This window comes from Mustelus asterias, chromosome 1 (assembly GCF_964213995.1).
Source record: "Mustelus asterias chromosome 1, sMusAst1.hap1.1, whole genome shotgun sequence".
NCBI lineage: Eukaryota > Metazoa > Chordata > Chondrichthyes > Carcharhiniformes > Triakidae > Mustelus > Mustelus asterias.
Genome location: NC_135801.1, coordinates 195,529,567 through 195,673,745, shown reverse-complemented (window position 1 = coordinate 195,673,745; position 144,179 = coordinate 195,529,567). Strand labels below are relative to the sequence as shown.

At 46.7% G+C, this 144,179-nt stretch overlaps 2 protein-coding genes across 3 annotated transcripts in view; one reads left to right on the top strand and one right to left on the bottom strand.

Annotated features, from left to right (window-relative positions):
- The first annotated feature begins 31,945 nt into the window (after positions 1 to 31,945).
- emx1 (empty spiracles homeobox 1) lies at positions 31,946 to 94,712 on the top strand. Its single transcript, XM_078224641.1, has 3 exons — positions 31,946 to 32,291; positions 40,749 to 40,933; positions 94,545 to 94,712. Exons 1-3 carry the CDS (start codon positions 31,946 to 31,948, stop codon positions 94,710 to 94,712), a joined length of 699 nt encoding a protein of 232 aa, XP_078080767.1.
- A 35,620-nt stretch (positions 94,713 to 130,332) lies between these two features.
- LOC144501188 (sideroflexin-5-like) overlaps positions 130,333 to 144,179 on the bottom strand; it is a 220,688-nt gene continuing 206,841 nt past the window's right edge. For both annotated transcript variants that reach the window (XM_078224621.1, XM_078224630.1), the window contains one exon: positions 130,333 to 131,657. In XM_078224621.1, coding sequence (XP_078080747.1) covers positions 131,580 to 131,657 — 78 coding nt within the window. In that variant the 3' untranslated portion in view covers positions 130,333 to 131,579. The remainder of the gene's footprint in view (positions 131,658 to 144,179) is intronic.

Sequence of the window (144,179 nt, the reverse complement as noted above, 5' to 3'; positions counted from 1 at the left end):
AACAATCTTCACACACACAATATATAACAATCAAAGAACAAAGAACAGTACAGCACAGGAAACAGGCCCTTCGGCCCTCCAAGCCTGTGCCGCTCCTTGGTCCAACTAGACCAATCGTTTGTATCCCTCCATTCCCAGGCTGCTCATGTGACTATCCAGGTAAGTCTTAAACGATGTCAGCGTGCCTGCCTCCACCACCCTACTTGGCAGCGCATTCCAGGCCCCCACCATCCTCTGTGTAAAAAACATCCCTCTGATATCTGAGTTATACTTCGCCCCTCTCACCTTGAGCCCGTGACCCCTCGTGATCGTCACCTCCGACCTGGGAAAATGCTTCCCACCGTTTTCACACACACCGTATGTAATTTTGATTTGATTTATTATTGTCACATGCTTTAGCAGATAGTGAAAAGTATTGTTTCCTGCGAGATATACAAACAAAGCATACCGTTCATAGAGAAGGAAACAAGGGAGTGCAGAATGTCGTGTTACAGTCATAGCTAAGGTGTGGAGAAACATCAACTTAATGCAAGATAGGTCCATTCAAAAGTCTGACAGCAGCAGGGAAGAAGCTGTTCTTCAGTCAGTTGGTTCATGACCTCAGACTTTTGTATCTTTTTCCTGACGGAAGAAGGTGCAAGAGAGAATCTCCAGATTGCATAGGGTCCTTAATTATGCTGGCTGCTTTGCCGAGGCACCGGCAAGTGTAGACAGAGTCATTGGGTGGGAGGCTGGTTTGCGTGATGGATTGGGTGGCATTCAGGACCTTTTGTAGTTTCTTGCGGTCTTGGGCAGCACAGGAGCCCATACCAAGCTGTGATAACCAGAAAGAATGCTTTCTATGGTGCATCTGTAAAAGTTGATGAGAGTCGCAGCTGACATGCCAAATTTCCTTTGTCTTCTGAGAAAATAGAGGCGTTAGTGGCCTTTGGTAACTATAGTGTCGGCATGGGGGGACCAGGACAGGTTGTTGGTGATCTGGACACTTTAAAACTTGAAGCTGTCGACCCTTTCTACTTCATCCCCATTGATGTTGACAGGGACGCTTCCTGAAGTCGATGACAATCTCCTTCATTTTGTTGACATTGAGGAAGAGATCATTGTTGCCGCACCAGTTCACCAGATTCTCTATCTCATTCCTGTACTCTGTCTCGTCATTGTTTGAGATCTGTCCCACTACGGTGGTGTCATCAGCAAACTTGAAAATCGAATTGGAGGGGAATTTGGCCACACAGTCGTAGGTGTATAAGGAGTATAGGAGGGGGCTGAGAACACAGCCTTGTTGGGCACCGGTGTTGAGGATGATCGTGGAGCAGGTGTTGTTGCCTATCCTTACTGATTGTGGTCTATGAGTTCGGAACTTCATAATCCAGTCACAGAGGGAGGAGCCAAGGCACAGGCCATGGAGTAACAATCTTCACACACAATATATAACAATCTTCACACACAATATATAACAATCTTCACACACTATGTAAAATGTTCACACACAGAATATATAACAATCTTGACACAGAATGCTTCACAACCTTCACACACACAATATATAAAATTCTGCATACGCGATATATAACAATCTTCACACACAGCATGTAACAATCTTCACACACAATATATAACAACCTTCACACACTCAATAAATAGCAAACTTCGCACACAATAATAACTATCTTCACACAGATAATATTTAACCAACTTCACACACAATACAGAAAATTCTGCGTACACAAAATATATCAATCTTCACACACAGTATTTAACAATCTTCCCACAATAACAACAATTCACACACACAACACATAACAACCTTGACACAAAATATGTAACAATCTTCTCACACAATCTGTAACAATCTTCCAATACACAATCCACAACAATCTTCACGCACACAATATATAACAACCTTCACTCACAAAATATATAACAATTTTCACACACACAATATATAACAACCTTCACACACACAATATATAACAATCTTCACACACACAATATTTAACAACCTTCACACAAAATAAGTAACAATCTTCACACACAATATATAACAATCATAAAAACATAGAAAAATTACAGCACAAAACAGGCCCTTCGGCCCCACAAGTTGTGCTGAACATACTCCTACCTTTAGGCCTACCTATAACCCTCCATCCTATAAAGTCCCATGTACTCATCCAGGAGACTCTTAAAAGACCCTATTGAGTTTGCCTCCACCACCACTGACGGCAGCCGATTCCACTCGCCCACCACCCTCTGTCTGAAAAACCTCCCCCGAACATCTCCCCTGTACCTACCCCCCAGCACCTTAAACCTGTGTCCTCTCATAGCAGCCATTTCCACCCTGGGAAAAAGCCTCTGAGAGTCCACCCGATCTATGCCTCTCAACATCTTATACACCTCTATTAGGTCTCCTCTCATCCTACGTCTCTCGAAGGAGAAAAGACCGAGCTCCCTCAGCCGAGCCTCATAAGTCATGCCACTCAATCCAGGCAACATCCTTGTAAATCTCTTCTGCACCCTTTCAATCTTTTCCACATCCTTCCTGTAATGAGGCGACCAGAACTGAGCACAGTACTCCAAGTGGGGTCTGACGAGGGTCTTATATAGCTGCATCATTATCCCCAGACTCCTAAACTCAATCATAGATCATAGAAGATCATAGATCATAGAACCCTACAGTGCAGAAAGAGGCCATTCGGCCCATCGAGTCTGCACCGACCACAATCCCACCCAGGCCCTACCCCCATATATTTTACCCGCTAATCCCTCTAACCTACTCATCTCAGGACACTAAGGGGCAATTTTAGCACAGCCAATCAACCTAACCCGCACATCTTTGGACTGTGGGAGGAAACCGGAGCACCCGGAGGAAACCCACGCAGACACGAGGAGAATGTGCAAATTCCACACAGACAGTGACCCGAGCAGGAATCGAACCCAGGTCCCTGGAGCTGTGAAGCCGCAGTGCTAACCACTGTGCTACCGTGCCGCCCAATCCCTTGATTGATAAAGGCCAGCACACCATACGCCTTCTTAACCACCTCCTCCACCTGCGGGGCTGATTTTAGAGTCTTATGGACCCGGACCCCAAGGTCCTTCTGATCCTCTACAGTACGAAGAGTCTTTCCCTTTATATTGTACTCCTTCATCCCATTTGACCTGCCAAAATGGGCCACTACGCATTTATCTGGGTTGAAGTCCATCTGCCACTTCTCCGCCCAGTCTTGCATCCTATCTATGTCCCTCTGTAACTTCTGACATCCCTCCAGACTATCCACAACCCCACCAACCTTCGTGTCGTCGGCAAACTTACCAACCAATCCCTCCACTTCGTCATCCAGGTCATTTATGAAAATGACAAACAGCAAGGGTCCCAGAACAGATCCCTGGGGCACACCACTGGTGACCGACCTCCATTTAGAAAAAGACCCATCTATACACACTCTCTGCCACCTTTGGGCAAGCCAGTTCTGGATCCACAGGGCAGCAGCCCCTTGGATCCCATGCCCTCTCACTTTTTCTAGAAGCCTTGCATGGGGGACCTTATCGAACACCTTGCTAAAATCCATATAAACCACATCTACCGCTTTCCCTTCGTCAATGTGTTTAGTCACATTTTCGAAGAACTCCACCAGGCTCGTAAGGCATGATCTGCCTTTGACAAAGCCATGCTGAGTATGCTTGAGCATACTAAACCTCTCTAAATGCTCATAAATCTGGAATTCATTGCCACAGAGGGCTGTGGAGGCCGAGACATTGAGCGTCTTCAAGACAGAAATTGATAAATTCTTGATTTCTCGAGGAATTAAGGGCTATGGGGAGAGAGCGGGTAAATGGAGTTGAAATCAACCATGATTGAATGGTGGAGTGGACTCGATGGGCCGAATGGCCTTACTTCCGCTCCTATGTCTTTTGGTCTTATGGTCTTAAATCTTGTCCCTCAGGATCTTCTCCATCAGCTTACCAACCACTGAGGTTAGACTCACCGGTCGGTAATTTTCCGGGCTATCTCTATTCCCCTTCTTGAAAATAGGAACCACATCCGCAATTCTCCAATCCTCCGGCACCTCCCCCGTCTCCATCGACGATGCAAAGATCATCGCCAGAGGCTCTGCAATCTCTTCCCTCGCCTCCCACAGTAACCTGGGGTACATCCCATCCGGACCCGGTGACTTATCTATCTTGATGCCATTTAAAGATTCCAGCACAACCTCTTTATTAAATTCCACATACTCAATCTTTTCAGTCCACCGCAAGCCCACAGTACATCCACGCAGGTCCTTCTCCTCTGTGAAAACCGAGGCAAAATACTCATTAAGCACCTCTGTCATTTCTACTGGTTCCGTACAGATTTTCCCGCCTTCACCTTTTATGGGCCCTATTCCTTCACATCTCATCCTTTTACTCTTCACATATTTATAGAACGCCTTAGGGTTTTCCTTAATCCTACCTGCCAAGGCCTTCTCGTGACCCCTTCTGGCTCTCCTAATTTCCTTCTTTAGTCTCTTCCGACAAGCCGTATACTCATCTAGATCCCTATCTTTGCCAAGCTCTCTGAATCTTTTGTACGCTTTCCTTTTCTTCTCGACGAGGTCCCGCACAGCTTTCGTGCACCATGGTTCCTTTAACCGACCAACTCCTCCCTGTCTCCTCGGAACGTTGTCCTGTGGAACTCCAGACAGACATTCCTTGAAAAACTGCCACCTCTCTTCAGTACATTTCCCCCAGAATACCTCCTTCCAATTTACTCCTCTAATTTGCTGCCTCATGTCTTCATATTTCCTCTTACTCCATATAAACGCTTTCCTAGCTTGCCTGGTCCTCTCTTTTTCCAATGCAAGCATAAAGGGGATAGAGTTCTGATCACTATCCCCAAGATGCTCTCCCACTGAAAGATCTGACACCTGTCCAGGTTCATTGGTCAGTATCAGATCAAGTACAGCCTCTCCTCTTGTCGGCTTGTCCACATGCTGTGTCAGGAAACCCTCCTAAACACACCTAACGAACTCCTCCCCATCCAATCCCCTTCCCCGAGGGATATTCCAATCTATGTTTGGGAAATTAAAGTCTCCCATCACAACAACTCTGCTATTACTGCATCTCTCCAGGATCTGTTTCCCTATCTGCTCCTCCACCTCCCTGTCACTATTGGGCGGCCTATAGAAAACTCCCAGCAAAGTGACCGGCCCCTTCCCACTCCGAACTTCCACCCACAGAGACTCAGTGGGCAATCCCTCCACAGCATACACTTTCTCTACAGCTGTGACACTATCCCTGATCAGCAGTGCCACTCCACCCCCTCTCTTGCCTCCCTCCCTGTCCTTCCTGAAACATCTGAATCCCGGCACCTGGAGTGTCCAGTCCTGTCCCTGAGACATCCAAGTCTCCATAATGGCCACCACATCACACTTCCAGGCATCGATCCTCACTCTGAGCTCATCCCCTTTATTCACTATACTCCTGGCATTAAAGTAAACACATCTCAATCCTTTGGTCTGAGCTCTCCTCTTCTCTATCCCCCGTCCATCCTCCCTCTTGCACCACCTATAACCCTTCTCTGTTTGCGAGCTAACTTCCTCGCTCCCAGTCACCTCGTCTCGATCCCCTCCCCCCAACCTATCTAGTTTAAACTCTCCCCAGTAGCCTTAGCCAACCTTCCTGCCAGGATATTGTTCCCCCTGGGATTCAGGTGCCACCCGTTTTGTGTGTACAGGTCACACCTGCTCCTAAAGAGGTCCCAATGGTCCAGGAACCTGAATCTCTGCCCCCTGCACCAGTCCCTCAGCCACACATTCATCCTCCACCTCACTCCATTCCTGCTCTCACCTTCCTGTGGCACTGGCAGCAATCCTGAGATTACTACCTTTGCTTTCCTCCTTCTCAGCTGTCTCCCTAATTCCCTATACTCTCTTTTCATGATCCCTTCCCCCTTCCTTCCCACATCAGCGGTACCAATATGTACCGCTACCTCTGGCTCCTCTCCCTCCACCCTCAGGATTTCTGGGACTCGACCAGCGACATCCTGGATCCCGGCCCCAGGGAGGCAGACCACCATCCGAGACTCCCCGCCTGCCTCCGCAAAAACGCCTGTCCGACCCCCTTACTGTCGAGTCCCCGATTAACACTGCCTTCCTCCTCTTTTCCTTAGCCCTCTGAGTTACAGGGCCGGACTCCACTCCGGAGACACGGCCACTGCTGCTTCCCCCAGGCGGGCTGTTATATATTGTGTGTGATGATAACAATTTTCACATACAAAATATAACAATCTTCACACACAATATATAACTAAGTTTCACACACACAATATATAACAATCTTCACACACACAATATATTTGATTTGGTTTGATTTGGTCTAATGGCAGCAGGGAAGAAGCTGTTCTTGAGTCGGTTGGTACGTGACCTCAGACTTTTGTACCTTTTTCCCGAAGGAAGAAGATGGAAGAGAGAATGTCCGAGGTGCGTGTGGTCCTTAATTATGCTGGCTGCTTTGCTGAGGCAGCGGGAAGTGTAGACAGAGTCAATGGGTGGGAGGCTGGTTTGCGTGATGGATTGGGCTACATTCACGACTTTTTGTAGTTCCTTGCAGTATTGGACAGAGCAGGAGCCACACCAAGCTGTGATACAACCAGAAAGAATGCTTTCTATAGTGCATCAGTAAAAGTTGGTGAGAGTCGTAGCTGACATGTCTGATGCGCGATTGATTCACACGGGAGGCTAGGACGTACCCGGGAATAAAGGCTTTTATTCACAACAAGATTGGAGCACACTACTTAACAATATTATCCCAGACTAAGGGCTACTAGGAAGTAGCAGTGACCTTTATACTCCTGTAAGAAGGCGGAGCCGAACGGAGTGTACCACAGAACAATAATAACAGGTGGAACACCCCAACCCTAACCCCAACAGTAACAAGAGTAACATATGTACAAGTACCCATAGTGGTAACCATCTATGGTTCACCACATTCACCCCTCCTTTAAAAACAAAGGCCGGTGGGGTAAGGAGACAATACGAACTGTCCATATGTTCACAAGTTCAGCCGTATCGGCGGTCCGCACCGTCTCTGCGACCTCCGCAGCACTGGCTGCAGTGCCGGTTCTGGTGACCGTGGTGACGACCCTCTCTCCGAGGTGGTGTCCACTGACTCCTCCAGTTCCTCACACGCCTGTCGACCTCGAGGTGGTGACACTCTCCTGGACTCAGGCAAGCTGTACACAGGAGTAAGAGGATTAAGTTGAGGTCCCGATGCTGCCCGCGCCGTGTCAGGAGGGGAGAGAATGGGCAAAGGAATCCTAACCAGGGGTGCGGGAGTGACGGGGGTTTCCAGGTCCCCTGCAGGCGCTAGATCTCTGATAGAGACCGTGTCCTCTCGCCCGTCAGGATATGCCACATAGGCATATTGAGGGTTGGCGTGGAGGAGATGGACCTGTTCAACCAAAGGGTTGGACTTGCAGGCCCTAACATGCCGCCGCAGGAGGACAGGTCCTGAGTACGTCAACCAAGACGGCAGTGAGGTCCCAGAGGAAGACTTCCTAGGGAAGGTAAACATCCGCTCATGTGGGGTAGCGTTGGTTGCCGTACACAGGAGGGACCAGATTGAATGGAGCGCATCAGAAAGTACCTCTTGCCAACGGGAGACTGGAAGACCTCTAGACCTTAGCGCCAGTAAAACAGCCTTCCAGACTGTAGCGTTTTCTCTCTCGACCTGTCCGTTACCCCTGGGGTTGTAACTCGTAGTCCTACTTGAGGCAAATTCCTTAGAGAGCAGGTATTGCCTCAAGTCCTCGCTCATAAACGATGAACCCCTATCACTGTGGATGTAACTGGGGTAGCCGAACAGGGTAAAAAGACTCCGCAGGGCTTTGATGACCGTGGCAGAGGACATGTCAGAGCAGGGGATGGCAAAGGGGAATCGGGAGTATTCGTCAACAACGTTGAGGAAATACACATTCCGATCTGTCGAAGGAAGAGGCCCCTTGAAGTCGACACTCAGTCGTTCAAAACGGCGAGTGGCCTTAATGAGGTGTGCCCTGTCAGGCCGGTAGAAGTGCGGCTTGCACTCTGCACAAACCTGGCAGCTTCGAGTTATCGACCTGGCATCCTCTATGGAGTAGGGCAGATTCCGGGCCTTTACAAAATGGAAGAGCCGAGTGATCCCCGGATGGCAGAGATCATTGTGGAGGGCCTGTAACCGGTCCTCCTGCACACTGGCACATGTTCCATGCGACAGGGCATCTGAGGGCTCATTGAGCTTCCCCGGATGGTACATGATATCATAGTTGTAGGTGGAGAGTTCGATTCTCCACCTCAAGATTTTATCATTCTTAATTTTTCCCTTTAACGTGTTGTTGAACATGAAGGCCACGGACCGCTGGTCCGTGAGCAGGGTAAACCGTTTGCCAGCCAAATAATGGCGCCAATGCCATACGGCCTCCACAATGGCCTGAGCCACTTTCTCCACAGAGGAGTGCCGAATTTCAGGGCCTTGGAGGGTGCGAAAGAAAAAGGCGACGGGCCTGCCCGCCTGGTTAAGTGTGGCGGCCAGGGCGAAATCAGATGCATCACTCTCCACTTGAAAAGGGATGGACTAATCAACAGCGTGCATCGTGGCTTTCGCGATGTCGGCTTTTATCCCTTCAAAGGCTAGGCGAGCCTCTGCTGTCAGGGGAAAAGAGGTAGATTTTATGAGCGGACGGGCTTTGTCCGCGTAATTGGGGACCCACTGTGCATAGTACGAGAAGAAGCCTAAACATCTTCTCAGTGCTTTGATGCTGGTGGGTAGGGGAAGTTCAAGGAGGAGACGCATACGGTCTGGATCGGGGCCGATGACCCCGTTTTCCACCACGTATCCGACGATTGCTAGGCGGTGCTTGCTAAATATGCACTTCTCCTTGTTATAGGTCAGGTTCAGGAGAGACACAGTGCGTAAAAACTTCTGGAGGTTTGCGTCGTGGTCCTGCTGGTCATGGCCGCAGATAGTGATGTTGTCCAGGTACGGGAAGGTAGCCCGTAGCCCGTTTTGGTCCACCATTCGGTCCATCTCACGCTGGAAGACCGAGACCCCATTAGTGACGCCGAAAGGGACTCTTAAAAAGTGGTAGAGACGGCCATCTGCCTCAAAGGCCGTGTATTTGTGGTCCTCTGGGCGAATGGGGAGCTGGTGGTAGGCTGACTTCAAGTCGATGGTGGAGAACACCTGGTACTGCACAATCTGGTTGACCATGTCAGATATGCGCGGGAGAGGGTACGCGTCCAGCTGCATGTACCAATTAATGGTCTGACTATAGTCTATGACCATCCGGGGCTTGTCTCCAGTCTTAACCACCACGACTTGTGCTCTCCATGGTCTAGTGCTAGGTTGAATGACCCCTTCCCTGAGGAGCCGCTGAACCTCAGATCTAATAAAGATCCGATCCTCAGCGCTGTAATGCCTGCTCTTAGTCGCGATGGGCTTGCAGCCTGGCACGAGATTTTCGAATAGGGAAGGAGGGGTAATTTTGAGTGTTGAGAGGCCGCATGTGGAGCGCGCTGGACAATTTGGAGGCTGCTGTTCTCCCACTGAAAGTGGAGGGAGTGGCCCATCGTACTGCAGGGTCACACTCTTCACGTGGACCATAAAGTCTAGTCCCAGGAGTACTGGAGCGCAAAGGTGCGGTAACACGAGGAGCCTGAAGTTCTCGTAGACTGTGCCCCGCACCGTTAAGGTTACCACACAGCTCCCAAGAACGAGGACAGATCGGGACCTCGATGCCATGGAGATTGTCTGCCTGACAGTTTGCACACGGAGAGCGCACTGTTTTACTGTATCCGGATGGATAAAGCTCTCCATGCTCCCGCTGTCAAACAGGCAATACGCCAGGCGCCCGTTTACCTCTATGTCCATCATGGACTTGTCGAGCCTGTGAGCCTTGGCCTGGTCCAGGGTGATTGACGCCACTGTTGGATCCCAAGCCTAACTGCAGGCAGCTGAGATAGCCGACGACGAGGACCCCTGCTGGTCTTCTGCGGCCGGTGTCGACCAAAGTGGCTGCGCCCATGAATCGCGCGTGGTCGATGATGTTGAAAACGGCGGCACCTGCAGATCACACGTGGCTTGCGTCGTCATCATAGGAAATGGCGGCGCCCGTGGATCGCACGTGGCTGAAGACATCGACAAGGCCGGAGACGTGGAGATGGATCCTGGGGAGTCGCACGCAGCACTGCTGGGCTTGGAAGGGGTCTTTGCTCGGCACACTTTTGCATAGTGCCCTTTCTTTCCACAGGCGGAGCAAAACACCGTCCTGGCCGGACATCTCTGGCGAGGATGCTTCGCCAATCCGCAGAAATAGCACCGTGGGCCTCCAGGAGCTGCTGCAGCCGTCAGGTCTGAAGTTGCGAGCATTATCGCGCAGTTCCAAGGAGCTGCCGAGTACAGTTGAGGCGGTGGCTGTGCTTGCCACGATGTCCCCACGTGGTCGGTGGGGTAGGTTTCAAGACTTCTGGAGGCCGTTTCCATTGCATCGGCCAATTCTACCGTCTTAGCCAGGTCCAGGTTACCCTGCTCTAGCAGCCGCAGGCGAATATAGGATGAGCCGATTCCCACCACGAACGCGTCCCGAATAAGATCGTTGGTGTATTGAGTAGCCGACACCTCCTTGCAGTTGCAAGCTCTGGCTAGCTGTTGAAGTTCGCGCAGGTACTGTCCCGTAGTTTCGCCGGGCTGCCGCCGTCGAGTGGCTAATAGGTGACGAGCATGAATTTCATTCGGCTGTTAATTATTCAGCTTCTTGAGTAATTCAATAGCCTCTTTGTAATTTTGGGAATCGCGAATTGTTGCATACACAGTGTCGCTCACCCTGGCGTGGAGGACCCGCAATCTGTAGACGTCGGACTGGACTGCTGTCGAGGCCTCAACGTAATCCTCGAAGCACTTCAACCAATGGTCGAACGTATTCGACGCCCCAGCGGCACGCGGATCCAAGGTTAGCCGATCGGGCTTTAGCATCTGCTCCATTTTTTTTTCGAACAAAATTTTCAGTATTTTGTTGTGAATAAAATTGATGCGTGATTGATTCACACGGGAGTCTAGGACGTACCCGGGAACAAAGGCTTTTATTCACAACAAGATTGGAGCACACTACTTAACAATATTATCCCAGACTAAGGGCTACTAGGAAGTAGCAGTGACCTTTATACTCCTGTAAGAAGGCGGAGCCAAACGGAGTGTACCACATAAACAATAATAACAGGTGGAACACCCCAACCCTAACCCCAACAGTAACAAGAGTAACATATGTACAAGTACCCATAGTGGTAACCATCTATGGTTCACCACAATGCCAAATTTCCTTCGTCTTCTGAGAAAGTAGAGGCGTTGATGGGCTCTCTTAACTACAGTGTTGGCATGGGGGGATCAGGACAGGTTGTTCGTGATCCGGACATCTAAAAACCTGAAGCTCTCGACCCTTTCTACTTCATCCCCATTGATGTAGACAGGGGCATGTTCTCCTTTACGCTTCCTGAAGTCGATGACAATCTCCTTTGTTTTGTTGACATTGAGGGAGAGATTATTGTTGCCGCACCAATTCACCAGATTCTCTGTCTCATTCCTGTCCTCTGTCTTGTCATTGTTTGAAATCCGACCCACTACGGTGGTGTCGTCAGCAAACTTGAAAATCAAAATATGGAGGGGAATTTGGACACACAGTCATAGGTGTATAAAGAGTATCATAGGGGGGCTGAGAACACAGCCTTGTGGGGACCGGTGTTCAGGATGATCGTGGAGGAGGTGTTGAAGCTTCACACACAAAAGATAAAAATCTTCACGTACACAATATATAACAAGCTTGACACACACAATATTTAAATATCTTCAGACACATAATATTTAACAACCTTCACACACACAATACATACAATTCTGCATACATAATATATAACATATAACAATCTTCACACACACAAGATATAACAATCTTCACAAACAATATATGACAATCTTCACACACTCAATAATTAGCAAACTTCGCACATAATATATAACTATCTTCACACAGATAATATTTAACAAACTTCACACACAATACTGAAAATTCTGCATGCACAAAATATATCAATCATCACACACAGTATGTAACAATCTTCACACAATAAATAACAATCTTCACACACACACAACGCGTAACAACCTTGACACAAAATATATAACAATCTTCTCACACAATCTATCACAATTTTCTAAAACAGAATCCATAACAATCTTCACACACACAAAATATAACTTTCTTCACACACAATATATAAAACTCTTCACACACATAATATATATCAATCTTCACACACAATATATAACAATCCTCACACACAAAATATAACTAAGTTCACACGTACAATATATAACAATCTTCACAAACGAATACTATTTAAACAATGTACACAAGCACACAATATATGACAATATTCACACACAATATAAAACAAGCTTCACCCACACAATATATAACAATATTCACCCACACAATATATAAGAATCTTCACGCACACAATATAAAACATTCTTCACACACACAATATAAAACAATATTCACATAAAATATATAACAATCTTCACACAATATATAACAATCTTCACACACAGTATATAACAATCTTCACACAAAATATAACAATCTTCGCACAAAGTATGTAACAATCATCACACACAATATACAGCAATCTACAAAAATACACAATATATATTACAAATGTCACACACTCAAGATATATCAATCTTCACACACACACACACACACACACACACACACACACACAGTATATCATGTTCACAAGCACACAATATATAACATTTACACATACAATATACATAACAATTTTCACACATAAAATGTACAACAATCTTCACACACGAAATATAACATTCTTCACACACACGATATATAACAATGTTCACAAACACAAAATAAATAACAACGTTTACACCAACAATATATATAACAATCTTCATACACACAATATATATTAACTTTCACACACAATATATAACAATCTTCACACACACAATATATAACAATCTTCACACATGCGATATATAACAATCTTCACACACAATATATAACAATCTTCACACATACGATATATAACAATCTTCACACAAAATATATAACAATCTTCACACACAAAATATAACAATCTTCACTCAAAGTATGTAACAATCATTACACACAATATATAGTAATTCCCAAGTAAACAATACATAACAATCTTCACACACAATATATAACAACGTTCACAAACACACAATATATAACAATCTTCACACCCACAATATATAACAATCTCACACACGCAATATATAACAATCTTCACACACAATATATAACTTTCTTCACACACACAATATATAACAATCTTCACACTCACAATATATAACAATCTTCACACACACAATATATAACAATCTTCACACACACAATATAACAATCTGCACACACACAATATATAACAATCATCACACACACAATATATAACAATCTTCACACACAATATATAACAATCTTCACACACAATATATAACAATCTTCACACACACAATATAACAATCTCCACACACACAATATATAACAATCTTCACACACACAATATAACAATCTGCACACACACAATATATAACAATCATCACACACACAATATATAACAATCTTCACACACAATATATAACAATCTTCACACACAATATATAACAATCTTCACACACACAATATAACAATCTTCACACACACAATATATAACAATCTTCACACACACAATATAACAATCTTCACACACACAATATATAACAATCTTCACACACAATATATAACAATCTTCACACACAATATATAACAATCTTCACACACACAATATATAACAATCTTCACACACAATATATAACAATCTTCACACACACAATATATAACAATCTTCACACACAATATATAACAATCTTCACACACAATATATAACAATCTTCACACACAATATATAACCATCTTCACACAAAATATTAAACAATCGTCACACACAAGATATAATAATCTTCACACAATAAATAACAATCTTCACACACACAACGCATAACAACCTTGACACAAAATATATAACAATCTTCTCACACAATCTATACCAATTTTCCAAAACAGAATCCACAACAACCTTCACACACACAATATATAACAATCATCCCACACACAAAATATAACTTTCTTCACACACAATATATAAATCTCTTCACACACATAATATATAACAATCTTCACACACAATGTAGAACCATCTTCACACACACAACATATAACAATCTTCACACACAATGCATATCAATCTTCTCACACAATATATAACAATCCTCACACACAAAATATAACTAAGTTCATACGTACAATATATAACAATCTTCACAAACAAATACTATATAAAACTATGTTCACAAGCACACAATATATTACAATATTCACACACAATATATAACAAGCTTCACCCACACAATATATAACAATATTCACCCACACAATATATAAGAATTTTCGCACACACAATATAAAACAATATTCACATAAAATATATAACAATCTTCACACAATATATAACAATCTTCACACACAATATATAACAATCTTCACACAATATATAACAATCTTCACACAATATATAACAATCTTCGCACAAAGTATGTAACAATCATCACACACAATATACAGCAATCTACAAAAACACACAATATATATTACAAATGTCACACTCAAGATATATCAATCTCTACAAACACAGACACACACAGTATATAATGTTCACAAGCACACAATATATAACATTTACACATACAATATACATAACAATTTTCACACATACAATGTACAACAATCTTCACACATGATATATAACAGTCTTCACACACACGATATATAACAATGTTCACAAACACAAAATAAATAACAAAGTTTACACCAACAATATATATCACAATCTTCACACAAATATATATTAACTTTCACACACAAGATATAACAATCTTCACACACAATATATAACAATCTTCACACACTAAATATAACAATCTTCACACAAAATATGTAACAATCATTACACACAATATATAGCAATCTCCAAATAAACAATACATAACAATCTTCACACACAATATATAACAACGTTCACAAACACACAATATATAACAATCTTCACACCCACAATATATAACAATCTCACACACGCAATATATAACAATCTTCACACACAATATATAACAATCTTCACACCCACAATATATAACAATCTCACACACACACAATATATAACATTCTTCACACACAATATATAACAATCTTCACACACACAAGAAATAACAATCTGCACACACACAATATGTAACAATCTTCACACACAATATATAACTTTCTTCACACACAATATATAACAATCTTCACACACAATATATAACAATCTTCACACACACAAGAAATAACAATCTGCACACACACAATATATACCAATCTTCACACACAATATACAACAATCTTCACACACAATATATAACTTTCTTCACATACAATATATAACATTCTTCACACACAATATATAACAATCTTCACACACACAAGAAATAACAATCTGCACACACACAATATGTAACAATCTTCACACACAATATATAACAATCTGCACACACACAATATATAACAATCTTCACACACAATATATAACAATCTTCACACACAATATATAACTTTCTTCACATACAATATATAACAATCTTCACACACAATATATAACAATCTTCACACACAATATATAACAATCTTCACACACACAATATATAACAATCTTCACACAAAATATATAACAATCTTCACACACACAATATATAACAATCTTCACACACACAAGAAATAACAATCTGCACACACACAATATATAACAATCTCACACACAATATATAACAGTCTTCACACACACGATATATAACAATGTTCACAAACACAAAATAAATAACAACGTTTACACCAACAATATATATCACAATCTTCACACACACAATATATATTAACTTTCACACACAATATATAACAATCTTCACACACACAATATATAACAATCTTCACACACACAATATATAACAATCTTCACACACAATATATAACAATCTTCACACACACAATATATAACAATCTTCACACACAATATATAACAATCTTCACACACACTATAGATAACAATCTTCACACACACAATATATAACAATCTTCACACACAATAAATAACAATCTTCACACACACAAAGCATAACAACCTTGACACAAAATATATAACAATCTTCTCACACAATCTATAACAATTTTCCAAAACAGAATCCACAACAATCTTCACACACACAATATATAACAATCTTCACACTCACAAAATATAACTTTCTTCACACACACAATATATAAATCTCTTCACACACATAATATATAACAATTTTCACACACAATATATAAAACTCTTCACACACACAATATATAACAATCTTCACACACAATATATAACAATCTTCACACACAATGCATATCAATCTTCTCACACAATATATAACAATCCTCACACACAAAATATAACTAAGTTCAAAAGTAAAATATATAACAATCTTCACAAACAAATACTATATAAAACTATGTTCACAAGCACACAATATATTACAATATTCACACACAATATATAACAAGCTTCACCCACACAATATATAACAATATTCACCCACACAATATATAAGTATCTTCGCACACACAATATAAAACATTCTTCACACACGCAATATAAAACAATATTCACATAAAATATATAACAATCTTCACACACAATATATAACAATCTTCACACAAAATATAACAATCTTTGCACAAAATATTAAACAATCATCACACACAAGATATAACAATCTTCACACAATAAATAACAATCTTCACACACACAAAGCATAACAACCTTGACACAAAATATATAACAATCTTCTCACACAATCTATAACAATTTTCCAAAACAGAATACACAACAATCTTCACACACACGATATATAACAATGTTCACAAACACAAAATAAATAACAACGTTTACACCAACAATATATATCACAATCTTCACACACACAATATATATTAACTTTCACACACAATATATAACAATCTTCACACACAATATATAACAACGTTCACAAACACACAACATATAACAATCTTCACACCCACAATATATAACAATCTCACACACGCAATATATAACAATCTTCACACACAATATATAACAATCTTCACACACAATATATAACAATCTTCATTCACACAATATATAACAATCTTCATTCACACAATATATAACAATCTTCACAAACAATATATAACAATCTTCACACACACAATATATAACAATCTTCATTCACACAATATGTAACAATCTTCACACACACAATATATAACAATCGTAACACACGCAATATATAACAATCTCCACACACGCAATATATAACAATTTTCACACACACAATATATAACAATCTTAACACACAATATATAACAATCTTCACACACAATATATAACAATCTTCACACACAATATATAACAATCTTCACACACAATATATAACAATCTTCACACACAATATATAACAATCTTCACACACACAATATATAACAATCTTCATTCACACAATATATATCAATCTTCACACACAATATATAACAATCTTCACACACACAATATATTACAATCTTCACGCACACAATATATAACAATCTTCACACACAATATATAACAGTCTTCACACACACGATATATAACAATCTTCACACACACAATATATAACAATCTTCACACACACAATATACATTAACTTTCACACACAATATATAACAATCTTCACACACACAATATATAACAATCTTCACACACGATATATAACTTTCTTCACACACACAATATATAACAATCTTCACACACAATATACATTAACTTTCACACACAATATATAACAATCTTCACACACACAATATATAACAATCTTCACACACACAATATATAACAATCTTCATTCACACAATATATAACTTTCTTCACACACACAATATATAACAATCTTCACACACACAATATATAACAATCTTCACACACAATATATAATAATCTGCACACACAATATATAACAATCTTCACACACACAATATATAACAATCTTCACACACACAATATATAATAATCTGCACACACAATATATAACAATCTTCACACACACAATATATAACAATCTTCACACACACAATATATAACAATCTTCACACACAATATATAACAATCTTCACACACACAATATATAACATTCTTCACACACACAATATATAACAATCTTCACACACAATATATAACAATCTTCACACACAATATATAACCATCTTCACACAAAATATTAAACAATCATCACACACGAGATATAACAATCTTCACACAATAAATAACAATCTTCACACACACAAAGCATAACAACCTTGACACAAAATATATAACAATCTTCTCACACAATCTATAACAATTTTCCAAAACAGAATCCACAACAATCTTCCCACACACAACATATAACAATCTTCACACACACAAAATATAACTTTCTTCACACACACAATATATAAATCTCTTCACACACATAATATATAACAATTTTCACATAGAATATATAAAACTCTTCACACACTCAATATATAACAGTCTTCACACACACAATATATAACAATCTTCACACACAATATATAACAATCTTCACACACAATGCATATCAATCTTCTCACACAATATATAACAGTCCTCACACACAAAATATAACTAAGTTCATACGTAAAATATATAACAATCTTCACAAACAAATACTATATAAAACTATGTTCACAAGCACACAATATATTACAATATTCACACACAATATATAACAAGCTTCACCCACACAATATATAACAATATTCACCCACACAATATATAAGTATCTTCGCACACACAATATAAAACATTCTTCACACACGCAATATAAAACAATATTCACATAAAATATATAACAATCTTCACACACAATATATAACAATCTTCACACAAAATATAACAATCTTTGCACAAAGTATGTAACAATCATCACACACAGTATACAGCAATCTACAAAAACACACAATATATATTACAAATGTCACACACTCAAGATATATCAATCTTCACACACACACACACACAGTATATAATGTTCACAAGCACACAATATATAACATTTACACATACAATATACATAACAATTTGCACACATACAATGTACAACAATCTTCACACACGATATATAACAGTCTTCACACACACGATATATAACAATCTTCACACACGATATATAACAGTCTTCACACACACAATATATAACAATCTTCACACACGATATATAACAGTGTTCACACACACGATATATAACAATGTTCACAAACACAAAATAAATAACAACGTTTACACCAACAATATATATCACAATCTTCACACAAATATATATTAACTTTCACACACAATATATAACAATCTTCACACACAATATATAACAATCTTCACACACTAAATATAACAATCTTCACACAAAATATGTAACAATCATTACACACAATATATAGCAATCTCCAAATAAACAATACATAACAATCTTCACACACAATATACAACGTTCAAAAACACACAATATATAACAATCTTCACACCCACAATATATAACAATCTCACACACGCAATATATAACAATCTTCACACACAATATATAACAATCTTCACACACACAAAACATAACAATCTTCACACACACAATATATATAACAATCTTCATTCACACAATATATAACAATCTTCATTCACACAATATATAACAATCTTCACACACGCAATATGTAACAATCTTCACACACACAATATATAACAATCTTAACACACGCAATATATAACAATCTTCACACACACAATATATAACAATCTTCATTCACACAATATATAACAATCTTCATTCACACAATATATAACAATCTTCACACACGCAATATATAACAATCTTCACACAGACAATATATAACAATCTTAACACACGCAATATATAACAATCTTCACACACACAATATATAACAATCTTCACACACGCAATATATAACAATCTTAACACACACAATATATAACAATCTTAACACACACAATATATAACAATCTTCACACACAATATATAACAATCTTCACACACAATATATAACAATCTTCACACACACAATATAACAATCTTCACACACACAATATATAACAATCTTCACACACACAATATAACAATCTTCACACACACAATATATAACAATCTTCACACACAATATATAACAATCTTCACACACACAATATATAACAATCTTCACACACAATATGTAACCATCTTCACACAAAATATTAAACAATCGTCACACACAAGATATAATAATCTTCACACAATAAATAACAATCTTCACACACACAACGCATAACAACCTTGACACAAAATATATAACAATCTTCTCACACAATCTATAACAATTTTCCAAAACAGAATCCACAACAATCTTCACACACACAATATATAACAATCATCCCACACACAAAATATAACTTTCTTCACACACAATATATAAATCTCTTCACACACATAATATATAACAATCTTCACACACAATATAGAACCATCTTCACACACACAACATATAACAATCTTCACACACAATGCATATCAATCTTCTCACACAATATATAACAATCCTCACACACAAAATATAACTAAGTTCATACGTACAATATATAACAATCTTCACAAACAAATACTATATAAAACTATGTTCACAAGCACACAATATATTACAATATTCACACACAATATATAACAAGCTTCACCCACACAATATATAACAATATTCACCCACACAATATATAAGAATTTTCGCACACACAATATAAAACAATATTCACATAAAATATATAACAATCTTCACACAATATATAACAATCTTCACACACAATATATAACAATCTTCACACAATATATAACAATCTTCGCACAAAGTATGTAACAATCATCACACACAATATACAGCAATCTACAAAAACACACAATATATATTACAAATGTCACACTCAAGATATATCAATCTCTACAAACACACACACACACAGTATATAATGTTCACAAGCACACAATATATAACATTTACACATACAATATACATAACAATTTTCACACATACAATGTACAACAATCTTCACACACGATATATAACAGTCTTCACACACACGATATATAACAATGTTCACAAACACAAAATAAATAACAAAGTTTACACCAACAATATATATCACAATCTTCACACAAATATATATTAACTTTCACACACAAGATATAACAATCTTCACACACAATATATAACAATCTTCACACACTAAATATAACAATCTGCACACAAAATATGTAACAATCATTACACACAATATATAGCAATCTCCAAATAAACAATACATAACAATCTTCACACACAATATATAACAACGTTCACAAACACACAATATATAACAATCTTCACACCCACAATATATAACAATCTCACACACGCAATATATAACAATTTTCACACACAATATATAACAATCTTCACACGCACAATATATAACACTCTTCACACACAATATATAACAGTCTTCACACCCACAATATATAACAATCTCACACACATAATAGAAACAATCTTCACACCCACAATATATAACAATCTCACACACACAATATATAACAATCTCACACACACAATATATAACAATCTTCACACACACAATATATAACAATCTCACACACACAATATATAACAATCTCACACACACAATATATAACAATCTCACACACATAATAGAAACAATCTTCACACCCACAATATATAACAATCTCACACACACAATATATAACAATCTCACACACACAATATATAACATTCTTCACACACAATATATAACAATCTTCACACACACAAGAAATAACAATCTGCACACACACAATATGTAACAATCTTCACACACAATATATAACTTTCTTCACACACAATATATAACAATCTTCACACACAATATATAACAATCTTCACACACAATATATAACAATCTTCACACACAATATATAACTTTCTTCACATACAATATATAACAATCTTCACACACAATATATAACAATCTTCACACAAAATATATAACAATCTTCACACACAATATATAACTTTCTTCACATACAATATATAACAATCTTCACACACAATATATAACAATCTTCACACACACAAGAAATAACAATCTGCACACACACAATATATAATAATCTTCACACACAATATATAACAATCTTCACACACAATATATAACAATCTTCACACACAATATATAACAGTCTTCACACACACGATATATAACAATGTTCACAAACACAAAATAAATAACAACGTTGACACCAACAATATATATCACAATCTTCACACACACAATATATATTAACTTTCACACACAATATATAACAATCTTCACACACACAATATATAACAATCTTCACACACACAGTATATAACAATCTTCACACACAATATATAACAATCTTCACACACACAATATATAACAATCTTCACACACAATATATAATAATCTGCACACACACAATATATAACAATCTTCACACACACAATATATAACAATCTTCACAAACAAATACTATATAAAACTATGTTCACAAGCACACAATATATTACAATATTCACACACAATATATAACAAGCTTCACCCACACAATATATAACAATATTCACCCACACAATATATAAGTATCTTCGCACACACAATATAAAACATTCTTCACACACGCAATATAAAACAATATTCACATAAAATATATAACAATCTTCACACACAATATATAACAATCTTCACACAAAATATAACAATCTTTGCACAAAGTATGTAACAATCATCACACACAGTACACAGCAATCTACAAAAACACAATATATATTACAAATGTCACACACTCAAGATATATCAATCTTCACACACACACACAGTATATAATGTTCACAAGCACACAATATATAACATTTACACATACAATATACATAACAATTTGCACACATACAATGTACAACAATCTTCACACACGATATATAACAGTCTTCACACACACGATATATAACAATGTTCACAAACACAAAATAAATAACAACGTTTACACCAACAATATATATAACAACCTTCATACACACAATATATATTAACTTTCACACACAATATATAACAATCTTCACACACAATATATAACAATCTTCACACACTAAATCTAACAATCTTCACACACTAAATATAACAATCTTCACACAAAATATGTAACAATCATTACACACAATATATAGCAATCTCCAAATAAACAATACATAACAATCTTCACACACAATATATAACGTTCACAAACACACAATATATAACAATCTTCACACCCACAATATATAACAATCTCACACACGCAATATATAACAATCTTCACACACAATATATAACAATCTTCACACACACAATACATAACAATCTTCACACACACAATACATAACAATCTTCACACACACAATATATAACAATCTTCATTCACACAATATATAACAATCTTCACACACACAATATATAACAATCTTCACACACACAATATGTAACAATCTTCACACACGCAATATATAACAATCTTAACACACGCAATATATAACAATCTTCACACACACAATATATAACAATCTTCATTCACACAATATATAACAATCTTCATTCACACAATATATAACAATCTTCACACACGCAATATATAACAATCTTCACACAGACAATATATAACAATCTTAACACACGCAATATATAACAATCTTCACACACGCAATATATAACAATCTTCACACACACAATATATAACAATCTTCACACACACAATATATAACAATCTTCACACACGCAATATATAACAATCTTCACACACGCAATATATAACAATCTCACACACAATATATAACAATCTTCACACACACAATATATAACAATCTTCACACACACAATATATAACAATCTTCATTCACACAATATATAACAATCTTCATTCACACAATATATAACAATCTTCACACACGCAATATATAACAATCTTCACACACACAATATATAACAATCTTAACACACGCAATATATAACAATCTTCACACACACAATATATAACAATCTTCACACACGCAATATATAACAATCTTCACACACACAATATATAACAATCTTAACACACAATATATAACAATCTTCACACACAATGTATAACAATCTTCACACACAATATATAACAATCTTCACACACACAATATATAACAATCTTCATTCACACAATATATAACAATCTTCACACACAATATATAACAATCTTCACACACACAATATATTATAATCTTCACGCACACAATATATAACAATCTTCACACACAATATATAACAATCTTCACACACAATATATAACAATCTTCACACACACAATATATAACAATCTTCACACACAATATATAACAATCTTCACACAATATATTTAACAATCTTCACACACAATATATGACAATCTTCACAAACACAATATATTACAATCTTCACACACACAATATATAACAATCTTCACACACAATATATAACAATCTTCACACACAATATATAACCATCTTCACACAAAATATTTAACAATCGTCACACACAAGATATAACAATCTTCACACACGCAATATATAACAATCTTCACACATACGATATATAACAATCTTCACACACAATATATAACAATCTTCACACACAATATATAACAATCTTCACACACACAATATATAATTTTGATTTGATTTATTATTGTCATGTATTAGAAGACAGTGAAAAGTATTGTTTCTTGTGCGGTATATAAGCAAAGCATACCATTCATAGAGAAGGAAACGAGAGAGAGCAGAATGTAGTGGCACAGTCATAGTTAGGATATAGAGAAAGATCAACTTAATGCAAGGTAGGTTCATTCAAAAGTCTGATGACAGCAGTGAAGAAGCTGTTCTTCATTTGGTACGTGGCCTCAGACTTTTGTATCTTTTTCCCGAAGAAGGTGGAAGAGAGAATGTCCGGCGTGCGTGGGGTCCTTAATTATGCTGGCTGTTTTGTCGAGGCAGCGGGAAGTGTAGACAGAGTCAATAGATGGGAGGCTGGTTTTTATGATGGATTTTGTTATATTCATGACCTTTTGTAGTTTCTTGCAGTCTTGGGCAGAACAGGAGCCATACCAAGCTGTGATACAACCAGAAAGAATGCTTTCTATGGTGCATCTGTAAATGTTGGTGAGAGTCGTAGCTGACATACCAAATTTTCTTAGTCTTCTGTGAAAGTAGAGGCGCTGGTGGGCTTTCATAATTATAGTGTCAGCATGGGGGGACCAGGACAGGTTGTTGGTGATCTGGACACCTAAAAACTTGAAGCTCTCGACCCTTTCCACTACATCCACGTTGATGTAGACAGGTGCATGTTCTCCTCTAGGCTTCCTGAAGTCGATGATAATCTCGTTCGTTTTGTTGACATTGAGGGAGAGATTATTGTTCCTGCATCAGTTCACCAGATTCTCTATCTCATTCCTGTACTCTGTCTTGTCATTGTTTGAGATCCGACCCACTACGGTGGTGTCGTCAGCAAGCTTGAAAATCGAATTGGAAGGGAATTTGGCCACACAGTCATAGGCGTATAAAGAGTATAGTAGGGGGTGAGAACAGAGCTTTGTGGGGCACTAGTGTTGAGGCTGATCGTGGAGGAGATGTTGTTGCCGATCCTTACACAACATATAAAATTCTGCACAAACAATATATATCAATCTTCACGCAGTATATAATAATATATAATAATCTTCATTTGAACAATATATATAACAACCTTCACACACAATATACAACAATCTTCACACACAATATAAAAATCTTCACACACAATGTATATCAATCTTCACACACACACAATATATAACAATTTTCACGCACACAATATATAACAATCTTCACACAAAATATTACTGAATTCACACACACAATATATAATAATCTTCACACACACAATATATAACAACCTTCACACAAAATATGTAACAATCTTCACTCACAATATCTAACAATCTTCAAATACATAATATATCTCAATCTTCGCACACAATATATAACAATCTTCACACACTCAATAAATAGAAAACTTCGCACATAATATATAACTATCTTCACACAGATAACATTTAACAAGCTTCACACACACAATACTGAAAATTCTGCATACACAAAATATATCAATCTTCACACACAATATGGAACAATCTTCCCACAATAAATAACAATCTTCACACACGCAACACATAACAACCTTGGCACAAAACATGTAACAATCTTCTCACACAATCTATAACAATTTCTCAATACAGAATCCATAACAATCTTCATATACACAATATATAACAATCTTCACACACATTTCTCAATCCTCACCCACACAAAATATAAGGTTCTTCAAACACAACATATAAAACTCTTCATATATGACAATCTTCACAAACAATATATAACCATCGTCACACATACAATATATAACAATCTTCACACACACAATATATAACAGTCTTCACGCACACAATACATATCAATCTTCACACACAATATATAACATTCTTCACACACACAGCATATAACAAAATATATAACAATCTTCACACACACAATATATAACAATCTTCACACACACAATATATAGAACAATCTTCACATACAATATATAACAATCTTCACACACAATATATAACAATCTTCACATACATTATCTAACAATCTTCACACACACAATATATAACAATCTTCACACACACAATATTTAACAATCTTCACACACAATATATAATAACCTTCACACACAATATATAACAATCTTCACACACACAATATATAACAACCTTCACACACAAAATATAACAATCTTCACATACAAAATATTTGACAATCTTCACACACAATATATAACAATCTTCACACACACAATATATAACAATCTTCACACTCAATATATATCAATCATCACACAAAATATATAGCAATCGTCGCACACAATATATATATGAATCTTTACACACTACGTAACAATCTTCACACACAATATGTAACAATCTTCATTCACACAATATATAACAACCTTCACACAATATATGTAACAATTTTCACACACAATTTGTAACAATCTTCAAATACACAAGAAGTAACAAATTTCTCACACACAATATATAACAATCAGTGATTGTTATGTATTGCCTCAGGGATTTGGTGCTGGGTCCATTGTTATTTGTCATTTGTATTAATGATTTGCATGAGAATTTAGGAGGAATGGTTAGTAAGTTTGCAGATGACACCAAGATTGGTGGCATAGTGGACAGTGAAGAAGGTTATCTAGGATTCCAACGGGATCTTGGGGCCAATTGGGCCAGTGGGTTGATGAATGGCAGATGGAGTTTAATTTAGATAAATGCGAGGTGATGCATTTTGGTCGATCAAACCAGGATAGGACTTACTCAGTTAATGGTAAGGCGTTGGGGAGAGTTATAGAACAAAGGGAGCTAGGGTTACAGGTTCATAGCTCCTTGAAAGTGGAGTCACAGATGGACAGAGTGGTGAAAAAGGCATTCAGCATGCTTGGTTTCATCGGTCAGAACATTGTATACAGGAGTTGGGACGTCTTGTTGAAGTTGTGCAAGACATTGGTAAGACCACACTTGGAATACTATGTACAGTTCTGGTCACCCTATTATAGAAAGGATGTTATTAAACTAGAAACAGTGCAGAAACGATTTACTAGGATGCTACCTGGAATGGATATTTTGCGTTATAAGGAGAGGCTGGATAGAATGGGACATTTTATTCTGGAGCGTAGGAGGCTTATAGAGGTCTATAAAATAATGAGGGGCATGGATCAGCCAGATAGTCAATACCTTTTCCCAAAGGTAGGGGAGTCTAAAACTGGAGGGTATAGATTTAAGGTGAGAGGGGAGAGATACAAAAGGATCCAGACGAGCAATTATTTCACACAGAGGATGGTGAGTGTCTCGAATGAGCTGCTAGAGGTAGTAGTAGAGGTGTGTACAATTTTGTCTTTTAAAAAGCGTTACGCCGTTACATGGGTAAGATGGGTATTGAGGGATATGGGCCAAACGCGGGTAATTGGGACCAGCTTTGGGGTTAAAAAAGGGGCGGCATGGACAGGTTGGGCCGAAGGGCCCGTTTCCTGGGCTGTAAACTTTTATGACTATGGCTTTACTCTTCACACACACAATATATAACAATCTTCACACACAATATATAACAATCTTCACACACACAATATATAACAATCTTCACACACAATATATAACAATCTTCACAGACAATATATAACAACCTTCACACACACAATATATAACAATCTTCACACACAATATATAACAATCTTCACACACAATATATAACAATCTTCACACACAATATATAACAACCTTCACACACAATATATAACAACCTTCACACACACAATATATAACAATCTTCACACACAATATATAACAATCTTCACACACACAATATATAACAATCTTCACACACACAATATATAACAATCTTCACAGACAATATATAACAATCTTCACAGACAATATATAACAATCTTCACACACAATATATAACAATCTTCACACACAATATATAACAATCTTCACACACAATATATAACAACCTTCACACACACAATATATAACAATCTTCACACACAATATATAACAACCTTCACACACACAATATATAACAATCTTCACACACAATATATAACAATCTTCACACACACAATATATAACAATCTTCACACACAATATATAACAATCTTCACACACAATATATAACAATCTTCACACACAATATATAGCAATCTTCACACACAATATATAACAATCTTCACACACAATATCTAACAATCTTCACACACAATATCTAACAATCTTCACAGACACAATATATAACAATCTTCACACACAATATATAACAATCTGCACACACACAATATATAACAATCTTCACACACAATATATAACAATCTTCACACACACAGTATATAACAATCTTCACACACAATATATAATAATCTTCACACACAATATATAACAATCTTCACACACACAATATATAACAATCTTCACACACAATATATAACAATCTTCACACACAATATATAACAATCTTCACACACAATATATAACAATCTTCACACACAATATATAACAATCTTCACACACACAATATATAACAATCTTCACACACAATATATAACAATCTTCACACACACAATATATAACAGTCTTCACACACAATATATAACAATCTTCACACACAATATATAACAATCTTCACACACACAATATATAACAATCTTCACACACAATATATAACAATCTTCACAGACAATATATAACAACCTTCACACACACAATATATAACAATCTTCACACACAATATATAACAATCTTCACACACAATATATAACAATCTTCACACACAATATATAACAACCTTCACACACACAATATATAACAATCTTCACACACAATATATAACAATCTTCACACACACAATATATAACAATCTTCACACACAATATATAACAATCTTCACACACAATATATAACAATCTTCACACACAATATATAGCAATCTTCACACACAATATATAACAATCTTCACACACAATATCTAACAATCTTCACAGACACAATATATAACAATCTTCACACACAATATATAACAATCTGCACACACACAATATATAACAATCTTCACACACAATATATAACAATCTTCACACACAATATATAACAATCTTCACACACAATATATAGCAATCTTCACACGCAATATATAACAATCTTCACACACAATATCTAACAATCTTCACACACAATATCTAACAATCTTCACAGACACAATATATAACAATCTTCACACACAATATATAACAATCTGCACACACACAATATATAACAATCTTCACACACAATATATAACAATCTTCACACACACAGTATATAACAATCTTCACACACAATATATAACAATCTTCACACACAATATCTAACAATCTTCACACACAATATCTAACAATCTTCACAGACACAATATATAACAATCTTCACACACAATATATAACAATCTGCACACACACAATATATAACAATCTTCACACACAATATATAACAATCTTCACACACACAAAATATAACAATCTTCACACACACAATATATAACAATCTTCACACACAATATATAACAATCTGCACACACAGTATATAACAATCTTCACACACACAATATATAACAATCTTCACACACAATATTTAACAATCCTCAAACACACAATATATAACAACCTTCACACACACAATATATAACAACCTTCACACACACAATATATAACAGCCTTCACACACACAATATATAACAACCTTCACACACAATTAATAGCAATCTTTACACTGACGTATTTTTAAAATCTACACACGTGATTGTCCTCCCACACGCGAGCACCCACGCACACATATTTATATATACTTTCCCCTTTCATCCATACTGTACTCCAAACAATTCCCATCACGTACCCATTCTCTCCTTCAATAAACCATTCATTACCTGGAACTCAGTCCCAAACTTCACTGTCTGCCACACCCTCTTGTTCTAACCTTTACACTCAATCTTCGAACAAAATTGTCGGACACGATGGCCGCTGACATTTCTCCCCCTTCGTGAAATTAGTAATCATTAGTTTGGGGGTTAGATTCTATACAATTTAACAGGTTGTTGTCGAGTTCGCATATTCTAAGAAACAGTGAATATATCGCACAGTCCCACATTCACACAAAGCACAGATTAAATGATGAAAGTTTTAACATGAGCTGCACTTTTATAAATATCACACAGCAGAAAATAACATCTAGCGTTGTTGTAAGGGAATGTTGTGATCAGATATATCGAACTCTGTGATATGTTACAAAAGCAAAATGCTGCAATGTTGTAAATCGGAAATAAAAACAGAAAATGTTGTAAATACTTAGCAAGTCTGGCAGTCTGGAGGAGAACATTTCAGGTCCTTGACCTTTGATTAGAGAGACTCGAACCCTTGGGGTCCTTGACCTTAACTCTTGTTTGACTCTTCACAGACACTGCCTGACCCGCTGAGTATTTGCTGAATTCGTAGTGTTTTCTTTTTATTTCGTTTTGTTTTTACAATGAGTTGTAAATTTATCTGCACTCGGCCCAGGTAAGGATCCTTAGTGGGAGGGTGTGAGGAGACAGGATCTGCCTTCACCCTCCCCTGGTCCCTGCTGCAGGCAAACTGGTTCCAGCCGCCACCGAGACTGGCTGGAGGTTTTTGGGTGGGCTGCAGGTGTTCCTGCAAATGGGCAGGTGAGGAACTGCCTGCCAATCCCACAGCCAGGTAGCAACATATTTCACCAGCCTCTTCTCCCCCACCCACCCTGCCCTTACACTGCTCCCTGCTCCACCTCCTCCCCAGTCTCTCTCTGAAGAGACACAACAGAAAGACAGCCTCTAATGAGTTCCTGGGTGTCTGGACATTTCCATTGGGGAACTCATCGCACTATATGAATGGATGTGCCCTGGCTCCATTCCTGACACGTCTGTTCCACACTCTGTACCCCTCCTATCAAACCTTGCCTGGCAAAACCAGCTGAAGACTTTGAATCCCCCCTCTCCTTGCGCACAAACAGAAACACAAAAGTCATGTTTCATTCAGCCAGTAAGCGCTGTTTCACCATCGAGTCCCTGGTAGCGAAGGATCACAGCCCCCTGTCCCCGGAGGAGCCTCTCCGTCCCACCGCCGTCACCTACCCGCCCTCCGCCGATGCTTTCGCCAGTAGCTTCCAGGCGGCGGGCCGCTCGCTGTACTCCGGGCCGGACCTGATGTTCCAGGAAGCGGTCAGCCACCCCTCGCTGCCCGTCCACCCTCACCAGCTTGGGACGCACCACCTGCAAACCCACCACCCCTTCTTCGCGCCCCAGCACAGGGACCCGCTCAACTTTTATCCCTGGGTCCTGAGGAATCGCTTCTTTGGCCACAGATTTCAAGGTAAGAGCAGTGTTCAGGTAAAAGATTCATCCATCCCCAAATAGAACGGATAATACAGAGAAAACTAGCGTCTGCAGCAACTCTGTGTACGGGAACGCTAATATTCACTCTAATAAATTGAGATTAATGGCAGAAAAACATTCGCTATATGTATCGAAATTACAAGATCGAAAAATGCAATTAATGTAGCACGATAATGTATATAAAATCCACATGTCCTTTTAAAATAAGGCTTGTATATCATATATATCGTAGCTTTACTCATCTATAAATGCTACAAATTGTAACTTCTATCTATAATTGATAGTGTAATTTTGATGTAACAATTTTGTAAATATATAATATCAATTATTGTAACAGAGATATTTTTGTTAAGATGAATAATTGTAATGTAGACATCAATCTCGTTTATATATAAAATACGCGCGTCTGTGTGTGCAAAGAGAGTGTGTATATCAGCTATATTTATGTACAATGTCAGGTATATCAATGTATATTTGGCTATCGGGACATTGATATATTCGAAGCGCCTTGGCTGGCGAGGGGAGAGGTGGTTTGAAATTGCAGAATAAATTCGCAGCAAATATCAAACTAGCTTTCGGGAAGGAAAAAATGGTTTAAAGTCTCTTGTTTCAAAATCCAAGAAGCAATTTAATTTTTTTTATAAACGAACCTTCTATGTGTGGACAAAATTGGAACAAGGAAGGGAATCTGGAGTGTGGTCTGGTTTATTTCTGGGGAATGAGTAGGTTTTTAATTAATTTGAACGGGCGAATATTGAGTGAAATAAAGTGAGTGTACAGGGTTTCCCTTCCTGGGGCTGGGCGTGCGAGGTTTTTACACGACCATTCTGTTCAAGATTAGGATCACCTTGAGAGAAAAATGCTGGAAAAAATCTCAGCAGGTCCGGCAGCATCTGTAAGGAGAGGAAAAAGAGCTGACGTTTCCAGTCCAGATGACCCTTTGTCAAAGCTAAAAGGCAGAGAAAGCGGGAGATATTGGGAGATTTTTCATTCCTATAAACTTCCCTGAAAGGCAAGGAAAATGTCCAAGTTTGAGGAGAGTGGAGGCAAAATTCACCTCCAACCCCACTCTGAGCACAACTCTAAAATTAAACTGTGAAAAAATGGGGTCAGAGTGAGAGGCAGGGACTCAAATAAACGAAATGATAAATGCGGTCGATTCTAACCTTCCCCGTTTGATTTTTATTTACATGGCTTGACTGTGCTGCGGTTTAATCTGTAATGGGGAAACATTTCTCCAAGTGCTCTCGGGAATTCATAGCTTACGGAGGCTTTTTACAATCTCTCTCCGCCGAGAGGATGTGAATTTCGGGTAAACTCAGGACTGGGATTATCCAGAGCTTTCTGTTGGGGATCGGAAAATCGGGGGATGGAATGGAATTGTGGGGAAGGAGCTTGGAGGGGCTGAATGGCCTGTCGTTTGGTATATTTGACAGAATGTGACCTGGCCGTGTATTGGGCCGAAGCGAGGGGGTTGCTTTTAGACAAACAGAGCGTGACATTTTTAAAAAATATATAAATTCAGAACGAAATGGAATTGAAAATTGAGAAAGGCTGGCATTCCAGATATTTACTAATTTATCTTCTGCGTTGAAGTTGAGACTGGTATTAGCCTCTGGGCTGTTAATAAGAGGGGAGATTTTTTTTAACAGATTTATTGATACAGGAGTTAACACAAGGCTGGTTTATTACACGAAAAATGGTCAGAGTAACAGCAACAATCCTGCTGCAGTTATTATTCAAAGCGTATTTTATACTTTCCTTTCAATAAAAACATGACAATATCTTCATTTTTAAAAAACAGTCGCTTTTAGTCCCGTTTACTTTCGATTCTCTCCTGTTCCCCCCGCGATCCCATTTCGGTTTCTCTCTGTCGGGGTTTTGAGAAGCGGGGTTTGGATTTGTTTGAAGGTTTTCTAAAGCAGGTGTGATCCGGTAATGGATCCGCTAACGATTCGAATTCACTGCTTCCTCCAATCTCAACAAGAGTTCAAACACTCCTCACTGAACACACACACACATTCCTTCGTTGGGTTAAAATTAGGTTTTGTTCCTAACTTTAAATCTTCACTCGCTTCCAAAGCCCACTCCACAAAATTAATACAATCTCAGATAGCCCGAGAGACACAGAGGAGGGATTCCTGCAGCGAGGGTTATTGAATAGGAGGGGAATTCTCAGCGATAGGAAGGTGTGTATTTTGCAGGGACAATGGGGCAGGCGGGCGGGTTGGATTGTGATCATCGGGTCTATCAGTTACTGACACACAAAATGTGAGATTCCCGTCTCACATTCCCCAGTCCTGCAAGCGAGGAAGCGGGAAAGCCAGAGGGTGATAGAGAGAGAGAGGAGTGATAGGGAGAGAGGGACTGATAGGGAGAGAGAAAGAGAGAATGATGGAGAGAGGGAGAAAGTGTACGAGGAAGAGAAAATGAGAGTGATGGAGGGAGGGAGATAAATGACAAGAGTGGTGGAGAGAGGGAGTGATGGAGAGAGAGAAAGTGAGAGTGATAGAGAGAAGGAGAGAGGGGGATAAATGAGAGAGTGATAGAGAAGAGGGAGAAAGAGAAAGTGAGGGTGATAGAATAATGCAGAGAAGGAGAAAGGAAGGGAAGAGAAAATGAGAGTGATAAAGGGAGAAAGAGAGAGAGTGATGGAGAAAGAAATGAGAGAATGATAGAGAGCGATGGAGGAAGAAAGGGAAAGGAGGATGACAGAATGAAGGAGAGAGAGAGGGAGAAAGTGTGCGCGTAAAAGAAGAGAATGATGGAGAGTGTGGAGCGAGAAAAAAAGTGTGCGAAAGTGAGGGCGCGATAGGATGAATGGTACAGAGGGAGTGGGAAGGAATAAAATCCCCGAGCGACAGGGAATGAGTGATGGTGAAAGGGCGCGAGGAAGGGAAAGCAAGGGAGGGAGAGAATGTGAGAGGGAGCGAATGAAGGAGAGCGCGCGAAAGGAACTGGAGGGAGAAGGGGAGTGAGAAAGAGGGAGAGAGAGCTGGGCTGAATAATGGAGAGAGTGACAAAGTGAGGAGAATGAAAGTGGGGAATGGGGCTGAAAACAGAAGGAAGGAAGGATGGGAAACAGATAGGGAGAGATGAAGCGAGAGAGGAGGGGAAGAATGTTTCTGTGCGGGGCTGGCAGAGAAACTGGTTTCAAAGAAACATTGGGGGAAGTGATTAGCGCGAATCCCCCCGTCATTAAAAGATTTTTGTTGTGGAAGGAATTGTAAATCTGAAAGACAGGCGCAGAGAAAGTATCCAACAGCAGCAAGGATTCCCAAACCGGGCCGTCTCTGGGCTGCGGTGTGAGGGACAGGGACGGTACTGGGTCAGGGCAGCTTCACACTCACAGAACCTGGTTAACTTACCCAAAGGGACAGGGATAGTGCTGGGACAGGGATAGTGCTGGGACAGGGATAGTGCTGGGACAGGGATAGTGCTGGGACAGGGATAGTGCTGGGTCAGGGATAGTGCTGGGTCAGGGACAGGGATAGTGCTGGGACAGGGATAGTGCTGGGACAGGGATAGTGCTGGGACAGGGATAGTGCTGGGACAGGGACAGGGATAGTGCTGGGACAGGGATAGTGCTGGGTCAGGGACAGGGATAGTGCTGGGTCAGGGACAGGGATAGTGCTGGGTCAGGGACAGGGATAGTGCTGGGTCAGGGATAGTGCTGGGACAGGGATAGTGCTGGGACAGGGACAGGGATAGTGCTGGGTCAGGGATAGTGCTGGGACAGGGACAGGGATAGTGCTGGGTCAGGGATAGTGCTGGGACAGGGATAGTGCTGGGACAGGGATAGTGCTGGGACAGGGATAGTGCTGGGTCAGGGACAGGGATAGTGCTGGGTCAGGGACAGGGATAGTGCTGGGACAGGGATAGTGCTGGGACAGGGATAGTGCTGGGACAGGGATAGTGCTGGGTCAGGGACAGGGATAGTGCTGGGTCAGGGACAGGGATAGTGCTGGGTCAGGGACAGGGATAGTGCTGGGACAGGGATAGTGCTGGGACAGGGATAGTGCTGGGACAGGGACAGGGATAGTGCTGGGTCAGGGATAGTGCTGGGACAGGGATAGTGCTGGGTCAGGGACAGGGATAGTGCTGGGTCAGGGACAGGGATAGTGCTGGGACAGGGATAGTGCTGGGACAGGGATAGTGCTGGGACAGGGATAGTGCTGGGTCAGGGACAGGGATAGTGCTGGGTCAGGGACAGGGATAGTGCTGGGACAGGGATAGTGCTGGGACAGGGATAGTGCTGGGACAGGGATAGTGCTGGGTCAGGGACAGGGATAGTGCTGGGACAGGGATAGTGCTGGGACAGGGATAGTGCTGGGACAGGGATAGTGCTGGGACAGGGATAGTGCTGGGACAGGGATAGTGCTGGGACAGGGATAGTGCTGGGTCAGGGACAGGGATAGTGCTGGGTCAGGGACAGGGATAGTGCTGGGTCAGGGACAGGGATAGTGCTGGGTCAGGGACAGGGATAGTGCTGGGTCAGGGACAGGGATAGTGCTGGGTCAGGGACAGGGATAGTGCTGGGACAGGGATAGTGCTGGGTCAGGGACAGGGATAGTGCTGGGACAGGGACAGGGATAGTGCTGGGTCAGGGACAGGGATAGTGCTGGGACAGGGACAGGGATAGTGCTGGGACAGGGATAGTGCTGGGTCAGGGACAGGGATAGTGCTGGGACAGGGACAGGGATAGTGCTGGGTCAGGGACAGGGATAGTGCTGGGTCAGGGATAGTGCTGGGTCAGGGATAGTGCTGGGACAGGGACAGGGATAGTGCTAGGACAGGGATAGTGCTGGGACAGGGATAGTGCTGGGACAGGGATAGTGCTGGGACAGGGACAGGGATAGTGCTGGGACAGGGATAGTGCTGGGACAGGGACAGGGATAGTGCTAGGACAGGGATAGTGCTGGGACAGGGATAGTGCTGGGACAGGGACAGGGATAGTGCTGGGACAGGGATAGTGCTGGGTCAGGGACAGGGATAGTGCTGGGACAGGGATAGTGCTGGGACAGGGATAGTGCTGGGACAGGGATAGTGCTGGGACAGGGATAGTGCTGGGACAGGGATAGTGCTGGGACAGGGATAGTGCTGGGACAGGGATAGTGCTGGGACAGGGATAGTGCTGGGACAGGGATAGTGCTGGGACAGGGATAGTGCTGGGTCAGGGACAGGGATAGTGCTGGGTCAGGGATAGTGCTGGGACAGGGACAGGGATAGTGCTGGGTCAGGGACAGGGATAGTGCTGGGACAGGGACAGGGATAGTGCTGGGACAGGGATAGTGCTGGGACAGGGATAGTGCTGGGTCAGGGACAGGGATAGTGCTGGGACAGGGATAGTGCTGGGTCAGGGACAGGGATAGTGCTGGGACAGGGATAGTACTGGGACAGGGACAGGGATAGTGCTGGGACAGGGATAGTGCTGAGTCAGGGCAGCTTCACACTCACAGAACCTGGTAAACTTTCCCAAAGGGACAGGGATAGTGAGGGGGTGAGCTCTCTCCCCCTCTCCCTCCTCAAACTAAAGCCCAGTCTGATCACCGGGGGCAGCTTTCGGAAGTTCTCTCTCTCTGGTTTATGTTTCAGTGGCTCAGGTTTTGAGAGTTTTCCCGGCGCCCCGGCGCTTTTTAAACCCTGTCTCAAATCTTCACTGTTAATATTTCCCCAATCTTTTCCCTGTCCCTCACCTTACTCTATTTAACCTACCTACACAGTTATAGCAGGGACCCAAGGATAGAGAGCAATAGAGAGTTGGAGCAGGCCACTCGGCCCCTCCAACCTGCCTCTCCCAGTCAATAAAACCATGGCTGCTTTTCTTTCTGTCCACTATCTCTCTCTCTCTTCCTCTTTCGCTTTTCCCCTCTCTCTTCCCCATCTCTCTCTCTCTCTCTCTTCCCACTCTCTCTTCCTCTTCTCTCTTTCCCCATCTCCTCCTCGTTCCTCTTCTCCTCTCTGTCTTCCCTTCTCTCTCTTTCCACTCTCTCTCTCTTTCTCTCTCCCCCTTCCTCCCTCTCTCTTCCTCTCTCCCCCTCTCTCTCTCCCCCCTCTCTTCCCCTCTCTCTCTTCCCTTTCCCCCCTCTCCCTTCCTCTCTCCCCCTCTTCCCCCCTCTCTCTCCTCTCTCTTCCCCTCTCTCCCCTCTCTGTTCCCCCTCTCCCCCCTCCCTTCCCCCTCTATCTTTCCCCCTCTCTCTTCCCCTCTCTCTGCATATCTCTGAATGCTCTCCCCATTCACCGCTCTGAATATATTTGGCGATGGAACATCCACATGTTCCATCTCCTTTCCTTCTCCCTATGTACTCTACGAACACACATCTGTATAGCGTGCAAAAAACTTTTCACTGCATACTAATACATGTACAATAATAAATCAAATCGATGGCGCTGTAGTGAGGTGACTCCTTGCAAGTTGTGCCCAGCATACCTTCTAATTCTATCTTTTACTCTCGTTCTATGCTTCTAAAACTTCATTCTAACTATTTGAAACTCTCTAACAATGCTCTACACCCTAGCTATGACTGTAACACTACATTCTGCACTCTCTCCTTTCCTTCTCTATGAACGGTATGCTTTGTCTGTATAGCATGCAAGAAACAATACTTTTCACTGTATGCTAATATATGTGACAATAATAAATCAAATTAAATCAAATCAACAAACAGTTCTCTGGGAGAAATTTTATTAAATTGACACGCTTGCTTCATATCTGAAGTAGAAGCTACACTGATCACAGACAGTTACTGCTATAATCACCCCTTTCTTCAGAACTTTCCAAAGATTCACAACCCCCTAAAGTAAAGTTTATTTATTATTGTCACAAGCAGGCTTACATTACAATGAACACTGCAATGAAGTTACTGTGAAAATCCCCCCGTCGCCACACTCCGGCGTCTGTTCGGGAACACGGAGGGAGAATTTAGCATGGCCAGTCCACCTAACCTGCACATCTTTCGGACTGTGGGAGGAAACCCACGCAGACTATGTGAAGACTCCGCACAGACAGTGACCCAAGCGGGGAATCGAGCCCGGGTCCCTGGCTCTGTGAGGCAGCAGTGCTAACCACTGTGCCACCACGCCACCCCTGTATCAAGTGGCGTCTCCTCCTCTCAGTCACTTATCCTGAAGCCAGTTTACCAGATTCCCCAGGCCGGGAAAACCCTCCCGCTGCCCAGGGTCTTTGTTTTAACGGGATCACCTTTAATTCTCCCAAACACCAGGGGTATATTCCACTCAATCCCTCGACAAAAGCACCTCTGTCTCATGCTAGTGCTTGTCTGGGAAAGGAGTCCAGTGTCCACATTTCTCCAGCTCTGCTTCCCCCAATGTCCCATATCATTGTGATAAAGTCTATAGAATTCAGTCCCTTTGCGATAACAAGGTAAAGTTAGGCAGGTAAACGGAATGGCTATGGAAGGATAATAAGATCCACATTTCTACACATCTCAGCGTCTTTTATATTGCGCGTGTTTGAAAGAATACTTTGAAATGGAATTGCTATTTCTAAATTAAAGGGAGTTTTTTCCTGTTTGCCGGCAGTTGCAGGCTGTTGCTCTGTACAATTCCCGAAATAAACAGCAGTGTAAACCTGTCGGAGAGGCTTTTCCCCATCGCCACAAGCTCCCTGTGAACTGAGGGGTGTTTGCGGGAAATACCGACAAGTTAACACTCAAACAGCGCTCAGAAAGAATCATTTTCCCGATTCCCGGCTGGGCCTGAGGTTTCTAACAGCCATTGGCTTGAGATTGAAAAATAAACTCTGGGGTATCAAAGGAAAGGCAGGAGAGGGAGAGAGAGAAAGAGAGAGAAAGAGGGCGAGATAGAGCGAAATTGAGTGGGAGAGAGAGAATGAGAGACGAAGAGGGAGAAAGAGGGCGAGAGAGAAACAGTGAGAGTGAGAGAGAGGGTGAGTGAGAGAGAGAAAGAAGCGAGAGAGAGTGAGAGAGAAAAAGTGTGAGAGTGAGAGAATGTGTGTGAGAGAAAGAGGTTGAGGGAGAAAGTGGGTAAGAAAGAGAGAAGGTGGGAGAGAGAAATAAACAGGAGAAAACAAGGAAGACACCATTGGAATAAAACCAGAGGATGCGAGTGAAAAGGAAGAAAATGTGAAGGAGAGAAAAACTCGAGATTAGAAATGAAGAAATTGAAGAATAGACAATGGAAAATAAGGGAGAGTTCGGAGGGAGAGGCAGCTGCAGTGAGGGAGGGGATTTGGGGATGGGTTTCTCCGGCTGGCCCACAATGACAGACATTCCCACATTGATCCACTCTCTCTGCTCCACAGGGATTTGGGGATGGGTTTGTCTGGCTAGCCGCACAGGCAGCATTCCCACATTGATCCACTCTCTCTGCTCCACAGGGATTTGGGGATGGGTTTGTCAGGCTAGCCGCACAGGCAGCATTCCCACATTGATCCACTCTCTCTGCTCCACAGGGACTGATGCAGCTCACGAGTCTATGTTATTGCACGGACCCTTTGCCAGGAAGCCCAAGAGAATCCGCACCGCCTTCTCCCCATCCCAACTGCTCCGCCTGGAGAGAGCCTTTGAGAAGAATCACTACGTGGTGGGAGCGGAGAGGAAGCAGCTAGCAAGCAGCCTGAGCCTATCAGAAACACAGGTAAGACTGAGCAACCCAGTGTCCCCATCCACACTGCCGGGGCCAAGGCAGGGACAGTGCTGGGAACTAGATTAGAATACACAGGTGCTTTGAATTGGAACAGCACAGGCACGATGGGCCAAAGAGGATTTTACTGTATAACTTTGAGTCTGCCCCACATCTGGGTACAGACTCCACACACCCGGTTATAGACTCTCCACACACCCGGGTACAGACTCCACACACCCGGGTACAGTCTCCACACACCCGGGTACAGACTCCACACACCCGGGTACAGCCTCCACACACCCGGGTACAGACTCCACACACGCGGGTGCAGACTCTCCACACACCCGGTTATAGACTCTCCACACACCCGGGTACAGACACCACACACCCGGTTATAGACTCTCCACACACCCGGGTACAGACACCACACACCCGGTTATAGACACTCCACACACCCGGGTACAGACACCACACACCCGGTTATAGACTCTCCACACACCCGGGTACAGACTCCACACACCCGGGTACAGACTCCACACACCCGGGTACAGTCTCCACAGTACAGACTCCACACACCCGGGTACAGACTCTCCACACACCCAGGTACAGACTCCACACACCCAGGTACAGACTCCACACACCCGGGTACAGACTCCACACACCCGGGTACAGTCTCCACACGCACAGGTACAGACTCTCCACACACCCGGGTACAGACTCTCCACAAACCCGGGTACAGACTCCACACACCCGGGTACAGACTCCACACAGCTGGGTACAGATTCTCCACATACCCGGGTACAGACGCCACACACCCGGGAACAGACTCCACGCACCCGGGTATAGACTCTACACACACCCGGGTAAAGACACCACACACCCGGGTACAAACTCTCCACACACCCGGATACAGACTCTCCAAACGTCCGGGTACAGACTCCACACACCCGGGTACAGACTCTCCACACACCCGGGTACAGACTCCACACACCCGGGTACAGACTCCACACACCCGGGTACAGACTCTCCACACACCCGGGTTCAGACAATCCACACACCCAGGTTCAGACAATCCACACAGCCGGGTACAGACTCCACACACCCGGGTACAGACTCTCCACACACCCGGGTACAGACTCCACACACCCGGGTACAGACTCTCCACACACCTGGGTTCAGACAATCCACACAGCCGGGTACAGACTCCACACACCCGGGTACAGACTCTCCACACACCCGGGTACAGACTCCACACACCCGGGTACAGACTCCACACACCCGGGTACAGACTCTCCACACACCCGGGTACAGACTCCACACACCCGGGTACGGACTCCACACTCCCGGGTACGGACTCCACACACCCGGGTACAGACTCCACACACCCGGGTACAGACTCTCCACACACCCGGGTTCAGACAATCCACACACCCAGGTTCAGACAATCCACACAGCCGGGTACAGACTCCACACACCCGGGTACAGACTCTCCACACACCCGGGTACAGACTCCACACACCCGGGTACAGACTCCACACACCCGGGTACAGACTCTCCACACACCCGGGTACAGACTCCACACACCCGGGTACAGACTCCACACTCCCGGGTACGGACTCCACACACCCGGGTACAGACTCCACACACCCAGGTACATACTCTCCACACACCCGGGTGCAGACTCTCCACACACCCGGGTACAGACGCTCCACACACCCGGGTACAGAATCCACACACCCGGGTACAGATTCTCCACACACCCGGGTACAGACTCTCCACACACCCGGGTACAGACTCTCCACACACCCGGGTACATACTCTCCACACACCCGGGTACAGACTCTCCACACACCCGGGTACATACTCTCCACACACCCGGGTACAGACTCTCCACACACCCGGGTACAGACTCTCCACACTCCCGGGTACAGACTCTCCACACACCCGGGTTCAGACTCCACACACCCGGGTACAAACTCCACACACCCGGGTACAGACTCTACACACCCGGGTACAGACTCTCCACACATCCGGGTACAGACCCCACGCAGCCGGGTACAGACTTCACACACCCGGGTACAGACTCCACACACCTGGGTACAGACTCTCCACACACCTGGGTACAGACCCTCCACACACCCGGGAACAGACTCTCCACATACCCGGGTACAGACTCCACACACCCGGGTACAGACTCCACACACCCGGGGACAGACTCTCCACACACCCGGGGACAGACTCTCCACACAACCGGGTACAGACTCCACACACCCGGGTACAGACTCTCCACAAACCCGGGTACAGACTCTCCACACACCCGGGTAGAGACTCTCTAATCACCCGGGTATAGACTCTCCACACACCCGGGTACAGACTCTCCACACACCCGGGTATAGACTCTCCACACACCCGGGTAGAGACTCTCCAATCACCCGGGTATAGACTCTCCACAAACCCGGGTACAGACTCCACACGCACAGGTACAGACTCTCCACACACCCGGGTACAGACTCTCCACAAACCCGGGTACAGACTCCACACACCCGGGTACAGACTCCACACAGCTGGGTACAGATTCTCCACATACCCGGGTACAGACGCCACACACCCGGGAACAGACTCCACGCACCCGGGTATAGACTCTACACACACCCGGGTAAAGACACCACACACCCGGGTACAAACTCTCCACACACCCGGATACAGACTCTCCAAAAGTCCGGGTACAGACTCCACACACCCGGGTACAGACTCTCCACACACCCGGGTACAGACTCCACACACCCGGGTACAGACTCCACACACCCGGGTACAGACTCTCCACACACCCGGGTTCAGACAATCCACACACCCAGGTTCAGACAATCCACACAGCCGGGTACAGACTCCACACACCCGGGTACAGACTCTCCACACACCCGGGTACAGACTCCACACACCCGGGTGCAGACTCTCCACACACCTGGGTTCAGACAATCCACACAGCCGGGTACAGACTCCACACACCCGGGTACAGACTCTCCACACACCCGGGTACAGACTCCACACACCCGGGTACAGACTCCACACACCCGGGTACAGACTCTCCACACACCCGGGTACAGACTCCACACACCCGGGTACGGACTCCACACTCCCGGGTACGGACTCCACACACCCGGGTACAGACTCCACACACCCGGGTACAGACTCTCCACACACCCGGGTTCAGACAATCCACACACCCAGGTCCAGACAATCCACACAGCCGGGTACAGACTCCACACACCCGGGTACAGACTCTCCACACACCCGGGTACAGACTCCACACACCCGGGTACAGACTCCACACACCCAGGTACAGACTCTCCACACACCCGGGTACAGACTCCACACACCCGGGTACAGACTCCACACTCCCGGGTACGGACTCCACACACCCGGGTACAGACTCCACACACCCGGGTACATACTCTCCACACAACCGGGTACAGACTCTCCACACACCCGGGTACAGACGCTCCACACACCCGGGTACAGAATCCACACACCCGGGTACAGATTCTCCACACACCCGGGTACAGACTCTCCACACACCCGGGTACATACTCTCCACACACCCGGGTACAGACTCTCCACACACCCGGGTACATACTCTCCACACAGCCGGGTACAGACTCTCCACACACCCGGGTACAGACTCTCCACACTCCCGGGTACAGACTCCACACACCCGGGTACAGACTCTCCACACACCCGGGTACAGACTCTCCACACACACCGGGTACAGACTCCACACACCCGGGTACAGACTCTCCACACACCCGGGTACAGACTCCACACACCCGGGTACAGACTCTCCACACACCCGGGTACAGACTCTCCACACTCCCGGGTACAGACTCCACACACCCGGGTACAGACTCTCCACAAACCTGGGTACAGACTCTCCACACACCCGGGTACAGACTCCACACACCCGGGTACAGACTCCACACACCCGGGTACAGACTCCACACACCCGGGTACAGACTCTCCACACACCTGGGTACAGACTCTCCACACACCCGGGTACAGACTCCACACACCCGGGTACAGACTCTCCAAACGTCCGGGTACAGACTCCACACACCCGGGTGCTGACTATCCACACATCCGGGTACAGACTCCATACACCCGGGTACAGACTCCACACACCCGGGTACAGACTCCACACACCCGGGTACAGACTCTCCACACACCCGGGTACAGACTCCACACACCCGGGTACAGACTCCACACACCCGGGTACAGACTCCACACACCCGGGTACAGACTCCACACACCCGGGTACAGACTCCACACACCCGGGTACAGACTCCACACACCCGGGTACAGACTCCACACACCCGGGTACAGACTCCACACACCCGGGTACAGACTCCACACACCCGGGTACAGACTCTCCACACACCCGGGTACAGACTCCACACACCCGGGTACAGACTCTCCACACACCCTGGTTCAGACAATCCATACACCTTGGTACATACTCCACACACCCGGGTACAGACAATCCACACACCCGGGTTCAGACAATCCACACAGCCGGGTACAGACTCCACACACCCGGGTACAGACTCCACACACCCGGGTACAGACTCCACACACCCGGGTACAGACTCCACACACCCGGGTACAGACTCCACACACCCGGGTACAGACTCTCCACACACCCGGGTATAGACTCCACACACCCGGGTACAGACTCCACACACCCGGGTACAGACTCCACACACCCGGGTACAGACTCCACACTCCCGGGTACAGACTCCACACACCCGGGTACAGACTCCACACACCCGGGTACAGACTCTCCACACACCCGGGTACAGACTCTCCACACACCCGGGTACAGACTGCACACACCCGGGTATAGACTCTCCACACACCCGGGTACAGACTCTCCACACACCCGGGTACAGACTCCACATACCCGGGTACAGACTCCACACACCCGGGTACAGACTCCACACACCCGGGTACAGACTCCACACACCCGGGTACAGACTCCACACTCCCGGGTACAGACTCCACACACCCGGGTACAGACTGCACACACCCGGGTATAGACTCTCCACACACCCGGGTACAGAGGCTCCACACACCCGGGTACAGAATCCACACACCCGGGTACAGACTCTCCACACACCCGGGTACAGACTCTCCACACACCCGGGTACAGAATCCACACACCCGGGTACAGATTCTCCACACACCCGGGTACAGAATCCACACACCCGGGTACAGAATCTCCACACACCCGGGTACAGACTCTCCACACACCCGGGTACAGACTCTCCACACACCCGGGTTCAGACACTCCACACACCCGGGTACAGACTCTCCACACACCCGGGTACAGACTCCACACACCCGGGTACAGACTCTCCACACACCCGGGTACAGACTCCACACACCCGGGTACAGACTCCACACACCCGGGTACAGACTCCACACACCCGGGTACTGGCTCCACACACACGGGTACAGACTCCACACACCCGGGTACAGACTCCACACACCCGAGGACAGACTCCACACACCCGGGTACAGACTCCACACATCCGGGTACAGACTCCACACACCCGGGTACAGACTCCACACACGGGTACAGACTCCACACACCTGGGTACAGACCCTCCACACACCCGGGTACAGACTCTCCACACACCCGGGTTCAGACTCTCCACACACCCGGGTACAGACTCCACACACCCGGGTACAGACTCCACACACCCGGGTACAGACTCTCCACACACCCGGGTACAGACTCCACACACCCGGGTACAGACTCCACACACCCGGGTACAGACTCCACACACCCGGGTACAGACTCTCCACGCACCCGGGTACAGACTCTCCACACACCCGGGGACAGACTCTCCACACACCCGGGTACAGACTCCACACACCCAGGTACAGACTCCACACACCCGGGTACAGACTCTCCACACACCCGGGTACAGACTCTCCACACACCCGGGTACAGACTCTCCACACACCCGGGTACAGACTCCACACACCCGGGTACTGGCTCCACACACCCAGGTACAGACTCCACACACCCGAGTACAGACTCCACACACCCAGGTACAGACTCCACACACCCGGGTGCAGACTCTCCACACACCCGGGTACAGACTCTCCACACACCCGGGTACAGACTCCACACACCCGGGTACAGACTCCACACACCCGGGTACAGACTCTCCACACACCCGGGTACAGACTCCACACACCCGGGTACAGACTCCACACTCCCGGGTACGGACTCCACACACCCGGGTACAGACTCCACACACCCGGGTACATACTCTCCACACACCCGGGTACAGACTCTCCACACACCCGGGTACAGACTCTCCACACACCCGGGTACATACTCTCCACAAACCCGGGTACAGACTCTCCACACTCCCGGGTACAGACTCCACACACCAGGGTACAGACTCCACACACCCGGGTACAGACTCTCCACACACCCAGGTACAGACTCTCCACACACCCGGGTACAGACTCTCCACACACCCAGGTACAGACTCTCCACACACGCTGGTACAGACTCTCCACACACCCGGGTACAGACTCCACACGCCCGGGTACAGACTCCAAACACCCGGGTACAGACTCTCCACACACCCGGGTACAGACTCTCCACACACCCGGGTACAGACTCTCCACACACCCGGGTACAGACTCCACACACCCGGGTACAGACTCCACACACCCGGGTACAGACTCTCCACACACCCAGGTACAGACTCCACACACCCGGGTACAGACTCCACACTCCCGGGTACGGACTCCACACACCCGGGTACAGACTCCACACACCCGGGTACATACTCTCCACACACCCGGGTACAGACTCTCCACACACCCGGGTACAGACTCTCCACACACCCGGGTACATACTCTCCACACACCCGGGTACAGACTCTCCACACACCCGGGTACAGACAATCCACACACCCGGGTAGAGATTCTCCACACACCCGGGTACAGACTCTCCACACACCCGGGTACATACTCTCCACACACCCGGGTACTGACTCTCCACACACCCGGGTACATACTCTCCACAAACCCGGGTACAGACTCTCCACACTCCCGGGTACAGACTCCACACACCAGGGTACAGACTCCACACACCCGGGTACAGACTCTGCACACACCCAGGTTCAGACTCTCCACACACGCTGGTACAGACTCTCCACACACCCGGGTACAGACTCCACACGCCCGGGTACAGACTCCACACACCCGGGTACAGACTCTCCACACACCCGGGTACAGACTCTCCACACACCCGGGTACAGACTCTCCACACACCCGGGTACAGACTCCACACACCCGGGTACAGACTCTCCACACACCCGGGTAAAGACTCTCCACACACCCGGATACAGACGCCACACATCCGGGTACAGACTCCATACACCCGGGTACAGACTCCACACACCCGGGTACAGACTCCACACACCCGGGTACAGACTCTCCACACACCCGGGTACAGACTCCACACACCCGGGTACAGACTCCACACACCCAGGTACAGACTCCACACACCCGGGTACAGACTCCACACACCCGGGTACAGACTCCACACACCCGGGTACAGACTCCACACACCCGGGTACAGACTCTTCACACACCCGGGTACAGACTCCACACACCCGGGTACAGACTCTCCACACACCCTCGTTCAGACAATCCATAAACCTTGGTACAGACTCCACACACCCGGGTACAGACAATCCACACACCCGGGTACAGACTCTCCACACACCCGGGTACAGATTCTCCACACACCCGGGTACAGAATCCACACACCCGGGTACAGAATCTCCACACACCCGGGTACAGACTCTCCACACACCCGGGTACAGACTCTCCACACACCCGGGTTCAGACACTCCACACACCCGGGTACAGACTCTCCACACACCCGGGTACAGACTCCACACACCCGGGTACAGACTCTCCACACACCCGGGTACAGACTCCACACACCCGGGTACAGACTCCACACACCCGGGTACAGACTCCACACACCCGGGTACTGGCTCCACACACGGGTACAGACTCCACACACCCGGGTACAGACTCCACACACCCGAGGACAGACTCCACACACCCGGGTACAGACTCCACACATCCGGGTACAGACTCCACACACCCGGGTACAGACTCCACACACGGGTACAGACTCCACACACCTGGGTACAGACCCTCCACACACCCGGGTACAGACTCTCCACACACCCGGGTTCAGACTCTCCACACACCCGGGTACAGACTCCACACACCCGGGTACAGACTCCACACACCCGGGTACAGACTCTCCACACACCCGGGTACAGACTCCACACACCCGGGTACAGACTCCACACACCCGGGTACAGACTCCACACACCCGGGTACAGACTCTCCACGCACCCGGGTACAGACTCTCCACACACCCGGGTATAGACTCTCCACACACCGGGGTACAGACTCCACACACCCAGGTACAGACTCCACACACCCGGGTACAGACTCTCCACACACCCGGGTACAGACTCTCCACACACCCGGGTACAGACTCTCCACACACCCGGGTACAGACTCCACACACCCGGGTACTGGCTCCACACACCCAGGTACAGACTCCACACACCCGAGTACAGACTCCACACACCCAGGTACAGACTCCACACACCCGGGTGCAGACTCTCCACACACCCGGGTACAGACTCTCCACACACCCGGGTACAGACTCCACACACCCGGGTACAGACTCCACACACCCGGGTACAGACTCTCCACACACCCGGGTACAGACTCCACACACCCGGGTACAGACTCCACACTCCCGGGTACGGACTCCACACACCCGGGTACAGACTCCACACACCCGGGTACATACTCTCCACACACCCGGGTACAGACTCTCCACACACCCGGGTACAGACTCTCCACACACCCGGGTACAGACTCTCCACACACCCGGGTACAGACTCTCCACACACCCGGGTACAGACTCTCCACACACCCGGGTACAGAATCCACACACCCGGGTAGAGACTCTCCACACACCCGGGTACAGACTCCACACACCCGGGTACAGACTCCACACTCCCGGGTACGGACTCCACACACCCGGGTACAGACTCCACACACCCGGGTACATACTCTCCACACACCCGGGTACAGACTCTCCACACACCCGGGTACAGACTCTCCACACACCCGGGTACATACTCTCCACAAACCCGGGTACAGACTCTCCACACTCCCGGGTACAGACTCCACACACCAGGGTACAGACTCCACACACCCGGGTACAGACTCCACACACCCGGGTACAGACTCCACACACCCGGGTACAGACTCTCCACACACCCGGGTACAGACTCCACACACCCGGGTACAGACTCCACACTCCCGGGTACGGACTCCACACACCCGGGTACAGACTCCACACACCCGGGTACATACTCTCCACACACCCGGGTACAGACTCTCCACACACCCGGGTACAGACTCTCCACACACCCGGGTACATACTCTCCACACACCCGGGTACAGACTCTCCACACACCCGGGTACAGACTCTCCACACACCCGGGTACAGAATCCACACACCCGGGTAGAGACTCTCCACACACCCGGGTACAGACTCCACACACCCGGGTACAGACTCCACACTCCCGGGTACGGACTCCACACACCCGGGTACAGACTCCACACACCCGGGTACATACTCTCCACACACCCGGGTACAGACTCTCCACACACCCGGGTACAGACTCTCCACACACCCGGGTACATACTCTCCACAAACCCGGGTACAGACTCTCCACACTCCCGGGTACAGACTCCACACACCAGGGTACAGACTCCACACACCCGGGTACAGACTCTCCACACACCCAGGTACAGACTCTCCACACACGCTGGTACAGACTCTCCACACACCCGGGTACAGACTCCACACGCCCGGGTACAGACTCCAAACACCCGGGTACAGACTCTCCACACACCCGGGTACAGACTCTCCACACACCCGGGTACAGACTCTCCACACACCCGGGTACAGACTCCACACACCCGGGTACAGACTCCACACACCCGGGTACAGACTCTCCACACACCCGGGTACAGACTCCACACACCCGGGTACAGACTCCACACTCCCGGGTACGGACTCCACACACCCGGGTACAGACTCCACACACCCGGGTACATACTCTCCACACACCCGGGTACAGACTCTCCACACACCCGGGTACAGACTCTCCACACACCCGGGTACATACTCTCCACACACCCGGGTACAGACTCTCCACACACCCGGGTACAGACAATCCACACACCCGGGTAGAGATTCTCCACACACCCGGGTACAGACTCTCCACACACCCGGGTACATACTCTCCACACACCCGGGTACTGACTCTCCACACACCCGGGTACATACTCTCCACAAACCCGGGTACAGACTCTCCACACTCCCGGGTACAGACTCCACACACCAGGGTACAGACTCCACACACCCGGGTACAGACTCTGCACACACCCAGGTTCAGACTCTCCACACACGCTGGTACAGACTCTCCACACACCCGGGTACAGACTCCACACGCCCGGGTACAGACTCCACACACCCGGGTACAGACTCTCCACACACCCGGGTACAGACTCTCCACACACCCGGGTACAGACTCTCCACACACCCGGGTACAGACTCCACACACCCGGGTACAGACTCTCCACACACCCGGGTAAAGACTCTCCACACACCCGGATACAGACGCCACACATCCGGGTACAGACTCCATACACCCGGGTACAGACTCCACACACCCGGGTACAGACTCCACACACCCGGGTACAGACTCTCCACACACCCGGGTACAGACTCCACACACCCGGGTACAGACTCCACACACCCAGGTACAGACTCCACACACCCGGGTACAGACTCCACACACCCGGGTACAGACTCCACACACCCGGGTACAGACTCCACACACCCGGGTACAGACTCTTCACACACCCGGGTACAGACTCCACACACCCGGGTACAGACTCTCCACACACCCTCGTTCAGACAATCCATAAACCTTGGTACAGACTCCACACACCCGGGTACAGACAATCCACACACCCGGGTACAGACTCTCCACACACCCGGGTACAGACAATCCACAGAGCCGGGTACAAACTCCACACACCCGGGTACAGACTCCACACACCCGGGTACAGACGCCACACACCCGGGTACAGACTCCACACACCCGGGTACAGACTCTCCACACACCCGGGTACAGACTCTCCACACACGCGGGTACATACTCTCCACACACCCGGGTACTGACTCTCCACACACCCGGGTACATACTCTCCACAAACCCGGGTACAGACTCTCCACACTCCCGGGTACAGACTCCACACACCAGGGTACAGACTCCACACACCCGGGTACAGACTCTCCACACACCCAGGTACAGACTCTCCACACACGCTGGTACAGACTCTCCACACACCCGGGTACAGACTCCACACGCCCGGGTACAGACTCCACACACCCGGGTACAGACTCTCCACACACCCGGGTACAGACTCTCCACACACCCGGGTACAGACTCCACACACCCGGGTACAGACTCTCCACACACCCGGGTAAAGACTCTCCACACACCCGGATACAGACGCCACACATCCGGGTACAGACTCCATACACCCGGGTACAGACTCCACACACCCGGGTACAGACTCCACACACCCGGGTACAGACTCTCCACACACCCGGGTACAGACTCCACACACCCGGGTACAGACTCCACACACCCAGGTACAGACTCCACACACCCGGGTACAGACTCCACACACCCGGGTACAGACTCCACACACCCGGGTACAGACTCCACACACCCGGGTACAGACTCTTCACACACCCGGGTACAGACTCTCCACACACCCGGGTACAGACTCTCCACACACCCGGGTACAGACAATCCATAAACCTTGGTACAGACTCTCCACACTCCCGGGTACAGACTCCACACACCCGGGTACAGACTCTCCACACACCCAGGTACAGACTCTCCACACACGCTGGTACAGACTCTCCACACACCCGGGTACAGACTCCACACGCCCGGGTACAGACTCCAAACACCCGGGTACAGACTCTCCACACACCCGGGTACAGACTCTCCACACACCCGGGTACAGACTCTCCACATACCCGGGTACAGACTCCACACACCCGGGTACAGACTCCACACACCCGGGTACAGACTCTCCACACACACGGGTACAGACTCCACACACCCGGGTACAGACTCCACACTCCCGGGTACGGACTCCACACACCCGGGTACAGACTCCACACACCCGGGTACAGACTCCACACACCCGGGTACATACTCTCCACACACCCGGGTACAGACTCTCCACACACCCGGGTACAGACTCTCCACACACCCGGGTACATACTCTCCACACACCCGGGTACAGACTCTCCACACACCCGGGTACAGACAATCCACACACCCGGGTAGAGATTCTCCACACACCCGGGTACAGACTCTCCACACACCCGGGTACATACTCTCCACACACCCGGGTACAGACTCTCCACACACCCGGGTACAGACTCTCCACACACCCGGGTACATACTCTCCACACACCCGGGTACAGACTCTCCACACACCCGGGTACAGACAATCCACACACCCGGGTAGAGATTCTCCACACACCCGGGTACTGACTCTCCACACACCCGGGTACATACTCTCCACAAACCCGGGTACAGACTCTCCACACTCCCGGGTACAGACTCCACACACCAGGGTACAGACTCCACACACCCGGGTACAGACTCTCCACACACCCAGGTACAGACTCTCCACACACGCTGGTACAGACTCTCCACACACCCGGGTACAGACTCCACACGCCCGGGTACAGACTCCACACACCCGGGTACAGACTCTCCACACACCCGGGTACAGACTCTCCACACACCCGGGTACAGACTCTCCACACACCCGGGTACAGACTCCACACACCCGGGTACAGACTCTCCACACACCCGGGTAAAGACTCTCCACACACCCGGATACAGACGCCACACATCCGGGTACAGACTCCATACACCCGGGTACAGACTCCACACACCCGGGTACAGACTCCACACACCCGGGTACAGACTCTCCACACACCCGGGTACAGACTCCACACACCCGGGTACAGACTCCACACACCCAGGTACAGACTCCACACACCCGGGTACAGACTCCACACACCCGGGTACAGACTCCACACACCCGGGTACAGACTCCACACACCCGGGTACAGACTCCACACACCCGGGTACAGACTCTTCACACACCCGGGTACAGACTCCACACACCCGGGTACAGACTCTCCACACACCCTCGTTCAGACAATCCATAAACCTTGGTACAGACTCCACACACCCGGGTACAGACAATCCACACACCCGGGTACAGACTCTCCACACACCCGGGTACAGACTCTCCACACACCCGGGTACAGACAATCCACAGAGCCGGGTACAAACTCCACACACCCGGGTACAGACTCCACACACCCGGGTACAGACTCCACACACCCGGGTACAGACTCCACACACCCGGGTACAGACTCTCCACACACCCGGGTACAGACTCTCCACACACCCGGGTACAGACTCTCCACACACGCGGGTACATACTCTCCACACACCCGGGTACTGACTCTCCACACACCCGGGTACATACTCTCCACAAACCCGGGTACAGACTCTCCACACACCCGGGTACAGACTCTCCACACACCCGGGTACAGACTCTCCACACACCCAGGTACAGACTCTCCACACACGCTGGTACAGACTCTCCACACACCCGGGAACAGACTCCACACGCCCGGGTACAGACTCCACACACCCGGGTACAGACTCTCCACACACCCGGGTACAGACTCTCCACACACCCAGGTACAGACTCTCCACACACCCGGGTACAGACTCCACACACCCGGGTACAGACTCTCCACACACCCGGGTAAAGACTCTCCACACACCCGGATACAGACGCCACACATCCGGGTACAGACTCCATACACCCGGGTACAGACTCCACACACCCGGGTACAGACTCCACACACCCGGGTACAGACTCCACACACCCGGGTACAGACTCTCCACACACCCGGGTACAGACTCCACACACCCGGGTACAGACTCCACACACCCAGGTACAGACTCCACACACCCGGGTACAGACTCCACACACCCGGGTACAGACTCCACACACCCGGGTACAGACTCCACACACCCGGGTACAGACTCTTCACACACCCGGGTACAGACTCCACACACCCGGGTACAGACTCTCCACACACCCTGGTTCAGACAATCCATAAACCTTGGTACAGACTCCACACACCCGGGTACAGACAATCCACACACCCGGGTACAGACTCTCCACACACCCGGGTACAGACAATCCACACAGCCGGGTACAGACCCCACACACCCGGGTACAGACTCCACACACCCGGGTACAGACTCCACACACCCGGGTACAGACTCCACACACCCGGGTACAGACTCCACACACCCGGGTACAGACTCCACACACCCGGGTACAGACTCCACACACCCGGGTACAGACTCTCCACACACCCGGGTACAGACTCCACACACCCGGGTACAGACTCCACACACCCGGGTACAGACTCCACACTCCCGGGTACAGACTCTCCACACACCCGGGTACAGACTCCACACACCCGGGTACAGACTACACACCCCCGGGTACAGACTACACACACCCGGGTACAGACTCCACACACCCGGGTACAGACTCTCCACACACCCGGGTACAGACTCCACACACCCGGGTACAGACTCCACACACCCGGGTACAGACTCCACACACCCGGGTACAGACTCCACACACCCAGGTACAGACTCCACACACCCGGGTACCGACTCTCCACACACCCGGGTACAGACTGCACACACCCTTGTACAGACTCTCCACACACCCGGGTACAGACTCTCCACACACCCGGGTACAGAATCCACACACCCGGGTACAGACACCACACCACCGGATACAGACTCTCCACACACCCGGGTACAGACTCCACACACCCGGGTACAGACTCCACACACCCGGGTACAGAATCTCCACGCACCCGGGTACAGACTCTCCACACAGCCGGGTACAGACTCTCCACACACCCGGGTTCGGACTCTCCACACACTCGGGTACAGACTGTCCACACACCCGGGTACAGACTCTCCACACACCCGGGTACAGACTCTCCACACACCCAGGTACAGACTCTCCACACACCCGGGTACAGACTCCACACACCCGGGTACAGACTCTCCACACACCCGGGTACAGACTCTCCACACACCCAGGTACAGACTCTCCACACACCCGGGTACAGACTCCACACACCCGGGTACAGACTCTCCACACACCCGGGTACAGACTCTCCACACACCCGGGTACAGACTCCACACACCCGGGTACAGACTCTCCACACACCCGGGTACAGACTCCACACACCCGGGTACAGACTCCACACACCCGGGTACAGACTCCACACACCCGGGTACAGACTCCACACACGGGTACAGACTCCACACACCTGGGTACAGACCCTCCACACACCCGGGTACAGACTCTCCACACACCCGGGTTCAGACTCTCCACACACCCGGGTACAGACTCCACACACCCGGGTACAGACTCCACACACCCGGGTACAGACTCTCCACACACCCGGGTACAGACTCTCCACACACCCGGGTACAGACTCTCCACACACCCGGGTACAGACTCCACACACCCGGGTACAGACTCCACACACCCGGGTACAGACTCCACACACCCGGGTACTGGCTCCACATACGGGTACAGACTCCACACACCCGGGTACAGACTCCACACATCCGGGTACAGACTCCACACACCCGGGTACAGACTCCACACACGGGTACAGACTCCACACACCTGGGTACAGACCCTCCACACACCCGGGTTCAGACTCTCCACACACCCGGGTACAGACTCCACACACCCGGGTACAGACTCTCCACACACCCGGGTACAGACTCTGCACACACCCGGGTACAGACTCCACACACCCGGGTACAGACTCCACACACCCGGGTACATACTCCACACACCCGGGTACAGACTCCACACACCCGGGTACAGACTCTCCACGCACCCGGGTACAGACTCCACACACCCGGGTACAGACTCCACACACCCAGGTACAGACTCCACACACCCGGGTACAGACTCCACACACCCGGGTACAGACTCTCCACACACCCGGGTACAGACTCTCCACACACCCGGGTACAGACTCTCCACACACCCGGGTACAGACTCTCCACGCACCCGGGCACTGACTCCACACACCCGGGTACAGACTCTCCACGCACCCGGGTACAGACTCTCCACACACCCGGGTATAGACTCTCCACACACCCGGGTACAGACTCCACACACCCAGGTACAGACTCCACACACCCTGGTACAGACTCTCCACACACCCGGGTACAGACTCTCCACACACCCGGGTACAGACTCCACACACCCGGGTACAGACTCTCCACACCCGGGTACAGACTCCACACACCCGGGTACAGACTGCACACACCCGGGTACTGACTCCACACACCCGGGTACAGACTCTCCACACCCGGGTACAGACTCCACACACCCGGGTACAGACTGCACACACCCGGGTACAGACTCCACACACCCGGGTACAGACTCTCCACACACCCGGGTACAGACTCCACACACCCGGGTACAGACTCCACACACCCGGGTACAGACTCCACACACCCGGGTACAGACTCCACACACCCGGGTACAGACTCTCCACGCACCCGGGTCTCGACTCTCCACACACCCGGGTACAGACTCCACACACCCGGGTACAGACTCCACACACCCAGGTACAGACTCCACACACCCGGGTACAGACTCCACACACCCGGGTACAGACTCTCCACACACCCGGGTACAGACTCCACACACCCGGGTACAGACTCCACACACCCGGGTACAGACTGCACACACCCGGGTACAGACTGCACACACCCGGGTACAGACTCCACACACCCGGGTACAGACTCCACACACCCGGGTACAGACTCCACACACCTGGGTACAGACCCTCCACACACCCGGGTACAGACTCCATACACCCGGGTTCAGACTCTCCACACACCCGGGTACAGACTCTCCACACACCCGGGTACAGACTCTCCACACACCCGGGTACAGACTCTCCACACACCCGGGTACAGACTCTCCACGCACCCGGGCACTGACTCCACACACCCGGGTACAGACTCCACACACGGGTAAAGACTCCACACACCCGGGTACAGACTCTCCACGCACCCGGGTACAGACTCTCCACACACCCGGGTATAGACTCTCCACACACCCGGGTACAGACTCCACACACCCAGGTACAGACTCCACACACCCTGGTACAGACTCTCCACACACCCGGGTACAGACTCTCCACACACCCGGGTACAGACTCCACACACCCGGGTACAGACTCTCCACACCCGGGTACAGACTCCACACACCCGGGTACAGACTGCACACACCCGGGTACTGACTCCACACACCCGGGTACAGACTCTCCACACACCCGGGTACATACTCCACACACCCGGGTACAGACTCCACACACCCGGGTACAGACTCCACACACCCGGGTACAGACTCCACACACCCGGGTACAGACTCTCCACGCACCCGGGTCTCGACTCTCCACACACCCGGGTACAGACTCCACACACCCGGGTACAGACTCCACACACCCAGGTACAGACTCCACACACCCTGGTACAGACTCTCCACACACCCGGGTACAGATTCTCCACACACCCGGGTACAGACTCCACACACCCGGGTACAGACTCTCCACACACCCGGGTACAGACTCCACACACCCGGGTACAGACTCCACACACCCGGGTACAGACTGCACACACCCGGGTACAGACTGCACACACCCGGGTACAGACTCCACACACCCGGGTACAGACTCCACACACCCGGGTACAGACTCCACACACCTGGGTACAGACCCTCCACACACCCGGGTACAGACTCCATACACCCGGGTTCAGACTCTCCACACACCCCGGTACAGACTCTCCACACACCCGGGTACAGACTCTCCACACACCCGGGTACAGACTCTCCACACACCCGGGTACAGACTGCACACACCCGGGTACAGACTCTCCACACACCCGGGTACAGACGCTTCACACACCCGGGTACAGACTGCACACACCCGGGTACAGACTGCACACACCCGGGTACAGACTCCACACACCCGGGTACAGACTCCACACACCCGGGTACAGACTCCACACACCCGGGTACAGACTCTACACACACCCAGGTACATACTCCACACACCCGGGTACCGGCTCCACACACGGGTACAAACTCCATACACCCGGGTACAGACTCTCCACACACCCGGGTACAGACTCTCCACACACCCGGGTACAGACTGTCCACACACCCAGGTACAGACTCTCCACACTCCCGGGTACAGACTCTCCACACACCCGGGTACAGACTCCACACACCCGGGTACAGACTCCACACACCCGGGTACAGACTCTCCACAGTCCCGGGTACAGACTCCACACACCCGGGTACAGACTCTCCACACACCCGGGTACCGACTCTCCACACACCCAGGTACAGACTCTCCACATTCTCGGGTACAGACTCCACAGCCCCAGGTACAGACTCTCCACCCATCCGGGTACAGACTCCACACACCCGGGTACAGACTCCACAGCCAGGTACAGACTCCACACACCCAGGTACCGACTCTCCACACACCCGGGTACAGACTCCACACACCCGGGTACAGACTCCACACACCCGGGTACAGACTCTCCACACACCTGGGTACAGACCCTCCACACACCCGGGTACAGACTCCACACACCCGGGTACAGACTCTCCACACACCCGGGTACTGACTCCATACACCCGGGTACAGACTCTCCACACACCCGAGTGCAGTCTCTCCACACACCCGGGTGGTGAGTTGATTATAAAGTTGGGTAGGTTATGCTTCAGTTGCACAGTGTCCTCTTGAGTTTTGCATTTGGATTACTGTTTACCATATTTTTTATTTTTTTTCTGGAAAGATTTAAATGCTTTCATAGCAACTCAGAGCAGCTTTACCAGAATGACCCCTGGAATCGCTGTGTTGACTTGTGTGGAATGGTTGGACTGGCCAGGCTTGTTTCCACTGGATCTCAGTTTGCTGCTGGGTTCTGGTTGTGTTGGTTGCTGAGAATGGGTAACAAGCTTATTCCAAATGAGAGCAAGGGAGGGAGAGCCTGCAACTTGTTTTCTCGCTGGAGACTTTCTGGACACTGCCTTTGTCACTTGCAATCTCCCTCTAGTGGCTGGCAGTCTTGCCTTGGAATACTTCACCCATGCTGTGTTTCCAAGTGGTTTTGGGTGTGTCTGTGTGTGGCATCCACTTTACAGTTTAAATATCTCTACCTGGGACAGTCCGAGTTTGAATGGGCCTTTGGATTATAGGAAATGTCTCTCTCTTTACACCCCCTTGAGCACGGTTGTTTGTTTTACCTTCAAATGAAAATGTGGCCTTGCATTTTTGAATCAATTTCCTCTGCCTCAGTTCGAATTGTAAATGTTCCAGTCAGTTTGGAGACGAAAGGTCATGTTTTCAAAAATACTGGGCATCACAAAGAAATGAAATGAGACTCGCACCCAGGCTTTTTTGCTACTCTGTACAGGCCACTGGACTGTACTTTTAGGGGTTTGCCCAGTAATGGTAGGAGCAGTTGTACGTAATCCGCTGGCTGAAAGGTTCATGTCTGGGCACATTTGTCTGCCTGCTTTTTAGTAGCTGGGAGATCTGTTCTCAAGCCAATCATAGACTCTCAGGGTTGCTGATCGAATGCGGTTACTTGGTCTAACATGGAGGCTTCTGTCTTCTCTTCTAAAATCTCTACTCGATAAGGAACCTTGGTGTTGTAAACCAATTCAAATGGAGTACAACTCTGGTAGAGGACAGAGGAAAACCTCGACCTTTATCCCAGTGCCCAGCTGGAGTATTGTGTCCAGTTCATGGCGCCACACAATAGGAAGGAAGTGAAGACATTGGAGTGTAGGAGAGGTTTACACGAATGGTTCCAGGGATGCAAATCTTCGGTTCTGAGGAAAGATTGGAGAGGTTGGGACTTTTCTCCTTGGAGAGAGGAAGGCGGAGAGGAGATTTGATCGGGATGTTCAAAATCATGGACAGAGTCGATAAGAAGCAACTGTTCCTGCTTGTAAAAGGATCAAGAAGGAGAGGGCACAGATTGAAAGTGATCAGTAAAAGAAGAAATTGTGATGTGAGTAAAATCTTTTTCGCACAGCGAGTGGTTGGGGTCTGGGATGCGCTGCCTGGAAGTGTGGGGGAGGCAGGTTCAATCGAGGCATTCAAGAGGGCATCAGATGAATGTTGAATAGAAACAGTGTGCCGGGGTATGGGGAAAAGGCAGGGGAACAGCACCACGTCATGATGCACAGACACGATGGGCCAAATGGCCTCTTTCTGTATCGTAACAATCTTGTGATTCTGTGATTCAGTTTCAGTTTATTTACTAGTGTCACAAGTAGGCTTACCTTAACACTGCAATGAAGTTACTGTGAAAATCCCCTGGTCACCACATTCTGGCGCCTGTTCGGGTACACTGAGGGAGAATTTAGCATGGTCAATGCACCTAACCAGCACGTCCTTCAGACTGTGGGAGGAAACCGGAGCACCCGGAGGAAACCCATGCAGACACGGGGAGAATGTGTAAACTCCGCACAGACAGTGACCAAGCTGGGAATCGAACCCAGGTCCCTGGCGCTGTGAGGCAGCCGTGCTAACCACTGTGCCACCTTGCTGCCCACATGGGGGTATAATTGTTTTTAGGGTCTGGTAGTAATGTTGCACCCCGCCCCCAGGTTAATAGGGTGGTGAAAAAGGCACATGGCACACTCGCCTTCATCAATCAGGATATAGATTACAAAAACAGAGAGGTCATGATGGAGTTGTATAGAATTTTAGTGAGGCCACAGCGAGAGTACTGTGTGCAGTTCTGGTCGCCACATTATAGGAAGGATGTGATTGCACTGGAGGGGGTGCAGAGGAGATTCACCAGGATGCTGCCTGGGATGGAACATTTAAGTTATGGAGAGAGATTGGATAGGCTTGGGTTGTTTTCTCTAGAGCAGAGAAAACTGAGGGGCGACCTGATTGAGGTTTTCAAGATTATGAGGCATGGACAGGGTGGACAAGGAACAACTGTTCCCCTTAGTTGAAGGGCTAGTTACGAGGGGACACAATTTAAAAATGAGGGGTGGGAGGCTTCGGGGGGATTTGAGGAAAAACGTTTTACCCAGAGGGTGGTGACGGTCTGGAATGCGCTGCCCGGGAGGGTGGTGGAGGCGGGATGTCTCACATCCTTTAAAAAGTACCTGGATGAGTATTTGGCACATCATAACATTCGGGGCTATGGGCCGAGTGCTGGCAAGTGGGATTAGGTGGGGGTTCAGAGCCTTTCATGCATCAGTACAGACTCGATGGGCCGAAGGGCCTCTTCTACACTGTAGTATTCTGTGATTCTGTGACACTGTGATGTCAGCTGGGTCGTGCCCAGGTTATCTGTGACTTCCTGGAATATTTGGAACATGAAATGTGAGTTCCGATCTGACTGGATCTGATTGGGCAGCCCACACGGGTAAAGAATTGTGTTAGTTCCCTCAGTATGATTTGGACAGGTTTGGGTCTCGGGGGAAATGGTCTGGGAAGCTGGTAGCCACATCCATGATGCCAAGGCTATACTTCTCCTGTTCTGGGCAGCGGTTCCACACAGTCTACCAGCTCCTTGCTGAATAGTTCCCCAAGAGCCGGCATGGGAATCATAGGTTGTAGACTGGGGTTTTCCCACAACCAGCCCTCACTACATTCCTGTGGGGGTGTGGCCAATTGAGATTTTGTGTGCCAGTCTTAATATTTCCCGGCGGGTCACTGTCCATTCCCCATTCGCAGATCATTGAGGGGTCTCCACTTCCTCACCAGTCATTAATTTTTAATGCAGCAGCATCCTGCCTCAGCTTTACTCTGGGCAGTCAGAGCTGCCATTCTAACAATGTGTCACTATCAATGAGGATCTTCTTATTATCACCTTAGGGTCCTCTGGATGCCTGGAAAGGTATGCTCCCTCCACTCACATTGTCTGTACCTTTAAGACCTGATTAGCTGTAAAGACTCACATTCCAATCATTATTCATGTAAATTGAGTTTGTGTCTTTGTGCCCTGTTTGTGACCAGAACTCCCACCCACCTGACGAAGGAACAGCCTGTTCCAAAAGCTAGTGACTTTTGCTACCAAATAAACCTGTTGGACTTTGACCTGGTGTTTTAGACTTCTTACAAGGTTTCAGACGCGCAGACAATGTTAAGGTTTAAAGTTTATTTATTAGTGTCACAAGTAGACTTACATTAACACTGCAAGGAAGTTACTGTGAAAATCCCCTAGTCGCCACATTCCGGCGCCTGTTCGGGTACACTGAGGGAGAATTTAGCACGGCCAATGTACCTAACCAGCACGTCTTTCGGATTGTGGGAGGAAACTGTAGCACCCGGAGGAAACCCACGCAGACATGGGGAGAACGTGCAGACTCCGCACAGACAGTGACCCAAGCCGGGAATTGAACCCGGGTCCCTGGCGCTGTGAGGCAGCCGTGCTAACCACTGTGTCACCGTGCCGCAGGTATCTTTCAGCATTGTCACTTCCGCCTCCTCAGACAGCACGTGTCTGGCCGTAGACCAGGTTGCCACATAGCCAGTGGAAATGCCCGGAACTTTCTCCAGCAGCTGTTCTGTCTCCTTGGCCTGGCTCAGTTTCTCTGCGATCACCGGGGATTGTTATCAGTTTCGATCCCACCAGCTCATTGCAGGAGTTTAACCCTGTCCACAGGGACTCTGGGCCGACTCCCACGCTCACCGGTCCTGACACAAGGTTGCACTCCCGGTGCCCAGTATAAAGGGGACGGGAATGTACCCTCCTTCAATGCCCTTTACCAACAGCTTGGCACTTACTGCTCTCTCTAGTGGAAAGGTCATGCCTTTTCCTAAGAGAAAAGTTTGATTGGCCCCTTGTATCCCTCACTATCCTCACGCTGGCCTCTCTGGTGCTGAGGGTTTGTGAACAGAATTCCCACTCACCTGAAGAAGGGGCTTAGAGCTCCGAAAGCTTGTGTGGCTTTTGCTACCAAATAAACCTGTTGGACTTTAACCTGGTGTTAAACATAGAACAGTACAGCACAGAACAGGCCCTTCGGCCCACGATGTTGTGCCGAGCTTTATCTGAAACCAAGATCAAGCTATCCCACTCCCTATCATCCTGGTGTGCTCCATGTGCCTATCCAATAACCGCTTAAATGTTGCTAAAGTGTCTGACTCCACTATCACTGCAGGCAGTCCATTCCACACCCCAACCACTCTCTGCGTAAAGAACCTACCTCTGATATCCTTCCTATATCTCCCACCACGAACCCTATAGTCATGCCCCCTTGTAATAGCTCCATCCACCCGAGGAAATAGTCTTTGAACGTTCACTCTATCTATCCCCTTCATCATTTTATATGTTGTTAAACTTCTTACTCTCTGGTGCTCACAGTGTTGCATCTTCAGGGATTTGCTGTTGCAATCTGAACCATAGTCTGGTCTGCCCTCTGTCTGTCTCCCATTCTCTACGTGGGGTTTGTGTCCCCCAACAAATCCCATAGGTTTCTACTGGAACTTCCAGCAACTTGCACGGACATGTCCTGTCTTGTGGCTGTTCAAACACACACAGGCTTCTTTCTTACCCCACCTCTCAGCACCATCCTTTCTGGCCTGAGGAGGGAGCCCCATGTTTCCAGCTGTCCCTTCTCTCCCAAGGGTGTTCACTTTCTTATCGCTCTCCCACCTTCTATCCTTCCCAAATGGTTAGGGGTGATAAGAGGTGGGTTTCATTTGGGATGAGGGTTTGTGGGCCAGCCCCTCTCTATCAGCCTAGGATATTTCCAGTCGGACTCCTGTTCCTCTCTGTTCCTCTGGGAGAGTTCTTATCAGGAAGGGTATGTCGACTTTGAACTCCTTGAGGAGAATTATTTCACATAGGATTCTGGAGGTGATTTGATTTGATTTGATTTATTATTGTCACATGTATTAGTAGACAGTGAAAAGTATTGTTTCGATACAGACATCGCATACCGTTCATAGAGAAGGAAACGAGAGAGTGCAGGATGTAGTGTTGCAATCATAGCTAGGGTGTAGAGAAAGATCAACTTAATTCGAGGTAGATCCTTTCAAAAGTCTGATGGCAGCAGGGAAGAAGCTGTTCTTGAGTCGGTTGGTACGTGTCCTCAGACCTTTGTATCTTTTTGCCGACGGAAGAAGGTGGAAGAGAGAATGTTCGGGGTGCGTGAGGCCCTTGATTATGCCGGCTGCTTTGCCGAGGCAGCGGGAAGTGTAGACAGAGTCAATGGATGGGAGGCGGGTTTGCGTGATGGACTGGGCTTCGTTCACGACCTTTTCTAGTTTTTTGCAGCCTTGGACAGGGCAGAAGCCATACCAACCAGATACAACCAGAAAGAATGCTTTCTATGGTGCATCTGTAAAAGTTGGTGAGAGTCATAGCTGACATGCCAAATTTCCTTAGCCTCCTGAGAAAGTAGAGGCTTTGGTGGGCTTTCTTAACTATAGTGTCGGCATGGGGGGACCAGGACAGGTTGTTGGTGATTTAGACACCGAGAAACCTGAAGCTCTCGACCGTTTCAACTGCATCCCATTGATGTAGACAGGGGCATGTTCTCCATTACGCTTCCTGAAGTCAATGACTAACTCTTTCATTTTGTTGGCATTGAGGGAGAGATTATTATCATCGCACCGGTTCACCAGATTCTCTATCTCATTCCTGTACTCTGTCTCGTCATTGTTTGAGATCCGACCCACTACGGTGATGTCATCAGCAAACTTGAAAATCGAGTCGGAGGGGAGTTTAGCCACACAGTCATAGGTGTATAATGAGTATAGTAGGGGGCTGAGAACACAGCCTTGTGGGGCACCGGTGTTGAGGATGATCGTGGAGGAGGTGTTGTTGTCTATCCTTACTGATTGTGGTCTGTGAGTTAGGAAGTCGAGGATCCAGTGGCAGAGGGAGGAGCCAAGCCCCAGGCCATTTGACAAAGGGTCATCTGGATTCGAAACGTCAGCTCTTTTCTCTCCTTATCGATGCTGCCAGATTTTACAGCATTTCCTCCTTTGGCCTCAGGCCATTGAGTTTGGAGATGAGTTTCAAAGGAATAAAGGTGTTGGAGGCTGAGCTATAGTTGATAAATAGGAGTCTGACATAAGTATCTTTGTTATCTAGGTGTTCCAGGGTTGAGTGTAGAGCCAGGGAGATGGCGTCTGCTGTGGACCTGTTGCGGGGGTAGGTGAACTGTAGGGGATCCAGGTCGTCTGGGAGGCTGGAATTAATTTGTGCCATGACTAACCTTCCGAAGCACTTCATAATGATGGATGTCAGAGCCACCGGATGATAGTCATTAAGGCACGCTGCTTGGCTTTTCTTTGGTACCGGGATGATGGTCGTCTTGTAAATGTAGATAGGGACCTCAGATCGGTGTAAAGAGAGGTAGAAGATGTCTGCAAATACCTCCGCCAGCTGGTCCACACAGGACCTGAGTTCTCCCCCGGGTACCCCACACGGGCCAGTCTCTTTCCATGGGTGGTCTCAATTTTAAGCGCCCGTATCCTGAGGGGGCTTGACAGGGTAGTTGGTGAGATGTTTTCGCTAGTGGGAGAGTTTTGAACAAGGAGACATAGCTACAAGATAAAGGGCCAGTCATTTAAAACTGAGCTGCGTAAAAATTCCTTTTCGCAGAGGGTGACTGGATGATTAGAAATATTTAAAGTGGAGGTGGATAAGTATTCGAGGAATAGAGGGCTGTGGGAAATGATACAGAAAAGGAGTTGAGGCTGATATAGATCAGCCATGATCATGTTGAATGGTGGGGCAGGCTTGAAGGGCCTGGAGGCCGACTCCTGCTTCTCGTCCTTTTTGTTCTTGTGAACCCACTGATCAAAAGCGAGCTGCTTAAACCTTCCAAATTCCCGGTATGTCTGCTCAGGGTGTTTCCTGAGGGTACGGAATTTCTGAGGTAATGTCTGGTACACACATATCTCCCTTTTTGCTGCCTCACAGCTCGCTGCAGTTTACACAGGAAAGAGGAGGTGAATCTTGTTCCTGTCAGCTTCCTCTGCACTGACCTTGCAGAGGATAGAAAGGATTCTACCTCTTCAGTGAATTTGGGGATGAAATGGGCAAACCGGAATAGCTCAGCCCTGAAGTCTAAGCTCGGGGTGGCTCCCTCTGGGGCGGTACGGTGGCACAGTGGTTAGCACTGCTGCCTCATGGCGCCAGGGACCCGGGTTCGATTCCCGGTTCGGGTCACTGTCTGTGTGGAGTTTGCACATTCTCCCCGTGTCTGTGCGGGTTTCCTCCGGGTGCTCCGGTTTCCTCCCACAGTCCAGAGATGTGCAGGTTAGGTGGATTGGCCATGCTAAATTGCCCCTTAGTGTCAGTGGGACTAACTAGGGTAAATGTATGGGCCTGGGTGGGATTGTGGTCGGTGCAGACTCGATGGGCCGAATAGCCTCCTTCTGCACTGTAGGATTCTATGTTTCTTCCGCTTCAATGAGCACATTAGAACCCCCCCTGCTCAGCTCGAGCTGTTTTAATTTAAACTCTCTTTCCTTCTCTCCCCCCTCTCTCTCTCTCTCCCTCTCTCTCTCTCTATCGTTCCTGAATTCTCACTCCACCTTCCATTTCTGCCTCTCTCTCTCTTTCCCACTGCTCAAATTCCAGTCCCAATTTTCACTGCTCCATTCTTAATTGCTTTATTTCAGTGTCCTCAATTTCCACTTCTAGATGTTTCGCCCAGTGTTTTAAGATTTCCCTTTTCTGGGTTTCAGACTGAATTCCACCTCTGATCGCCTAGCTAAGCCTTTTCATTCTTCATATGGAGGGTGCCCTTAACACCTCGCCAGTTACTCAGCCTGTCCAATGAAAGCATTGACATAAATCTGGACGTTTTAGCACTTTAGTCTAATCGGGAAGGGAATCGCGGGGTTATGGGGATAAGGCAGGAAAGAGGAGTTGAGGGTTATCAGATCAGTCACGATCTCATTGAATGGCAGAGCAGACTTGATGGGCCAAATGGCCCACTTCTGCTCCGAAGTGTTATGTCTTATGGCCTTAACTAGGCCAAGGAATCAGTTGCACGATTGAAATTGGTTTTGAAGGAACAGTTTACTTCTGTCAGTCAGCTGGAACAATCCAGGATACGAACCTTCACTTCTATTGTGATCGGGTGAGAAGGGGTGACCTGGTTCCCTTCTATTCAATTGGTTACAATAAAGACTTAAGATTCTTCTTATGGCAATATGTCTTTTTCAAATCAGAATGTATTTAACTATTTAAACTGGGCAACAAGGAGCCAATCAAACAATGTATTCTTGAGTCACAGAAAGAGCAGAAATAAGGGAAGTTACAGTGCAATGGTTAAATGTCCTTCAATTGGCCATGAGGCACAGACTTTAAACGCTGCGGCCGGTTTAGGATAGCTATTTTCCTGGATGTAGTCAAATGTAGAGGATGTATGGGTGACACGGTGGCACAGTGGTTAGCACTGCTGCCGCTCAGCGCCAGGGACCCGGGTTCGATTCCATCCTTGGGTCACTGTTCGTGTGGAATTTGTACATTCTCCTCGTGTCTGCGTGGGTTTCCTCCGGGTGCTCCGGTTTCCTCCCACACTCCAAAGATGTGCGGGTTAGGTTGGATTGGCCATGATAAATTGCGCCTTAGTGTCAGGGGGACTAGCTCGGGTAAATACATGGGGTTACGGGATTAGGACCTGGGTTGGATTGTTGTCGGTGCAGGCTCGATGGGCCAAATGGCCTCCTTCTCCACTTTAGGGATTCTGTGTTGCAATTATTAAAGTTTATTTATTAGTCACAAGTAAGGCAACACTGCAATGAAGTTGCTGTGAAATTCCCCTAGTCGTCACACTCTGGTGCCTGTTTGGGTCAATGCACCTAACCAGCACGTCTTTCATATTGTGGGAGGAAACTGGAGTACCTGGAGGAAACCCACGCAGACATGGGGAGAACATGCAGACTCCACACAGACAGTGATCCAAGCCAGGAATTGAACCCAGGTCCCTGGCGCTGTGAGGCAGCAGCGCTAACCACTGTGCCACCGTGCCTCCCCTATTACAATTATTCTGTTTTTTCACTGTGACGTTGGAATGGGGGTGTGTATAATTTATAAATGTCACAACACGAACACCGTAAAGTCGAGGACTGCCTGTACAAATCAGTGTAAGATCCTGGAATATCGATATCATTCACTGCAATGGCCTGCGGCAAACCTAAAGCACACCGTGAAGACTCATGATGTCACTCCAAACTACCTATTCCAATTCCCTTTCTCGCTACCTTTTCCTTATGCTTCTAGGTAACACTATCCTGCCTTACATCATGCTGCTGGTCCTATATAAATCATTTTCTAATCTCAGCAAGTTCTTTTCTGGATGGACTGGTACAACTCCCCTACGCTCTATCTTAGTGATATTGGGGCAGTTCGGTGGCACAGTGGTTAGCACTGCTGCCTCACAGCGCCAGGGACGTGGGTTCGATTCCCGGCTTGGGTCACTGTCTGTGTGGAGTTTGCATGTTCTCCCCGTGTCTGCGTGGGTTTTCTCCGGGTGTTCTGGTTTACTCCCACAGACGTGCTGGTTAAGTTCATTGGCCGTGCTAAATTCTACCTCAGTGTACCCGAACAGGCGCCGGAGTGTGGCGACTCGGGGATTTTCACAGTAACTTCATTGCAGTGTTAATGTAAGCCTACTTGTGACACTAATAAACGTTATTATTTATTTATTTTATTTCACTCATGCTGGTCCTCCACCAAGTGTGAAAGTACTCAGCTTGTGATTTTTAAAAGCCTGATAAATTCACAGGAATTTCTGCATGAAGCACTTGTTGGAGGCTAACCAAAGATAACTGTAATTCGGAATGAGTTTTAATGAAGTGTATTTTCTCAGGCTGAAGTTTGTCTTGGTTCATGAGTTCAGCGCTCGTTGCGTCAGTATGAACTCAACAAGCTCAAATTAATGTTGTTACAATATGATAAATGAAAGGAATAACCCCTGTTTAAAGTGCCTTCCACAGTTTCAGGGCATACCAATGCATTTTGCTTCCTATTAAGTCATATTGAAGTCTAATCACTTGTTGTAATGTAGGAAATACAGCAGCTAATTTGTGCATTGTCAATTCTCACAAGCAGCAATGTGATAAATTACCAGATAATTTGTTTTAATAGGAAGGGGTGACCCATATTAGGCAGAGATGAGGAGGAATTTCCTCTCTGAGGGGAGTGAATCTGTGGAATTCTTTACCACAGAGGCTACGGAGGCCGGATTGATAAGTATGCTCAAGGCTGAGATAGACAGATTTTTAATCAGTAAGGGAATCAAGGGTACATAGAACATAGAACAGTACAGCACAGAACAGGCCCTTCGGCCCACGATGTTGTGCCGAGCTTTATCTGAAACCAAGATCAAGCTATCCCACTCCCTATCATCCTGGTGCGCTCCATGTGCCTATCCAATAACCGCTTAAATGTTCCTAAAGTGTCTGACTCCACTATCACTGCAGGCAGTCCATTCCACACCCCAACCACTCTCTGCGTAAAGAACCTACCTCTGATATCCTTCCTATATCTCCAACCACGAACCCTATAGTTATGCCCCCTTGTAATAGCTCCATCCACCCGAGGAAATACTCTTTGAACGTTCACTCTATCTATCCCCTTCATCATTTTATAAACCTCTATTAAGTCTCCCCTCAGCCTCCTCCGCTCCAGAGAGAACAGCCCTAGCTCCCTCAACCTTTCCTCATAAGACCTACCCTCCAAACCAGGCAGCATCCTGGTAAATCTCCTCTGCACTCTTTCCAGCGCTTCCACATCCTTCTGGGGATAAGGTGTGAAAGTGGAGTTGAGGATTATCACATCAGATCAGTCATGATCTCATTGAATTTGTGAAGGGTAGGTCGTGCCTCACAAACCTTACTGAGTTCTTTGAGAAGGTGACCAAAGAGGTGGATGAGGGTAAAGCAGTTGATGTGGTGTATATGGATTTCAGTAAAGCATTTGATAAGGTTCCCCACGGTAAGCTATTGCAGAAGATACGGAGGCATGGGATTGAGGGTGATTTAGCGGTTTGGATCAGGAATTGGCTAGCTGTAAGAAGACAGAGGGTGGTGGTTGATGTGAAATGTTCATCCTGGAGTTCAGTTACTAGTGGTGTACCACAAGGATCTGTTTTGGGGCCACTGCTGTTTGTCATTTTTATAAATGACCTGGATGAGGGCGTAGAAGGATGGGTTGGTAAATTTGCAGATGACACTAAAGTTGGTGGAGTTGTGGACAGTGCGGAAGGTTGTTGCAAGTTACAGAGGGACATAGATAAGCTGCAGAGCTGGGCTGAGAAGTGGCAAATGGAGTTCAATGCGGAAAAGTGTGAGGTGATTCACTTTGGAAGGAGTAACAGGATTACAGAGTACTGGGCGAATGGTAAGATACTTGGTAGTGTGGATGAACAGAGAGATCTCGGTGTCCATGTGCATAGATCCCTGAAAATTGGCACCCAGGTTGATAGGGTTGTTAAGCAGGCGTACGGTGTGTTAGCTTTTATTGGTAGAGGGATTGAGTTTCGGAGCCAGGAGGTCGTGTTGCAGCTGTACAAAACCCTGGTGCGGCCGCACTTGGAGTATTGCGTACAGTTCTGGTCGCCGCATTATAGGAAGGATGTGGAAGCATTGGAAAGGGTGCAGAGAAGATTTACTAGGATGTTGCCTGGTATGGTGGGAAGGTCTTATGAGGAAAGGCTGAGGGACTTGAGGTTGTTTTCATTAGAGAGAAGAAGGTTAAGAGGTGACTTAATAGAGGCATACAAGATGATCAGAGGATTAGATAGGGTGGATAGTGAGAGCCTTTTTCCTCGGATGGTGATAGCTAGCATGAGGGGACATAGCTTTAAATTGAGGGGTGATAGATATAGGACAGATGTCAGAGGTAGGTTCTTCACTCAGAGAGTAGTAAGGGCGTGGAATGCCCTGCCTACAGCAGTAGTGGACTCGCCAACATTAAGGGCATTTAAATGGTCATTGGATAAACATATGGATGATATTGGAATAGTGTCGGTGAGAGGGGCTTTAGATTGGTTTCACAGGTCGGCGCAACATCGAGGGCCGAAGGGCCTGTACTGCGCTGTAATGTTCTATGTTCTATGAATGGCGGAGCAGACTTGATGGGCCAAATGGCCTCCTACTGCTCTTATGTCTTATGGTCTTATGGTCATAATAGGAGTTCAAGGACAATTGTTTGCCAGGACATGGGGGGGAAGTCCGCTCCTGTTCTTTGACGTAGACTCAATGGGATCTTTCACATCAATCTGAGGGAGCCTCTATTTAAAATCTCACCTGGAAGATGGCACATTTGACTGTGCAGCTCACCGTCTGTGCTTCTTTCAGTCTACCTCAAGCTGGAATCCATTTGCTAGCTCTTGCTAGATAAAAGCAAATTACTGTGGATGCTGGAATCTGAACACAAAAGGGAAAATGCTGGAAAGTCTCAGCAGGTCTGGCAGCATCTGTAAGGAGAGAAAAGAGCTGATGTTTCGAGTCCAGACGACCCTTTGTCAAAGCTTCATAGACAAGGCTGTAGTAAGAGGTTGGTTACAGTTCTTTCATGGACAATGCCAGCAATTGTTACAAACTCTAATTACCCTGGAGGGTAGTTAAGAGTCTATCACATGGTTGTGAGGGGGAGTCACATGTAGGTCAGGCCAGGTAAGGTTGACAGATTTCCTAATATTCCCTGCAGGATATTTGTGAACCAGATGGGCCTTTACAATGATCGATGATTGCCTGATGGTATTAGTGACTCGCTTAGGGGCGGCACGGTGGCACAGTGGTTAGCACTGCCGCCTCACAACGCCAGGGACCCGGGTTCAATTCCGACCTTGGGTGACTGTCTATGTAGGGTTTGCATGTTCTCTCTGTGTGGGTTTCCTCCGGGTGCTCCAGTTTCATCCCGCAGTCCAAAGATGTGCAGGTTAGGTGGATTGGCCGTGCTAAATGTGGGGATACGGCAGAGGAGAGGGCCTGGGCAAGACACTGTGTCAGGGAGTCGGTGCAGACTCAATGGGCTGAAAGACCTCCTGCACTGTCGGACTGCTATGATTCTGTAGGGATGCTATGAATTCCTAAATTTTTAATGAATTGAATTTGAATTCCACCGTGGTGGGATTTTAATGTGTGTTGCCAGAACATAAACCAGAATCTCCAGATTACTATCCAGTGACATTTCCCTGAATCCACCATCTCCCTCTGGTACCTGAACCAGGTCATCTCAGCATTTCTAGTGGCTTTCTCCAGAGATAGGAAACAACTTCTTTGCCTGATGGTCTCTTGCTGACAAATTCCTGAACATATAATGTTCTGAGAAGCGTCATTTCTGACAATGCCCAGGATGTCACATGGGATTCTGATACAGTAACAGAGGCCTGGCTTTAACAGAGGGAGTGTACAATTACTGGCTGCAATTTGTCCAGGAAAGAAAAGGGAAGATAAAGAAAGGAAATGGGATGGGATTGGGCGTATTGACGAAAGGTACTGTAATAGCCCGGAAAACACACGCTGTTGAGTGCGCAAAGACAGAATCAATTTCAAAATCTTCAGTTAATAACAAATTGCTGGGTTAATGCAGAGAGGGACTGTGACCAAACACAGGAAAATAGCTTAAGTTAATTTATTAGCCACAAGTAGGCTTATATTAACACTGCAATGAAGTTACTGTGAAAATCCCCGAGTTGCCACACTCCGGCGCCTGTTCAGGTACACTGAGGGAGAATTTAGCATGGCCAATGCACCTAACCAGCACGTCTTTCAGGCTGTGGGAGGAAACCGGAGCACCCGGAGGAAACCCGCGCAGACACGGGGAGAATGCGCAAACTCCACACAGACAGTGACCCAAGCCGGGAATCGAACCCTGGTCCCTGGCGCTGTGAAGCAGCAGTGCTAACCACTGTGCTACCGTGTGCAATTGGAATCTGCAGAATAAGGAAACCATATGCTCCTTGGAAGGCGATGGCAGTTTGGGGGCCATATACTGCTCAGCTCCTTTCTGAGTGAGGCCCAGGAGACATTTTGTTGACTGGTGCACACCTGCAGGGTTCCACATTCCGCTGATTTTCATCCAAGTAGTTTTTTTCTTATCAATCTGACTGAAGTGATACTCACGTAAAGCAAGGGCAAGTGGAGTGAGGTGTGCGCTGATTACTCACAACATTGACTGTGAGAGCCGTGCACTCCCTCCATGTCCAAAGTGTCAATATTAAGTTTGTTTCTACAGTTTGAAGTTGATGACAATATATAAATTAATAATGTGTTAATTAATTAACTAGTAACATGTAAGGGGCAGCACGGTGGCCCAGTGGTGAGCACTGCTGTCTCACAGCATCAAGGACCCGGGTTCAATTCTGGCCTTGGGTGACCATCTGTGTGGAGTTTGCATGTTTGCCCTGTATCTGCTTGGGTTTCCTCCGGGTGCTCCGGTTTCCTCCCACAGTCCAAAGATGTGCAAGTTAATTGCCCTTTAGTGTAGGTTAGATGGATTAGCCATGGTAAATGTGTGGGGTTATGGGGATAATGTGGGGGAAAGGACCTGAGTAAGATAGTCGGTGCAGCCTTGGTGGTCCGAATGGCCTCCTTCTGCAATGTAGAGATTCAATGATTCTATGAAATAGAACATAGAACATAGAACATAGAACATTACAGCGCAGAACAGGCCCTTCGGCCCACGATGTTGCACCGACCAGTTAAAAAAAAAAACTGTGACCCTCCAACCTAAACCAATTTCTTTTCGTCCATGAACCTATCTACGGATCTCTTAAACGCCCCCAAACTAGGCGCATTTACTACTGATGCTGGCAGGGCATTCCAATCCCTCACCACCCTCTGGGTAAAGAACCTACCCCTGACATCGGTTCTATAACTACCCCCCCTCAATTTAAAGCCATGCCCCCTCGTGCTGGATTTCTCCATCAGAGGAAAAAGGCTATCACTATCCACCCTATCTAAACCTCTAATCATCTTATATGTTTCAATAAGATCCCCTCTTAGCCGCCGCCTTTCCAGCGAAAACAATCCCAAATCCCTCAGCCTCTCCTCATAGGATCTCCCCTCCATACCAGGCAACATCCTGGTAAACCTCCTCTGCACCCTCTCCAAAGCCTCCACATCCTTCCTGTAATGTGGGGACCAGAACTGCACACAGTACTCCAAGTGCGGCCGCACCAGAGTTGTGTACAGTTGCAACATAACGCTACGACTCCTAAATTCAATCCCCCTACCAATAAACGCCAAGACACCATATGCCTTCTTAACAACCTTATCTACTTGATTCCCAACTTTCAGGGATCTATGCACACATACACCTAGATCCCTCTGCTCCTCCACACTATTCAAAGTCCTCCCGTTAGCCCTATACTCAACACATCTGTTATTCCTACCAAAGTGAATTACCTCACACTTCTCCGCATTAAACTCCATCCGCCACCTCTCGGCCCAACTTTGCAACCTGTCTAAGTCTTCCTGCAAACTACGACACCCTTCCTCACTGTCTACCACACCACCGACTTTGGTGTCATCAGCAAATTTGCTAATCCACCCAACTATACCCTCATCCAGATCATTAATAAATATTACAAACAGCAGTGGCCCCAAAACAGATCCCTGAGGTACACCACTTGTAACCGCACTCCATGATGAATATTTACTATCAACCACCACCCTCTGTTTCCTATCCGCTAGCCAATTCCTGATCCAATTTCCTAGATCACCCCCAATCCCATACATCTGCATTTTCTGCAGAAGCCTACCTTATCATGATTAAATGTTTTCTGTAACTTGTTATGAGATAGTCAATGTGTATTCAAATATATTTAATCTTATTCATGGGGTCATGGTTAGTGAACAAGTCTGATTTCAATCTTGTGGCCCACTGAGATGAAGGAGGACCACTCATGGCCCACTCACCAGCCTAGATTGTCCATCATTGTCTGAGAAAGTAAGTGTCTAAATGGGGTGGTGGAACAGAGGGATCTGTGGGTGCAGATATACTATCACTAAAAGTAGCAACAGAGGTTAATTAACGCAGTAAGGAAAACACAAAGAATGCATTTGGTATTTCTAAGGGGTTACAATTCAAAGTGGAGATGTGTTTAACTGCCAGAGAACCTTGATCAGATCAGATTGAATAGGTTGGGACTTTATTCCCTGGAGCGTAGAAGATTGAGGGAAGATTTGATAGAGGTGTATAAGATTTTGATGGGTCTAGATAGAGTGAATGCAAGCAGGCTTTTTCCACTGAGGCTAGGGGAGAAAAAAAACCAGAGGGCATGGGTTAAGGGTGAAAGGAGAAAAGTTTAAAGGGAATATTAGGAGGGGCTTCTTCACGCAGAGAGTGGTGGGAGTGTGGAATGAGCTGCCGGATAAAGTGGTAAATGCGGGGTCACTTTTAACATTTAAGAAAAACTTGGACGGGTTCATGGATGAGAGGGGTGTGGAGGGATATAGTCCAAGTGCAGGTCAGTGGGACTAGGCAAAAAATGGTTCGGCACAGACAAGAAGGGCCAAAAGGCCTGTTTCTGAGCTGTAATTTTCTATGATTCTATGGTTCTATACCTGGAGTTCTGGGAACGGTCTGGTCTTCCTATCAGTAGATGGATATTGAGGTATTCGAGGAGGTGCAAAAAAGATTGACTAGAATGATACTAAAACTGAGAGGTTACATTCCTCAGGAGAGATTGGTCAGACTGAGATTTAATCCAGTCGAAAATGGAAGACTGAGGGGGTGACCTGATGGGGTCTTTGAGAATATGAAAAGATCATCAGGTAAGTGTAAAGAAGACATTTCCACTCAAGGCAAGACCAGACCATAGAGTTGCGGAGATAAGAGAGTCACTAATAAACCCACTGGAAAGTTCAGGAAAGCATCTTTACCCAGAGAGCAGGGAGAGTGTGCAACCTGCTCCCCACTTCCCGCTGCCTTGAAAAGCAACCAGCATAATTAAGGACCCCAAGCACCACCGGACATTCTCTCTTCCACCACCTTCCGTCGGGGAAAAAGATACAAAAGTCTGAGGTCACGTACCAACCGACTCAAGAACAGCTTCTTCCCTGCTGCTGTCAGACTTTTGAATGGACCTACCTCGCATTAAGTTGATCTTTCTCTGCACCCTAGCTATGACTGTAACACTACATTCTGCACACTCTCCTTTCCTTCTCTATGAACGGTATGCTTTGTCTGTATAGTGCGCAAGAAACAATACTTTTCACTATATACTAATGCATGTGACAATAATAAATCAAATCAAATCAAATCACTGTGGGTGTTTGAGGAAACAAACACAGGAATATAAGAAAGAGGATCTGGAAGAGGCTATTTGGCCTCTTGAGCCTGCTCCGCCATTCCATAAGATTGTCATTGTGGCCTTGAGTCCACTAACCTTAATCCTAACGCCCCTCCACCCTCACCCCCATAACCCTCACTCCTGTGTCCATCATAAATCTATCCAACTCAGCCCAGATATAACCAATTCTCTGGGGAAGAGAATCCACAGATTATTGACCCTCAGAGTGAAAAGAAATCTTATCTCAGTCTTAAATGGGAGGCCTCTTATATTTAAATGTGTCCCCGAGTTCCAAACTCCCCTCCGAGGGGAAACATCCTCTCAGCATCCACCCTGTCAAGCCCCCTTAAGATCAATAAAACCGAATGGATACAGGCCCAACCTATCCAGCCTTTCCTCATTAGATAACCCCCCTCATCCCAGGAATCGAGCTTGTGCACCCGAATTAAACTGCCTCCTGAGCAAATATCCCGACCTGAGTAAGGAGAACAAAACTGTACACAGTTATCATGAGATCTCCCTGCTTTTATATTCCGTCCACTTTGCCACAGAGGTGAACATTCCATGTGGCTTTCTAATTATTTGCTGCACCTGCATGTTAACATTTTGTGATTTTCATACTGGGACACCCACATTTTAGAAATTAATTTTCCAGGACCTGAGCGTTGCGAGTTGGGCCAGCATTTATTGCCCGTCCCTCTGTATCCTCCGTCCCTCTGTACCGCAGCATTCTGCAGTCTCTCACCATTTAAATAATATTCTGCTTTCTTATTCTTCCTGCCAAAGTGGACAACCTCACATTTCCCCATTATACTCCATCACACTCACTTAACCAACCAATATCCCTAACTTTCCTCCTAAAGTGAACTGGAAAATTAGGTTAAGGTATAGGTCAATGGAGGGTCAGTGGCAGACATTTAAGGGCATATTTCAGAATAGACTGAATAGATATATTCTAATGAGAAAATAAAACTCAGAGTTGAGGACTCACAACCCCTGGTTAATTAAAAAGTTATAGACAGCATCAAAGTTCAAGAAAAAGCATATAATTGCACAAAGACAGGTGACAGGTCAGTAGATTAGACAGAATAGCCTGGGGTGGCATGGTGGCTCAGTGGTTAGCACTGCTGCCTCACAGTACCAGGGACGTGAGTTCGATTCCTGACTTGGGTCACTGTCTGTGTGGAGTTTGCACATTCTCCCCTTGTCTGCGTGGGTTTCCTCCCACAGTCCAAAGATGTGCTGGTTAGGGTACATTGGCCGTGCTGAATTCTCCCTCAGTGTATCTGAACAGGAGTGTGGCAACTAGGGGATTTTCACAGTAACTTCATTGCAGTGTTAATGTAAGCCTTCGTGTGACTAATAAATAAATTTTTAAAAATACATATTTTTAAAAAGCAAAGAATGATTAAAAGATTGATAAGAATGTAAATAATTGATTAAAGGGAAAAATAGAGTGAGAGAGAAAGATGACTAGGAATATAAAGACAGATAGAAAGAGTTCCTATGGCTATTGAAAAAAGAAAAGATAGTAAAGTCAGCGTTAGTCCCATACTGTGAGCCTGGAAAATTAATGGAAAATGAGGAGATAGTGAATGAAAGCAAAAAAGCAAATTACTGCGGATGCTGGAATCTGAAACCAAGAGAAAATGCTGGAAAATCTCAGCAGGTCTGGCAGCATCTGTAAGGAGAGAAGAAGAAATAAAGAAGAATAAATCTTTTCTCTCAGAGGGTCGCGAAACTCTGGAATTCTCTTCCTCAAAAGGCAGTGGAAGCAGAGTCTTTGAATACTTCTAAGGCTGAGATAGATAGAATCCTGATTAACATGGGGGTGAAAGTAGGCAGGAATGTGGGATTGAGGTTAAAATCTGATCAGCCATGATCGTACTGAATGGCAGAACTGAGCGGTCTACTCCAGATCCTAATTTGTATGTTTGTATGTGACTTGCTTTCCAACCTACCTTTGTGTCATCAGCAAATTTGATTATAATACATTCCATTCCTTCATCCAAGTCATCGATATAGATTGTAAATAGTTGGGACTCTCTGTTTCCTGTTAGTTAATCAATCCTCTGGCCATGCTTGGATAGGCTTGGATTGTTTCCTTTAGAGCAGAGAAGGCTGAGGGGGGACATGAGTGAGGTGTACAAGATTATGAGGATAATGGACAGGGTGAGCAAGAAGCAGCTGTTCCCCTTGGTTGAGGGGTGAGGGGCAGGAGATTCAGAGGGGATTTGAGAAAAAGCTTTCTCACTCAGAGGGTGACAAGAATCTGGAATGCACTGCCTTGGAAAGCGGTGGAGGCTGGAAATCTTACAACTTTTAAAAGGTGCTTGGATGAGCACTTGAAACATCAGATGTTATGGTTCAGGTCAGAAACTCCAAGTGTTTTATGGAGCCCGCCTGAATCATTAATTTTGCATCTGTTCCATTTCAGGTATGATTCAAATGGCCCACTTGGGAGCTTTTATCAAGTTTATTTAAGAATATAGTTAACATACATAGTAAGAACATTAACAAGAACTTTTATCAATTACAAACAAAAACAAAACAACCACGATAATGTATAACCCTTAAAAAATAAATTTAAAATATTCCAATCAAACAAAAACTTGCTTTAAACAAAAAAAACCCTTTTCACAGGTTTAACACTGCAAAGACTAATGCTCAGGTGATGCTGGAACTGAGTCCTCTGTATGAATGCTGCAGTTCTCCTGAAACTCTGAACAGTTTCCCAGAAGACCAGGAAGAGACTCTGGTCAAGCCACCGACGGCAGATTTTCCACTCCAGGAAGGCTTTCAGCTAACCAGTAGAACCTCCCAAACACGGGGAGAGAGAGAGAGAGAGACTTCTTTCCAGCTTAATGCCCCTTCTAAAGTCAAAACCTGCAGCTCAGAACTGAAAAGGAAAGCACCTGTCACCTGACCCACAAACATTCTTCCTCCTGACAATGCAGGATCATAAAACTAATTCCCAAAGTAAAAATAAACCAACCCCCACTTAAACCACTGAAGGAGCAATAAAAGGGTTCCCAGTAGACAACCAGGTACCACAATGAGAGCTGAGAGCTACAGAGAACATGATTTTAAAAACCCTTAAAGGTACACCAACGTCATATATATCATTCAAGGGTATGGGGCAAGTGCAGGAAAATGGGATGAGTGTGACTTTAATGGTAGTCATTGTCGGTGCAGACTCGATGGGCGGAAGGGCCCTTTCTGTGCTGTGTGACTCTATGACTCTACGCTCATGAGTTCTTATCTTGTGCAATAAACGTTAATGTGACACATTATTGAATGCCTTTTAGAAATCTAAATACACTACCTTTACTGGTTCCCCTTTATCAACTCTGATACACCCTCAAAGAATGCTAATAAATTTGTCAAACACGATTTCCCTTACTCTGTCTGATAAAGTTAGGATTTTTGAAATGTTCTGTAACTACCTCCTTAATAATGGATTCTAGCATTTTTCCAATGGCAACAGTTTTGACAAACTGGCCGATAGTCTCCTGTTTTCTGCCTCCATCCTTCCTTGAATATTGGAATTACATTTTTCCAACTTCTAGGACCTTTCCCAAATCTCGGGAATTTTGGAAGATTATAAACAGTGCGTCCATCCTGTGGCCTATATGGACTTTGGCAAAACTTTTGACAAGTTCCCTCATGGTAAACTGGTCATAGAACAGTACAGCACAGAACAGGCCCTTCGGCCCACGATGTTGTGCCGAGCTTTATCTGAAACCAAGATCAAGCTATCCCACTCCCTATCATCCTGGTGTGCTCCATGTGCCTATCCAATAACCGCTTAAATGTTCCTAAAGTGTCTGACTCCACTATCACTGCAGGCAGTCCATTCCACAACCCAACCACTCTCTGCGTAAAGAACCTACCTCTGATATCCTTCCTATATCTCCCACCATGAACCCTATAGTTATGCCCGCTTGTAATAGCTCCATCCACCCGAGGAAATAGTCTTTGAACGTTCACTCTGTCTATCCCCTTCATCATTTTATAAACCTCTATTAAGTCTCCCCTCAGCCTCCTCCGCTCCAAAGAGAACAGCCCTAGCTCCCTCAACCTTTCCTCATAAGACCTACACTCCAAACCAGGCAGCATCCTGGTAAATCTCCTCTGCACTCTTTCCAGTGCTTCCACATCCTTCTTATAGTGAGGTGACCAGAACTGCACACAATATTCCAAATGTGGTCTCACCAAGGTCCTGTACAGTTGCAGCATAACCCCACGGCTCTTAAACTCCAACCCCCTGTTAATAAAAGCTAACACACTATAGGCCTTCTTCACAGCTCTATCCACTTAGTCATAGAAGTCATAGAAACCCTACAGTGCAGAAGGAGGCCATTCGGCCCATCGAGTCTGCACCGACCACAATCCCACCCAGGCCCTACCCCCACATATTTACCCACTAATCCCTCTAACCTACACATCCCAGGACTCTAAGGGGCAATTTTTAACCTGGCCAATCAACCTAACCCGCACATCTTTGGACTGTGGGAGGAAACCGGAGCACCCGGAGGAAACCCACGCAGACACGAGGAGAATGTGCAAACTCCACACAGACAGTGACCCAAGCCAGGAATCGAACCCGGGACCCTGGAGCTGTGAAGCAGCAGTGCTAACCACTGTGCTACCGTGCCGCCCTTGAGTGGCAACCTTCAGAGATCTGTGGATATGGACCCCAAGATCTCTCTCTTCCTCCACAGTCTTCAGAACCCTACCGTTGACCCTGTAATCCACATTTAAATTAGTCCTACCAAAATGAATCACCTCACATTTATCAGGGTTAAACTCCATTTGCCATTTTTCAGTCCAGCTTTGCATCCTATCTACGTCTCTTTGCAGCCTACAACAGCCCTCCACCTCATCCACTACTCCACCAATCTTGGTGTCATCAGAGTAAGGGTCATGGGTTCCAAGGCAACGTGGCACATTGGATCCAAAATTGGCTGAGAGGCAGGAAGCAGAGGAATATTTCTGCAACTGGAAGTCTGTTTCCAGTGGGATTCCACAGGGCTCAGTGGTGTGGCCCTTGCTATTTGTGCTGTACCATTCATGATTTGGACTCAAATATCGGAGGTATGATCAGTAAATTTGTGGATGAATTGAAAATTGGTAAGGTGGTAAATAGTGAGGAGGATAGGCGGACACTGCAGGAGGATATTCATGGGCTGGTCAGGTGAGCAGAGCAGTGGCAAATGGAATTCAACCCAGAAAAGTGTGAGCTAATGCACTGGGAAGAGCTAACAAGGCAAAGGATTAGACTGTGAATGGGAAGGCACCGGGTGGAAGTACTGAGGATCAGAGGGAGCTTGGAGCGCATATCCACAGATTCCTGAAGGTAGCAGGGCAGGTAGATACGGTGGTTAAGAAGGCAAATGGGATACTTGCCTTTCTTTATTAGCTGAGACATAGAATACAAGAACAGGGGGGTCATGCTGGAACTGTATAAAACACTGGTGAGGCCACAACTAGAGTACTGGGTGCAGTTCTGGTCACCACGTTACAGGAGGGGTGTGATTGCAGTGGAGAGGGTGCAGAGGAGATTCACCAGGATGCTGCCTGGGCTCGAGGCTCTGAGCTATGAGGAGAGATTGGATATTCTGAGGCCGTTTTACTTGGAGCAGTGAAGGTTGAGAGGGGACCTGATAGAGGTGGATAAGATTAGGAGGGGCATTGATAGTGTGGATAGGAAAACACATTTCCCATTAGTAGAGGGTTCAATAAACAGGGGGCAGAGATTTAAGGTCAGAGGTAGCAGGTTAAGAGGGGAATTGAGGAGAAACGTTTTCACCCAGAGGGTGGTGGGAGTCTGGAACTCACTACCTGAAAGGGAACCCTGACTACATTTAAGAACTATTTAGATATTCACTTGCACTGCCATAGCCTCCAGGGCTGTGGGCCAAGCGCTGGAAAATGGGATTAGTGTCAGATCTTTGTTGATTGGCATGGACACGATGGGTTAAATGGCCTCCTTCTGTGCTGTAAATGTCGATGATAATCGATTAAATCTCTGCAGCAGATGTTTTAAGGATACAGCTATAAAGTGGTGGGAATTGTCAGACTTTAGCCCCATTAGTTTTCCTAGCACATTTTCTTTAAAGAACGAAAGAATAAAGAAAATTACAGCAGAGGAACAGGCCCTTTGGCCCTCCCAACCTGCACCGACCATGCTGCCCGACTGAACTAAAACCCCCCACCCTTCCAGGGACTATATCCCTCTATTCCCATCCTATTCATGTCCAAACGCCCCTTGAAACTCACTATCGTATCTGCTTGGACTCCCTCCCCCGGCAGCGAGTTCCAGGCACCCACCACCCTCTGTGTAAAAAACTTGCCTCGTACATCTCCTTTAAATCTTGCTCCTCGCACCTTAAACCTGTGCCCCCTAGTAATTGACTCTTCCACCCTGGGAAAAAGCTTCTGACTATCCACTCTGTCCATGCCTCTCATAATCTTGTAGACTTCTATCAGGTCGCCCCTCAACCTCCGTCATGCCAGTGAGAACAAACCAAGTTTCTCCAACCTCTCCTCATAGCTAATGCCCTCCATACCAGGCAACATCCTGGTAAATCTTTTCTGTACCCTCTCCAAAGCCTCCACATCCTTCTGGTAGTGTGGTGACCAGAATTGAACACTATATTCCAAGTGCGGCCTAACTAAGGTTCTATAATTGGCAACATGACTTGCCAATTTTTAAACTCAGTGCCCCGGCCGATGAAGCCAAGCATGCCGTATACCTTCTTGACTACCTTCTCCACCTGCTTTGCCACTTTCAGTGACCTGTGTACCTGTACACCCAGATCCCTTTGCCTATCAATACTCCTAAGGGTTCTGCAATTTACTGTATATTTCCTATCTGTATTAGACCTTCCAAAATGCATTACCTCACATTTGTCCGGATTAAACTCCATCTGCCATCTCTCCGCCCAAGTCTCCAACCGATCTATATCTTCTGATGGTCCTCATTGCTATCCGCAATTCCACCAATCTTTGTGTCGTCCGCAAACGTACTAATCAAACCAGTTATGTTTTCCTCCAAATCATTTATATATATTACAACCAGCACTGATCCCTGAGGAACACCACTTGTCACAGCCCTCTATTCAGAAATTAATGATCATAATTGTTTTAAGTTCCTTTCCTTTCGCCCCCTGCTTTTCTATTATTCTGGGGATGCTTTTTGTGTCTTTAACTGTGAAAACAGATACAAAATACTTATCCAAAGTCTCTGCCATTTCCTTGTTTCCCATTTTTAATTCCTCAGTCTTGCCCTCTATGGGACTAACGCCCACCTTAGCTATTCTTTCATGGTCTGTTTGATATTTTTTTACTTATTTTCTCTCATTCTCCAATTTCCTTTTCTTTTTTAGTCATTTTCTGCTGGTTTAAAAAATGTTCGCAATTTTCCAGCCTACCACTAATCTTTGCAGTATTGTGAATCTTTTCTTTCAATTTGATTCCATCCTTAACTTCCACGGGGGAGGCGATGGCCTGGTAGTATTATCGCTGGACTATTAATCCAGAAACTCAGCTAATATTCTGGGGACCCGGGTTCGAATCCCGCCACGGAAGATGGTGGAATTTGAATTCAATAACGATTAAGTATCTGAAATTAAGAATCTACTGATGACCATGAAACCATTGTCGACTGTTGGGAAAAACCCATCTGGTTCACTAATGTCCTTTAGGGAGGGAAATTTGCCATCCTTACCTGGTCAGGCCTACATGTGACTCTAGAGCCACAGCAATGTGGTTGACTCTTAACCCTTGGGCAACAAGGGATGGGCAATAAATGCTGGCCAGCCAGCGACACCCATGTCCCATGAATGAATAAAAAAAAGTACAAATGGGACATTATTCTCGGAGAGTCTTTCTTTCTTAATGTACATCTTTGCTGAGAGTTATGAAATATCTCCTTAAATGATGCCATTGCTTCTCTACGATCTTATCTTTTAACCTATTTTCTCAATCCACTTTCGCCAACTCTGTCTACATATCCTTGTAATCACTTTATTTAAGGATAGGCAACAACACCTCAACGATCATCCTCAACACCGGTGCCCCACAAGGCAGTGTTCTCAGCTGCCTACTATACTCCTTGTACACCTATGACTGCGGCCAAATTTCCCTCCAATTCGATTTTCAAGTTTGCTGATGACATCACCAAAGTGGGTCGGATCTCAAACAATGATGAGACAGAGTACAGGAATGAGATAGAGAATCTGGTGAACTGGTGCGGCAACAATAATCTCTCCCTCAATGTCAACAAAATGAAGGAGCTTGTCATTGACTTCAGGAAGTGTAAAGGAGAACATGCCCCTGTCTACATCAATGGGTATGAAGTAGAAAGGGTCAAGATCTTCAAGTTTTTAGGTGTCCAGATCACCAACAACCTGCCCTGGTCCCCCATGTCGACACTATAGTTAAGAAAGCCCACCAACGCCTCTATTTTCTCAGAAGACTAAGGAAATTTGGCATGACAGCTACGACTCTCACCAACTTTTACAGAAGCACCATAGAAAGCATTCTTTCTGGTAGTATCACAGCTTGGTATGGCTCCTGCTCTGCCCAAGACTGCAAGGAACTACAAAAGGTCGTGAATGTAACCCAATCCATCACGCAAACCAATCTCCCAACCATTGACTCTGTCTACACTTCTCGCTGCCTCGGCAAAGCAGCCAGCATAATTAAGAACCTCACACACCCCAGACATTCTCTCTTCCACCTTCTTCCTTTGGGAAAAAGATACAAAAGTCTGAGGTCACGTACCAACCGACTCAAGAACAGCGTCTTCCCTGCTGCTGTCAGACTTTTGAATGGACTTACCTTGCATTAAGTTGATCTTTTGCTACACCCTAGCTATGACTGTAGCACTACATTTTGCACTCTCTCGTTTCCTTCTCTATGAACGGTATGTTTTGTCTGTATAGCATGCAAGAAACAATACTTTCCACTGTATGCAAATACGTATGACAATAATAAATCAAATCAAATATTTAAGATTAAGACACTAATTTCTGACTGAAAATTTTCATCCTCAAATTGCAAGTGAATTTGTGATCATGTTATGATCACTCTTACCAAGAGGATCCTTTACGACAAGATCATTAATTTACATATTCTCGGCTTCAAAATAACCAGTTCCCTGGCAGGTTCCGGAACATATGTTTCTGCAAAATTGTCCCAAATGTACATTTTGAACTCATCTTCTCAGCTACATTTGCCAATTTGATTTGTTCAATCTATATCTCACATGATTATTACTTTCTTCTCTGCCCCATCATTTTTTTCATCAATTCATGGGACACGGGCATCCCTAGTTGCCCTTGGCATTTCTTGATTTGTACTCTGCCCTATAGTGTAACTACTTCAGGGATCTACACTCCCTCCAATGACTTCTTTCCTTTATTATTTCTTATCTCCACCCAAACAGATTCCAGATTTTGATTCTCTGAACCAAGATCATTTCTCACTACTGTGCCGATCTCATTGTTGATTAACAGAGCTACCACATCCACTTCTCTTTCTTGTGGTTCTTCTGAATTGTCAAATATCCTTGAATATTCAGATCCCAGCTGTGATCACTTTGCCACCTTGTCCTTGTAATAACTATCATATCATACCCATTATTGCTATTTATGCTATTAATTCATCCATCATGTTATGAATGTTGCATGCCTTCAGATAAAGAGCCTTTAATTCTGTCTTTGTTCCATATTTCCCCACGCTAACTGAATCAGCTGGTACATTCTTATGTTTGTACGTTCTGTCCCTTCCTGTCACACTCTGGTTATCATCGCCAATGATTCTGTCTTGTCCTTACTCTTTAACTTCCCAAATCTTCCCTCATGTGAACCTTCCCTTCCACTGTTTAGTTTAAAACCCTCTCTACAGCTCTAGTTATACAATTCACCAGGATGCTGGTTCCAGCTTGACTTAAGGTCATCCCAAAGGTAAAGCTCCCACTTCCCCAAACTGGTGTCAGTCCCCCATGAATCAGAGAATCTACAGTGCAGAAGGAGGCCATTTGGTCTATCGAGCCTGCACCGACAACAATCCCACCCAGGTCCTATCCTATCCCTGTAATCCCATATATTTACCTTCCTAATCCTCTTGACACTAAGGGGCAATTTATCATGGCCAATCAGCCTAACCCACACATCTTTGGAGTGTGGGAGAAAACCAGAGCACCTGGAGGAAACCCACGCAGTCACAGAGAGAACGTGCAAACTCCACACAGACAGTGACCCAAGGCCGGAATTGAACCCGGGTCCCTGACACTGTGAGGCAGCAGTGTTAACCACTGTGCCACCGTGCCGCCCACTACATTTACTCATTTCTCCCACACTGATGAGCCACACATTGAACGCTCTGGGGAGTCTGGGGTTTAACTCAGTTGGTCGGACGGCTGTTTCAAGATGCATAGTGATGCCAACAGCGTGGGTTCAATTCCTGTACCGGCTGAGGTTATTCATGCAGGGGAGGGCAGCCGATGGTCATCTGAGACTGTGGTGACTTTACCAAACTCTCTGATATTTTTTACCCTGTGGCACAGGGAGTAATCCAGTGATTTTCATTTTTGTGGTTTGGTTTTTTTTTAAATTTAGCCCCCAGCTGTTCCTGAATAGTCTTCCCAGTATAATGGCAGCACAATGAGGGGGAACAGGACTGGACAGAGTACCAGAGACTGAAACCGGGGAAAGAGAAGCTGGAGGGGTTCTTGGAGCAAAGGAATTTGTGGAGAGGTTTGATAGAGGTGTACAAGATAATGAATGTAAGGTAGACAGAGAAAAGCTGTTCCCATTAATTCATAATACAAAGACTAGCGCACACAGATTTAAGTTTTGAGGCAATCAATATGGGGGAATGTGGGTTAGAACGTCTGAACAGGAGATTGACTAGGTTAGAATTGTTTTCGCTGGAGTTCAGACGAATGAGGGGGGATCTCAGAGAGACTTATAAAATTCTAACAGGACCAGACAGGGTAGATGCAGGGAGGATGTCCCCGATGGGGGAGTCCTGAACCAGGGGTCACAGTCTGAGGATTCGGGGTAGAACATTTAGGACAGAGGTGAGGAGACATTTCTTCACCCAAAGAGTGGTGAGCCTGTGGAATTCATGACCACAGGAAGTAGTTGATGCCAAAACATTGAATGTATTCAAGAGGCGGCTGGATATAGCACTTGGGGCGAATGGGATCAAAGGTTATGGGGAGAAAGCAGGATTAGGCTATTGAGTTGGATGATCAGCCATGATGGTGATGAATGGCGGAGCAGGCTCGATGGGCCAAATGGCCTCCTCCCGCTCCTATCTTCTATGTTTCTATGTGACCTGGAACTCATTGTCCAAAAGGTGTAGGAAACAAAGATAATCAATAACTTTGAAAGGAAATGGGATAGACACTTGAGGGAAATAAATTTTCAGTGCTAGGGGATAGTGTGCACTCAATGGGCCAAATGTCCTCCTTTGGTACTGTAATTGACTCAAGGTGGAACTTGTTTGCTACTTGATGCTCTGAGTAAGTCTTTGTGGTTACTGGAATGCCATTCTGCAAAGTTTCCACAATCATCATTTGTCTCACATTCTCAAAATCTTCCTCTAGTTTAAAAAAAAAGTTTCTTTATTAGTCACAAGTAGGTTTACATTAACATGGCAATGATGTTACTGTGAAAATTCCCCAATCGCCACACTCTGGCACCTGTTCGGGTACACTGAGGGAGAATTTAGCATGGCCAATGCACCTAACCAGCGCATCTTTCAGACTGTGGGAGGAAACCGGAGCACCCGGAGGAAACCCATGCAGACACGGGGAGAACGTGCAGACTCTGCACAGACAGTGACCCAAAGCCGGGAATTGAACCCGGGTCTCTGGCGCTGTGAGACAGCAGTGCTAATCACTGTGCCATCGTACCTCCAATGTCAGTGATGGAAACCACCGATCCCACAGTGAACACATCCATAGCTATATCAGTCAGGACACTCAGTTACATTAAGGTCAAAACATCTTTTGGCCACTTCAACTTCACAGCTATCTTTTTCAATGAGGCGAAATATCATTCAACTCCAGCCACTCTAACTTAGGCACTAAAAAAAGATTTTTGTGAAATCCAAATTTTTAGTGGAATCAAACTCATCCTGTGAACCACGATCTCTCCATTCCTTCTTTAATCAAAGCTTTACTTCAGCCAGCTGATTCTGTCGTAGTTCTTTCTGACTTTGAAGATCTCTATCTCTATCTCGTGGTTGGCATGGTGGCAAGTGGTTAGCACTGCTGCCTCACAGTGCCACAAGGACGTGGGTTTGGGCTTGGGTCACTGTCTGTGCAGAATCCACACGTTCTTCCCGTGTCCTGGAATGTGTTGCCGGGCAAGGTGGTGGAGGCGGACACACTGGGAACGTTTAAGGCTTATCTAGATAGCCACATGAACGGAGTGGGAATGGAGGGATACAAAAGAAGGGTCTAGTTTGGACCAGGGAGCGGCACGGGCTTGGAGGGCCGAAGGGCCTGTTCCTGTGCTGTATTGTTCTTTGTTCTTTGTCTGCGTGGGTTTTCTCCGGGTGCTCCAGTTTCTTCCCACAGTCTGAAAGACGTGCTGGTTAGGTGCATTGGCCGTGCTAAATTCTCCCTCAGTGTACCCAAACAGGCACCGGAGTGTGGCGACTAGGGGATTTTCACAGTAACTTCACTGTCTACTTGTGACTAATAAATAAACTTTAACTTTTTGATCTCTCTCCTTCTTTGTTAACCTCTCTCTTTCTGGAGGTCAAGTTCAAGCTTTTTAGTTTCTACTTCTTTCCCTTTTGCTAGTTCGAGTTTTTCCATCCCTTTGGCGGGTCGGATCAAGGAAAACCCCAAGGCTTTTTACTCTTATGTGAGGAATAAAAGAATGACCAGAGTGAGGTTAGGGCCGGTCAAGGACAGTGGTGGGAACTTGTGTATGGAATCAGTAGAGATAGGCGAGGTGATGAATGAATACTTTTCTTCAGTGTTCACCAAGGAGAGGGGCCATGTTTTTCAGGAAGAGAAGGTGTCACAGGCTAATAGGCTGGAGGAAATAGATGTTCGGAGGGAGGATGTATTGGCAGTTTTGAATAAACTGAAGGTCGATAAGTCCCCTGGGCCTGATGAAATGTATCCTAGGATTCTTTGGGAGGCGAGGGATGAGATTGCAGAGCCTTTGGCTTTGATCTTTGGGTCCTCGCTGTCCACGGGGATGGTGCCAGAGGACTGGAGAGTGGCGAATGTTGTTCCTCTGTTTAAGAAAGGGAATAGAAATGACCCTGGTAATTATAGACCGGTTAGTCTGACTTCGGTGGTTGGTAAATTGATGGAAAAGGTCCTTAGGGATGGGATTTACGACCATTTAGAAAGATGCGGATTAATCCGGGATAGTCAGCACGGATTTGTGAAGGGCAAATCGTGCCTCACAAATTTGATAGAATTTTTTGAGGAGGTAACTAGGTGTGTTGATGAAGGTAGGGCGGTTGATGTCATATACATGGATTTTAGTAAGGCGTTTGATAAGGTCCCCCATGGTCGGCTTATGATGAAAGTAAGGAGGTGTGGGATAGAGGGAAAGTTGGCCGATTGGATAGGTAACTGGCTATCTGATCGAAGACAGAGGGTGGTGGTGGATGGAAAATTTTCGGACTGGAGGCAGGTTGCTAGCGGAGTGCTGCAGGGATCGGTGCTTGGTCCTCTGCTCTTTGTGATTTTTATTAATGACTTAGAGGAGGGGGCTGAAGGGTGGATCAGTAAATTTGCTGATGACACCAAGATTGGTGGAGTAGTGGATGAGGTGGAGGGCTGTTGTAGGCTGCAAAGAGACATAGATAGGATGCAAAGCTGGGCTGAAAAATGGCAAATGGAGTTTAACCCTGATAAATGTGAGGTGATTCATTTTGGTCGGACAAATTTAAATGTGGATTACAGGGTCAAAGGTAGGGTTCTGAAGACTGTGGAGGAACAGAGAGACCTTGGGGTTCATATCCACAGATCTCTAAAGGTTGCCACTCAAGTGGATAGAGCTGTGAAGAAGGCATATAGTGTGTTAGCTTTTATTAACAGGGGGTTGGAGTTTAAGAGCCGTGGGGTTATGCTGCAACTGTACAGGACCTTGGTGAGACCGCATTTGGAATATTGCGTGCAGTTCTGGTCACCTCACTATAAGAAGGATGTGGAAGCGCTGGAAAGAGTGCAGAGGAGATTTACCAGGATGCTGCCTGGTTTGGAGTGTCGGTCTTATGAGGAAAGGTTGAGGGAGCTGGGGCTGTTCTCTCTGGAGCGGAGGAGATTGAGGGGAGACTTAATAGAGGTTTACAAAATGATGAAGGGGATAGATCGAGTGAACGTTCAAAGACTATTTCCTCGGGTGGATGGAGCTATTACAAGGGGGCATAACTATAGGGTTCATGGTGGGAGATATAGGAAGGATATCAGAGGTAGGTTCTTCACGCAGAGAGTGGTTGGGGTGTGGAATGGACTGCCTGCAGTGATAGTGGAGTCAGACACTTTAGGAACATTTAAGCGGTTATTGGATAGGCACATGGAGCACACCAGGATGGTAGGGAGTGGGATAGCTTGATCTTGGTTTCAGATGAAGGTCGGCACAACATCGTGGGCCGAAGGGCCTGTTCTGTGCTGTAATGTTCTATGTTCTATGTTCTATGTTTTCTTCTTTTTCTATTTCAAGCTGCTTGATTTGCAGTTGAATTTTTGCTAACTCTAGCTGTGATACTCCAATTTCAGATCTCTCCTCTTCTGATTCTAAATGCAGAGTAATTACTTTAATTATATCATCCTTATGAAATCCTGTCAATATTTCTCCATGCTCTGCTCACTCTCCATCGTAGCCTTATTTGAGGCTGACGAATGGCAGATGGAGTTTAATTTAGATAAATGCGACGTGATGTATTTTGGTAGATTGAACCAGGGCAGGACTTACTCAGTTAATGGTAGGGCGTTGGGGAGAGTTACAGAACAAAGAGATCTAAAGGTACAGGTTCATAGTTTCTTGAAAGTGGAGTCACAGGTGGACAGAGTGGTGAAGAAGGCATTCGGCATGCTTGGTTTCATTGGTCAGAACATTGAACACAGGAGTTGGGACGTCTTGTTGAAGAAGTACAAGACATTGGTAAAGCTACACTTGGAATACTGTGTACAGTTCTGGTCATCCTATTATAGAAAGGATATTATTAAACTTGAAAGAGTGCAGAAGAGATTTACTAGGACGCTACTGGGACTTGATGGATTGAGTTATAAGGAGAGGCTGGATAGACTGGGACTTTTTTCTCTGGAGCGTAGGAGGCTGAGGGGTGATCTTATAGAGGTCTATAAAATAATGAGGGGCATAGATCAGCTAGATAGTCAATATTTTTTCCCAAAGTTAGGGGAGTCTAAAACTAGAGGGCGTAGGTTTAAGGTGAGAGGGGAGAGATACAAAAGGGGCCAGAGGGGCAATTGTTTCACACAGAGGGTGGTGAGTGTCTGGGACAAGCTGCCAGAGGTAATAGTAGATGTTGGTACAATTTTGTCTTTTAAAAAGCATTTGGACAGTTACATGGGTATAATGGGTATAGAGGGATATGGGCCAAATACGGGCAATTGGGACGAGGTTAGGGGTTTAAAAAAAGGGCAGCATGGACAGGTTGGGCCGAAGGGCCTGTTTCCATGTTATAAACCTCTATGAATCTATGACTCTATTTCAAATAATCTACGATTACATTTTCTCCTCTGAGAAAAGCCTTAGCAAATGTCAAAGCCATTTGTGAGTTCCAACCAGTGAAAGAAACTTCATGGCAAATCCAGTTCCTATGGCCAAGTGCTCATCTGTTTAAAGATTCACACACTGCTCAGAAGTTCAAGGATTTCTGATCCTGCAAGAGACAGTTTTTTAAATTCATTCACAGGATGTGGGCATTGCTCGTGAGACGAACATTTATTGCCCATCCCTAATTGCCCTCGAGAAGGTGCCTTCTACAGTCCATGTGGTGTGGGTACATCCATAGACTTCCCAGGATTTTGGAGGGGAACTTGCAGATGGTGGGTTCCCATGCTTTTGTCTCCCTTGCCCTTCCAGCTGTTAGAGTTGCTGTTGAAGGAACCTTGGTGAGTTGCTGCAGTGTCTCTTGTAGACGGTACACACGGCTGCCACTGTGCGTTGGTGGTGGAGGGAGTGAATGTCGAATGTTTGTGGATGGGGTGCCAATCAAACGGGCTGCTTTGTCCTGATGGTGTTGGGCTTCTTGAGTGTTGTTGGAGCTGCACCCATCCAGGCAAGTGGGGAGTATTCCATCACACTCCTGACTTGCGCCTTGTAGATGGTGGATAGACTTTGGGGAGTCAGGAGGTCAAGGATTCCCAGCCTCTGACCTGCTCTTGCAGTCATTGTATTTATGTGGTGAGTCCAGTTCAGTTTCTGGTCAATGGTAACCCCAAGGATGTTAGTAGTGGAGGACTCAGTGATGGTAATGTCTTTCAATGGCAGATGGTCAGATTGTCACATTGTGGGCGGCATGGTAGCACAGTGGTTAGCACTGCTGCTTCACAGCGCCAGGGACGTAGGTTCGATTCCCGGCTTGGGTCACTGTCTGTGTGGAGTTTGCACGTTCTCCCCGTGTCTGCGTGGGTTTCCTCCGGATGCTCTGGTTTCCTCCCACATTCTGAAAGGCGTGCTGGTTAGGTGCATTGACCCGAACAGGCGCCGGACTGTGCCGACTAGGGGAATTTCACAGTAACTTCATTGCAGTGTTAATGTAAGCCTTACTTGTGACTAATCGATAAACTTTATTTTTTTCTTGTTGGAGTTGGTCATTGTGTGGCACGAATGATACTTACAGCTTATCAGCCCAAGCTGATTTCCTTGTCCTGTGTTTTTTTTTATTGTAGGTGAAGGTGTGGTTCCAAAACAGGAGAACGAAATATAAACGTCAGAAGTTGGAGGAAGAAGGACCCGAGTCCCAGCAGAAGAAGAAAGGCTCGCATCACGTCAACCGCTGGAGGTTGGCAACAAAACAATCCAGTCCCGAGGACATTGATGTCACCTCGGAGGATTAGCGAGGGAGAAAGGGGGGAGGTCAGGAGGAAGGGAAGGAGGGAGAGACAATGAAAGGGACGACAGGAAAAGCACAGACATTTCCACCCAGTGCGAGGAGGATGGAGAAAACGTCAAAACAGTTTGGAGAACGACATCACATGACAATCATCGAAGACCTTGGACAAGACTTTTGCGGAGATTGAATCTGGAAAGGAAATGCACTTCAGGATGTAGTTGGAAGATAGCGACACTTCTCCTGTGACAATTAACCATCCGCTGTGTGTGTGTAAATATATAAATATATATTATATTAAAAATTATCTGAAAGAATAAACTTTTTTTTATTTATTGGACGTTCCTTTTTATAATGGTGACTTCAGCTTGTGGTGGGCGGACAGAGGCTGTGGAGATTCGAAGCCTTTGTCCTCTCAGGAGCTGAATATTTTGGGATACAGATGTTCAGATGGATTGATCTACTCCGGAAGGTGTTGGGACGTTGCTACTGTTTTCCGGGAGTGAGATTTATTATTTCCCACTGCTCTTACTCGACAAGAAATGTTTGGCACAGTTTCCACTAACGGCCTGATAAAAATGCATTTTGCAACATTATCGATACATCCTTAATGTGTCACCTTTAATTATGTTGTGGGTGTCAAAGGTCGATATGCAGGAAGTGTCAGAGCTGTCAGTAGTTTCTCGAGTAACCACAGCTCTTTATAATGACCCCCTCCCCTCCTCTCCTCGACGGTTGACACTCACTGAGATTCAGTTCCACTGGCCAACCGCATTTCCAGCAATTCATCCACATTGTCATTCTCCCTGTGTGAGCTTTGCCAGTGAGAGTCAGCCTGGACAGCCTTCAGCTCACTCACACAGTCACACAGAGACACCGCACACATACAAACACACAGACACACACACAGACACCGCACACACAGACACTGCACACGCACACACATACACGCACACACAGACACCGCACGCACACACAGACAAACAGACACCGCACACACACCCAAACAGACACCGCACACACACAGACACTGCACACGTACACACATACACAGACACCGCATGCACACGCATACACACACATACACACACACAGACACTGCATGCACACACACAAACAGACACCGCACACACAGACGTGCACACACAGTCACACACGCACAGACACCGCAAACACAGCCACACAGAGACAGACAGGCACCACACACACACACACAGACATCACACACACACAGACATCACACACACACACGCACACATACACAGACACACACACATACACACACACACTTATGTACAGAAGACACCACAGTTACACAGAAACAGACACCACAGACACACACACACAGGCATCACACACACACACACACACACATGCACACAGACACCGCACACAGTCACACAGAAACAGGCAGACACCACACACACAGACACCGCACACACCGCCACACAGAGACAGATACACACACATAAATTCACACACACACACACACTCACACACACACATACAGCCTTCTTTGGAAAACATGAAGGACCAACACGCCTCTGGCAAGTCTGTTCAAGCAGTAGGTCTTTCACTCTGAACATGGGTAATCTCTGATCCCTCAACGAGCAGACTGTAAATATCTGTGATGTTGTTTAATGTGTGCTTCAGAAAGCTCAATCTCATTATTTTGCTTCCCCTGCATTCTCTGCCTGAGTATATGAATAAAGACTTGTGATTTTTCCTACCATGGTGTTGTGTGGTGTATTGCTGCTGTTAAGAACTTTGCGGCACGGTGGCACAGTGGTTAGCACTGCTGCCTCACAGCGCCAGGGACCCGGTTCAATTCCGACCTTGGGTCACTGTCTGTGTAGAGTTTGCACATTCTCCCCGTGTCTGTGTGGGTTTCCTCCGGGTGCTCCGGTTTCCTCCCACAGTCTAAAAATGTGTGGATTAGGTTGATTGGCCATGATAACTTGCCCCTTAGTGTCAGGGGGATTAGCAGGTTAAATACATGGGGTTATGGGAATAGGGCTTGGATGGGATTGTTGTCAGTGTAGGCTCGATGGGCCGAATGGCCTCCTTCTGCACTGTAGATTCTGTAGATTCTATGTCTGCTCCTGTTTTCTGTTTTGAGGGTGCTGTCTCCCATTGGTTCCCTGACAGTCACGGAATTCGTGTCCAACAAAAATAACAACTCACATTTATAGAGTTATAGAGGTTTACAGCATGGAAACAGGCCCTTCAGCCCAACTTGTCCATGCCGCCCAGTTTTACCACTAAGCTAGTCCCAATTGCCCACATTTGGCCCATATCCCTCTATACCCATCTTATCCATGTAACTGTCTAAACGCTTTTCAAAGGACAAAATTGTACCCGCCTCTACTACTACCTCTGGCAGCTTGTTCCAGACACTCACCATCCTCTGTGTGAAAAAATTGCCCCTCTGCACACCTTTGTATCTCTCCCCTCTCACCTTAAACCTATGCCCTCTAGATTTAGACTCCCCTACCTTTGGGAAAAGATATTGACTATCTAGCTGATCTATGCCCCTCATTATTTTATAGACCTCTATAAGATCACCCCTCAGCCTTCTACACTCCAGAGAATAAAGTCCCAGTCCATCCAGCCGCTCCTTATAACTCAAAACATCAAGTCCCGGTTGCATCTTAGTAAATCTTTTCTGCACTCTTTCTAGTTCAATAATATCACACTACATTGTGCCTTTAACAAGGTAAAACCTCCCAAACAGCCTCGCCGTGGTGTAACCAGAAAAAGAACTTGGTCAAAGAAGGTAAGTTTTAAGGAGCATCTTGTAGGAGGGGAGAACAGTTTAGGGAGAGATTTCCAGGGGTTCTGGCCCGATAGCTGAAGGCACAGCCACCAACAATGGGGCAAGAGTAGTGGGGGATGCACAAGAGGCCAGAGTTTGAGGAGCACAGGGATCTTGGAGAGTTGGAAGGCTGGAGGAGGTTATACAGATAAGGAGAGGCTTTCCTTCACTTCCTGTTTTGAAGTCAGCATTGAGAATGCTGTTGATCCTCAAAGTGAACACACAAAGGACAGCACAAATATTCAGAGAGCCCTCCACAATCCTCACACAACTACACCCCTCAATCTTCCCATCTTGCCAATGATACAACGGAGAACGCCAGACGATTACTAGGGGCAGCACGGTGGCACAGTGGTTAGCACTGCTGCCTCACAGCGTCAAGGATTTGGGTTCAATTCCAGCCTCGGGTCACTGTTTGTGTGGAGTTTGCATGTTCTCCCCATGTCTGCGTGGGTTTCCTCCAGGTGCTCCATAAGAACATAAGAACTAGGAGCAGGAGTAGGCCATCTGGCCCCTCGAGCCTGCTCCGCCATTCAATAAGATCATGGCTGATCTTTTTGTGGACTCAGCTCCACTTACCCGCCCGCTCACCATAACCCTTAATTCCTTTACTATTCAAAAATGTATCTTTCCTTGCCTTAAAGACATTCAATGAGGTAGCGTCAAATGCTTTACTGGGCAGGGAATTCCACAGATTTACAACCCTTTGTGTGAAGAAGCTCCTCCTCAACTCAGTCCTAAATCGGCTTCCCCTTATTTTGAGGCCATGTCCCCTAGTTCTAGTTTCACCCACCAGTGGAAACAATTTCCATGCTTCTATCCTATCTATTCCCTTCATAATCTTATATGTTCTATAAGATCTCCCCTCATTCTTCTGAATTCCAATGAGTATAGCCCCAGTCTACTCAGTCTCTCCTCATAAGCCAACCTTCTCAACTCTGGAATCAACCTAGTGAATCTCCTCTGCACCCCCTCCAGTGTCAGTATATCCTTTCTCAAGTAAGGAGACCAAAACTGTACACAGTACTCCAGGTGTGGCCTCACCAGCACCTTATACAGCTGCAACATAACCTCGCTGAAACTAACCAGTTTCCTCCCACAGCCCAAAGATGCGCGGGTTAGGTTGATTAGCCATGCTAAACGCCCCTTCGTGTCAGGGGGATTAGCATGGTAAATATGTGGGGTTATGGGGATAGGGCTTGGATGGGATTGGGTACAGGCTCGATGGGCCAAATGGCCTCCTTCTGCACTGTAGGATTCTATGATACTCCCCCCTGGTGATGAAGCTTGAAGGCATTGACAGACAGCGTCCTCTTCCAATGGCATTGGGGGAAGAGGTGGGATCACAAGACCTCCTGGTTGGAATAGGCAATAATTGACTGAACTCTCCACCCATGCTTGCGGTGAGGAGGCAGTATTTTCTAGCTGTTATTACAGGCAGTTGGGGGATTATTTTAAACAGTCCTGATTTCTCCTCATCACCCATCTGTAAACAGAAAGGTGTTTTCATTTTCCCCTCTTTTATAAGCAGTGTTTCCCAACTCTTTTTTCCCTCTTTATGAGCGGAAGCATATTTCCCAATCCTTCAGTTTTGATGAGCTCCTATTTCTAGAAATAACCCGACAGCAAGCTCGAGATAGGATGAACTTGAAGGGTTAGTTTATTTGCACAGACTCAAAAGCCTCCATGCTTTTGATAGTTTGTAGCTCTCATCACCCAAAGTGCAATGGGAGTGGGGATATTGGCAGGATTCTTCTCTCACCCTGTGAGAAACACTCCCGCATCCTCCCCACCCCCCTCCCCCTCCCCCACCACCCCTAGCAGCCTTCAGGATGCTGCTGGCAGAGTTGTTAAACCCCGGCTGGGTCCCCATTTCTTCCCGGATGTATCACTGCTTGGTATGGCTCCTGCTCTGACCATGACTGCAAGGAACCCAGCCCAATCCATCTCGCAAACCAGCCTCCCATCCTTTGACTCTGTCTACACTTCCCGCTGCCTCGGAAAAGCAGCCAGCATAATTAAGGACCCGATGCACCCCGGACATTCTCTCTTCCACCTTCTTCCGTCGGGAAAAAGATACAAAAGTCTGAGGTCACGTACCAACCGACTCAAGAACAGCTTCTTCCCTGCTGCTGTCAGACTTTTGAATGGACTTACCTTACATTAAGCTGATCTTTCTCTACACCCTAGCTATGACTGTAACACTACATTCTGCACTCTCTCCTTCTCCCCATGTGGAAACATAGAAATACAGAAACGAGAAGCAGGAGGAGGCCATTCGGCCCTTCGAGCCTGCTCCACCATTCATTATGATCATGGCTGATCATCGAATTCAATATCCTGACCCCCCCTTCCCCCCCCCCCACCATATCCCTCAATCCCTTCAGCTCCAAGAGCTATATCTAATTTCTTCCTGAAATCAGACAACGTTTTGGCCTCAACTACTTTCTGTGGGAGTGAATTCCACACATTCACCACCCTCTGGGTGAAGAAATTTCTCCTCACCTCAGTTCTAAAAGGTTTACCCCATAACCTCAAACTATGATCCTGAGTTCTGGATTCCCCCACCATTGGGAACATTCTTTCTGAATCTGCCCTGTCTAACCCTGTTAGAATTTTATAAGTTTCTATGAGATCCCCTCTCACTTTTCTAAACTCCAGTGAATATAGGTCTCTCCTCATATAACAGAGCTGCCATCCCAGGAATCTATGAACGGTATGCTTTGTCTGTGTAATGCGCAAGAAACAATACTTCTCACTGCATACTAATACATGTGGCAATAATAAATCAAATCAAATAATTGGATCTGGCACCTGACTTGTTCCCGCCCCTGCCTGCTTCTTCTAGACTTCCCGAGGAGAGTTTGAGATTGGCCTGGGAGTGGATTCTCCATCCCCTGCTCAGCGCACTGACTGCACACCGAAAGTGTGCAGAGGACGCTGAAAGTCTGCAAAGGGATGTAGATACTCTAAGTGAGTGGGCGAGGGTCTGACAGATGGAGTACAATGTTGGTAAATGTGAGGTCATCCATTTTGGAAGGAATAACAACAAAATGGACTATTATTTAAATGGAAGAAATTGCAGCTTGCTGCTGTGCAGAGGGACCTGGGTGTCCTTATGCAAGAATCTCAAGGAGTTGGTTTGCAGGTGCAGCAGGTAATTAAGAAGGCAAATGGAATTTTGTCCTTCATTGCTAGAGGGATGGAGTTTAAAAACAGCGAAGTTATGTTGCAGCTGTATAAGGTGCTGGTGAGGCCACACCTGGAGTACTGTGTACAGTTTTGGTCTCCTTACTTGAGAAAGGATATACCAGCACTGGAAGGGATACAGAGGAGATTCACTAGGTTGATTCCAGAGTTGAGAGGGTTGTCTTATGAGAAGAGACTGAGTAGACTGTGGCTATACTCATTGGAATTCAGAAGAATGAGGGGAGATCTTACAGAAATATATAAAGTTATGAAGGGAATAGATAAGATAGAAGCAGGGAAGTTTTTTCCACTGGCGGGTGAAACTAGAACGAGGGGGCATAGCCTCAAAATAAGGGGGTGCAGATTTAGGACTGAGTTGAGGAGGAACTTCTTCACACAAAGAGTTGTGAATCTGTGGAATTCCCTGCTCAGTGAAGTCTATTATTAAGTCTTTTTATTATGTCACAAATAGGCTTACATTAACACTGCAATGAAATTATTGTGAAAACCCCCTAGTCGCCACACTCCAGTGCCTGTTCGGGTACACTGAGGGAGAATTTAGCATGGCCAAAACACCAAACCCGCACGTCTTTTCAGACTGTGGGAGGAAACCGGAGCAGCCGGAGGAAACCCATGCAGACACGGGGGAGAATGTGCAAATTCTGCACAGACAGTGACCCAAGCCGGGAATCGAACCCAGGTCTCTGGCGCTGCGAGGCAGCAGTGATAACCACTGTGCCACCATGCCACCTCAACGAGGCTACCTCATCGAATGTTTTAAAGGCAAGGATAGATAGATTTTTGAACAGTAAAGGAATTAAGGGTTATGGTGAGCGGGCGGGTAAGTGGAGCTGAGTCCACGAAAAGATCAGCCATGATCTTATTGAATGGCGGAGCAGGCTCGAGGGGCCAGATGGCCCACTCCCGCTCCTAGTTCTTATGTTCTTATGTCTCACTGTCCAACACAAGCGGTTTCACATTCAGGAATGTGTGTCCAGGAGGTGATGTTCATGGTCTACACAGGGTAATGTCCTGTCCCACTGTGATCAGTCAAGTGTAACCGATGTGATTGACACTTACACAGAGGAGAGAGGGATAACTGTCTGTACGCAGTGTCAATCAGTTAAAATGCTCACTAAACATTAACCCGATTTAAAAACAACTTACTCTTAATGAGGAAAGAGGGTGAGACTAACAGACATTCCTTAGTAAGTATCAAAACGCTATGCAACCTTGGTGACAGTGCACTATAGCACAGAGTCACTCACAGCACTGAAGAAAGCCATTCAGCCCATTGAGTTTGTGCCAACTCGCTGTCGAGCAAACCAGGTGAATTGGGTAGAGTTTGAGATTAGTTCACATTTTCTCAACCTGGCTTGTTGTAGCAGATTAACACCTGGCATCACACAATCAGACATCACAGGAGGGGGCCATTCGGCCCATTGACTGCAATTCCCATTCCCAATCCAGGGTTATTCACTGTTGCTGATCCATCTGATTCACATTCTGATCCATTCAGCCCCGTAGTCCTATCATTCCATTTCTCTTCCATGATTTATCCAGTTTATTTATTAGCCACAAGTGGGCTTACATTAAGACCTCAATGAGGTTTACTGTGACAGTCGCCACACTCCGGTGCCTGTTCGGGGACACTGAGGGAGAATTTAGCATGGCCAATGCACCCTAACCAGCACGTCTTTTGGACTGTGGGAGGAAACCCACGCAGACGTGGGGGGAGTCATGCAAACCCCACACAGACAGTGACCCAAGCCGGGAATTGAACCCGGGTCCCTGGCGCTGTGAGGCAGCAGTGCTAACCACTGTTCAGGCAGTGCATTCCACAATGCATTCCAGATCATTGGTTTTGTTTCAAATTACACCGCAGCATCTTTTATGGCTCCCTGAGCCTGGGTCTCACAGAGAGACAGTGCCTCTGACAGTACAGCACCTCCCTCACTACTGCACTGGAATGTCAGTCCTGATGAGAGGCTCAAACCCCCCCCAAACGGGACTTGAGCTCACGACCCTCTGACCCACAGACGAGGTTTCTTCACACTGAAGTAAAGTTGGCAGTGAACAGGTGAGGGGTCCTGCAGTGGGCAGCCTCTCTCAATTTCCCCACTTCCCCTCAGAGTCAGTCCCTTACAGGGGCAGAATGGTGGCACAGTGGTTAGCACTGCTGCCTCACAGCGTCAGGGACCCGGGTTCAATTCCTGGCTTGGGTCACTGTCTGTGTGGAGTTTGCACATTCCCCCCATGTCTGCGTGGGTTTCCTCCGGGTGCTCTGGTTTCCTCCCACACTCCAAAGATGTGCTGGTTAGGTGCACTGGCCGTGCTAAATTCTCCCTCAATGTACCTGAACAGGTGCCGGAGTGTGGCGACTGGGGGATTTTCACAGTAACCTCATTGCAGTGTTAATGTAAGCCTACTTGTGACTATTAAATGAAACTTCAAACTTTAAAACTAAAACTTACAGGGGAAATTGAGAGAATGGTTAAGTGGGTTAATGTAAAGCATTATCAACACTTCAATCTGATGTTCTGAGTTTTTTAAACTTGTATTTATTCCCACAGATGGACAATTTTCCGGTTATTGACATTTGAAGTTGTATCTTGTGGGAATTTCCATTTCTGCAATCTGAACAGTCCATTGGGGAGAGCAGAGAGCAGGGAAACGGGGCAATCTTTAATCCTCTTTCAATTCCCTTGCAGAGATTTAACCAGGAAAGAGGAGTCATTTAATCACCCATTCATTACGAAGTGTGCTCCAGATGCTGTGGTCAGAAAATCATGGTTCCACCCTTCCAATCCTTTCTGGCAACTATTCCCATCACTGGAACACTGCATTGGAGTTATGAGGATAGATGCACACGTCACCAGCCAGCCAGCACCATTAACAGCAGCACCCATTTTACCAACACCACCAGCCCATTAATAACACTGCATTGCTATCCCAATACTCCCACTGGGCTGTGTGTGTGTGTGTCAGGCATTGCAGTTCTGGTAATGCCCTGAGTTCTTTCATGGATCATTTCAACCACATTTAGATTAAAATTCCCCCATCTACAATCCACCTGACTCTCTCCAAAGAACTTGATTCAGACTGGAACAGGGAGCAGGATAGGGGGTCAGAGTGGAGAGGGAGCAGGATAGGGGGTCAGAGTGGAGAGGGAGCAGGATAGGGGGTCAGAGTGGAGAGGGAGCAGGATAGGGGGTCAGAGTGGAGAGGGAGCAGGATAGGGGGTCAGAGTGGAGAGGGAGCAGGATAGGGGGTCAGAGTGGAGAGGGAGCAGGATAGGGGGTCAGAGTGGAGAGGGAGCAGGATAGGAGGTCAGAGTGGAGAGGGAGCAGGATAGGGGGTCAGAGGGGAGAGGGAGCAGAAAGGGAGTCAGAGTGGAGAGGGAGCAGGATAGGGGGTCAGAGGTGGAGCGAGAGTAGGATAGGGGGTCAGAGTGAAGAGGGAAGAGGATAGGAGGTCAGAGTGAAGAGGGAGCAGGATAGGGGGGTCAGAGTGGAGAGGGAGCAGGATGGGGGTCAGAGTGGAGAGGGAGCAGGATAGGGGGTCAGAGTGGAGAGGGAGCAGGATAGGGGGTCAGAGTGGAGAGGGAGCAGGATAGGGGGTCAGAGACAGACAGCATGGTTTTGTAAGAGGGAGGTCGTGCCTTACAAATTTGGTGGAGTTTTTTGAGGAAGTGACAAAAACGGTTGATGAAGGAAGGGCTGTGGATGTCGTCTATATGGATTTCAGTAAGGCATTTGACAAAGTCCCACATGGCAGGTTGGTTAAGAAGGTTAAGGCTCATGGGATACAAGGAGAAGTGGCTAGATGGGTGGAGAACTGGCTTGGCCAAAGGAGACAGAGGGTAGTGGTCGAAGGGTCTTTTTCCGGCTGGAGGTCTGTGACCAGTGGTGTTCCGCAGGGCTCTGTACTGGGACCTCTGCTATTTATGATATATATAAATGATTTGGAAGAAGGTGTAACTGGTGTAATCAGCAAGTTTGCGGATGACACGAAGATGGCTGGACTTGCGGATAGCGAAGAGCATTGTCGGGCAATACAGCAGGATATAGATAGGCTGGAAAATTGGGCGGAGAGGTGGCAGATGGAGTTTAATCCGGATAAATGCGAAGTGATGCATTTTGGAAGAAATAATGTAGGGAGGAGTTATACAATAAATGGCAGAGTCATCAGGAGTATAGAAACACAGAGGGACCTAGGTGTGCAAGTCCACAAATCCTTGAAGGTGGCAACACAGGTGGAGAAGGTGGTGAAGAAGGCATATGGTATGCTTGCCTTTATAGGACGGGGTATAGAGTATAAAAGCTGGAGTCTGATGATGCAGCTGTATAGAACGCTGGTTAGGCCACATTTGGAGTACTGCGTCCAGTTCTGGTCGCCGCACTACCAGAAGGACGTGGAGGCATTGGAGAGAGTGCAGAGAAGGTTTACCAGGATGTTGCCTGGTATGGAGGATCTTAGCTATGAGGAGAGATTGGGTAGACTGGGGCTGTTCTCCTTGGAAAGACGGAGAATGAGGGGAGATCTAATAGAGGTTTACAAGATTATGAAGGGTATAGATAGGGTGAACAGTGGGAAGCTTTTTCCCAGATCAGAAGTGACGTTCACGAGGGGTCACGGGCTCAAGGTGAGAGGGGCGAAGTATAACTCAGATATTAGAGGGATGTTTTTTACACAGAGGGTGGTGGGGGCCTGGAATGCGCTGCCAAGTAGGGTGGTGGAGGCAGGCACGCTGACATTGTTTAAGACTTACCTGGATAGTCACATGAGCAGCCTGGGAATGGAGGGATACAAACGATTGGTCTAGTTGGACCAAGGAGCGGCACAGGCTTGGAGGGCTGAAGGGCCTGTTTCCTGTGCTGTACTGTTCTTTGTTCTTTGTTCTTTGGAGAGGGAGCAGGATAGGGGGTCAGAGTGAAGAGGGAAGAGGATAGGAGGTCAGAGTGGAGCGAGAGTAAGATAGGGGGTCAGAGTGAAGAGGGAAGAGGATAGGAGTTCAGAGTAGAGAGGGAGCAGGATAGGAGGTTAGAGTGGAGAGGGAGCAGGATAGGGGGTCAGAGTGGAGAGGGAGCAGGATAGGGGGTCAGAGTGGAGAGGGAGCAGGATAGGGGGTCAGAGTGCAGAGGGAGCAGGATAGGAGGTTAGAGTGGAGAGGGAGCAGGATAGGGGGTCAGAGTGGAGAGGGAGCAGGATAGGGGGTCAGAGTGGAGAGGGAGCAGGATAGGGGGTCTGAGTGCAGAGGGAGCAGGATAGGAGGTTAGAGTGGAGAGGGAGCAGGATAGGGGGTCAGAGTGGAGAGGGAGCAGGATAGGGGGTCAGAGTGGAGTGGGAGCAGGATAGGGGGTCAGAGTGGAGAGGGAGCAGGATAGGGGGTCTGAGTGCAGAGGGAGCAGGACAGGGAGTCAGAGTGGAGAGGGAGCAGGATAGGGGGTCAGAGTGGAGAGGGAGCAGGATAGGGGGTCAGAGTGGAGAGGGAGCAGGATAGGGGGTCAGAGTGGAGAGGGAGCAGGATAGGGGGTCAGAGTGGAGAGGGAGCAGGATAGGGGGTCAGAGTGGAGAGGGAGCAGGATAGGGGGTCAGAGTGGAGAGGGAGCAGGATAGGGGGTCAGAGTGGAGTGAGAGTAGGATAGGGGGTCAGAGTGGAGAGGGAGCAGGATAGGGGGTCAGAGTGGAGAGGGCAAATTGAAAAAGTTATGAAATTAAAATTTTCAATGTAACTGGCCGTCTTGCACGCTTTTTCAGAGGACAGTTAAGAGTCAAGTTCTCAGCTGTGTACCTGCATTAAATAAAGTCATTGAGATTCCCAGACCCGTTTCTGACACTTCCTGCACCCCTATACCACCATAAACAGGCCGGGAGACAGACACAATAGGCTGGGTTAATTAATGTCGACAGGATGTGTTTTTCTGCTGCTGGTGATATTTTACCAGGGTAGGATGGGTGAGGGGTGTGTGTTGAACATCGCCAGCTGGGCAGACTGGCGAATAAAGAAGCAAAGAGTGGGATTTTCTGGCCGTTACTGCCGGCAGGGTCCTGCAGTCCCGCTGATGGCGGCTGCCCTTCCTCGCTGTGGGTACATCGTGATGGAGGGTGACAACAACGGGTAACCCTATTGACAGGTGTGGGATTGGATGATTCCACCTCCGGCTGATGACAGACTGTTCTGGTGGTGTCTGGGACACTGTTGGCAAGGTGCGGTTCCATGAATATGACTGTGTCTAGTTGTTACAAGAATGGTCCCAGGTGTGACTCCAAATATGTGCAGGTTAGGTTGATTGGCCGTGCAAAATTGCCCCTCAGTGTCAGGGTAAATAGATGGGGTTACGGGGAGAGGGCCTGGGTGGGATTGTGGTCGTTGCAGACTCGATGGGCCAAAAGGTCTCCTTCTGCACTGTAGGGATTCCTTGATTCTGTTCGGAACTCCAGTTACATCACCAGATTGGAGAAGTCGGTGTTGTTCTCCTTGGCAAAGAGAAGATTGAGAGGAGATTTGATTGAGGTATTCAAAATCACGAGGGAAGAATAGATTGCGAAAAGCTGTTCCAACTGCTGGAAAGATTGAGAAAGAAAGGACACAGAATTAAGAAAATTGGCAAAAAAAATGGCAAAATGAGCAGCGAGTGGTTTGGGTCTGGAATGTTCTGTCTGAGAATGTGGTGGAGGCAGGTTCAATAGAGGCTTTCAAAAGGGAATTGGATTATTAACTGCACAATAGGGTGACAGCAAGAAGGCAGGGAAGTGGCACAATGTCCCTATTGGCTCATTCGGAGAGCTGACACAGATATAATGGGTCAAATGGCCTCCTTCTGTGCCGTAACCACGGTGGCACAGTGGTTAGCACTGCTGCCTCACAGCGCCAGGGACCCGGGTTCGATTCCTGGCTTGGGTCACTGTCTGTGCGGAGTCTGCACGTTCTCCCCGTGTCTGCGTGGGTTTCCTCCGGGTGCTCCGGTTTCCTCCCACAGTCTGAAAGCTGTGCTGGTTAGGTGCTAAATTCTCCCTCAGTGTACCCGAACAGGTGCCGGAGTGTGGCGACTTGGGGATTTTCACAGTAACTTCATTGCAGTGTTAATGTAAGCCTACTTGTGACCAATAAATAAATGTATAACTTATTCAGAGGTATGTTAGCACGGAAGACTTTTCAGGGTGGACTGGGCAGGGTGTGCCTTTGTCAACTGTGGTGCCTGGGTCGACCATCCTGCGTTACTCTTCGTGAACTTTTCTGCAGAGGTTTGACGCGGCCGAGTGGTTTGCTCGGACATTTCACAGGTCAGCTGAGAGTCTGCAACATTGCTGTGGGTCTGGAGTCACATGTCAGCTGGCAGACTGCCCCCTCGAAAGGACATCAGTTAATCTGACAGACTTTTATGACAATCCCAATAGCTTCATAATCATCACCGGTGCTGATGTTCGATTTATTATCTAATTGAATTTAAATCCCATCAGCTCCCCTGATGGGAACTGAACTCATGTCTTTGGCGCTTTAGTCTAAGCCTCTCTAGTTCACTATCGTTACCTGTCTATTGCGGGTATGGACTTTGCTCTATTTACAAAATCATTTTTGGGAATTAGCAATTTGTAAACCATGCGCTTAATTCCTCCTCATTACCTCAAACAAAAACCCCCAATTAATGAAACCATTTGGACGACAGAGAGTGGTCGAGAGGGGAAAGGTTCTGTGAAGTGGAAGAGGCTGTAAACAGGACTATTCCCATCCTTTGTTGAAGCGATCTTTGGCAGACACTTTCTTGTTTTGTAACCTGACCTCTCGAGTCATTCAATACGTAACCCAGGTGTGAAAGGCCCAACACCCATTAACCCGCTCTACATACCAGCACCAGCCACACAACATGCTGGATCTGAGCCAATCAACACCCGCCTTGCTCTTTAAAGGAATGACCCCCGCAGGAAAATAAATAGATGCCTCCTGTCATTATTAACCCATGCTGGGAGTGATTTTCCTTTGGGGAAAAATGTTTCAAGATCAGGACTAATGTTCCAGAAAATGTGATTTCAAATCGCAACATGTCTCCTGGAAAATTTGAATTCAGTTTATAAAAAATCTGAAAATAATACCAGTGACAAGTGACCATCAAGCTGTAGAACTGCTGTAAACGCTCGTAAGGTAAATGACCCCATTCCTCCATCAATTAACTTGACTCTCTGAAGAAAATTAGCAAGCTACTAAGTCATAGAAACACAGAAGCTAGAATCAGGAGTAGGCCATTCGGCCCTCGGAGTGGCCCCCCATTCATTATGATCATGGCTGATCATCAAATTCAATATCCTGATCCCCCTCCCCCCCATATCCCTTCATCCCTTTATCCCCAAGAGCTATATCTAATTCTTCTTGAAATCAAACAACATTTTGGCCTCAACTACTTTCTGTGGTAGTGAATTCTAAGTCACACATTCCACAGTCACACGTACACACAAGTCATAGAACCAAAGAATCATAGAATTCTACAGTGCAGAAGGAGGCCATTCGGCCCCGTCTGCATTGACCACAATCCCACTCAGGCCCAATCCCCATAGCCCCAAGCATTTACCCCGCTAGCCCCCCTGACACTAAGGGGCAATTTAGCATGGCCAATCCACCTAACCCGCACATCATTGTCAAATTAAATCACTACTCAGGGGAACCCAGGGAACTCAGCAAGGTTTCTTAGGCAGCGCCTTCCAAACCCACAACCACTAATATCAGAAGGACAAGAGCAGCAGATACCTGGGAACACCACCACTTGGAAGTTCCCCTCCAAGTCACTCACCATCCTGACTTGGAGATATATTGCTGTTCCTTCACGATTGCTGGGTCAAAATCCTGGACACAGAGATAATGTGCAAACATCACACAGTCATTCAAGGCCGGAATCAAACCTGGGTACCTGGCACCATGAGGTAGCAGTGTTAACCACTGTGCGAATGTGCTGCCCTTGACTGCCGCGGTTCAAGAAGGCAGCTCACCACCACCTTCTTAAAGGCAATTAGGGATGGGCAATAAATGCTGACCGAGCTAGAGATGCCCACATTCCATGAATGAATAAAAACCTAGGGGTGGCACTAAATGCCAGCCTTGCCTGTGACCAAATCCCCGGACTGATTTGTAACAAGTGTAATCTTTGACAGAACTGAGCAGGTGGCAGAGGCAGAGATGAAACTCTCATTTTACCAGCCAAAGTCAAAGGTTAAAGGTGAATGTTCTGCCCCACTGCACCAATTAGTCTCCCAGGGAGATGTTTTACTGTTCTGACCTTCTGCCTTGTTCCCCAACCTCAGCCTCACCTTTCAAAGGCTAATCTGTTAATTGTTGAACAATGTGCAGAAGACTCGCCAATGTAAACTTTGCACTTGAAGCTCTGAGTACAATGCTGCATGGTCAATTTCTATAACCGCAGGTTCCTGACATAAATCACAGCCAAAACATTCAGCGCAAAGAGGGCTGGTCAGCCTGTTGTATTGGTTAGTCGAATGGTTAGTCTCAGAAACACACCCACTGTCACAGACACAGCCACAGTCACACCCACAGACAAAAACATATCCATCTTCAGAAACATACAGACCCATCCACAGTCACATTTATGAATAATCACTAAAGTAAACACAGTAATAAACCCAGTCATACTACACCCATAGACACACCCACACACACAGACACGGACATATCCAGTCACATACTCGCCCACAGTTCCACACACCCAGTCAGATGCAGACACACTCAGTAACTCACCGACTCACCAGTCAGACACAGACACACCAGTCAGACACACCCAGGCAGACACACCCAGACAGACCCAGACACAGACACACCCAGTCAGACACAGACACACTCAGTAACTCACCGACTCACCAGTCAGACACAGACACACCAGTCAGACACACCCAGGCAGACACACCCAGACAGACCCAGACACAGACACACCCAGTCAGACACACCCAATCAGACACACCCAGACAGACCCAGACACAGACACACCCAGTCAGACACACCCAGTCAGACACACTCAGTAACTCACCGACTCACCAGTCAGACACAGACACACCCAGTCAGACACACCCAGTCAGACAAACCCAGACAGACACACACACACCCAGACACAGACACACCCAGTTAGACACAGACACACTCAAGTCAGACATACGCACCCAGTCAGACACAGACACACCCAGTCAGACACACCCCGCCAGACAGAGACACACCCAGTCAGACACACCCAGTCAGACAGACACAGACACACCCGGTCAGACACACTCAGTCAGGCACAGACACACACTCTAATTTCTCAGAAGACTAAGGAAATTTGGCATGTCAGCTACAACTCTCACCAACTTTTACAGATACACCATAGAAAGCATTCTTTCTGGTTGTATCACAGCTTGGTATGGCTCCTGCTCTGCCCAAGATCGCAAGGAACTACAAAATGTCGCAAATGTAGCCCAATCCATCACGCAAACCAGCCTCCCATCCATTGACTCTGTCTACACTTTCGGCTGCCTTGGAAAAGTAGCCAGCATAACTAAGGACCCCATGCACCCGCACATTCTCTCTTCCACCTTTTTCTGTTAGGAAAAAGATACAAAAGTCTGAGGTCACGTACCAACCGACTCAAGAACAGCTTCTTCCCTGCTGCTGTCAGACTTTTGAATGGACTTACCTTGCATTAAGTTGATCTTTTTCCACACCCTAGCTATGACTGTAACACTACATTCTGCACTCTCTCGTTTCCTTCTCTATGAACGGTATGTTTTGTCTGTATAGTGCGCTAGAAACAATACTTTTCACGGTATGTTAACACATGTGACAATAATAATTCAAATCAAATCAAACGTTTTGGCCTCAACTACATTCTGTGATAGTGAATTCCACACATTCTGAGTGAAGAAATTTCTCCTCACCTCAGTTCTAAAAAGTTTACCGCTTATCCTCAAACTATGACTCCTAGTTCTGGACTCCCCACAAAATTCCACAGAAGCATCTCTGCATCCTCCTCACAGCTCACCCTCCCACCCAACTTTGTATCATCTGCAAATTTGGAGATAATACATTCAGTTTCCTCTTCCAAATCATTAATATATAATGTGAACAGTTGGGGTCCTAGCACAGATCCCTGTGGAACCTCACTAGTCATCGACTGCCAATCAGGAAAAGACCCATTTATGCCAACTCTTTGCTTCCTATCTGCGAACCAGCTTTCTATCCATCTCAAGACATTACCTGCAATCCCATGTGCTTTAACTTTACATAGTAGTCTGTTATGTGAGACCTTGTCGAAAGCCTTCTGAAAGCCTAAATAAACCAAATCCACTGTTTCTCCTCAGTCAACTCTATCAGTTACATCCTCAAAGAATTCCAAGATTTCCCTTGTGTAAATCCATGCTGACTTTGTCTGATTATACCGCTGCCTTCCAAATGCTGAGTTCTGAATAATTTGTTTTCAGAAAGCTGTTTGTTTTCTGAATCTTCATTTTTGGATTTCCACAGCAGAGTGGAAGAATTTGAGTTGTCGTATGTAAACCTTTGTTAAATTAACAACAACTCGTTACCTTGGGTAATGCTACCAGATTTCTATGGTTTAAAATTTATAAGGAGATGTAGCTAAGAAGATACTTTACTTGTGTGTTTTGACCAAGTGTTTTTTTTAGGGTTGGTGGGGTGATGTGGGGCGGGGGGAGGGGCTGGGTGTTGGGGTGGGGGGTGGTGGTGTGTGTGTGTGGTGAGGGGGGGAGGGTGTTCTGTTAGACTGTTTTAATTGTGTAAATTTATTTTTGATTTGATTTGATTTATTATGTATTTCATATGTATTAACATACAGTGAAAAGTCTTGTTTCTTGCGCGCTATACAGACAAAACATACCGTTCATAGAGAAGGAAACAAGACAGTGCAGAATGTTGTGTTACAGTCATAGCTAGGATGTAGAGAAAGATCAACTTAATGCAAGCTAAGTCCATTCAAAAGTCTGACAGCAGCAGGGAAGAAGCTGTTCTTGAGTTGGTTGGTACGTGACCTCAGACTTCTGTATCTTTTCCCTGACAGAAGGTGGAAGAGAGAATGTCTGGGGTATGTGGGGCCCTTAATTATGCTGGCTGCTTTGCCGAGGCAGTGGGAAGTGTAGACAGAGTCAATGGATGGGAGCCTGGTTTGAGTGATGGATTGGGCTACATTCACGACGTTTTGTAGTTCCTTGCAGTTTTGGGCAGAGCAGGATCCATACCAAGCTGTGATACAACCAGAAAGAATGCTTTCTATGGAGCATCTGTAAAAGTTGGTGGGAGTCGTAGTTGACATGCCAAATTTCCTTAGTCTTGTGAGAAAATAGACGCGTTGGTGGGCTTTCTTAACTATAGTGTCGGCACGGGGGGACCAGGACAGGTTGTTTGTTGGTGATCTGGACACCTAAAAACTTGAAGCTCTCAACCCTTTCTACTTCGTGAAACAGTGACGTGCCGCAGGGATCGGTGCTGGGGCCCCAACTGTTTACCATTTACATAGATGATCTGGAGGAGGGGACTGAGTGTAGGGTATCAAAGTTTGCTGATGACACGAAGATGAGTAGGAAAGCGAATTGCGTGGAGGATGCGGAAAGTCTGCAGAGAGATTTGGATAGGCTGAGCAAGTGGGCGAGGATCTGGCAGATGGAATATAACGTTGGCAAATGCGAGGTTATTCACTTTGGAAGAAATAATAGTAAATTGGAATATTATTTAAATGGAGAAAAATTACAACATGCTACTGTGCAAAGGGACCTGGGGGTCCTTGTGCACGAATCGCAAAACCTCAGTCTGCAGGTGCAGCAGGTGATCAAGAAGGCGAATGGAATGTTGGCCTTTATCGCGAGGGGGATAGAATATAAAAGCAGGGAGGTCTTGCTGCAACTATACAAGGCACTGGTGAGGACGCAACTGGAGTACTGTGTGCAGTTTTGGTCCCCTTATTAGCGAAAGGATATATTGGCCATGGAGGGAGTGCAGAGAAGGTTCACCAGGTTGATACCGGAGATGAGTGGTGTAGCTTATGATGAGAGATTAAACAGATTGGGTCTGTACTCGTTGGAGTTTAGAAGGATGAGGGGTGATCTTATAGAGACATATAAGATAATGAAGGGGCTGGATAGGGTAGAGGTAGAGAGATTCTTTCCACTTAGAAAGGAAACCAGAACTAGAGGGCACAGCCTCAAAATAAGTGGGGGCCGGATCAGAACAGAGTTGAGGGGGAACTTCTTCTCTCAGAGGGTAGTGAATCTCTGGAATTCTCTGCCCATTGAAGTGGTGGAGGCTTCCTCGTTGAATATGTTTAAATCACGGGTAGATAGATTTCTGATCGATAAGGGAATTAAGGGATATGGGGAGCAGGCGGGTAAGTGGAACTGATTCACTTCAGATCAGCCATGATCTTATTGAATGGCGGGGCAGGCTTGAGGGGCTAGATGGCCTACTCCTGCTCCTATTTCTTATGTTCTTATGTTCGCCCCCATTGATGTAGGCAGCGGTATGTTCTCCTTTACGTTTCCGGAAGTCGATGACAATCTCCTTTGTTTTGTTGACATTGAGGGAGAGATTATTGTCGCTGCACCAGTTCACCAGATTCTCTATCTCATTCCTGTACTCTGTCTTAATCTTATATGCTGAAGTGTTTTTTCTTGTTAGCACAGTTGTAAAAACCCCTGAAGGTGTTACTGGTATTCTATGCTTTTGGGGTCAGTATACAAAAAGGTTTATGATCAGTAAGACAGGCTTCCCTTGGGGATCTGCCTTGCTCAGCAAATAACGCTGTGATTGTAAAAATAGCCTGTCAGATACACCAACAGAGGCAGACACACCAGATCAGATACATCCACAGTTACAAACACGCCCATAGTCACCGACGCTCCTCGTCAGACACATCTACAGTCAGAAACATTCCCAGACACATACTGAGTTTGTTACACTCAGTAACAAACACAGCTCACAGTAACAGACGCACCCAAAGTCAGGGGTAGATTTGCAATGAAATACACCATGCCCAAGCATGGCACCCCCAAAGGTGGAGTGTGAGGGAGGGGTGGTGGGGCGTGGCGGGGGAATACAGATCGTCTGATTCATGTCATGGGTGGCACAGTGGTTAGCACTGCTGCTTCACAGCTCCAGGGACCTGGGTTCGATTCCCGGCTCGGGTCGCTGTCTGTGTGGAGTTTGCACATTCTCCTCGTGTCTGCGTGGGTTTCCTCCGGGTGCTCCGGTTTCCTCCCACAGTCCAAAGATGTGCGGGTTAGGTTGATTGGCCATGCTAAAAATTGCCCTTAGTGTCCTGAGATGCGTAGATTAGAGGGATTAGTGGGTAAATATGTAGGGATATGGGGGTTGGGCCTGGGTGGGATTGTGGTCAGTGCAGACTCGATGGGCCGAATGGCTCTTTCTGTACTGTAGGGTTTCTATGATTCTATGCAGACAAATATTACATACCCACCCACAATTGAAAAGTCAATCATTATTCCCAACCAATCACAGATGAGGGGTGGGACTTACCTGCTACGTTGCAGCTCTTGGTTCTGTGTCGACACCATGGAGACATTCACTGGGTCAGAACATCTTTATCTGTGCTGCATGTGGTCAAGCATCTACACAATGAGGAGCCTCAGAATGGATTGAGGATTAAACACAGCCCCCAGTGCCTGACGGGAGCATAGCAGCGGTTGATGGCCAGTGTTTGGGAGTTTTGGGGAGGTGATGGCCTAGTGGTATTATCGCTAGACTATTAATCCAAAAACTCAGCGAATGTTCTGGGGACCCTGGTTCGAATCCCGCCACGGCAGATGGTGGAATTTGAATTCAATAAAAAAAAATCTGGAATTAGGAATCTACTGATGACCATGAAATCATTGTTGACTGTCAGAAAAAGCCCATCTGGGTCGCTAATGTCCTTTAGGGAAGGAAATCTGCTGTCCTTACCTGTCTGGCCTACACGTGACTCCAGAGCCACAGCAATGTGGTTGACTCTCAACTGCCCTTGAAGGGCAACCTGGTATGGGCAATAAATGCTGACCCAGCCAGCGACGCCCATGTCCCACAAATGAATAAAGAAAAGTTTGAATCAGAGAGTGCGCGAACGGGAACAGCTGTTATGTGGGCTGGAATGTGAAGTATGCACCAGTAAATCTCAACCCATGGCAACAGGAATTAGGATCACAGGCATGTTAGCCCCTCTATCTCTTTCCCCCCCTCCTTCATCGCCTGCCCACTGCCCCTCCTTCACTCATTCACCCTCTTCACCAACCCATGTCCCTTCCTTCACCTTCATCACTCCTTCTTCATTCCCCCACCCCGAACACCTCTGTTCCCGAGTAGGAAAATGCTGATTGTGTGGGAAAGTGTGTGTGTGTGCGTGTGTGTGTGTGTGTGTGCGTGTGTGTATGTGTGTGTGCGTGCGTGTGTGTGTGGCCTATTTGTATCCTGGCTGGTGAGCTGGTCTGCAGAATGGGTTCCACTTTGGGAGGTGCCCCCTGGCATTCTGAAGCAGTTGGCCACCGGAAGTGTTCAAGGGGCAGTGGCCATCGCAGTTGGATGTGACAAACAGGAGTGTGTCACCAGCTCACTGAGAGAGAGAGAAGCACATTCTGCAGGTAAATCCCTCACCTTTGTACTGAGACAAGGCCAAGTCAGTCCATTTTAAGCCTGCATTCCCTCAGAAAGTACAATATATTCTGATTTCCAATTAGGGTACATTACTTTGTTCGATGGATATTATGGCAGGAAAAACATTGATTGCAGGCAAGTATTTCTTCCTTACACAACTCTCACAGCCCAAAAGACGTGCTGGTTAAGTGCATTGGCCATGCTAAATTCTCCCTCAGTGTACCCAAACAGGCGCCGGAGTGTGGCAACTAGATTTTCACAGTAACATCATTGCAGTGTTAATGTAACCCTACTTGTGACAATAATAAATAAACTTTAAACTTCAAGTGGGAGATTTTAACTTCCCCTATACTGACGGGGACTCACTTAGTGCTAGGGGCGTGGATGGGGCAGAGTTTGTAAGGAGCATCCAGGAGGGCTTCTTGAAGCAGTATGAAGATTGTCCAACGAGGAAAGGAGCCATACTGGTATTGGGGAATGAGCCCGGCCAGGTGGTCAGTGTTTCAATGGGGGAGCAGTTCAGGAACAGTGACCACAATTCAGTAAGCTTTCAGGTACTGATGGATAACAAGTCCTCAAGATAAGGTGCAAAATCGGGGGAAGGCTAATTACAACAATATTAGGCAGGAACTGAAGAATGTAGATTGGGGCAGATGTTTGAGGGCAAATCAACATTTTGCATGTGGAAGGCTTTCAAGTGTAAGTTGATAGGGATTCAGGACCGGCACATTCCTGTAAGGATGAAGGATAAGTCTGGCAAGTTTTAGGAACCTTGGATAATGAGAGATATTGTGAGCCTCGTCAAAGAGAAAAAGGAAGCATTTGTCAAAGCTAGGAGGCTGGGAACACACGAAGCAAGTGTGGAATACAAGGAAAGTAGAAAGAAATTTAAGCAAGGAATAAGGAGGGCTAAAAGGGGTCACGAAAAAGCTTTGGCCAGCGGGATTAAGGAAAATCCCAAGGCTTTTTATACATATATAAAGAGCAAGAGGGTAGCCAGGGAGAGGGTTGGCCCATTCAAGGACAAGGGAGGGAATCTATGCGTGGAGCCAGAGGAAATGGGTGAGGTACTAAATGAGTACTTTGTGTCAGTATTCACCATAGAGAAGGACTTGGTGGATAATGAGTCTGGGAAAGGGTGTGTAGATAGTTTGAGTCATGTTGAGGTCAAAAAGGAGGAGGTATTGGGGTTCTTGAGAAACATTAAGGTAGACAAGTCCCCAGGGCCTGATGGGATATACCCCAGAATACAGAGAGAGGCAAGGGAGGAAATTGCTGGGGCCTTGAGAGAAATCTTTGTATCCTCACTGGCTACAGGGGAGGTCCCAGAGGATTGGAGAATAGCCAATGTTGTTCCTTTCTTTATGAAGGGAGCAACAATAATCCAGGTAATTATAGGCCGGTGAGCCTTACATCAGTGGTAGGGAAATTATTGGAGAGGATTCTTCGAGACAGGATTTATTCCCACTTGGAAATAACCGGACATATTAGTCAGAGGCAACATGGTTTTGTGAAGGGGAGGTCGTGTCTCACTAACTTGATCGAGTTTTTCAAGGAAGTGATGAAGATGATTGATGAGGGTAGGGCAGTGGATGTGGTCCACATGGACTTCAGTAAGGCCTTTGACAAGGTCCCTCATGGCAGACTGGTGCAGAAGGTGAAGTCGCAAGGATATAAAACTGGCTCGGTCAAAGAACACAGTAAGAGTTTTAACAACACCAGGTTAAAGTCCAACAGGTTTATTTGGTAGCAAATACCATTAGCTTTCGGAGTGCTGCTCCTTCGTCAGATGGAGTGGAAATGTGCTCTCTGTAACTTGATTTTCTGTCTCTGTGCCCTGTTTGAGAACACATTTCCACTCCATCTGATGAAGGAGCAGCGCTCCGAAAGCTAATGGTATTTGCTACCAAATAAACCTGTTGGACTTTAACCTGGTGTTGTTAAAACTCTTACTGTGTTCACCCCAGTCCAACGCCGGCATCTCCGCATCATGTCGGTCAAAGAAGACAGAGGGTAGCAGTGGAAGGGTATGTCTCTGAATGGAAATAGGGCAAACTGGTCTACGGAAATAGGGCAAACTGGTAGGAAGGCCATGGAACCTTTACAGATTAAAGGGGAGGAGGTGCTCGCTGTCTTGAGGCAAATCAGAGTGGATAAATCCCCAGGACCGGACAGGGTATTCCCACGGACCTTGAGGGAAGCTAGTGTTGAACTTGCAGGGGCCCTGGCAGACATATTTAAAATGTCAGTATTCACGGGGGAGGTGCCGGATGATTGGAGGGTGGCTCATGTTGTTCTGTTGTTTAAAAAAGGTTCCAAAAGAAATCTGGGAAATTATCGGCCTGTAAGTTTGACGTCGGTGGTGGGCAAGTTATTGGAAGGTGTGATAAGGGATAGGATCTACAAATATTTGGATAGACAGGGACTTATTAGGGAGAGTCAACATGGCTTTATGCGTGGTAGGTCATGTTTGACCAATCTATTAGAGTTTTTCGAGGAGGTTACCAGGAAAGTGGATGAAGGGAAGGCGGTGGATGTTGTCTACCTGGATTTCAGCAAGGCCTTTGACAAGGTCCCTCATGGGAGGTTAGTTAGGAAGGTTCAGTCGCTAGGTATACATGGGGAGGTAGTAAATTGGATAAGACACTGGCTCAATGGAAGAAGCCAGAGAGTGGTTGTGGAGGATTGCTTCTCTGAGTGGAGGCCTGTGACTAGTGGTGTGCCGCGGGGATCGGTGTTGGGTCCACTGTTGTTTGTCATCTATATCAATGATCTGGATGATAATGTGGTAAATTGGATCAGCAAGTTTGCTGATGATACAAAGATTGGAGGTGTAGTGGACAGTGAGGAAGGTTTTCAAAGCTTGCAGAGGGATTTGGACCAACTAGAAAAATGGGCTGAAAAATGGCAAATGGAATTTAACGCAGACAAGTGTGAGATATTGCACTTTGGAAGGACAAACCAAAGAAGAACGTACAGGGTAAATGGTAGGACTCTGAAGAGTGCAGTTGAACAGAGGGATCTGGGAATACAGGTACAGAATTCCCTAAAAGTGACGTCACAGGTGGATAGGGTCGTAAAGAGTGCTTTTGGTACATTGGCCTTTATAAATCGGAGTATCGAGTATAAAAGTTGGAGTGTTATGGTAAGGTTATATAAGGCATTGGTGAGGCCGAATTTGGAGTATTGTGTACAGTTTTGGTCACCTAGTTACAGGAAGGATGTAAATAAGATTGAAAGAGTGCAGAGAAGGTTCACAAGGATGTTGCCGGGACTTGAGAAGCTGAGTTACAGAGAGAGATTGAATAGGTTGGGACTTCATTCCCTGGAGCGTAGAAGATTGAGGGGAGATTTGATAGAGGTGTATAAGATTTTGATGGGTATAGATAGAGTGAATGCAAGCAGGCTTTTTCCGCTGAGGCTAGGGGAGAAAAAAACCAGAGGGCATGGGTTAAGGGTGAAAGGAGAAAAGTTTAAAGGGAATATTAGAGGGGCCTTCTTCACGCAGAGAATGGTGGGAGTGTGGAACGAGCTGCCGGATAAAGTGGTAAATGCGGGGTCACTTTTAACATTTAAAAAAAACTTGGACGGGTTCATGGATGAGAGGGGTGTGGAGGGATATGGTCCAAGTGCAGGTCAGTGGGACGAGGCATAAAATGGGTCGGCACAGACAAGAAGGGCCAAAAGGCCTGTTTCTGAGCTGTAATTTTCTATGGTTCTATGGAGGGCTGTGACAAGTGGCGTTCCTCAGGGATCAGTACTGGGACCGTTGCTATTTGTAATACATATACATCATTTGGTGGAAAATGTAACTGGTTTGATTAGTACGTTTGCGGACGACACAAAGGTTGGTGGATTTGTGGATAGCGATGAAAACCATCGGAGGATACAGCAGGATATAGATCGGTTGGAGATTTGGGCAGAGAGATGGCAGATGGAGTTTAATCTGGACAAATGTGAGGTAATGCATTTTGGAAGGTCTAATACAGATAGGAAATATACAGTAAATGGCAGAACCCTTAAGAGTATTGATAGGCAAAGGGATCTGGGTGTACAGGTACACAGGTCACTGAAAGTGGCAATGCAGGTGGAGAAGGTAGTCAAGAAGGCATCCTCATGCTTGCCTTCATCGGCCGGGGTATTGAGTTTAAAAAGTGGCAAGTCATGTTGCAGCTTTATAGAACCTTCGATCGGCCGCACTTGGAATATAGTGTTCAATTCTGGGGGTTGCCACACTATCAGAAGGATGTGGAGGCTTTGGAGAGGGTACAAAAAAGATTTGCCAGGATGTTGCCTGGTATGAAGGGCATTAGCTATGAGGAGAGGTTGGAGAAACTTGGTTTGTTCTCACTGGAATGACAGAGGGGTGATAAAAGTCTACAAGATTATGAGGGGCATGGACAGAGTGGATAGTCAGAAGCTTTTTCCCATAGTGGAAGAGTCAATGACTAGGGGCACAGGTTTAAGGTGCGAGTGGCAAGGTTTAAAGGAGATGTTCAAGGCAGGTATTTTACACAGAGAGTGGTGGGTGCCTGGAACTCCTTGCTGGGGGAGGTAGTGGAAGCAGATACGATCGTGGCTTTTAAGGGGCATCTTGACAAATACATGAATAGGATAGGAATAGAGGGATATGGTCCCTGGAAGGGTAGGGGGTTTTAGTTAAGTGGGGCAGCACGGTCGGTGCAGGCTTGGAGGGCCGAAGGGCCTGTTCCTGTGCTGTATTTTCTTTGTTCTTTGTTCAAAAAAATATCAGGGAAGTAATGAATTGAATCGGTAGTGGTACTCCTGTGGTGATATCCAATTATCATGCAGGATCAGGAGAAATTCACGGCACAAGTTTGGCCTATCATTATCAGTGCACAGCTCTTAGAGAGAACCATCCACGAAACCCTATATCCCATTCTTCTCTTTTGTTTCAACTTTAGATATAAAATGTTCGATGGATTCTATTCCTGCCACTTTTTCTGGTGGCAGCATTACAAGTCCTAACAACCCCTCAATTCATATCATAGAAACATAGAAAATAGGTGCGGGAGTAGGCCATTCGGCCCTTCAAGACTGTGCCACCATTCAATATGATCATGGCTGATCATGCACTTGCAGTATCCCAGTCCCGCTTTCGCTCCAAACCCTTTGATCCCTTTAGCTGCAAGGGCCACGTCCACTCCCTCTTGAACATATCTAATGAACTGGCCCCAACAGCTTTGGTAGAGTATTCCACAGGTTCACAACTCTCTCAGTGAAGAAGTTCTTCCTCATCTCAGTCCTGAATGGCTTACCCCTTATTCTTAGACTGTGATCCCTAGTTCTGGACTTCCCCAACATCGGGAACATTCTTCCCGCATCTAGCCTGTCCAGTCCCATCAGGAGTTTGTAAGTTTCTATGAGATCCCCTCTCATTCTTCTAAATTCTGGTGAGTACAAGCCAATGGTCAAGGGATCATCATATTTCAGGCAGGAAGGTGGTTTGAAGTGTGTCTACTTCAATGCCAGGAGCATCCGGAATAAGGTGGGTGAACTTGCAGCATGAGTTGGTACCTGGGACTTTGATGTTGTGGCTATCTCGGAGACATGGATAGAGCAGGGACAGGAATGGTTGTTGCAGGTTCCAGGGTTTAGATGTTTCAGTAAGATCAGGGAAGGTGGTAAAAGTTGGGGAGGTGTGGCATTGTTAGTCAAGGAAGTATTACGGTGGCAGAAAGGACGTTTGATGAGGACTCGTCTACTGAGGTTGTATGGGCTGAGGTTAGAAACAGGAAAGCAGAGGTCACCCTGTTGGGAGTTTTCTATAGGCCTCCGAAAAGTTCCAGAGATGTAGAGGAAAGGATTGCGAAGATGATTCTGGATAGGAGCGAAAGTAACAGGGTAGTTGTTATGGAGGACTTTAGCTTTACAAATATTGACTGGAAAAGCTATAGTTCGAGTACTTTAGATGGGTCAGTTTTTGTCCAATGTGTGCAGGAGGGTTTCCTGACACAGTATGTAGATAGGCCAACAAGAGGCGAGGCCACATTGGATTTGGTACTGGGTAATGAAGCAGGCCAGGTGTTAGATTTGGAGGTCGGTGAACACTTTGGTGATAGTGACCACAATTCGGTTACGTTTACTTTAGCGATGGAAAGGAATAGGTATATACCGCAGGGCAAGAGTCATAGCTGGGGGAAAAGGAAATTATGATGCGATTAGGCATGATTTAGGATGCATAGGATGTGGAAGAAAACTGCAGGGGATGGGCACAGTTGAAATGTGGAGCTTGTTCAAGGAACAGCTACTGCGTGTCCTTGATAAGTATGTACCTGTCAGGCAGGGAGGAAGTGGTCGAGCGACGGAACCGTGGTTTACTAAAGAAGTTGAATCTCTTGTGAAGAGGAAGAAGGAGACTTATGTAAAGATGAGACGTGAAGGCTCAGTTAGGGCGCTTGAGAGTTACAAGTTAGCCAGGAAGGACCTAAAGAGAGAGCTAAGAAGAGCCAGGAGGGGACATGAGAAGTCTTTGGCAGGTAGGATCAAGGAAAACCCTAAAGCTTTCTATAGGTATGTCAGGAATAAAAGAATGACGAGGGTTAGATTAGGGCCAGTCAAGGACAGTAGTGGGAAGTTGTGCGTGGAGTCGGAAGAGATAGGAGAGGCACTAACTGAATATTTTTCATCAGTATTCACTCAGGAAAAAGACAATGTTGTCGAGGAGAATACTGAGATACAGGCTATTAGACTAGACGGGATTGAGGTTCATAAGGGGGAGGTGTTAGCAATTCTGGAAAGTGTGAAAATAGATAAGTCCCCTGGGCCGGATGGGATTTATCCTAGGATTCTCTGGGAGGCTAGGGAGCAGATTGCAGAGCCTTTGGCTTTGATCTTTATGTCGTCATTCTCTACAGGAATAGTGCCAGAAGACTGGAGGATAGCAAAAGTTGTCCCCTTGATCAAGAAGGGGAGTAGAGACAACTCTAGTAATTATAGACCAGTGAGCCTTACTTCTGTTGTGGGCAATGTTTTGGAAAGGATTATAAGAGATAGGATTTATAATCATCTAGAAAGGAATAATTTGATTAGGGATAGTCAACACGGTTTTGTGAAGGGTAGGTCGTGCCTCACAAACCTTATTGAGTTCTTTGAGAAGGTGACCAAAGAGGTGGATGAGGGTAAAGCAGTTGATGTGGTGTATATGGATTTCAGTCAAGCGTTTGATAAAGTTCCCCACGGTAAGCTATTGCAGAAGATACGGAGGCATGGGATTGAGGGTGAGTTAGCGGTTTGGATCAGAAATTGGCTAGCTGTAAGACAGAGGGTGGTGGTTGATGGGAAATGTTCATCCTGGAGTTCAGTTACTAGTGGTGTACCGCAAGGATCTGTTTTGGGGCCACTGCTGTTTGTCATTTTTATAAATGACCTGGATAAGGGCGTGGAAGGATGGGTTAGTAAATTTGCGGATGACATAAAGTCAGTGGAGTTGTGGGCAGTGCGGAAGGTTGTTGCAGGTTACAGAGGGACAGAGATAAGCTGCAGTGCTGGGGTGAGAGGTGGCAAATGGAGTTCAATGCGGAAAAGTGTGAGGTGATTCACTTTGGAAGGAGTAACAGGAATACAGAGTACTGGGCTAATGGTAAGATACTTGGTAGTGTGGATGAGCAGAGAGATCTCGGTGTCCATGTGCATAGATCCCTGAAAGTTGGCACCCAGGTTGATAGGGTTAAGAAGGCGTACGGTGTGTTAGCTTTTATTGGTAGAGGGATTGAGTTTCGGAGCCATGACGTCATGTTGCAGCTGTACAAAACTCTGATGCGGCCGCACTTGGAGTATTGCGTACAGTTCTGGTCGCCGCATTATAGGAAGGATGTGGAAGCATTGGAAAGGGTGCAGAGGAGATTTACCAGGATGTGGCCTGGTATGGTGGGAAGGTCTTATGAGGAAAGGCTGAGGGACTTGAGGCTGTTTTCGTTAGAGAGAAGAAGGTTAAGAGGTGACTTAATAGAGGCATATAAGATGATCAGAGGATTAGATAGGGTGGACAGTGAGAGCCTTTTTCCTCGGATGGTGATGGCTAGCACGAGGGGACATAGCTTTAAATTGAGGGGTGATAGATATAGGACAGATGTCAGAGGTAGGTTCTTTACTCAGAGAGTAGTAAGGACGTGGAATGCCCTGCCTGCAGCAGTAGTGGACTCGCCAACATTAAGAGCATTCAAATGGTTATTGGATAAACATATGGATGATATTGGAATAATGTAGGTTAGATGGGCTTGAGATTGGTTTCACTGGTCGGTGCAACATCGAGGGCCGAAGGGCCTGGACTGCGCTGTAATGTTCTATGCTGTATGTTTCAAAAATTGAGATTGGGGAGCGCTGCCTGATGGAAATAAGTTATTGTGAAGAAAAATAAAGTTATTTATAGTCAGAACGCAGGCTCGAAAATAATATTTCACAAAGTACAAAATATTGGCAAGATGACATGTATAAGTATCAGATCCAACTGAAGTCATAATTGAATGCCAAAAATGCATTATTAAAAAACACTGATGAGGTGACATTCCCATGGTAAAGTTTTATAAATCCTGTTCGTGGCCAGAAAATCTATATAGGTGCTTGGAAAGATTTAGCAGTGAGGAGTAGGATTATGGCTGAAAGTAAATATATACGTTTTGTGTTCATTTTCACTGTTGAAGATGATAGAGTGGTAGGAACTCAGGAGTAGGGTCAGATAGGTCAGGTTCAGATCAGGAAAATGCAGGTAGAACATTAGCCCATGTTGAAGATGTAGTGATAGACTTGGAATTACAAGAGAAGGAAAGTTTTGAAAGTGTCCAGCAAGAGAAACTGATGTGGTTAAACATAGAACAAAGAACATAGAACAGTACAGCACAGAACAGGCCCTTCGGCCCACGATGTTGTGCCGACCTTCATCTGAAACCAAGATCAAGCTATCCCACTCCCTACCATCCTGGTGTGCTCCATGTGCCTATCCAATAACCGCTTAAATGTTCCTAAAGTGTCTGACTCCACTATCACTGCAGGCAGTCCATTCCACACCCCAACCACTCTCTGCGTGAAGAACCTACCTCTGATATCCTTCCTATATCTCCCACCATGAACCCTATAGTTATGCCCCCTTGTAATAGCTCCATCCACCCGAGGAAATAGTCTTTGAACGTTCACTCGATCTATCCCCTTCATCATTTTATAAACCTCTATTAAGTCTCCCCTCAATCTCCTCCGCTCCAGAGAGAACAGCCCCAGCTCCCTCAACCTTTCCTCATAAGACCGACACTCCAAACCAGGCAGCATCCTGGTAAATCTCCTCTGCACTCTTTCCAGCGCTTCCACATCCTTCTTATAGTGAGGTGACCAGAACTGCACGCAATATTCCAAATGCGGTCTCACCAAGGTCCTGTACAGTTGCAGCATAACCCCACGGCTCTTAAACTCCAACCCCCTGTTAATAAAAGCTAACACACTATATGCCTTCTTCACAGCTCTATCCACTTGAGTGGCAACCTTTAGAGATCTGTGGATATGGACCCCAAGATCTCTCTGTTCCTCCACAGTCTTCAGAACCCTACCTTTGACCCTGTAATCCACATTTAAATTTGTCCTACCAAAATGAATCACCTCACATTTATCGGGGTTAAACTCCATTTGCCATTTTTCAGCCCAGCTTTGCATCCTATCTATGTCTCTTTGCAGCCTACAACAGCCCTCCACCTCATCCACTACTCCACCAATCTTGGTGTCATCAGCAAATTTACTGATCCACCCTTCAGCCCCCTCCTCTAAGTCATTAATAAAAATCACAAAGAGCAGAGGACCAAGCACCGATCCCTGCGGCACTCCGCTAGCAACCTGCCTCCAGTCCGAAAATTTTCCATCCACCACCACCCTCTGTCTTCGATCAGATAGCCAGTTACCTATCCAATCGGCCAACTTTCCCTCTATCCCACACCTCCTTACTTTCATCATAAGCCGACCATGGGGGACCTTATCAAACGCCTTACTAAAATCCATGTATATGACATCAACCGCCCTACCTTCATCAACACACCTAGTTACCTCCTCAAAAAATTCTATCAAATTTGTGAGGCACGATTTGCCCTTCACAAATCCGTGCTGACTATCCCGGATTAATCCGCATCTTTCTAAATGGTCGTAAATCCCATCCCTAAGGACCTTTTCCATCAATTTACCAACCACCGAAGTCAGACTAACCGGTCTATAATTACCAGGGTCATTTCTATTCCCTTTCTTAAACAGAGGAACAACATTTGCCACTCTCCAGTCCTCTGGCACCATCCCCGTGGACAGCGAGGACCCAAAGATCAAAGCCAAAGGCTCTGCAATCTCATCCCTCGCCTCCCAAAGAATCCTAGGATACATTTCATCAGGCCCAGGGGACTTATCGACCTTCAGTTTATTCAAAACTGCCAATACATCCTCCCTCCGAACATCTATTTCCTCCAGCCTATTAGCCTGTAACACCTTCTCTTCCTGAAAAACATGGCCCCTCTCCTTGGTGAACACTGAAGAAAAGTATTCATTCATCACCTCGCCTATCTCTACTGATTCCATACACAAGTTCCCACCACTGTCCTTGACCGGCCCTAACCTCACCCTGGTCATTCTTTTATTCCTCACATAAGAGTAAAAAGCCTTGGGGTTTTCCTTGATCCGACCCGCCAAGGACTTCTCATGTCCCCTCCTAGCTCTCCTCAGCCCCTTTTTCAGCTCATTCCTTGCTAACTTGTAACCCTCAATCGAGCCATCTGAACCTTGTTTCCTCATCCCTACATAAGCTTCCCTCTTCCTTTTCACAAGACACTCCACCTCTTTTGTGAACCACGGTTCTCTCACTCGGCCATTTCCTCCCTGCCTGACAGGGACATACCTATCAAGGACACCCAGTATTTGTTCCTTGAAAAAGTTCCACTTTTCATCAGTGCCTTTCCCTGACAGTTTCTGTTCCCATCTTATGCCCCCTAATTCTTGCCTAATCGCATCATAATTACCTCTCCCCCAATTGTAAGCCTTGCCCTGCCGTCCGGCCCTATCCCTCTCCATTGCAATAACAAAAGACACCGAATTGTGGTCACTATCTCCAAAGTTCTCTCCCACAACCAAATCTAACACTTGGCCCGGTTCATTTCCCAGTACCAAATCCAATGTGGCCTCACCCCTTGTCGGCCTATCCACATATTGTGTCAGGAAACCCTCCTGCACACACTGCACAAAAAGTGCCCCATCCAAACTATTCGACCTACAAAGGTTCCAATCAATATTTGGAAAGTTAAAGTCCCCCATGACAACTACCCTGTGACCCCCACACGTATCCATAATCTGCTTTGCAATTTCTTCCTCCACATCTCTATTACTATTTGGGGGCCTATAGTAAACTCCTAGCAACGTGACCGCTCCTTTCCTGTTTCTAACTGCAGCCCATATTACCTCAGTGTAAACCTCAAAGCAAGGAGTATTATAAACAAGGTAGATGAGTTAAGGGCACAGGTCGACACATGGCAGCAGGTCACTGCTATAACAGACACCTGGCTAAAGGAGAGGCAGAATTGGCAGCTCAATATGCCAAGTTATAGTCTTCAGACACAATAGAGTGGGGGATAAATGATTAAACAATAAATTCCAGTTGTGAGACGAGACGACATACTGAACGGGTCAACAAACGAGGCTTTATGGGTTGAACTTAGAAATAAAAAAGGGGCAGTCACACTACTGGGAGTATACTACACACCCCCAAATAGTGAAAGGAGATAGAACAAATATGTAGGATAATTTCTGCCTTTCAGGGCGGCACGGAAGCACAGTGGTTAGCACTGCTGCTTCACAGCACCAGGGACCTGAGTTCAATTCCCGGCTTGGGTCACTGCCTGTGTCTCCCTGCGTCTGTGTGGGTTTCCTCCGGGTGCTCCAGTTTCTTCCCACGTTCTGAAAGACGTGCTGATTAGGTGCATTGACCCAAACAGGTGCCGGACTGTGGCAACTTGGGGAACTTTTCAGTAACTTCATTGCAGTGTTAATGTAAACCTACTTGTGACTAATAAACTTTAACTTTAAACAAAAGGGGACATTAATAGTGGGAGACTTTAACTATCCCAATATCAACTGGGATTCAAACAATATAAGGGGCACTAAGGGAGAAAAATTCAGGCAATGTGTCCACGAAAACATTTTCAACCAATTAGTGACAAACCCAACAAGAGGAGATGCAATTCTAGACCTAGTCTTGGGAAAGAAGAAGGGCAAGTGGGTGAAATGATAGTTGGCGACCATTTGGGGGACAATGATCACAATTCAGTTAGATTTAGCATTACTATAGAGACAGAGTTAAAGCTGGAATAAAAGTTTTGAACTGGGGGAAGGCAGATTTTGGATGAATGAGAAGGGACTTGGCTGAGGTGGACTGAGATCGACTTGGGTGGGGAGGGTGAATGGGGGCGGCGATCAACTGGGAGTGGGGTGGGGTAGGGCTGAATGGGATTCAATCAGACAGGTGGGGTTGGGGAGGGGGTGAATGAGGGGGGAGCGATGGGGGGTCCATGATTGGAAAGTGGGTGATTGGGGTGTGATATCCGGGGCGGGGAAACAGGGTGGGGGAAGTTAGATATCTCCCAGTGCACTAACTATGCGCACTTCTACGCAGTTGGTGCATTAGAAGTTCAGACGCGTGAGCAATGGTGCCCTCCATCAGTAAGCAGCCGGCTTCCCGGCATGAATAGACTCCATCCATTCCCCCTACTGGCGAGAATCACACTTTGCTTCCTTTTTTTCTCTAAGTGGCATAAGATTTTAATTTTTTCCTCGCCAAAGTCTGAAACTCTCCTGTTTTCATGCTTGTTTGGCACTTAGAATTTTTTTGGTAAGGTCGCCTCCCCAGTATTTATATGTATAGTCCAGTCAATTTCTGGATGTTGATAGTGGAGGATTCAGGGAAGCAAAAGGCATTTACTGACACAAAAGAGGATGATGAGATTCCCTCTTGTTGGAGATGATCATTGCCTGGCACTCACTTGGCACGACTGTTACTTGTCACTTATCAATGCATAAGTGAATGTTTTGCTGCATTTGGACATGGACTATTTTAGTATCTGAGGCATCACGGATGATGCTGAACACTGTGCAGTCATCAGCAAACATCTTCAATTCTGACCTTATGAGGAAGGTCATTGATGAAGCAGCTGAAGATTTTTGGGCTGAGGACACTACACTGAGGAACTTTTGTAACATTTTTCTGCTATTAATCCCCAGAACCATAGAATCCATACAGTGCAGAAAAAGGTCATCCGGCCCATCGAGTCTGCACTAACTCTCCGAAAGAGCATCCTACTCAGGCCTTCCCCTCTTGCCCGAAGCCCCTAACGCCATGCATTTACCTTGGCTATTAGGCTAGCAGTTAAGAATTGTATCTTGTCATGTTTAATCGGTAAAAGCATTTCAATTGGTAAAACCTATGCTAATTCTTTTTGTTATAGTTAAACTGCATTGTTAAATAAAGTTTGTTTCAATAAAAGCTTCCTCGTGGATCAATAGAATCACATCTGGAGCGAAATACCTTATTCATAGAATCCCTGCATTGCAGAAGGAGGCCTTTCAGCCCATTGAGTGTGCACCGGCTCTCCAATAGGCCCAGGCCCTAACCCCGTATTTATCCTGGTAATCCCCCAACCTACACATTTTAGGACATTAAGGAGTAATTTAGCATGGCCAATCCACTTAATCTGCACATCTTTGGACTGTGGGAGGAAACTAGACCACCTGGAGGAAACCCATGCAGACACAGGGAGAACGTGCAGACTCCTCAGAGACAGTCACCCAAGGCCGAAATTGAACCCGGGTCAGTGGCGCTTTGAGACAGCAGTGCTAACCACTGTGCAGTGATCTCCCGGGACTGAGATGATTGATCTCCAACAACCACAATTGTCTTCCTTTGTGCCAGGTATGACTCCAGATGCCGAATAACAGACAAAAGACGGAGAAAAGAAAAGATTATTTTGCTTCAGTGATTATTTTATTATTTAAACACTCTCATTTAAAGTTAGCCAGTGAGTCAATTCTGTTAAGTCACTGATTTTCACATTGCGTGTGTTAGGTGTGGTGTCAGACTGTGGATTGCTATTGTGGGATCTGTTTAACCACTGACCTTGGTCAACCTACCCTTTCTCCAGGGCTGCTTGTCTGCTGGTTAATGTCTGAACTTCACACCAATCCCAATATAAAAGCAGCTGCAGAGGTACGTGTGTGTGAAATAATAGTATTAGCTGGGTTTAGAAATTATGGAAGACAATTACACTTGTTACTCTTTACAACATTCTCATAATTAATATCCATTAACAGCGTTAATCCTGCATTCAGTTTGATTTTAGAATAAGTCATTTAGTGCGACTGCATCATCTGATGTTACTAAACATCAAGGGCCTCACAGATAGCTTCATGGCTGAGGAGGTTCTCTTCAGTTCTCCAAGATTCAGAAGCCATTGCAGCCATTGCTGCTGCTCCACAACTCGTTATTCCCCTTTTTGGAGTAGTTTGATGTTGCTTTTGTATCTTCACATTCTTCACCTGGGGGCCAGAGTGAAGCTGTACAAGGATTTGTCAGCCGAGAGGTTGGATAGTCCTGTCAATGTGAGGCTGTTACAGGTTCTAGTTCGAGGGGTGTCGAGTGACAGTGTGAGGAAGCTGGAATAGGCACCAGTGGAGTTACATCCATCTCTTGCAATGGTTTGGAGAAAGAAACGTGACAAAATGGATAACTCTTCCAGTGTGAAGTGGGATGAACCTCCCAGCTTTTTCAGGTACGGAGGGAATTGAGGGATTTGGGGTTAGTGTGGGAAGTGGAGTTGAAGTAGAAGAACAATCATAACCTTGTTGAGTGGCAGAGAAGGCGTGAAATGTCTACTTCAACTTCTATTTATCTTCTCATGTGCTGTGCTGGACCGCTCAGCATCAGCACCAGGTACAATGGGACTTGGTTTGTGGCTTAGTACCACACTGGATGACACATTCGTACCGAGTCAACAGAGGTATCAATTCATTTGTAAATTGGATACTGATGTGAGACCCTGTCAGTAACTTGTTAGCATTGCAGTTATTACTTGATTTTTAGACACCAGTGATTTAGTTAAAATAAGGTGAGTAACATCCCTTTCTGTGAATATTTCCCAATTATCACCAATCATCGATCATGATTAACCAGAATTTTTCTTCATGTAGTGAGCAGCTCCTGCTGCCTGAAACATCCCAGATCCTCACAGCCCCTTATTATAAAAGACACTCTTGTCAGAAGTTGCTGTCTTGATCTCTGGCTCCAGTTTTGAAGTTTCAATCTACAAGATAAAAACGAAAGAGATCAGCTTGGGTTTCTCGATAGTGATTTTAATAGAACGCCTCAAGTCACTGCACGGGAACATTATAAAACAAAAATGTGGTATCCAGTCATATAAGGAGATATGTGTCAGGTGACCACAAACTCATTCAAAGAGATAGGTTTTAAGAAGCATCTGAGGGAGGGAATTCCAGAGCTTAGGGCTTCATCCGCCAAAGGCACTGAAAGAAGGAGTGATTAAAAGATTTGGATGCTTTAGAGGCCAGTTGAAGGTGGATTATAGGGGTAGAGAATACAGAGATGGAATGGGGGAGGTATTAAAGAGATAGGCAAGGTTCATAGAAACCCTACAGTACAGAAAGAGGCCATCTGGCCCATCGAGTCTGCACTGACCACAATCCCACCCAGGCCCTACCCCCATATCCCTACATATTTACCCACTAATCCCTCTAACCTACGCATCTCAGGACACTAAGGGCAATTTTAGCATGGCCAATCAACCTAACCTGCACATCTTTGGACTGTGGGAGGAAACCAGAGCACCCGGAGGAAACCCACGCAGACACGAGGAGAATGTGCAAACTCCACACAGACAGTGACCCAAGCCGGGATTCGAACCCGGGTCCCTGGAGTTGTGAAGCAGCAGTGCTAACCACTGTGCCACCGTGCCGGTTGGGGGAGGGAATGGAAGGATTTAAAAATAGGATGAGAATTTTATGATCAAGACTTACTTAGCCAACCATGAATATCTAAGTTTCAAGATAGAAAGGTATGGATAAGGGTTTCAGCAACTCACAAGCTGAGGCAGGGGAAAAAGGCAATGCTATCAGGAGCAGAAATGAGTGACATTAGTGATGGAGCAGGACTCTACAGTGCCACTTTTGTTACTGTGTGTGAGTTTCTCCTCGCCTCTCCCCAATGTAATGACACATGCTGGAGGGAGGGCAGGCTCCACATGCCTGCCACTGCCAAGCAAGCTTTCTTCAAAGCAGAACGTCAGCAGTCTATTTGACTGGGGAAGCCAGGCCACTTGTGTGCAATGCAGCTCTCATCTCAGGCCTAATGTGGGTCAGTGCATACTAAATGTCTGCTTTCTACCAAGGGTATTGAGCTACTATTAGCAGCCAAACCTTGGTATCTTCAGAATCTTAGAATCTAGGACACGGAGACAGGCCCTTCGGCCCAAACTGGTCCATGCCGACCAAAATGCCCATCTAAGCTAACCCCATTTGCCTGCATTTGGCCACAAGGTTCCAGATTGTGGTTGAATACCTGCCACCGTTGGTAGCACACAGCACCTCATGGATGTCCAATTTTGAGCTGCTTAATTTGTTTGAAATCTATCTCATTTAGCATGGTGGTAGTGGCACATATCACAGTGGGAGATATCCTCAATGTGAAGGTATTTTCAGCGATCTGTACAAGGATTGTGCGGTGATCACTTCTACCAATACTGCCATGGACAGATAAATTTGTAACATGTGGTGAGGATAAGTTCAAGGAGGATTTTCTCCCTTGTTGGTTCAATCACCACCTCCTGCAGACTCAGTCTAACAGTTATGTCCTTAAAGACTCTGTCACCTAGGTGAGTAGTGGTGCTACCGAGCCATTCTTGTTGATAGGTATTGAAATCCCCCACCCAGAGTACAGTCTGTGCCGTTGCCATCTCTGTCCTTCTTCAGATTGCTGATTAATCAGCATGGAGGAGTACTGATTCATCAGCTGAGAAGAGGGTGACGGTAGGTGGTAACCAGCCCATGTTTGAGCTCTCCAGTTCTCTCCCTATAACACTAGATGAATCTCAAAGTAACATCAGTCTTAGTTTCATGATAACCTTTCACTTTCTTGCCCTTACTCTCCAATTTCTGCATCTCCTGACAATGACATGGGGTACAGCTTGTGGGTGTCTTGAGTGGCAATTTTTCATTCAGTTACATCACCCAATCTAATCAGCACTCGATGTTTACAGAAGGGCAGGGCTCACCTGAGCAAGAATAGCATGATTTTTCTTCTCTCCTAACCCTTGGATAATGAAACCAAACGTTGGAATTAGTACTTGGAACTATGATGCTGCAATTACAGAGACTAGGTTAAGGGAAGGACAGGATAGGCAGCTTAACATTCCAGGATACAGATGTTTCAGGTGGGATAGAGGGAGATGTAAAAGTTGCACGACTGGTTAAGGAGAATATCACAGCTGTACTCCGGGAGGATACCTCGGAGGGCTCGTACAGCGAGGCAATATGGGTAGGGCTCAGGAATAGGAAGGGTGTAGTCACAATGTTGGGGGTTTACTATAGGCCACCCTACAGACAGCAGGAGATAGAGGAACAGATATGTAGACAGATTTTGGCAAGGTGTAAAAGTAACAGGGTTGTTGAGGTGGGAGATTTTAACTTCCCCTATATTGACTGGGACTCACTTAGTGCTAGGGGCGTGGATGGGGCAGAGTTTGTAAGGAGCATCCAGGAGGGCTTCTTGAAACAGTATGTAGATAGTCCAACTAGGGAAAAGGCCATACTGGACCTAGTATTGGGGAATGAGCCCGGCCAGGTGCTCGGCGTTTCAGTAGGGGGGCAGTTCGGAAACAGTGACCACAGTTCAGTAAGCTTTAAGATACTGATGGATAAAGATAAGTGGAGTCCTGAAATTAAGGTACTAAATTGGGGGAAGGCTAATTACAACAATATTAGGCAGGAACTGAAGAATGTAGATTGGGGGCAGATGTTTGAGGGCAAATCAACATCTGGCATATGGGAGGCTTTCAAGTGTAAGTTGATAGGGATTCAGGACCGGCACATTCCTGTAAGGATGAAGGATAAGTATGGCGAGTTTTGGGAACCTTGGATAACGAGAGATATTGTGAGCCCAGTCAAAGAGAAAAAGAAAGCATTTGTCAAAGCTAGGGGGCTGGGAACATACGAAGCAAGTGTGGAATACAAGGAAAGTAGAAAGAAACTGAAGCAAGGAGTAAGGAGGGCTAAAAGGGGTCACGAAAAATCATTAGCCAGCAGGATTAAGAAAAATCCCAAGGATATTTATACCGCCTGATTGAATTTTTTGATGATGTGACTAAACACATTGATGAAGGAAGAGCAGTAGATGTAGTATATATGGACTTCAGCAAGGCATTTGATAAGGTGCTCCATGCAAGGCTTATTGAGAAAGTGAGAGGGCATGGGATCCAAGGGGACATTGCTTTGTGGATCCAGAACTGGCTTGCCCACAGAAGGCAAAGAGTGGTTATAGATGGGTCATATTCTGCATGGAGGTCGGTCACCAGTGGAGTGCCCCAGGGATCTGTTCTGGGACTCTTACTCTTTGTGATTTTGATAAATGGATGAGGAAGTGGAGGGATGGGTTGGTAAGTTTGCTGATGACACAAAGGTTGGAGGTGTTGTGGATAGTGTGGAGGGATGTCAGAAGTTGCAGCGAGACATTGATAGGATGCAAGACTGAGCGGAGAAGTGGCAGATGGAGTTCAACCCAGATAAGTGTGAGGTAGTTCATTTTGGCAGGTCAAATAGGATGGCGGAATATAATATTAATGGTAGGACTCTTAGCAGTGTGGAAGATCAGAAGGATCTTGGGGTCTGAGTTCATAGGACGCTCAAAGCAGCTGTGCAGGTTGAGGCTGTGGTTAAGAAGGCGTATGGTGTACTGGCCTTCATCAATCGAGGAATTGAGTTTTGGAGTTGTGAGATAATGTTGCAGCTATATAGAACCCTGGTCAGACCCCACTTGGAGTACTGTGCTCAGTTCTGGTCGCCTCATTACAGGAAGGATATGGAAGCCATAGAAAGGGTGTAGAGGAGATTTACAAGGATGTTGCCTGGGTTGGGGAGCGTGCCTTATGAGGATAGGTTGAGTGAGCTCAGCCTTTTCTCCTTGGAGAGACGAAGGATGAGGGGTGACCTGATAGAGGTGTATAAGATGTTGAGAGGTATTGATCGAGTGGACAGTCAGAGGCGTTTTCCTAGGGCTGAAATGGTTGCTACAAGAGGACACAGGTTTAAGGTGCTGGGGAGTAGGTACAGAGCAGATGTCAGGGGTAAGTTTTTCACTCAGAGGGTGGTGGGTGCGTGGAATGGGCTGCCAGCAACGGTGGTGCAGGCGGATTCGATAGGATCTTTTAAGAGACTTTTAGATAAGTACATGGAACTTAGTAAGATAGAGAGTTATAGGTAAGCCTAGTAATCGCTAAGGTAGGGACATGTTTGGCACAACTTTGTGGGCTGAAGGGCCTGTATTGTGCGGTAGTTTTTCTATGTTTCTATATACAAAGAGCAAGAGGGTAGCCAGGAGAGGGTTGGCCCACTCAAGGACAGGAGAGGGAATCTATGCATGGAGCCGGAGGAATTGGGTGAGGTATTAAATGAGTACTTTGTGTCAGTATTCACTAAAGACAAGGACTTGGTGGATGATGAGTCTGGGAAAGGGTGTGTAGTTAGTTTGAGTCATGTTGAGATCAAAAAGGAGGAGGTATTGGGGTTCTTGAGAAACATTAAGGTAGACAAGTCCCCAGGGCCTGATGGGATATACCCCAGAATACTGAGAGAGGCAAGGGAGGAAATTGCTGGGGCCTTGAGAGAAATCTTTGTATCCTCACTGGCTACAGGGGAGGTACAGTAAGAAGTCTCACAACACCAGGTTAAAGTCCAACAGGTTTATTTGGTAGCAAATACCATAAGCTTTCGGAGCACAGCTCCTTCGTCAGATGGAGTGGATATCTGTTCTCAAACAGTGCAAACAGACACAGAAATCAAATTACAGAATACTGATTAGAATGCAAATCTCTACAGCCAGCCAGGTCTTAAATGTCCAGACAATGTGGGTGGAGGGAGCATTCAACACAGGTTAAAGAGATGTGTATTGTCTCCAGACAGAACAGCTAGTGAAATTCTGCAAGTCCAGGAGGCAAGCTGTGGGGGTTACTGATAATGTGACATAAATCCAACATCCCGGTTGAGGCCGTCCTCATGTGTGCGGAACTTGGCTATCAGTTTCTGCTCAGCGACTCTGTGCTGTCGTGTGTCGTGAAGGCCGCCTTGGAGAACGCTTACCTGAAGATCCAAGGCTGAATCACGGGCAGTCACGGGCATTCAGCCTTGGATCTTCAGGTAAGCGTTCTCCAAGGCGGCCTTCACGACACACGACAGCGCAGAGTCGCTCAGCAGAAACTGATAGCCAAGTTCTGCACACATGAGGACGGCCTAAACCGGGATGTTGGATTTATGTCACATTATCAGTAACCCCCACAGCTTGCCTCCTGGGCTTGCAGAATCTCACTAGCTGTTCTGTCTGGAGACAATACACATCTCTTTAACCTGTGTTGAATGCTCCCTCCACCCACATTGTCTGTACATTTAAGACCTGGCTGGCTGTAGAGATTTGCATTCTAATCAGTATTCTGTAATTTGATTTCTGTGTCTGTTTGCACTGTTTGAGAACAGATATCCACTCCATCTGACGAAGGAGCTGTGCTCCGAAAGCTTATGGTATTTGCTACCAAATAAACCTGTTGGACTTTAACCTGGTGTTGTGAGACGTCTTACTCAGTCATAGAAGACAGAGGGTGGCAGTGGAAGGGTGCGTTTCTGAATGGAGGGCTGTGACAAGTGGCATTCTTCAGGGATCAGTGTTGGGACCTTTGCTGTTTGTAATATACATAAATGATTTGGAGGAAAATGTAACTGGATTGATTAGTAAGCTTGCGGACAACACAAAGGTTGGTGGATTTGCAGATAGCGATGAGGACCATCAGAGGATACAGCAGGATATAGATCAGCTGGAGACTTGGGCGGAGAGATGACAGATGGAGTTTAATCCATACAAATGTGAGGTAATGCATTTTGGAAAATCGATTCCAAATAGGAAATATATAATAAATGACAGAACCCTTAAGGGTATTGATAGGCAGAGGGATCTGGGTGTACAGGCACACAGGTCACTGAAAGTGACAATGCAGGTGGAGGAGGTAGTCAAGAAGGCATACGGCATGCTTGCCTTCATCGGCCGGGGCATTGAGTTAAAAATTGTCAAGTCATGTTGCAGCTTTATAGAACGTTAGTTAGGCTGCACTTGGAACATAGTGTTCAATTCTGGTCACCACACTACCAGAAAGATGTGGAGGCTTTGGAGAGGGTACAGAAAAGATTTACCAGGATGTTGCCTGGTATGGAGGGCATTAGCTATGAGGAGAGGTTGGAGAAACTTTGTTCTCACTGGAGCGACGGAGGTTGAGGGGCGACCTGATAGAAGTCTACAAGATTATGAGGGATATGGACAGTGGATAGTCAGAGGTTTTTTCCCAGGATGGTAGAGTCAACTACTAGGGTGTGGTGAACCATCGTTGGTTACCACTGGGGGTTGTTCCTATGTTACTGTTGGGTTAGGGTGTTGTCACTGTGGGGGTTGTATAATGTTGTTGGGTTAGGGTGTTTACCTGTGGTAAATGTTGTTATGGCACATCCCGGTCGGGCCCCGCCTCCGGGGGAGAGGTATAAGACCCTCTGCTCCGGCAGGACCCCTCCAGTCTGAACTGGTGTACTCGTGTTAGTTAGTTCCATTGTTTGCTAATAAAAGCCTTCAATAGCTGAAGCCTTGTTCCACGTGCTTGATTGTCGCGCATCAATTTTATTAGCAAACATAAAACTCTCAACAGTAAAAAGGGAGTATGGAACAAATATTAAAACCAGAACGTCTGGCGCTGGACCCACGTGCGGTCGGTGCCGCTAACACCTTCGACCACTGGTGGAAGTGTTTCGAAGACTACCTGGCAGCCTCTGCAGCTGTTACTACAGACAACGACAAACTCCAGGTCCTCCACGCAAGGGTAAGTGACACGATTTATCTTGCGATTCGTGCGGCCACCACTTACCCGAGGGCCGTCGAGCTCTTGAAGAAACGATACACGAAACCACCCAACGAGATACACGCTCGTTACCTCCTCGCTACACGACGTCGGCAGTCGGGCGAAACCATGGAGGACTACGCCAATGAGCTCTTGCAGCTTGCCAGGGGTTGCGATTGTAAAGACGTATCAGCAGAACAATATATGTACGACCTCGCCCGAGATGCGTTCGTAGCAGGGGTATGGTCCTTGTACATCCGGCTTAAGTTACTGGAGAAAGGGAACCTCAACTTGACCCAAGCGATGGAGATGGCTGAGATGCTGGAAGCAGCGTCGAAAAGCTTGGCTCTGTACCCCGAGGACCACGTGGAGACAACGTGGCAGGAGCAAGCACAAATCCCTCCTCGCCCCACGGGCTCGCGCTCCCAGATCGATCTGACGATGGCGGCAGCTCCAGGCGGCCAGCGATGCTATTTTTGCGGTGGGGCCAAGCATTCACGGCAACAGTGTCCTGCAAAAACGGCAATCTGCAGCCAGTGTGGTAAAAAGGGCCACTATGCTAAAGTTTGCAGGTTGAAGCCCAAAAACGGCAGTGCAGCCTGTGACCCTCCAGAGCGGAGACAATCTCCTTCGGCGTCGCAGTACCCACGAGGTCCGACCACGTGCGAATCCAGGACGGCGCCATCGTGGCTGACGGAGGAGGAGGAAGACCACCAGGAGTCGCTACGTTTGGCGCCCTCACCCACGTGCGATTCATGGGGGCGGCCATCATGGTCCACGACGACTAGGAGCGACCAGCAGGGGTCCTCAGCATCAACCTCGGCTGCATGCAGTGACGCCCAGGGGCCAACGGTGGCGTCGATCTCTCTGGACCAGACAAAGCACCACAGGCTTGATAATTCCATGATGAACATCAAGGTAAATGGTCGTACTGTGTATTGTCTGTTTGACAGTGGGAGCACCGAGAGTTTTATTCACCCTGACACTGCTAAAAGGTGTGGACTCCGGGTTCTACCTGCCAAACAGACAATTTCCATGGCATCACGGTCCCGGTCTGTACCGATCCAAGGACGGTGTATGGTAACCCTAGAGGTACAGGGCACAATTTACGAGCAATACAGGCTCCTTGTGTTACCGCACCTTTGTGCGCCAATTCTCCTCGGACTAAATTTTATGGTCCACATGAAGAGTGTGATCCTACAGTACGGTGGGCCACTCCCTTCACTGGCAGTAGGGAATCAGCCGCAGCCTCCAAATTGCCCAAAGCGCCCCGCATGCAATCTTTCCACACTAAAAATCACCACACCTTCCTTATTTAAGAATCTGGTACCAGGCTGCAAGCCCATCGCTACTAAGAGTAGGCGTTACAGCGCTGAAGACCGGATCTTTATCAGATCTGAGGTTCAGCGGCTCCTCAAGGAAGGGATCATACAGGCCAGTACTAGTCCGTGGAGAGCGCAGGTCGTGGTGGTTAAAAGCGGGAACAAACCTCGGATGGTCATCGACTACAGTCAGACCATTAACCGTTATACGCAGCTGGATGCGTATCCTCTCCCGCGCATTTCTGATATGGTCAATCAGATTGCGCAGTACCGGGTGTTCTCTACCATAGACCTTAAGTCCGCCTACCATCAACTCCCCATCCGCCCAGAGGACCGACAATATACGGCTTTTGAGGCGGATGGTCGTCTATACCATTTTCTCAGGGTTCCATTTGGTGTCACCAATGGGGTCTCGGTCTTCCAGCGTGCTATGGACCGAATGGTGGACCAGAACGGGTTGCGGGCTACCTTCCCGTACCTGGATAACGTCACCATCTGCGGCCATGACCAGCAGGACCATGACACGAATCTCCAACACTTCCTGCGCACTGCATCTTGCCTGAATCTGACCTATAACAGGGAGAAGTGCGTATTCCGTACGCGCAGGTTAGCTATCCTTGGATACGTGGTGGAAAACGGGGTAATTGGCCCTGATCCAGACCATATGCGCCCGCTTACTGAACTTCCCTTGCCCGCTAGCACAAAAGCACTGAGGAGATGCCTCGGTTTCTTTTCATATTATGCGCAGTGGGTCCCCAACTACGTGGACAAAGCTCGTCCGCTCATCAAGTCCACGACCTTCCCACTCACGCCGGAGGCCCAATTGCCCTTCAAGGCTTTGAAAAGCGACATTGCGAAAGCCACGATGCACGCGGTGGATGAATCCATCCCTTTCCAGGTGGAGAGTGATGCATCTGATTTCGCCCTAGCCGCCACACTAAACCAGGCAGGCAGGCCCGTCGCGTTCTTTTCCCGCACCCTTCAAGGCCCCGAAATTCGGCACTCAGCGGTGGAGAAGGAGGCTCAGGCCATTGTGGAGGCCGTCAGACACTGGCGCCATTACCTGGCGGGGAAGCGGTTCACTCTGATCACGGATCAACGATCCGTGGCGTTTATGTTCAGTAACACGCAGAGGGGCAAGATCAAGAACGATAAGATCTTGCGGTGGAGAATTGAGCTCTCCACCTATAATTACGATATTATGTATCGTCCAGGGAAGCTCAATGAGCCCTCGGATGCCCTCTCGCGCGGAACATGCGCCATCATGCAGGAGGACCGCTTGAAGGCCCTCCACAATGACCTGTGCCATCCTGGATTCACCCGACTCTACCACTTCGTAAAAGCCCGCAACCTGCCCTACTCGGTGGAGGATGTCAGGTCAGTGACGAGAAGCTGTCGGATTTGCGCGGAATGCAAACTGCACTTTTATCGACCGGACCGGGCACAATTGGTCAAGGCCACTCGCCCCTTCGAGAGGCTGAGTGTGGATTTTAAGGGCCCCCTTCCCTCAACGGACCGGAATGTCTATTTTCTCAATATAATAGATGAGTACTCCCGGTTCCCGTTTGTTGTCCCCTGTGCGGACACGTCAACTGCCACAGTGATTAAGGCATTCAGTGATCTTTTTACCCTGTTCGGGTACCCCTGCTACATACATAGCGACAGGGGCTCGTCGTTCATGAGCAACGACTTGAGGCAATTCCTGCTCTCATACGGGATTGCCTCTAGTAGAACCACGAGCTACAACCCTAGGGGTAACGGACAGGTGGAAAGGGAGAATGCTACAGTCTGGAAGGCTGTCCTACTGGCGCTGAAATCCAGGGGCCTTCCAGTCTCCCGTTGGCAGGAGGTCCTTCCAAATGCGCTTCATTCCATCCGCTCCCTCCTGTGTACGGCAACCAATGCTACTCCCCACGAGAGGATGTTCTCATTCCCTCGGAAGTCGTCCTCGGGGATCTCATTACCAGCCTGGTTGACGTACCCAGGACCCGTCCTTCTGCGGCGACATGTGAGGGCCCGCAGGTCCGACCCCTTGGTCGAACCAGTCCAACTCCTCCACGCCAACCCTCAGTATGCCTATGTGGCATATCCTGACGGGCGAGAGGACACAGTCTCCATTCGAGACCTGGCGCCCGCAGGGGACGTAGCAACTCCTGTCGCTCCCATACCCCCTGTCACAAATCCCCTATCACTTATTTCTTCCCCAGACGTGGCGCGGTCAGCACCGGGACCAGTGCATAACAGTTATACTCCCATGTACAGCTTGCCTGAGACTCGGAGATCGGCGCCACCACAGAAGGTTCCAGGATCCCCTGCACCATCGCCTCACCAGGGTCAACCGGCCCGGGAGTCCTCGAGGGGACAGCCGGACGCTGTTTTGGAGAGAACGCCACCGCAAGCACCTGCTCCGGTGTCGCAACCGGTGTTGAGGAGATCACAGCGACGGTGGGGTCCTCCAGACCGTCTGGACTTGTGAATTTTGTACATATATGACCTGTTTTTGCACCCCGCCGGCCTTTGTTTTTAAAGGAGGGGTGAATGTGGTGAACCATCGTTGGTTACCACTGGGGGTTGTTCCTATGTTACTGTTGGGTTAGGGTGTTGTCACTGTGGGGGTTGTATAATGTTGTTGGGTTAGGGTGTTTACCTGTGGTAAATGTTGATATGGCACATCCCGGTTGGGCCCCGCCTCCGGGGGAGAGGTATAAGACCCTCTGCTCCGGCAGGACCCCTCCAGTCTGAACTGGTGTACTCGTGTTAGTTAGTTCCATTGTTTGATAATAAAAGCCTTCAATAGCTGAAGCCTTGTTCCACGTGCTTGATTACATAGAACATAGAACATAGAAAGCCACAGCACAAACAGGCCCTTCGGCCCACAAGTTGCGCCGATCACATCCCCACCTCTAGGCCTATCTATAGCCCTCAATCCCATTAAATCCCATGTACTCATCCAGAAGTCTCTTAAAAGACCCCAACGAGTTTGCCTCCACCACCACCGACGTCAGCCGATTCCACTCACCCACCACCCTCTGAGTGAAAAACGTACCCCTGACATCTCCTCTGTACCTACCCCCCAGCACCTTAAACCTGTGTCCTCTCGTAGCAACCATTTCAGCCCTTGGAAATAGCCTCTGAGAGTCTACCCTATCCAGACCTCTCAACATCTTGTAAACCTCTATCAGGTCACCTCTCATCCTTCGTCTCTCCAGGGAGAAGAGACCAAGCTCCCTCAACCTATCCTCATAAGGCATGCCCCCCAATCCAGGCAACATCCTTGTAAATCTCCTCTGCACCCTTTCAAATGGCTTCAACATCTTTCCTGTAATGAGGTGACCAGAACTGCGCGCAGTACTCCAAGTGGGGTCTAACCAGGGTCCTATAAAGCTGCAGCATTATCTCCCGACTCCTAAACTCAATCCCTCGATTAATGAAGGCCAGTACGCCGTACGCCTTCTTGACCGCATCCTCCACCTGCGAGGCCGATTTAAGAGTCCTATGGACCCGGACCCCAAGGTCCTTCTGATCCTCTACACTGCTAAGAATGGTACCCTTCATATTATACTGCTGCTTCATCCCATTGGATCTGCCAAAATGGATCACCACACACTTATCCGGGTTGAAGTCCATCTGCCACTTCTCCGCCCAGTCTTGCATTCTATCTATGTCTCGCTGCAACTTCTGACATCCCTCCAAACTATCCACAACACCACCTACCTTGGTGTCGTCAGCAAACTTACCAACCCATCCCTCCACTTCCTCATCCAGGTCATTTATGAAAATGACAAACAGCAAGGGTCCCAGAACAGATCCCTGGGGCACTCCACTGGTCACTGACCTCCATGCAGAGAAAGACCCCTCCACAGCCACTCTCTGCCTTCTGCAGGCAAGCCAGTTCTGGATCCACAAGGCAACAGCCCCTTGGATCCCATGCCCTCTCACTTTCTCAAGAAGTCTTGCATGGATTGTTGCGCATCATAGGGGGCATAGGTTATAGGTGTGAGGGGCAAGGTTTGAAGGACATGTACGAGGCAAGTTTTTTACAAAGAGAGTGGTGGGTGTGTGGAACCCTCTGCCGGGGGAGGGAGTGGAAGCAGGTACGATAGTGAGTTTTAAGGGGTGTCTGTACAAATACATAAAGAGGATGGGAATGGAGGGATATGGTCCCCGGAAGGGTAGGGGGTTTTAGTTCAGTCGGGCAGCATGGTCGGTGCAGGCTTGGAGGGCCGAAGGGCCTGTTCCTGTGCTGTAATTTTCTTTGGTCTTTGTTCTTTGAATCAATTCCTCCAACCACTTTGGTTGAGACCAGGCAAGGAATTAAAGTTCTGATTTTGCAACCTCCATGTCCAAT

Coding starts and splice junctions, on each gene's coding strand:
- emx1 (XM_078224641.1), top strand. CDS start 31,946: ATGTTTCATTCAGCCAGTAAGCGCTGTTTCACCATCGAGTCCCTGGTA. Junction 32,292..40,748: donor CTTTGGCCACAGATTTCAAG/GTAAGAGCAGTG, acceptor TCTGCTCCACAG/GGACTGATGCAGCTCACGAG. Junction 40,934..94,544: donor TGAGCCTATCAGAAACACAG/GTAAGACTGAGC, acceptor TTTTTATTGTAG/GTGAAGGTGTGGTTCCAAAA.